Source organism: Mya arenaria, chromosome 11 (genome assembly GCF_026914265.1).
Source record: "Mya arenaria isolate MELC-2E11 chromosome 11, ASM2691426v1".
NCBI classification, from domain to species: domain Eukaryota; kingdom Metazoa; phylum Mollusca; class Bivalvia; order Myida; family Myidae; genus Mya; species Mya arenaria.
Genome location: NC_069132.1, coordinates 60,987,631 through 61,093,987, shown reverse-complemented (window position 1 = coordinate 61,093,987; position 106,357 = coordinate 60,987,631). Strand labels below are relative to the sequence as shown.

General features: G+C 35.9%; 8 protein-coding genes across 11 annotated transcripts in view; 4 read left to right on the top strand and 4 right to left on the bottom strand.

Moving 5' to 3' along the window:
- Positions 1-4,098: 4,098 nt before the first annotated feature.
- On the top strand, positions 4,099-19,631 carry LOC128207513 (39S ribosomal protein L48, mitochondrial-like). Of its 3 annotated transcripts, none has more exons than XM_052910460.1 (7): positions 4,099-4,121; positions 6,544-6,621; positions 13,872-13,923; positions 15,926-16,056; positions 17,399-17,501; positions 17,951-18,040; positions 19,473-19,631. In XM_052910460.1, the coding sequence occupies exons 1-7, from the start codon at positions 4,111-4,113 to the stop codon at positions 19,569-19,571; spliced, it is 564 nt and encodes a 187-aa protein (XP_052766420.1). In that variant the 5' UTR covers positions 4,099-4,110; the 3' UTR covers positions 19,572-19,631. The 3 variants fall into 3 exon arrangements, with proteins under 3 accessions (XP_052766420.1, XP_052766422.1, XP_052766421.1); XM_052910462.1 differs by lacking the exon at positions 4,099-4,121 and adding an exon at positions 4,235-4,252; XM_052910461.1 differs by lacking the exon at positions 4,099-4,121 and adding an exon at positions 4,863-4,995.
- A 1,837-nt stretch (positions 19,632-21,468) lies between these two features.
- Positions 21,469-39,418, bottom strand: LOC128208998 (DNA polymerase alpha subunit B-like). Its single transcript, XM_052912784.1, has 15 exons — positions 39,257-39,418; positions 36,333-36,457; positions 33,958-34,040; positions 33,557-33,620; positions 33,192-33,307; positions 32,333-32,520; positions 31,405-31,712; positions 29,704-29,871; positions 28,605-28,643; positions 27,569-27,642; positions 26,166-26,265; positions 25,157-25,263; positions 23,052-23,111; positions 22,445-22,571; positions 21,469-21,961 (listed from the first exon to the last, which is right to left on the bottom strand). The coding sequence occupies exons 1-15, from the start codon at positions 39,342-39,344 to the stop codon at positions 21,812-21,814; spliced, it is 1,797 nt and encodes a 598-aa protein (XP_052768744.1). The 5' UTR covers positions 39,345-39,418; the 3' UTR covers positions 21,469-21,811.
- Positions 39,419-39,470: 52 nt separating this feature from the next.
- LOC128208997 (uncharacterized) lies at positions 39,471-71,979 on the top strand. Its single transcript, XM_052912783.1, has 20 exons — positions 39,471-39,761; positions 40,754-40,961; positions 43,236-43,402; positions 44,728-45,025; positions 47,583-47,656; positions 47,873-47,926; positions 48,936-49,050; positions 50,325-50,500; positions 52,907-53,131; positions 53,659-53,867; positions 54,105-54,245; positions 54,783-54,926; positions 55,532-55,757; positions 56,227-56,428; positions 64,526-64,726; positions 65,042-65,097; positions 65,666-65,747; positions 66,268-66,461; positions 67,905-68,121; positions 69,658-71,979. The coding sequence occupies exons 1-20, from the start codon at positions 39,600-39,602 to the stop codon at positions 69,795-69,797; spliced, it is 3,291 nt and encodes a 1,096-aa protein (XP_052768743.1). The 5' UTR covers positions 39,471-39,599; the 3' UTR covers positions 69,798-71,979.
- Positions 71,980-76,006: 4,027 nt separating this feature from the next.
- Positions 76,007-80,489, bottom strand: LOC128207500 (alpha-2A adrenergic receptor-like). Its single transcript, XM_052910452.1, has 2 exons — positions 80,236-80,489; positions 76,007-77,487 (listed from the first exon to the last, which is right to left on the bottom strand). The coding sequence occupies exon 2, from the start codon at positions 77,346-77,348 to the stop codon at positions 76,023-76,025; it is 1,326 nt and encodes a 441-aa protein (XP_052766412.1). The 5' UTR covers positions 77,349-77,487; positions 80,236-80,489; the 3' UTR covers positions 76,007-76,022.
- Positions 80,490-86,630: 6,141 nt separating this feature from the next.
- LOC128207165 (uncharacterized) lies at positions 86,631-90,154 on the top strand. The gene is made up of 5 exons (XM_052909942.1): positions 86,631-87,069; positions 87,309-87,337; positions 87,758-88,405; positions 88,566-88,717; positions 88,817-90,154. Exons 1-5 carry the CDS (start codon positions 86,882-86,884, stop codon positions 89,897-89,899), a joined length of 2,100 nt encoding a protein of 699 aa, XP_052765902.1. The 5' UTR covers positions 86,631-86,881; the 3' UTR covers positions 89,900-90,154.
- A 62-nt stretch (positions 90,155-90,216) lies between these two features.
- LOC128207167 (solute carrier family 46 member 3-like) lies at positions 90,217-92,872 on the bottom strand. Its single transcript, XM_052909943.1, has 5 exons — positions 92,753-92,872; positions 91,306-92,577; positions 91,029-91,112; positions 90,557-90,713; positions 90,217-90,326 (listed from the first exon to the last, which is right to left on the bottom strand). The coding sequence occupies exons 2-5, from the start codon at positions 92,564-92,566 to the stop codon at positions 90,278-90,280; spliced, it is 1,551 nt and encodes a 516-aa protein (XP_052765903.1). The 5' UTR covers positions 92,567-92,577; positions 92,753-92,872; the 3' UTR covers positions 90,217-90,277.
- Positions 92,873-92,902: 30 nt separating this feature from the next.
- On the bottom strand, positions 92,903-97,419 carry LOC128207164 (proton-coupled folate transporter-like). Its single transcript, XM_052909941.1, has 5 exons — positions 97,316-97,419; positions 95,254-96,572; positions 94,664-94,747; positions 93,475-93,631; positions 92,903-93,355 (listed from the first exon to the last, which is right to left on the bottom strand). Exons 2-5 carry the CDS (start codon positions 96,563-96,565, stop codon positions 93,298-93,300), a joined length of 1,611 nt encoding a protein of 536 aa, XP_052765901.1. The 5' UTR covers positions 96,566-96,572; positions 97,316-97,419; the 3' UTR covers positions 92,903-93,297.
- Positions 97,420-99,421: 2,002 nt separating this feature from the next.
- Positions 99,422-106,357, top strand: part of LOC128209620 (claspin-like) — a 29,910-nt gene continuing 22,974 nt past the window's right edge. For both annotated transcript variants that reach the window (XM_052913731.1, XM_052913730.1), the window contains exons 1-7: positions 99,422-99,736; positions 102,468-102,576; positions 103,017-103,075; positions 103,450-103,596; positions 104,168-104,269; positions 104,502-104,573; positions 106,066-106,171. In XM_052913731.1, coding sequence (XP_052769691.1) covers positions 99,710-99,736; positions 102,468-102,576; positions 103,017-103,075; positions 103,450-103,596; positions 104,168-104,269; positions 104,502-104,573; positions 106,066-106,171 — 622 coding nt within the window. In that variant the 5' untranslated portion in view covers positions 99,422-99,709. The remainder of the gene's footprint in view (positions 99,737-102,467; positions 102,577-103,016; positions 103,076-103,449; positions 103,597-104,167; positions 104,270-104,501; positions 104,574-106,065; positions 106,172-106,357) is intronic.

Below are 106,357 nucleotides of genomic sequence, written 5' to 3'. Positions count from 1 at the left end.
TAAAGAAACATTTGGCGATTAATTTTCCCATATGTGACCTTTAAAACCATACATATAGACATAAACTGAATCCCCAACTACTGACTGGTTTGCAGTTGAACATTCGCGAATAATCGACTGGAAATGGACGAATATCCGACTGGCGAATATACGAATAAAAGTAAATAAAAACAGTGTTTGTCGCAAAGATACATATGTGTACATGCATAAAGAAACATCTGGCGATTAATTTTCCCATATGTGACCTTTAAAACCATACATATAGACATAATCTGAATCCCCAACTACTGACTGGTTTGCAGTTGAACATTCGCGAATAATCGACTGGAAATGGTCGAATATACGAATAAAAGTAAATTAAAAACAGTGTTTGTCGCAAAGATACATATGTGTACATGCATAAAGAAACATTTGGCGATTAATTTTCCCATATGTAACCTTTAAAACCATGCATATAGACATAATCTGAATCCCCAACTACTGACTGGTTTGCAGTTGAACATTCGCGAATAATCGACTGGAAATGGTCGAATATCCGACTGGCGAATATACGAATAAAAGTAAATAAAAACAGTGTTTGTCGCAAAGAAACATATGTGTAGATGCATAAAGAAACATTTGGCGATTAATTTTCCCATATGTGACCTTTAAAACCATACATAAAGACATAAACTGAATCCCCAACTACTGACTGGTTTGCAGTTGAACATTCGCGAATAATCGACTGGAAATGGTCGAATATCCGACTGGCGAATATACGAATAAAAGTGAATTAAAACAGTGTTTGTCGAATCCCCAACTGGCAACTAGCAGGTAGTTGAATATTTGAATACCCAACTGGCAACTGGTAAGTAGTTGATTATTCGAATCCCCAACTACCAACTACCAACTACCTTCCAACTTTACCGTCATAATTAGTTTTCATATTTTGGCTTAAAAACGTCGTTTTCTCATCAGATGCTGATATATTTCTTTAGGAAGTTGAAATACGTATTAAGTCGAAAGATAATTCTTCGTATTTATCGATGTTATAGAGAATGCATACGAGGTGTGGGGTTGTGGTAGCATTCGAGATAGATTCAATTAGAGACTGGTAGAGTAGCGTGCGGTTTGCCTAGTTACTCCAGTAATCAATATTTTTATTATGTAATTTGGTTAGATATATTGGTACAAAGAAGGGCACGCAAAAAACATTCTTTTCTATAAAATGCATAACATCAATGTTCCACTTTATCTTCAACTCTTAAAGTGACACTCTTATTCAAAATCAATACATACACATGTAAACATAAATTTTGAGTGATAAACCTTATAATGCATTTATGGAAAATATTAATTACTGATAAGATTGTAACCGCGTATTTTATTGCTGAAAACGCAAAAATATTAAATGACTGGTGAGTGCTAAAAGATTTACTGTGATCTACTACCCTCTCACAAGGTATCATAAACTCTGTATCCTTCATAAGAACCATTGTTTTCGACGTTTATTCATCCAATTTGGTAAATAAAAACAATTGTATTAATTGTGGTAAATATTATTTGGGAGTAAGAGTGCATCTTTAAAACTCCATATGAAAAGAGGCGTTACTCAAAGAGAATTTCTGAGAGGTATTGAAAAATAGGTCATACCACCAGGTCGTCTCAGTACTGCTGCTTCTTCGTTCATTCCATCTGCGACACAATTATGGAAAAACCGATCAAAAAATAAAAGGAACTCATCTGAAGTCTTTGGTCAACTCGTCTTAGACTCTTATCACTCAATATTCGGACTTTTCTCCTGAGTTATTCTACCTTGGCCATAGAATAAAATTATCAGTCTGCATACAAGACTTAGAAATCGAGCTAGTTCCATAAACGAGGATATCTTAAGGTGTTAACTTGTTGATGATCCATCTTGTAGTTGTGGAAATGGATGCAAAAACATATTTCACTTCTTCCTTGAATTCCCAAGATATCAAACTTAGGACCCAACCTGTCTGTGATTGAACAATTGTCAAGTTTCCATAGGTAAAGTAATACCCATGAGATTCCCAGAGCCAACATCAGGACGAGTCTTCTCGGAGATGAAAGTAATGTTACGGTCCGCTGTAGGCGGCGGATGTGCGTTCATAGCATAACATTCCGTTATAGACTGAAGTACGTTCATAGTACGTATGTTTACTTGGTTGGTAATTGGTAACATGCAAATTAGCAAAGCCCTGGTTCGTGTGGATTGCGAATTTACTGTATATAAAAACCAGTGGACCCCTTCAGGATCGAGCATGCTTTTCTCTGAAGAGATCTGTTGGCCTTGCTGACGTCGCACGTTACATAAGTGATAAATGTACAATTATAAAGCAGTCCGCCATTTTATTATAAGCAGTGCATCATTTCGTTATGGTTTCTAAGCGATTTCAGTGATTTGTTCGCTTCTCTCGCTTCTTTTTTATTCCGACTTTTTTAACTTTAACACAATTAGATTACATTTAATACAACGCTGATTTATACGTGCATGCATATAATATCTATCAAATTTAATAGTACACTATTTATATAATAATGGCGTTATGTTATTATTTGGTTTCTTTTCTTTTTATTTGTTAAATATTATGCAATTTTGTAAAGTATTATTTCGGCATTGTGTTTCTATTTTGATAATTAGTTTGTGCTGTATATATCTCGGGAGAGGGCATTTATAATGTTGTATAACTAATTGTCGCCAAATTCCGCCTTGCATATTTTGGAAATGCAATTAAATGTGTTCAAACCATGCATTGTGTAGGACTCTACACGATTCTGTACCAGTAAAGTTTGATTGAAATAAAGTTAATAATGGTAGCGAATGTCATACATGCCATATTTTTTGGAGACCATTCAGGGGGATTTGTTCAGAAAGGCTGAAAATTCAGGGGGATTTTGGTAGTATTCAGGGGGATTTTTTAGCAGGTTTAAGTTGGCGAAATTTCAATGTATTTTTAGACGCGATAGTACGAAAAAATGTATTCACATATATTTCGCTATGAAAACCTCTAACTTTTTCTTTATACAGAATTATTTTATGTCATGATTTATCATATTCTTATGACACACTGTCAGGTCATACTGTAATACTGTAAATTAAATATAACTTCCTCCAAAGTCTTTTAAATAATTATGCTTAATACTATCAGCTATGATGACGTTCAGACACTAAGAGAATGGAATGATTTTTTTTTTCCTTTTCCAAAATAGTAATATTTCTTTGCCTTTGATCATTACTTCAAATTAATTGATCACTTGTTGTTAAGGTTTTCTTTTGGCATTTATCAAACCTTTCTTAAACAGTCATTTCACCCTTGCGGAGTTGTTTCTTTACATTCAATTTCACTCACATACTGCATGTGGTTTCACTTTGTTATTATTGCCTGATATGTAAAATATCTTAAACAAAAAAAAATCCGGGGGATTTTTATCTCCCGCCGGGAGACCGGGGGATAGATCGAAATTCCGTGTGTTGACTTGAATTTGTCATTGCTAAAGTAACATATGTTACCATCAAATGTGCCATCTAGGTATCTGAGTTTGCCATAAAGGGAGCAGTACTTTTCAACCCCAAGACTTTTCAACCCCTTCTCAAAACAAAGACTTTTCAACCCTTAGATTTTTCAACCCCTATTTTAAAGACTTTTCAACCCCTAGTTGAAATATTTTAATAGCCATATTGAAGACTTTTCAACCCCTATATTAAAGACTTTCAACCCCTATTATTTTTGTCTGCCAGGTGTTGACTTTTTACATACATACATAGAATAACATATCAAAACATAGCAAAGAGCTGGTGACCTGTAAAAAGATGTATCTTGTATATTGTATGTCATCGGATTATGTTAAACTTGTTCTATTATACTGACAGCAAACTGACCGAAGAACGGACGGTGCAGAATGCCCATTTAACATACCTAATATTAAGTTTTCAGGTTAATGTTCCATGTGTGAATGCCATTTTCTTCATTTATCTTGTTTGTTTCATATTTAATGAGCATCATGAACGATAGCTAGGTTTTGTTAAAAACATCGGATACCGTTTATATGTAATAGTTGAGTGTAACCTAGACAGCAATAAATTTTGCAAGCGCCTCCTCTACACTGATGATAACAAGGTAAATCTCATGTTTATTTTATAAATATAATGGATTTTGAGCTAGTGATTGAATATATATGTTTGTAATATATATCTTTCTATATTTAATAAGTGAAGTGCAATTTATCAACAAGGGGCATAAGCTAAAAAGTATGTGGAGACTTTTCACTGGTCGAATTTTGGAAATTTAATGTTATTATTGACACGGACCTATGAACCATGGATTGGCAACTGCTCGATATCGGTGAAACGATAAGAAATAATAATTTACCCAGAACCCTTAGCGTGCGCTGCAAATATCGGAAAATTCCGCCGAATCTCCGATCGGTGATTAACGGCGATGTTCGGTTATTTTTGCCAGGTCTGCTAATAATTATTTTTAACACCGAACGACATATCGCATGTTATATGTTTGTAGTTTGTCGTTATTGCATTTTCTCTAATTATCGAAGTATTAATCAGGACCTAATATGTTCCTGATGAAATTAATATTTAGTTTTAATTAAATTTTTCCTATATGTATATATTCGGCCGATGTTGGACGTCTCGAAAACAACCACACGGTAAGATCTCGAAATGAAATCGAGCTGCACGCGTGAGTTTGAGCTAATCGCATTAACACAGAGGAGAGTTGCCAATCCATGGTTTATAGGTCCGTGTTATTGATAATAAAAGTGTTGTGTCCATGCTCAAAGTCATTGATACATCAGTGTGTGTATACAACGTTATAAATTGCATCATAAATGCTACGCAATATTTTGCATCAAATAAATACTTTGTAATGTGTGTTGGCTAGAACTAGCCTCCTGGTCAGCTCAGTTGGTTAGAGCACCGTGCTAGTGTTCCGGCTGTCGTGGGTTGGAGCCCCACACCGTGCACACTTTTCCTCTAAGGTATACTTTACTGGTGGCAGCCGTTCATCATTACAATCACAAAATAATAATTAATTATGCATTATAAAAATGTGTAAATACTGGTAGCATAAATTACTTAAGTGTGGAAGCGCCATTTCAAGATTTGTACTGCCGTAAATAGCATATTTTTTGAACACTCAATTCTGGACAAAAAACTCTCATAGGCAAGCAGCATACTGGTATCTACTAACCCAGAAATTAATTTATGTACATGATGGCACAACAATAATTATCTTCTGTCTAACTTAACCATCAATATGCCATCATCATGTGCAATCTGGGTATCAGCAGGTTATTTACTTTACTTACATGTGGAATATTTGAATAATTGATACCTGGCATGCCCTAAATATCATAGCAAGTTTGTAGGTCCTTTGGGTGATGCTTTATTAACAGCATCCTCGGCACCCCAGTGTATTATAAAGGTTATAATACACTGGGGTGCCGAGGATGTATTAACAGTTGATTAAGGCTTGTGGAAGTCATTTCTGTGCTATTTTTTACGAGCATGGTGAAAACTTGCGAAATTCAAAAATGGTTCAGCAGACTCTATGATGTCCATTTTAGTGTACCAATGTACCTTGATATTTTCATTTTTTTAACGAAACTGGTGATGTACACTCAAATATTTCATATATGTGTTCTAGAGTATCTCATTCAATGTTATGTGTATGGTAATATAAGTATTCATCAATATTCATGCAAACAGCTATGCCAGTGATTTTTTTTTTTAAATTATTTTCACCGCTTGCTTTATCACAATTGGAATCTTTTTTTCAATTTTGGGAAAATTACAAAATCATGCTTAAATAGCAAATATAATATATAGCAAATATACATATTTTAACTTTTTCATGCATAAACTATGCTGTTAAATCTTATTAAGATTTTGTTTATTTTTTAATAAATTCTTTGCTTTTTTTTTATTTATTCACAGGATCTGTATTCAATGAATTGGGAAAATAATATGAACTTTGGAAAAAATGAACACATTTTCACAAGGGGAAACAGCCTTTAGAAGGCAGTAAATTCCACCAAAAAAAATCATGTATGCTCAGATCTGTTCTTTCTGTTATTCAAGAAGGGAAATAACTCCACTATAATTTAAGCCTGAGTTTTATTATTATACTCCATACTTGTGCGTGTCTCTGGAAATATTTGTACTTGTTTCTTTTCAATATCTTTGTTATGACGTTAAAATAAACAATTATGATTGCATTTATATACATGTATAAGAATTTGTAACAAAATAATGAATAATATGCCTATAGTATATAAAAAAATTTTAGCTTCTTATATTTTAGAATAAATCTAACATTGTTATTTAATATTTTGCTACATATTATAATGCAAAACGAATAATGATAATATCTTGAACAGTTTTGGCCAATGTTAAAGTCTTTGCACAATGACACCGATAGATTATGACAGTACCTCAACTTATTTGTATGGCTGTTTGCATGAATATTGATGAATACTTATATGCATTATGAGTAACAGTTTACATGTAGTTTGGTCTTGTTTCAGGAATATGGATATCTTCAGAAAAGTTGTGTATAGGAATTTGACGTTTTCAAGAATAAAATGTCTCAGAAACTCGGCGAGGTAAGAACACATGTAATTTGTTCATCTGAGTAGCTGACCATATCTTGTAATATTATGCTTAAAAATGAAGTTTTTCTATTTGATTAGTGTAGCTATTTCACTGGTAAAATGTTAGCTGGTCTTGTTCATAATTTGAGTTTTAACAATGTAATTTGAAGACCTGAAATTTCATTTTTAGCTCGACGTTTTCAACAAATATGGGAGCTATTCTACTCATTTTGGTGTTAGTGTCGACATCACACTTTGGTTCATGTTATATGTGTAACAATTTTAAGTCAATAAATGTATCTCCACAAATAGATCCTGTTTTACATTGAAACTTTAGAGAGATGTTACTTTCCATCAAACCCACCTGTACTTCATAAATCAAGTTAGGGTACTCTATCTTGCATGTATTGCAAATTATGGCCATTTATTATTCGACTGAGAAATTATGGTTAAAGTTTTGCAGCAACTACTTGATGTATTACATTGAGTTAACACTAATTCTTAGCCTTCCCACCTACTGAATTAATCAAGTAAGGTTACTATATTGTGCATGTAATGCAAATTATGGTCCTTTACTATTTGACTTAAAAACAATGGTTAAGGTTTTGCATGTAACCACATTTGATTAAGTAAATATCTCAGCAAATATTTCATGTATTGCCATGAAACTTTTGGTTAATGTTCCCAACAGTCCAACCTAGTTAATTATGCATGTAAATCAAATTATGGCACTTTATATTTCTACTTACAAATTCTGTTGAAAAGTGGTGAAAAAAACAAGTCTCTGTAGCCATTTTTTAAAGGGACTGTACACCAGATTGGCACCAAAAAAAGTTTTTTTCTGTAAGGAATCTCAGGACAATTATCTAATAGAATGTGTTACGCTTTGATATCATAATTGTAAAAAAAGTACCAAATTGTAAAAAAAAAAGTAATGTCGGAGACTGGGTTCGAACCCGTGTCACCAAAATTGCAGTCCAGCGTCATATCCACTGAGCTACGACAGCTTACTCTAATTGGGTGACATAATTAAGCTGTACACCTACCTCGGTAATATCACGTGATAACACCGACTAGCCAATCACACATTAGGAATGAATTCTACCTGGTAGACATACCGAGTAATCTTTTTTAATGGAAAAATACAAAATAACTGCTAAACTTAAATAAATTGTAAACTATGTGGTACTTCAGTTAGTAAGTTTCAATGCATTGTACACATAGATGCCAAGTTTATGTCAGTTTTAGACAATTTTCTTTCTTTTTTCGCTATTTTATCATATGGAGTACAGCCCCTTTAAAAAGGACAGGGTGCTGCAGAAGAGGGACAGGGTGCTAAGCCTAAGGTAGAAAAGGGCACAATGTATTGCCTGTGAAGAACATTATGAATTTCACCAAAAAATGTTAGGAATTGAGTTTAAATGAAGTAATTTTAGGTTAAAACAACCAAATATGTTACATTTGAATGTATTTTAATTTTTAGGTTCTAATGAAGTTTTTGAGACTAATTTGTAGTCTTAAGCATTTAATTCTATGAAGGCAGAAGGGTGTCCATGCTGGTCTCCATGAGGGCAAAAGGGTGCCCATGCTTGTCTCCATGAGGGCAAAAGGGTGCCCATGCTGGTTTCCATGAAGGCAGAAGGGTGCCCATGCTAGTCTCGATGAGGGCAGAATGGTGCCCATGCTGGTCTCCATGAGGGCAGAAGGGTGCCCATGCTAGTCTCGATGAGGGCAGAATGGTGCCCATGCTGGTCTCCATGAGGGCAGAAGGGTGCCCATGCTGGTCTCCATGAGGGCAGAAGGGTGCCCATTTTTCACTGTCATCTTTTTAAATTTCTTTCTAGTCATCAAAATTAGAATTTTGGATGAACAAGCCCGAATGCTTATACTAATGCTAGGCATCAAATTTTGTAACAAGCCCTGCTATATAAAATTCAGAATTTGAGCCAGCCCGAAAGACATTTTACCAGTGCAGGGCTAGCGGGCTTGTGCTAATTTCGACCACTGTAAATTATTAAGCAAATAAAACTAAATTGGGTAAAATTGTAAAAAAAAACTTAACTGCTGACAATGGTTGTTTACAGTGTAGTAGGTTTTTAATCCTTTACAGAGAAAAGAGAAATAGAGGCAAAATTAATTGTCATAATAACCTCGGGGACATTATCAAAGTAAATGGTTAATTTCTTTATGATTTCATTCTTGGCTGATTAGATTTACAATACAGTAAGAACTTGGAAGTTGTTACCAATTCTTATTTTTCACAGAGATAATTACTGGTAAATAAAACAAATTGATGAATTTATGATTCCATTCTTTAATTGTAAAGAATAAATCAGGGGTAAGAAGACACATTCCCTGTGTTAATTATCAGTCAGTTAATTGAAAATTACCACAATATTCTTATTCTGGTACAAATGACTTACAATTATTAAATATCAACACATAAGAAGTGGTTTCTATTAATCAAAATAGTTTGATGCAGCTGTGCCACTTGTCTGAATTAATATATGTATATTAATTAACTACAAATTGCAAAGGTTGGATATCCTTACTCGACCCTGTGTAACAGGCACAAGCTTGCCTCCACTCTACCCTGGGTAACAGGCACAAGCTTGCCTCCACTCCATCCTGTGTAACAGGCACAAGCTTACCTCCACTCTACCCTGGGTAACAGGCACAAGCTTGCCTCCACTCTACCCTGGGTAACAGGCACAAGCTTGCCTCCACTCTATCCTGTGTAACAGGCACAAGCTTGCTTCCACTCTATCCTGTGTAACAGGCATCAGCCTGTCTCCACTCTATCCTGGGTAACAGGCACAAGCTTGCCTCCACTCTATCCTGTGTAACAGGCATCAGCCTGTCTCCACTCTATCCTGGGTAACAGGCACAAGCCTGTCTCCACTCTATCCTGGGTAACAGGCACAAGCTTGCCTCCACTCTACCCAGGGTAACAGACACTAGCTTGTCGTCACTCTACCCTGGGTAACAGGCACAAGCCTGTCGCCACTCTGCCCTGGGTAACAGGCACAAGCTTGCCTCCACTCTACCCTGGGTAACAGGCACAAGCTTGCCTCCACTCTATCCTGGGTAACAGGCACAAGCTTGCCTCCACTCCATCCTGTGTAACAGGCACAAGCTTGCCTCCACTCCATCCTGTGTAACAAGCACAAGCTTGCCTCCACTCTATCCTGTGTAACAGGAACAAGCCTGTCTCCACTCTATCCTGGGTAACAGGAACAAGCCTGTCTCCACTCTATCCTGGGTAACAGGCACAAGCTTGCCTCCACTCCATCCTGTGTAACAGGCACAAGCTTACCTCCACTCCATCCTGTGTAACAGGCACAAGCTTGCCTCCACTCTATCCTGTGTAACAGAAACAAGCCTGTCTCCACTCTATCCTGGGTAACAGGCACAAGCTTGCCTCCACTCCATCCTGGGTAACAGGCACAAGCTTGACTCCACTCTATCCTGGGTAACAGGCACAAGCTTGCCTCCACTCCATCCTGTGTAACAGGCACAAAATTGCCTCCACTCCATCCTGTGTAACAAGCACAAGCTTGCCTCCACTCCATCCTGTGTAACAAGCACAAGCTTGCCTCCACTCCATCCTGTGTAACAAGCACAAGCTTGCCTCCACTCTATCCTGGGTAACAGGCACAAGCTTGCCTCCACTCCATCCTGGGTAACAGGCACAAGCTTGACTCCACTCTACCCTGTGTAACAGGCACAAGCTTGCCTCCACTCTACCCTGGGTAACAGGCACAAGCTTGCCTCCACTCTACCCTGGGTAACAGGCACAAGCTTGCCTCCACTCAATCCTGGGTAACAGGCACAAGCTTGCCTCCACTCTACCCTGGGTAACAGGCACAAGCTTGCCTCCACTCCATCCTGGGTAACAGGCACAAGCTTGCCTCCACTCCATCCTGTGTAACAAGCACAAGCTTGCCTCCACTCCATCCTGTGTAACAGGCACAAGCTTGCCTCCACTCCATCCTGGGTAACAGGCACAAGCTTGCCTCCACTCCATCCTGTGTAACAAGCACAAACTTGCCTCCACTCTATCCTGGGTAACAGGCACAAGCTTGCCTCCACTCCATCCTGGGTAACAGGCACAAGCTTGCCTCCACTCCATCCTGTGTAACAAGCACAAGCTTGCCTCCACTCCATCCTGTGTAACAAGCACAAGCTTGCCTCCACTCCATCCTGGGTAACAGGCACAAGCTTGACTCCACTCTACCCTGTGTAACAGGCACAAGCTTGCCTCCACTCTACCCTGGGTAACAGGCACAAGCTTGCCTCCACTCCATCCTGGGTAACAGACACAAGCTTGCCTCCACTCTATCCTGGGTAACAGGCACAAGCTTGCCTCCACTCTACCCTGGGTAACAGGCACAAGCTTGCCTCCACTCCATCCTGGGTAACAGGCACAAGCTTGACTCCACTCTACCCTGTGTAACAGGCACGAGCTTGCCTCCACTCTATCCTGGGTAACAGGCACAAGCTTGCCTCCACTCCACCCTGGGTAACAGGCACAAGCTTGCCTCCACACGTCCCTGGGTAACAGACACAAGCTTGACTCCACTCTATCCTGGGTAACAGGCACAAGCTTGCCTCCACACATCCCTGGGTAACAGGCACAAGCTTGCATCCACTCCATCCTTGGGTAACAGGCACAAGCTTGACTCCACTCTATCCTGGGTAACAGGCACAAGCTTGCATCCACTCCATCCTGTGTAACAAGCACAAGCTTGCCTCCACTCCATCCTGTGTAACAAGCACAAGCTTGCCTCCACTCCATCCTGTGTAACAAGCACAAGCTTGCCTCCACTCCATCCTGGGTAACAGGCACAAGCTTGACTCCACTCTACCCTGGGTAACAGGCACAAGCTTGCCTCCACTCTACCCTGGGTAACAGGCACAAGCTTGCCTCCACTCTACCCTGGGTAACAGGCACAAGCTTGCCTCCACTCCATCCTCGGTAACAGGCACAAGCTTGACTCCACTCTACCCTGTGTAACAGGCACAAGCTTGCCTCCACTCTACCCTGGGTAACAGGCACAAGCTTGCCTCCACTCTACCCTGGGTAACAGGCACAAGCTTGCCTCCACTCTATCCTGGGTAACAGGCACAAGCTTGCCTCCACTCCATCCTGGGTAACAGGCACAAGCTTGACTCCACTCTACCCTGGGTAACAGGCACAAGCTTGACTCCACTCTACCCTGTGTAACAGGCACAAGCTTGCCTCCACTCTATCCTGGGTAACAGACACTAGCTTGTCGTCACTCTACCCTGGGTAACAGGCACAAGCTTGCCTCCACTCTATCCTGTGTAACAGGCACAAGCTTGCCTCCACTCTATCCTGGGTAACAGGCACAAGCTTGCCTCCACTCTATCCTGGGTAACAGGCACAAGCTTGCCTCCACTCTATCCTGGGTAACAGGCACAAGCTTGTCTCCACTCTACCCTGTGTAACAGGCATAAGCTTGACTCCACTCTATCCTGTGTAACAGGCACTAGCTTGTCTCCACTCTATCCTGGGTAACAGGCATAAGTTTGACTCCACTCTATCCTGTGTAACAGACACAAGCTTGCCTCCACTCTACCCTGGGTAACAGGCACAAGCTTGCCTCCACTCTATCCTATGTAGCAGGCACAAGCTTGCCTCCACTCTATCCTGTGTAACAGGCACAAGCTTGCCTCCACTCTATCCTGGGTAACAGGCACAAGCTTGCCTCCACACATCCCTGGATAACAGACACTAGCTTGTCGTCACTCTACCCTGGGTAACAGGCACAAGCTTGTCTTCATTCTACCCTGGGTAACAGGCAAAAGCCTGTCACCACCCTACCCTGGGTAACATGCACAAGCCTGTCGCCACTCTGCCCTGGGTAACAGGCACAAGCTTGTCTTCATTCTATCCTGGGTAACAGGCAAAAGCCTGTCACCACTCTACCCTGGGTAACATGCACAAGCCTGTCACCACTCTATCCTGGGTAACAGGCACAAGCTTGTCTCCACTCTATCCTGGGTAACAGACACTAGCTTGTCTCCACTCTATCCTGGGTAACAGGCACTAGCTTGTCTCCACTCTACCCTGGGTAACAGGCACAAGCTTGTCTCCACTCTACCCTGGGTAACAGGCACTAGCTTGTCTCCACTCTACCCTGTGTAACAGGCACAAGCTTGTCTCCACTCTACCCTGGGTAACAGGCACAAGCTTGCCTCCACTCTACCCTGTGTAACAGGCACAAGCTTGTCTCCACTCTACCCTGTGTGACAGGCACAAGCTTGCCTCCACTCTACCCTGGGTAACAGGCACTAGCTTGTCTCCACTCTACCCTGTGTAACAGGCACAAGCTTGTCTCCACTCTACCCTGGGTAACAGGCACTAGCTTGTCTCCACTCTACCCTGTGTAACAGGCACAAGCTTGTCTCCACTCTACCCTGGGTAACAGGCACAAACTTGTCTCCACTCTATCCTGGGTAACAGGCACAACCTTGCCTCCACACATCCCGGGGTAACAGGCACAAGCTTGTCGTCACTCTACCCTGGGTAACAGGCACAAAGCTTGTCGTCACTCTACCCTGGGTAACAGGCACAAGCCTGTCTCCACTGTGCCCTGGGTAACAGGCACTAGCTTGTCTCCACTCTACCCCGGGTAACAGACACAAGCTTGTGTTCACTCTACCCTAGGTAACATGCGCAAGCCTGTCTCCACTCTACCCTGGCAAACACGCGCAAGCCTGTCTTCACTCTATTGTCTTTACTGGTCGCTGTTTAAGTACGCAGCCTATATGATCAAAATTATTAATGACTTACTGCTGAGTGATATATGATAGCAGATATCCGATGGGACAAATATAAATTCCTGATACAAAATAAGACCGATGCGATTTGATAAGTGCACATAAACAAGCATTATGAAATTATATTTTGTTGAATGGCCCAAGCCTCTATTCTTTAAACCACTAATATTATGGTACCTGAATGAGCACCATTTAAGGCTTGCTGCTGATTTACTCAAGTAATGTATACGGAAATAGAACAAAATTGCCATCACATTGGTAAAAATATAATTTTGAAAAGTGAATTTTCTTGAAGTTAAAAATATTTAGCAGAAAATATATATCCTGTTAATTCATTCAGAAACATATATTTCATCTTTAAAAGCACAAAAAAATATGGAAAATGTTCATTGTCAGACTAGTTTTTGATAAATTACTATTCTGAAAACTTTATCACCTTTTAATTGTTATTCCAGGAATTTTTCTTGTAGCAGTTTAATGCAGTACAAATGGGAACCAGATGATCTTGTAAGTGTTATTACCTAAAATGTCACAATAAAAAATGAATACCTTCACAGCTAATTAGTTGAATGGAAGAATTATTGCCCTGTCAGTATATTTCTTGCTTTTTAATTAGTGTTAATCATACTAAAGTTAAATGTTTATAGACTAGTAAATTCTTACAAACCATTTATAGGTGAGAATTAATTTGTTTTCTGTAAGGTATCAGTATTTTAGTAGTCTGTGGAGTTTTGTCTTTGTCATTTTGTCAGACAGTTATACAATATATTTGGGTCTAATACCACGGGTAAGTTTCCATTTGCAAATTAATTTCTGTTCATAACAAATGCAGAAAATTAAAAAAAAATCTTTATTGCATATTAACTAAATACAGACACAGGGTATCAAAGGATGAATGGTTGTCTGAGGATTTATTGTATGGTATGAATAGTTGCTGGAAAAACAAGCTCTCTTTTAATTGGACATGTGATCCAGTCAAATAGCAGCCTGCACTTTAGATGATAAAGTCAAATGGTAACTTAAATATCAAAAGGAAAAGGGTTCCAGAGGATCAGGGTCTCATTTCTTTAAGAACGGCAGAAGTAGCTTCGTCCCTAAGAAAGATTTTTGACATCAAAGTTTCACTATTGAAAGTCTCAGGTGCAGACTAGATCCTTGCACTCCTAATGGCATGGCTGCCAGAATATTACAATTTTAGTCACAGGCAATTTTCATAGAAAAGCATTGCTTCCTGTAAAACGCTCACCCCCCATTTTTTTTTAAAAAGCATAACATTGAAACAACAAGTTTCCTGATTTCCTTCTTTATATACGAGCTTACTTCACTTTTTTTGTCATTACCTCCAAAGATTATAATGATGACCGATTTTCATCTCACTCAGTTAAAAGCAAATGTCTCTAATTACCCCCACTCCCCTACTTTGAACTCGGGTACGATTCTAAAAAACGTCTGGGCGATTAATAGAATAATGAATATGAGAGTTATTTGATTAAAGCATAAGAAATGTGTTTATTTATTTTCATTTAATTTCATTACTAGTATTACATAAGTGCCATTTATTTTTGATACCAATATGTAATTTTGAAACAATCTCTTAGCTTCTTTCTTTTAGTTGTATAGTATTTGTTTTAAAAATAATTCACGTTTTATAGGGTTGGACAGTGAACAAAAGAGGAAAAAACTGCTTGATTCATTTATTGTTAATAATTACAGTCGAACCCCAATGGCTTGAACTTCGAGGGACTGGCGTTAATATCTCAAGCCTCAGAAAATTCGAGCCAAGAGAGAATGATTACATTCAGTTTAAAGAAATCGGTCCTGAACATCCAGTTCGAGCCAGCCAAGGATTTGAGCCAAGCAAGTTCGAGCCAATGGGGTTCGACTTTAAAGAAATCGGTCCTGAACATCCAGTTCGAGCCAACCAAGGATTTGAGCCAAGCAAGTTCGAGCCAATGGGGTTCGACTTTAAAGAAATCGGTCCTGAACATCCAGTTCGAGCCAACCAAGGATTTGAGCCAAGCAAGTTCGAGCCAATGGGGTTCGACTTTAAAGAAATCGGTCCTGAACATCCAGTTCGAGCCAACCAAGGATTTGAGCCAAGCAAGTTCGAGCCAATGGGGTTCGACTTTAAAGAAATCGGTCCTGAACATCCAGTTCGAGCCAACCAAGGATTTGAGCCAAGCAAGTTCGAGCCAATGGGGTTCGACTTTAAAGAAATCGGTCCTGAACATCCAGTTCGAGCCAACCAAGGATTTGAGCCAAGCAAGTTCGAGCCAATGGGGTTCGACTTTAAAGAAATCGGTCCTGAACATCCAGTTCGAGCCAACCAAGGATTTGAGCCAAGCAAGTTCGAGCCAATGGGGTTCGACTGTATCTAGAATGTGACTATTGTATCATTTAAGGCTTGGGTTGACTGTTTGTTAATAAGAGGGAGTAGAATAACTAAATTTCTACATAAAAAATGTTGCCAATTCAAAGTCTGTTAGTGAGTCCCTTTAATATTCTCTAGGTGACTGAACCGGAGATTCCTGAGTACCCTGGCGTTCTCATCAAGATGAAGGGTTATGATTTCCGCGTTCTCGAGTCCTATGCCAAATTTGTGTTCAGAACTGCGAGTATGTTGGACCCTGAAGTAGGGAGGTAAGTTTACCTGTTGGCTTGATTGACATTCATTATCAGTTTTTCTTTTCTCACAAGCGTTTATCAATATTGGAAAGCCTTTTTGTGTCGCCTGAAAAGACGACATATAGGGGTTACTTTTGTCAGAGGCGGCGGCGGCGTCCCATTTTCGCTTGTCCGGGGTATATCTCCTAAACTATTAGTGGTATCAACTTGAAACTTCATCTGTACATAGATCTAATTGAGGGCAAGTGCAGTGCACAAGAACTGTTACTCTTGCTTCCATAATTTTAGAGTTATTGCCCTTTGTTATTTTTCATGCTTAAAGTTTTGTCCGGGGCATATCTTGTAGAATATAAGAGTTATCAACTTGAAACTTCATATGTAGATAGATCTCATGGAGGGCAAGTGCAGTGCACAATAACAGTAACTCCTGCTTTCTTAGTTTTAAAATTATTGCCCTTTGTTAATTTTCATGCTTAAAGTTTTGTCCGGGGCATATCTTGAAGAATATAAGAGATATCAACTTGAAACTTCATAGCTAGATATATCTCATTGAGAGCAAGTGCAGTGCACAATAACAGTAACTCTTGCTTTCTAAGTTTTAAAGTTATTACCCTTTGTTAATTTTCATGCTTAAAGTTTTGTCCGTGGCATATCTTGAAGAATATAAGAGGTATCAACTTGAAACTTCATAGCTAGATAGAGCTCATTGAGGGCAAGTGCGGTGCACAAGAACCGTTACTCTTGCTGCCATATTTTTAGAGTTATTGCCCTTTGTTAATTTTCTTGCTTAGGTTTTGTCCGTGGCATATCTCTTAAACTATAGGAGGTTTCAACCTGAAACTTATTCCGTAGGTATATCTGATTGAGGGTTCAAATGCCACCTACACTTGAAAGTTAAATGGCAACATCATTGTCTATAAATGAATAAAATGCCAATCTAACAGCTATATTGTCGACAGTAAATAATTCGTCGGGCGACACATCCGACTTGCGGAGTTCTAGTTTGAGAAATGGTGTACATGTTTTTTTTTATCACAATGATAGGACTTTATTTTGGATTAAAGACTTTATTTTGGATAAAATGATTTGAATATTCATATATGACTGTAAAATGTAATATAAATCCTTTTAGTATGAAAGCCTTTTTTTTTAGAAATGGTGTACATGCATTTTGGATTACAATGATAGGACTTTATTTTGGATTAAAAGATTAAATATTCATATTCGACTGTACAGTTTCAGATTGAAAAGATGTAATATGTAAAATGTCTAAGCATTAGATTTTCATGTTCAGTACTTGTAGTTTTAAATTTAAATTGATATGTAATTTAGATTATAAGAGGACTTTGTGTTTCAGGTGGGCCCTTCCTCCCCAGAAGATGGAGATGCAGACATTAAAACCCAATTCTACGACAGTAGTAGAAACCTGCCACCTGAATATCTACGAGAGGGTTGTCGAGGTACGCTTTAACCTTTAATCTCACTTCGAAGGATAAAGCTTGAAGTGAGACTCTGAAGAGAATAATTGTCTTTGATTGAACTTTTTTTTAAATCTCAAAACTGTAATTTATCCTTGTTAAATTGACTAATACTAATTCATGTTAAATATAGGACATAAATACATGTATGTCATTGTTCTTATTAATGTCAACAGTTCATAAAATTTATGTGTTCTTACTCTCGGAAAAAAATTAATTGACAACATCATCTTGCCTTGGCCTCTTAATCTTGCCTTGGCCTCTTAATCTTGCCTTGGCCTCATTCAAGTTTGATAGGGTCAGAAATCGAAAATACTAATTTTGTGTTTTATGTGAACAAAATGCTTGTTTCAATTGTAAAACATCATCAAAATTATAGCTCTACTGTAGACAAGTCTTTGAGTTATGGTCATGCTAACTTCCTATTTCAGTTACAGAATCTGCCGTCCCCAAAACTACCTCCCCTGTTGGACATGATCTGCAGTCACATACCAGAGGGTGTGAATGTGTCAGTGAAAGAGGTAATACTATTGACTGGCTTTAGACAGAGAATAATGAAGTTATCCAGGCCATTTACCTCAGTTTGGTAAAGCACCTTACTTGCAAGCAGGGGGTCCAGGGTTTAATCCCTGGACTGGCCACACACTTTTCTGAGCCTGTGATCTTTGGTACCCAATACGGGGGTGTGGCTAGTGCCCATGCATGAGTGGAACTGAGAATTGTGGTGAGTTGAGAGGCCCACAGCTGAATTATATTGTCTAGTTTGTGAATTTCAGGATTATTTAAATCAAGAATAAGAATCTGTTGAGCATGGGGCAATACTCAAGAAATAATATTAGCCAGAGTTATGGAATCGCTACACATTTGTTTTGTCATTGTCAAAGGTTTCTTAGTTTGTTATTACAAATTAAAGATGTGCTTGATGTTACTACTGATGTCATTACTCAAGAATTGGTTCACCTTTAGGTACTGTCAAATCATTTATATTCGCAGGCATGAAATTTGTTGGTTTATTGAAAAAGGTCAATTTTGCAGATACCAGTACTTAAATTTTAATTTTTTGAATTTTTGTTTAGGGATTGCGATCCTATATTGTCTGCAAAAACACAACACACACATCTCGTGCTAATTGTCATGTGCATGACACAGTTACCGGGTAATGGCACTTGCTACAGTAGGACAATATGTAATTAGTACAGATAACCTTGTCAATAATCACATGGTAAATTAAAGCTGCACTCTCACAGATGACTGGTTTTACATTTTACATTAGTTTGGTCTCAGAATCAACGGAGTTCTGATCTTTTGTCAGCAGTCTTAGATCACTGGTTTCCAGACATTTGCACAACAATTAGCTCATTCTAAGACAAAAAATAAAAAGTTGTCAAAACGGTCAATCTGTGAGAGTGTAGCTTTAAGTGTCATAAATGAGGTTAGGCCGAATAAGGATATCAATGATAAAGATATTGAATGTTAAATTTATAGTATTTTGGCAAACTGAAAAACACAGTAAGGGTGTGTGATTTTGAATAAACACTTATTGTATGTACAAGAAGCTGGTCATTATGAATTAAAATCACTTATCTGATGGTTATTATTTGTGCGGCTCGGGAATAAATACCCCCACAATGTCTCACAAATATTTATGATTTTACAGTATTACTTTTTGGCATTAGTTTTTATATAATCTTGTCCATACATTATAAAGGCGTCTTAATATCCTACAACCAGCTTTTGAAAGATGTGAACAATTAATTAAGAAATAGTACCTACCTCTGAAGGCCGACTTACATATAGTGACCAAGCATTCAGCCCAGAAATATTGATTGCACCAAAGCTGAGGTTTATTAAAGGTTTTGACAGTTCATATTCTAATTCAGATGGCAATTTTGTTTCGGCAGGTACCAGTTCATTATTTGTTTTGTAAAATCAACATTTACATTTTTATTTCAGGCAACAAATGAAGACTATGAGGCGAGATATGTTCCAGACCATACAAGACAGAAGCTTCAATCTGCCCTTGAAGAATTACCAACACGTGGAAAATCTTAGATCTAACTATAATGGATTTCAATGTTTTTGTTAGATGTAATAAATGAGACATAGACTCTACACTTGTTGCCTTTATTGCTTATTTGTAACGGTCTTTGCTGTTAAATGTAATATTATAATTGTTTCGGTCATTGATATGAGGTCTCCAAAGAAGTAAACATAATTTTGTTTGATCATTAAACCAAAAAGATCTGCCTCTTGAAAAAAATCTAAAAATGCTTATGTTCATGTTGTCATTTAACTCACAAGGTCTGCTGGTTGAAAAAGTTTTAATACCAATTCTCTTGACATGGTCAATGAATTGACAAAAGTGTGCTCCTTTTCAAGTTACGGTGTAATATCATTCTCTTGATAAAGACATTGTTCTGCTCCATGACAGTAAACAAGTTTCTTCTGACATTTTCATAAACTGTCAATGTGTGTTTAACAAGTTGACAAGAATATCTGCATGGCCATTGACCCAATAAGCTCCTCAACAAACATGATTATCTTGGTATGGTCACTGAACTGACAAGAGTTGCTTAACTACAAGATTCTGAGTCTCTTGGTATGGTCACTGAACTGACAAGAGTTGCTTAACTACAAGATTCTGAATCTCTTGGTATGGTCACTGAACTGACAAGAGTTGCTTAACTAAAAGATGTCTCTTGGTATGGTCACTGAACTGACAAGAGTCGCTTAACTACAAGATTCTGAGTCTCTTGGTATGGTCACTGAACTGACAAGAGTTGCTTAACTACAAGATTCTGAATCTCTTGGTATGGTCACTGAACTGACAAGAGTTGCTTAACTAAAAGATGTCTCTTGGTATGGTCACTGAACTGACAAGAGTCGCTTAACTACAAGATTCTGAGTCTCTTGGTATGGTCACTGAACTGACAAAGAGTTGCTTAACTACAAGATTCTGAGTCTCTTGGTATGGTCACTGAACTGACAAAAGTTGCTTAACTACAAGATTCTGAGTCTCTTGGTATGGTCACTGAACTGACAAGAGTTGCTTAACTACAAGATTCTGAGTCTCTTGGTATGGCCATTAAACTGACAAAAGTTTACTCCTCAACAAGTTAACATGGCCAGATCTGCTCCTGAACAAGTTAACATGATTCTCTTCCTATGGTTAATTAATTGACATTGTCTGCTCTTCAAAAGTTAACATGATTCTCTGCACAGTCAGTGAAATGACAAGGTCTTGTCTTTAACTAACATGATTTTCTTTGCACAGTCATTATTCTGAATGAGATATGCTTCCTGATCTCTTCCACTGACTAGATATGCTGCTTTACTACTTAACATGATTATCTGTCTGGTCATTGAACTGACAAGATCTGCTCCTAAACAGGTTAACATGAATATCTAGGCAGTCATTGAACCAACAAGATCTGCTCCTAAACAGGTTAAGATGAATATCTTGTTACAGTCATTGAACCAACAAGATCTTCTCCTCAACAGGTTAACATGAATATCTTGGTACTGTCATTAAACCAACAAGATCTGCTCCTCAACAGGTTAACATGAATATCTTGGTACAGTCATTAAACCAACAAGATCTGCTCCTCAACAGGTTAACATGAATATCTTGGTACAGTCATTAAACCAGCAAGATCTGCTCCTCAGCAGGTTAACATGAATATCTTGGTACAGTCATTGAACCAACAACATCTGCTCCTCAACATGTTAACATGAATATCTTGGTAAAGTCATAAACCAACAACATTTGCTCCTCAACATGTTAACATGAATATCTTGGTACAGTCATTAAACTGATAAGATCTGCTCCTCAACAGGTTAACATGAATATCGAGGTAAAGTCATTAAACTGACAAGGTCTGCTCATCATCATGATTGGAGATGGGGTTATCTTTGAGTAAGATGTAAGAAATATAACTGAAAGAAGGCATGGATTTACAATTTTATTTTCAAGTCACAAGCAACTATGAGGTCACATTTTCTGTTTCAACATTATTAACTACGAGACCAATGCTGGACTGTCTCCGTTCATTTATTGTTTCTGGTTGGTATGCATGTACAATTTTATTAGTCTTTTACATGATTTCCATACTACTTGAAATTGCTATAGCTTAATAAAATCCAAAGAACAAAGAAAATACTATGTATGACTGATATTCAAATTATTCTATATACTAAGTATGACTGATTTTCAAATTATTATGTACTATGTATGACTGATATTCAAATTATTATATACTAAACAGAAGTAAATAACCCTAAATTAGTAATTTTTATACTCGGACAATTTGTGCAGTCACATTTTTCACTAAAGGCTGATTACTGGCCAGTTTGTTGGTTTCCACGACAACCTTGGCAAACGTACTTCCTGTAAGCCCCTTGGTGAGCCGTCCTGGGTTGATACAGCAGCAACCCTTTATATCCTGTATACAGAACAATAGTATGGCTATAAAAGTGATCTTTCAAATGTAAATTACATCCGAAGTATCAAAATAACAGTGTTGTGATAACGAATAATCATTGGCAGTAATTTCTACACAACTCTTCAAAATTATCTCAGGCAAATTTGTTTAGACTCAGTTTAATTATTAGTGTAAATATAACAAGTCCTAAAAGATTGAATGTGTAAATAAATGATGAAACACAACTGGATAAACATTAACAAGAACATAAAGTTGGACACTGTACTCCATGAAGAGGGACATTTTACAAACCACCTAAAGTATGGACAAACTGTTTTGGTCTTTAAAGTGGAGAAATAACAAATATTGACAAGCACATAATGTTAAATTTGTACGCTATAAATATGATAAATAGAACATTTATTTATGAGGAAAAGCTTTTAATTATATCATTTTGTAACATTTATAAACTGTAATAAATGACTAAGAACAGTAATAACGAACCTTTATAAACTGTTTGAACTCCGAGGGTAAGATGAAAATGTGCGGCGTTGTCGGCATAAACCCTGAGGCCGGGAACTTCTCATAGTCGATACACATCTCCTCACTGGGCGGGTAGAACGGATAGTAGCTAGAAAGTGGAATTAATGACCTCAACTAGTTTTTTCACAAAGTTAACATACAACTCTTTAAAAGCTTATTTTTTTTACCATTTTCTATTCTGTTTTTTGTCTTCATTAAAAAAAATGAATCCTTGCGAAAGTTTCTCTAGCATTATATAAGATGTTCACATTCATACATATTCAATGATGCTCAACATTCTCATTTAAAAGTACAACAGAAATGAGTTGACATCCACTCAGTCTTGCAGTGACTTATATCTTGAGAAATGTTAGCAATCAATATTTCCAAACTGAATTGAAACGCTGTCTTGGAAATATGTCAGAAACGAAAGGCTCAAAGACTAATGGCTATCGGCTAAACAAGACTTTTTGAGGGCATTTGTCACAATTGACAACTTTTGTTATTTCTAAAAAGAGTGCACATTTCAAGCTTAATTTCACTCTAGCCTAATGCTTTAGACTGGTTACTCTTCTAAGTGTAACTGTACCTGTGTTGTGAGAGCAGATGTTGAACCAGTCTGCCCAGCCTGTCACTGCCACCTGGTGGACTGAAACAGATAACAGTGTACAACATATTACATTCCTCTCATTTTTCTTTAAAAGAAGAACATACTGTATTATTATACCTCACTTTTGTCTACAATGGTAAAATCCCTTTACCCGAAAAAGATATATTTTTACTATCAGAAACACTTTCAACCTTTTTGACACGTGACCAAGCAAAAATTAACTGTCAGATCATGTGACCACAGTGACATTTTGAATGTCATATAAGGGCAAATGACTGCTTCAATATTTTAGCTAAACCATGACTTGATTGCTAAGGAATGCTTCCCTTATAAACATTCAGTAGTGACGTCGCTATTCAATGTGTACACAAAAGCATCAGACAACAGGAACTGTCAGCAAGTAAACATGTCTCGTTTACCTTGTTAAACTTTTTGAATTAAATTAATTAAAAACATTTTAAAACTTTTTATGTACTTAATTTTGTTTGGTATAATAAAATAAATATCATATGTGTGACATTGATATTGTCAACCCTCGAAACAGAATGTCACCCTCGGCGTTATTAATGTCACACATGCTGCCATATGATATTTATATAATGCATTATTATATTATGGGTGTTTATCTTATATTTGAAATATCATTCAATTACAGCAGTGCCATGAAATCAGAGGTAAACATTGTTTCATTTCCTAGCGATTTGTTTAGCAGAGATGTTTAAGATGTATGAGGGAACCTGTCTGTAATGTTTCCCCTTATCGGCTTGCTTGTTGTGAAAAAAAAACAAAAGCCATCACAGGAGTGATAAGGGCCCTAAATGATAGCATATTTGGATGGGGGCGCAATTTGATGGCATGTAATGATGTTATCAAGTTTTTGACAGCTGCTGTAGCAAGTCTTTTATTTTTGATTAGTGTATGACATCCTTGACTAATGTATTGTTTTCCTGATCTATTGACTTGTTCTGAGCAAGTAGTAAAAGTTTGCACTTAATATCTCAAATGGTTGTTATCAAAACCATAAAAAATGTCATAATTTCTAAGTATACAAAAGGCAATAAATCTAACTATATTAAAGCATTATTTACATAATTTGACACAAAACATGTATTGAAACTGTGAGGAAATTTATTAAGTATGAATCTAATATCTTGGAAGTGTTGGGTTAAAGGCCTAGTTTAAGGAATGTTTGGCATGATGGTCCCCTGCTGTGCATCCCCTGTTAAATGCACCCATAAAGGGTTGACTATTTCTATAATAAAACTTGAACTGCACAGCAGGATACTCAGATCAGAGGTCTGATAGACAGCACAAGGCAATAAAGATTAAGATCGAATCACAGAAATTGTGAACCATACACAGTTTTAGGGGGGGTCACTTATAGAAGGCTTAAACTAGGCCTTTAACAGCAGGGTGCATAGGGTAGAAGATGCACAATGTATCGGGCTATTGGACAGAAAATATGAAAAGTTGAGTTAATGTGAAGTAATTTTAAGGTAAATTGTCAAATATGAAAAGTTTGTATGCATTTGTGATCATATAAAAAGATTTTAACAAAAACAAACAAAACAGACAATTATTAGATAAGGCCTAAAAAAAAAATACATTTGGTTCGGGTTACCCGACCCTACCTACGGAATAGGCGCCGACCCTACCGTTTATTTAGTCAGTTTGAAAAAAAAATGAAAAACTAACAAAAAAAAAAAAAAAAAATTTTTTTTTTGCTTTTTTTTTTTGCTTTTCAATATGTAGTTTAAAACCTTAATTGCTTATATAGAATTTAACTTTAAACCATTCTCCAATGATGAAAATGACATTCTTATATAAAGCCTAATAAAAAAAAAAAAAAAAAAAGCCTACCTACCCTACCTATTTTTGAAAAGGATGTAACCCTAACCAAACAATTTTTTTTTTTAGGCCTAATCATAAACCTTAATTCCATGAAAGAAGATGGGTGAACAGGTTCGTCTTCATGGGGCCAGAAGAGAGCTACCAAAGAAGGATCGGGTGCAGCGCCCCTTTAGAACCTTTCAGCTAACACCCTATTTATAAGAGAAGTTAAATAGCCATGAAGAAAAACTTACAAAGCGATCTCCTCACTGCCCATTTGGAAAAGAACGTCGGTTGAGGTCAGACCAACCACGACATTGTTGATGCGCAGTGTGCATGGGTCCGTGTGAAACTGTATGTGCTGCAGGGAAAAACAAAATTTAATTTCAGGGTTTCAGTCAACCTAAATGACAATTATGAATTTCATCTGGTACTAAAAAGTTCTGTCTATGACTATGATTTTTAAAGAACGTTCTGTTTGTAGGAAGATCACGAATTCAAAGGCTTCAAGAGAAATCTGAAGAAATTGCACAATGCTAAAAAGAATTAAGCACACTGCGTCTGTAGCACTGAAAGCTGTAAAGGACCATGAGACATCTCTCTTGGCTTTTGCAACTCATGGAGACTTGTTAATGTCGGCAAAATAAACTGTATAAGAATTGTTGGTATTTGTTACAAATGAAGCCATTTATAACAAGTGTTATCATGCTACACAGATAACCATTTACTAGATAAGATTATAAGCAAATTATTAAAACATAATTTGACAATTACATGCAGTTTGTTCCTACAGGAGTTCTTAAAGCTACACTCTCACAGATTAACTCTTTTTACAACTTTTTTATTTTTTGTCTTGGAAAGAGCATTTTTTTTGCGTAAATATCTGCAAACCAATGATATAAGTCATAAGATTGCTGATAAAAAATCAGATCATAGATTTTGATATTTCTGTTCGAAAATTAATGTTTTAATATGTTTTTAAGAAAAATGCAAAAAACATCAATTTTTGAACTTAAATATAAAAATCTGCAATCTAAATTTTTGTAAGCAGTCGTATATAACTGGTTTCCAAGGATTTTCGCAAAAATTGGCTCGTTCCAAGACAAAAAATAAAAAAGTTGTTAAAACGTTCAATCTGTGAGAGTGCAGCTTTAAGGTATGCGCATTAAGAATAAACAAACAAAAAATTCATTTTAAAACACATTACAAAATCATAAAACTCACTTATATTGACATAAAAATTTAATCTTATTGTTTTCTTACTTTATGTTTTGAGTTTTCGTATTTGTACGGAGGTGTTGGGTACAATGGATCATGGTGAATGTCTCGGTACGACGGCAGAATCACGACCTTCACATTCAAACTGAAATAGAGAAATACTAATACTATAAGATGCACTAATGGTTCTTATGAAGAATACTTGTTTAATTTGAAAGAAATGTGCAGAAAACACAGTATTTCTACCTTATGAGATGATAGTAGATCACTGTAAATCTTTTAGGACCTCCAGTCATTTAATATTTGTGCGTTTTCAGCTGTTAATTACACAGTTATAATCTTGTTATCAGTAATTAATATTTTCCATAAATGCATCATTCAGAAAGTAGTTCAAGGCTTATCACTCAAAATTTATGATTGTAATACATACATGTATTGATTTTAAGTACGAGTGTCACTTTAAAATCATTGTTAATGCGACTGCACAATGATATAGATATAAGAATAGCAAGTTATATATAGCACCACAATATGTCCATAATTTTGTAGTTTTTTTTTTTTGTATTAAGAAATATTTTCAAAATGCCTGGTGCTGTATTGTCCACTTAGTAAGTCCTTTCCCGGTCATAAAAAAACCCGAAGCTAAATGCAGATATTTGCTTTTTTTACTTTATTTCACACAATGGAATATGTGACATTACTTTTCAAGGGGAATTTATGCGCTCTTTAAACTGGCAATTCACCCGAGAAGTGTAATTTGCTTCAATGGTTAAGCCAGTATTCCAGATACCATAATGTACCGAAAATGAATTTCAATACTTAGATATCTTTAGAACTGTGGGATTGATTCTGAATGTACCGATTCTTACAGCTTATTATTCATCAAGAAACTGTCAATTGGCAGTTACCTGAATAAATAATAATATTGTTTATAGTGTGGCTCAATAGGAATTGCACAGATCTATTAATAAATATTTACATTCTCCTAGTCCTTTGTGTAGATAAAACTTGACTTTCATATTGTATAACATGCATGGAGTTATGAAGTCATTGTTTACTTCAATATTGCGCTCCGATTGGATAATAGCGACATCATTTAGCCAATGATATACGACATTACAAAAATTATATATTCTTTAATACAAACATGTGATGTCGTTTAAACTTCTTTACAAATACTCAATTGCAGAAGAAACTACAAATTTTTAATCGCAATGAACATTTTCTGTAATTGTAAATATAATAGATCACATTTTTTCTTGCCTTTATGTATGAACGAAGTAAGACAAGCCAGCAAATGAAAAAGAAGCGCTAGCACACTTCATGGAATTTGCTTACCTGCCCTACTGCGTTCATACATCATAAAGTCAAGAAAAAATGCGATCAATCCTTAATTGGTTACTATGATCATTTAAGAGTAGTGTTAAAAAACCAAAAAAATCACTCACTTTTCAGTAGCTTGGGCAATTTCTTCTATCTTTGACTGGAATATTTCCTCAAATGGCAAGGTACAATTGCCGTTCTGAAAATGCAACATCACATGTTAAAACTGGATACTTATTACATATTCGTTTATTAACGATACATACCAATAAAACTGCGTTGATATGACTTATATCAGATTACGGCTGACCTCCAGATGTTACCTGCTTTGTTTAACAGAAGAATATATTGAACCCAAGTACTGCCTGATCTACTGAACGGCTTACACACCTTTCCAACAACTTTACAGGTAATGATACCGTGACAGTTATGATTTGAGTTATTGATTATATGAAGTATTTCTGAAATTCAGAGCCATGTCAATTATGATTTATTGAACGACAAGGCTATCACTGTAAGAAATATTTAGTGTTAAAGCCACATGCATATAAAAATATTAATAATGTAACTAGCACTCGGGAAGAAAATGGCAGAAGGCAACAATCGTCCCTTTTTTCTCAGTTGAAAAAGATGCAAATATTAAAGCCAGTGTTTTGGGACTTGCTACACATTTGTATTGTCATAGTTAACAGTTATACAATGTTCCATGTCAATATCATTTATGAATAACCAGTACATTTATATACTAAAAGCTTAAAATTTGTTTGTGCCTGTCCCCATTGTCGCTTACAACACAAAGGATACCAGTATGACAATTTACCTTTTGATTAAACTTTAAATAATTGAATACTGTAAATTGCTGAAGGTCGCTATTCGTGATTTTTCACCAATCAAGGAGGCAATTGAAAATTTACTGTCAATGTTTACATAAAACTGACACAAACGTTAAACATGGCTTAAACCCAACAATTGTGAAAAAAGTTCTCTGGAAATCAAAACAATATACCGGGTACGGTGAGCAGGGCTTCCAAACTTTTGAAATCATAATTGGTCCAGACCAGTCGCCCAAAGCCTTCCCATCCCCATGAAAGAAATCCCCCCCCCCCTCCTATACGCCAAAAAGAACATGCATTATCTGCACCACTAAAAAATGCAACCTACCTCAATTTCTGTATTTTTACAGTCGACGAAAGGACCCATCTGAAGAAAACAAATATTAATCAAACATTGTTGACAGCAATAAAAATTACTAGTGTTTGAAACTATATTTTGTCAAATGGGATGGCATGTTTTTCAAATGCAACACACTGGCCTGTTTTATTTTATTCTGTTAAATCTGCAGTCAGCCGTTATTGATTTTAAGCAGGTGAATCGGTAACCCTTAACCTAGAACCTAGGTCAGGATACACAATATAATCTCAAACTCGTAGCTGGTCAAAGGGTTATCAGGCTGGTACACGCCAGGGTCATATTTTGGGTCAATGAATTTTAATGACCTTCAACCATTGCTGAGATGAGTATGTGCAAGATTGTCTGTCATTAGGCCTAAAAAAAAAATTGTTTGGTTAGGGTTACATCCTTTTCAAAAATAGGTAGGGTAGGTAGGCTTTTTTTTTTATTTTTTTTATTTTTTATTAGGCTTTATGTAAGAATGTTATTTTCATCATTGGAGAATGGTGTTAAAGTTATCTCCTGTATAAGCATTTAAGGTGTTAAACTACACATTGAAAAGCAATTAAAAAAAAAAAAAAAAAATTTTTTTTTTTTTTTTTAGTTTTTCAATTTTTTTTCAAACTGACTATAAAAACGGTAGGGTCGGCGCCTATTCCGTAGGTAGGGTCGGGTAACCCGAACCAAATGTATTTTTTTTTTAGGCCTTACGAGAAAATGCTTTTTGCCAATAACAGTGCAAAAACATTTGTTATTCAAATTCAAGATGCAATAGTTTTTATTATTATATTCATTTGTTTGCATAACAGTGTGCCTACATAAAAAGAATACTTATTGTAATCGTCCACAGGATCATTTTTAAATATGCTCTTGATTTAAAATAACACAGATCTATATTAATTATCGAAGCACTTAATATATTCCCAAAGCATCTTAAATCATTTCCTAACTTAAGTGAATTTCTTAAGTTAAGTATTTCACTTATCATATGATATAATAACCTCTGACATAATGACATAAGTACTTTATCACACTTGGATGATTTTGATATTAAGGCAAAATAAAATAACACAATCACTTAAGTCGATACCAAAATGCAGACGTCAGGTCGAACAATCCTGATTTGTTCAACGAGATCAGACAGAGGTTCGTATGAGAGACTGTCAGATGTTGAGAAAGGCCCCGCGGCCACGAGGAGGCTCAGACGAGATGCGTTCTCTTGGGAAGTTTTTATCTCTGGTAGAGGGAGAGGAACGCTCTGAAAACACAAACAATGTCACCTGAAATAATGAGTATTACCAAGAGCACCATGAACAAAAATACTCGATTTTTTTCTGTTATTTGTGTATTGCCTCTTGCAACAACAAGTTTTATTTATATCTTCAATAACTTTTAGTAATAGCCAAGGTTATAACTATTTGCACTGTGCCAACAACACCAAAGCTATCACAATATTCCAAATTTCTTATTCTTTGAAAAATAAGGACCAGCTTAAACATAAGTGAAAATAAAGAAGTATGCTTGCGTGTTAATGTCTTTCATTACAAACTTAAATGTGTACAAAGTAGGGATGCAAACGAATGGCAAAATTGATATTCGAATATTCGGTAATTCTTTCGATCGAATATTCGAATATTCGATTACCGAAATACGTATTTTAGAAGATGTATTAAACTATTATTATTATTCGCTAAAGCAATAGCCGGGGCGTTTTTTACCCTACTTTGTCGTAGCCAGTACGCGCGACGGACCCTGATTTCCCCAAATGAGCCTTTGAAATTCTCCATTTTCAGGAAGAAAAAAGCAATTATTTATACATTATAAAAAACAAATCGAATAGTTCAATTCTGCTGCCTTTTGTAAACAATGTGAAATTAGATGGATTCCTAGTCAAACAGTGTTTTGCGCCAATGGAGGGTCTTTCCGTAGGATGATCAGCCTCGTTCTGAGATTGACCTCTTAATTGACTAAATAAAGATATGGAAACCCCAAACGAACTCGGTTCTAGTAAAATAATTAAACGAAAACATAAGTGTATTGGACTCAGCTATTGTACAACAAGAGAGGAAATATATCCTAAAATCCATTTCAAAGCACGAAAATTGTATCGAAACATGGAAACAATTTATTTAAAAAGCACATATATGCAACAACATTTTTGTAGCACATGGCATTCATATCATCACTTCGATTTGCGCTTTGTTGTACAGTAGTTACAGCCAAGACAATACATTGGTGTTCAAGCCGATCCCTAGCTAGTTGTTGTAAAAGTAGGGGGACTTTTTATAGTACCCGGCGTTATGTCCCTAAATGACACATGACGCGTGTCTAGTCATCACATTCACACATCTGGCAAAAGGGGCCAATCGTTGTAAAAACAAGACAAACGAACTTTATAAACAAGATCAGCGTTGTAGGCAAAATGTGTTTTATTCTCTTTATTGAACTTTTTTTGAATATTCGAATACCAATTTTGACATTCGAATATCAAACTTTGATCGAATATTCGAATATTCGAATATTCGTTTGCATCCCTAGTACAAAGTCATATACCCTTTTTAATTTATGGCCTTTTAAAGCTTTAAGACTGACATTGAGAGCTTTGTTATTTTGTAATGTAGTTGTTGTTGTTGTTGTTTTATTCGACAACTAGCAAATGTTTGGAGAATGATCAGATCTTCAAAATGAACTTATGTTTCAGATGGACAAAACTGATATTAAAATGCTTATTAATGTAAGCTTCAAGTCCCTAACCACTAAAAACATGGCATGAATACATTATATACTGTACCTCAAGCAATTTACTGGCAACAAATTTCTGCCCTGTGCTATTGTGTCCAGTCATGGCAACCATCTGGCCCGGAAACAAGGCAAACTCCTTGAGTTGTGAAAGGTCTACTGGAATCATCTTACCAGATGACATATCAATAGAGCCTTCAAGAACCACTGACTTAGCATTCAGCTTTCCATTACTGTCACAACATATCCGGCCAACAATTGTGACCTCTTCCTGTGTGGGCAAAGCCACATGGGAAAACTCCTCAATGTTGTGGACTTTCTGGATGTGTTCTGCCATGTCTTCTATCATGTCGTTTAGCACTTTAATAAAATGAAAACATGATCATTTATACTAAATGAATTTGATAATTCTGAATATGACAGTGTGTTTTTTTCAATTTTAAGGGAATAGTGGCATGGCTGTTTGAGGAGGAGGAATATAAGTGTCATTTTGGCCAAAAAAGGGGAAAAAATACTAGCATCTTTTATAAACTTTTTATTTAATAAACCTATAAACATGAATGGCACTTCATTAACACATTTGCAAAATGTTAAAGGTTCGGTGGTCATGAAAAAAAAAAAAAAATTCAGGGGATTTTATTACCTGGGTTGGAAAAAAAAAAACTTTCAAGAGGGGAATGGGGCCGAAAAAACATGTTTAGAAGATCAGTCATAAAAGAATAATAAGTACTCGAGCCATCAGGGCACATCCTCAGTGGTCGAAATTAGCACAAGCCCGCAAGCTCTGCACTGGTAATATGTCTTTTGGGCTTGCTCAAATTCTGTATTATATAGCAGGGCTTGTTCAAAAACTTGTTCAAGCCCTACTATATAAAATTCAGAATTTGAACAAGCCCGCAAGACGTTTTACCAGTGCAGGGCTTCCGGGCTTGTGTTAATTCCGACCACTGCTATACATTTGATACCAAAATGAAACATACCATCTCTTTTGTCAGACATCTTTTGAAACATGTACTTGAAGTTCCTAGTTACATTTTGCTCGGGAGCGTATGTTTCTATGGTGACTTCTTTGCCAGATCCGTGCCAGGCAGTTCCATCGGTGTCGCTAAGGCTGGCTACTACATCACCGCGGTTTGTGCGAGAATTGTATTTCTTTGCGGGTGTGGTACTTTAATAAGATGTTATAAAGACACTAAATAAACAAACATCATGATAATTATACATTGGTTTGTGACCTGATTTGAACTGTGCTTAAAAAGCTTAAAATTAAATGTCTATAAAACTATATCTCATGCCATTTTATTCATCAGTGAATAACATATGTCCAGAGCTTAGAATGATCAAGCTTGAAAAATAAATGTCTTGCAAACTATATCTCATGCCATTTTATTCTTCAATGAATAACATAATTATGTTCAGAGCTTAGAATTATCAATAATGGAGTATAGATGACATCCCTTAAACCAGTGATTTTTTTTAATTATTTTTACTGCCTGAGCCTAGCAAATTGGGAAAAAAGTCAACTTTGGGAAAAATACAAATTCAGGTCAAAATAGCTAATATAATGGCAAATATACATGTTTTCACTTTTTTATGCATACATTATGCTGTGAAAGAGTTAGTCTTGTCAAGATTTTATTTATTTTTCAAGAAATTTGTTGCTTTTTTATTCATTTACGTAGTCTGCATTTATTAAATTGGGAAAAAAATATAATTTTGGGTTGTTATCTCACTCATAAAATGCCATATTTCACTAAAAAGCATGAGTGAAATATATGTATTGCAGGCTGAATGCCAGACAGAACACCACAGTCTTGCCGGCATCAGTAAGGTATGTACCTAGCTGGTGAGAAGCTTGACGGGCTGTACGGCACTGCTGGGCTCCTATTTGGGCCTGTGAACCTCTTGATGGGGGCATTCTCTGGTGTATGCTGTCTCTTGTTCGAAATCGTTCTCTGCAGTGAAATGCTTTAATCAAATTAAAAGTACAAGTGTGAGTACCGGTATTCAGATTAACATTACTACACTCAAAACCAGTCTCGCTTCTGCTTATCATTTTCTTGGGCCAATTAATTAACTTATAAAACAGTTATCAAAAGTCAAAATTTGCTACAGTGACAAAACCACCTCTGAAAACATGGATGCTCTGACATTTACTGGTCATCTTTTCCTTTATATCTTGAGCAAAAGCCAAGGTGTATTACCTTTGAGGTTGGAGTATTTCCACCATAGGCACTGTATAATTCCTCTGCTGCCTCAACATCCATTCTGTTTTAGACAAAAGAAAACTGTACTTGAATACAACCAGCTAATTTTGAAATGGTTTTCGCAAACTTCTCTTCTGAATTTTTGATTCACCTCAAAGCTTAAAAATCAAGAATTTTACCAAAATATCACAAACATAATCAAACCAATGAAAACATTGCACTGTAACTCAAAGAAAAACACATTATTAACTTGCATAAATATTCCTGCATATCACTTCCATGACAAACCAGTAATTTTAAATGTTAGATCTTCTTTACAGATTTCTGAGAACTTTTGTTTTTATCCATTGTGTTATATTGATATTAAGATTTAATTTCAACGCAAGCAGCATTCTTACGGCAGCGTGTCAATACTGTGAATTTTCGGTGCATTTCCCTTTTTCACTGATTTAGGGGTCTTCTGATGCCTCTTTGACAGTCTCTACAATAAAAGCATGTTATGTTATAATATAATTATACAATATACTGTTTATTTAACAGAGAGAGAACTTTACAATTTCAAACACTGACAAAAGTCCTATAAGTGTTAAATTAATGTCAATGTAAAGGGGAAACTCAATGCCTGTGGTAAACACTACATTAACTGTAAATCTGACTCAAGTTAGTCAAGTATACCGTAAATATTACTCATGATGCGCTCATGATTCCTTCTTATTATCATATTTCAGTTTTATCCTAATGGCTTACTATTAAGCAGGGCTTTATCTGCCCGTTTTGGGAAAAGACCCTAGACATTTTGGGAAAACTTGTGTCGCGAAATATGCTGATAGTGGGAATTTTACAGTTAAAAGAACAAGCTTTCCAGTCTCCTCCCAATGAAACAAGAGCTGTCACAGAGACAGCGCGCTCGACTATTCCGCAGCTTTTCAGTGTAAGGATTGAAAAGTTATGGCGAAACATGCATGGATCATGGATCACATGATTAGATTTCAATGCAATACATGATGTGCTGAGATATTAACATAAATGTATTTACATGGAACATTTTAACCAGAATTTTTTAGTTTAATAATAAAGGGCCATTATTTGCAAAATACAGTTATCTAACTTGGTTATTCAATTATGTTGGGTGGTTGAAAACCATTGTATAAAGTCTCAATGCAATACATCAAGTAATTGCTGAGATATTATCCTATGTGTGCTAACATGCAAGACCTTAACCAGAATTTCGAAGTCGCAAAATAAAGGGGAAAAATTATATAATATGAAAGATAGAGTTATCTTACTTGATTAAAGAAGAAGGTTAAATAGTTGGGAGCATGTGTGTAAAGTTTCAATGCAATACATGATGTATTCGCTGAGGTATTGACTTAAAAGTGGTAACAAGCAAAACCTTAACCAGAATTTCTATGTCTAAAGAAGGGGCCATTATTTGAATATAATGCAAACTAGAGTTATCTTACTTGGTTAATTAAGTAGGTTGGATGGTTGAGTACCATTGTATAAAGTCTTAATGCAACGAATACCTCAAGTAGTTGTTGAGATATTAGCCTATGTGTGTTTACTCGCAAAACCTTAACCAGAATATCTTAGTTGAATAATAAAGGGCAATTATTTATATTAAATGCAAACTAGAGTTATCTTACTTGGTTAATTAAGTAGGTTGGATTGTTCAGTACCATTGTATCAAGTCTCAATGCAATACCTCAAGTAGTTGCTGAGATATTAACCTATGTGTGCTTGCACGCAAAACCTTTACAAGAATTTTTAAGTCGAATAATAAAGAGCAATTACTTGCATTAGATGCAAACAGGAGTTATCTTACTTGGTTAATTAAGTAGGTTGGATGGTTGAGTACCATTGTATCAAGTCTCAATGCAAAACCTCAAGAAGATGCTGAGATATTAACCTATGTGTGCTTGCATGCATAACCTTAACCAGAATTTCTAAGTCGAATAATAATATTAACCTATGTGTGCTTGCATGCATAACCTTAACCAGAATTTCTAAGTCGAATAATAAAGGCCTATTATTTGCATAAAATGCAAACTAGAGTTATCTTACTTGTTTAATTAAGTAGGTTGGATGGTTGAGTGCCCTTGTATCAAGTCTCAATGCAATACCTCAAGTAGTTGCTGAGATATTAACCTATGTGTGCTTGCACGCAAAACCTTAACCAGAATTTCTAAGTTGAATAATAAAGGGCAATTATTTGCATTAAATGCAAACTAGAGTTAAATCTTATTTGGTTTATTAAGTAGGTTGGATTGTTGAGTAGCATTTTATCAAGTATCAATGCAATACCTCAGGTAGTTGCTGAGATATTAACCTATGTGTGCTTGCACTCAAAACCTTAACCAAGGTGTGACGCCGACGCCGAAGCTTGGGTGAGTAGTATAGCTCTCCATATTCTTTGAATAGTCAAGCTAAAAATTATTAAATATTAGTTTCTTTCCTCTTTCAAAAGACCTGTAAAGGCTGATATATCAATTGCTATAAATCATGACAGATAATATTTCATACTGATCTCTGAATGTGATGAAAATTGAACGATTTCTGAATTTAATTACCCCTAAAACTTTACATAACATAATTTGTCATGATGTTGAATAAAAAGATATTCATAAAAATTAATAATAATTAGGATATTTTGCAGAAGATTGGATGAAATAGCTCATATTTTGCATTGGGAATGGGTCCGATAGTCGGACCCGTGGTTCCTATATAAAAATAAATATATTTTTTAATTTACAATGGCAATGTTGCTATTTACCTCTCTTTCAAACTGGTCCAGGACGTCTAATGTCATTGTAATATTTTTCTTCGAGTGAGTAAATGCAACCCACTCTGTTACCATATTCCCAGCATCCAGTCTATGCATTGTGCACAGTTCTTGCACTAAAAAACAACAACAAATATTTATTTACAGACTATTCACAGACTTTAAAACAGGGACATTGTCAGCTTTTTCATGTTATCAAATATATATGACTTGTCTTAGAATTTAGTAAAACGTTTGTCTTAGAAATGAATACAATAATGATGTAATATGTGCCTGCAGTCAAAAGCCATCAAAAAGAAGTCAAATTAAACAGCAAACAAGAAAGGCTGCAATGTGACAAAATCTGGGTTTTTCAATGATTGACAGAAGAACTTCAGCCTTCCCTTTGAGATTCAGTTTGAACTGGGTTTTTTTACTTTTAGAAACAAAGACCTTGACCTTGACCCTAGGGGCTCTAAATGCAATATCATAAAAACTCTTCTAAATACCAAATTTGGTCATGATATATCAACCCTAACTTAAGTTATTCAATTTCCACCTTTTTTCTACTTTTAATAATCATGACCTTGACCTTCACCCTAGGGGCCAAAAACACGGTCCCATGAAAGGTATCCATATACTATTCCTATAAATGAAGTTTAGTGAAGAAAAACACTCTTGAAAGATATGTCCATCCTAACTTAAGTTATTCAGTTTTACTTGTTTTTCATTTTTGGTTTCAGTGACCTTCACCTCAGGGACCCCAAACAAAATCCTATTAAAGGTCTCCATAAATGCTCCATATAATTACCAAGTTTAGTCAAGAAATGCCAACCATATATAAATTACTATTTTTAGTAACAGTGACCTTGAAAATGACCCTAGGGGCCCCAATTGCAATCATGTGAAAGCAATCATTAATCTCGTCCTATATACAAAGTTTGGTCGAGATATGTCAACCCTTATTAAAATTATTCAGTTTCATAGGCGAGTTTGACACCACCTACTCAAACGAGCAACGACAAATGTCATTCTAATAACCAGGGTTCACTATTGAAAACATGATTAAAAATAATCTTAAAAATGTCGACATTGAAACGAAACCTGTCAACATTTGAATTCTTATTCTTACTGTTTTGGACAGTTTTTCAACTTTTTGGTTGTTCGAAGACACTTAATGAAAATCATTGTTCTTGAAATACTTTGTGCAAGGCACGATGATGGGTACTGAGAATTGTTCAAGAAGCCTAACCAGGACACATCTTACCACATTTCTTCACCACGCTGGTGTCAGAGTGTTTATGACTAGTATGAATTTGGTCCTTTTAGCAAAGGACTATAACAGTATAAGTCACTTCTTCTAAATTTCTTAATAACACTGAATCAGTTCCAGTTCACCATCTTGTTAGATGTGCTTGTGGCACTAAAAACATGCAGGAAGAACATTTAAACTTAATGTTTGCTCTGACTTATGTGTTAAAATTCAGTTTCAATCCAAATACAATAAGGGATTGGAATCCACTACCCCACAGCCTAATCCAGTTCTACAGTATCTTGCAGAATTAATCAAGTGACCACATTCATAATCAAGATTAAGAAACTAGATTAAGAGACAGAACACTTAGATGCTAGCGTGGTCAAGTAATGCCGTAAGGTGTGTCACTGTACTACAATCTTGATCAAGATTAAGCCTTATTAAAAAAATGTATTCCTAAATATTAGTCCATATAAACAGCCGCTTCAGAGTCTTTGACAATTTTTGATTTGGCGACTCTACGGGTCCATATCCCTTATTGTTGTTTTTCTAGCCAAGAATGACAGATCCCAGCGCTAAGTATATTGAGTGGAAAGATATCGGGTACCTGCTAGATGGTTTCAAAATGGCGATGATTATTGACAGAAGTCGATCTTTCAATTAACACAAGTGTAATAAGTAAAAGGTATTGGCTAAAATAATTCAAGTGTAACTTTTGTGTATTTATTTAACAGTGAAGTGTTAAGTATTTTGGAGTAACAGTTGAAGAATATATTTTACATTGGGTATGGATCAGTCAACTTGTGGCATTAGGGAAAAAATGAATATCCAAATGTTAAAAAAGTTCCCTAAACGCACTAATTGTGGCTAGTCTAAAATTATTGACGTGTTATACGTGATTCTTCCAATCCCTAACGTCTAAACGGGTTTGTGCAAAAACCGGGGGTGTTTTGAAAAATATAGAAATTGTATTAAGTTAAGTATTTTATGGTTTAAATTGATCATAAAGGTTTATATTCATATTTTACCATGTAAGTGAAGTTATTTTGCACAAAACAAGCATTTAATGCATTAAAACACATTATTTACCTTTCCGATAAAACCAAAGTTGACTGACACTGACAACAATTATGCCAAGCGGAACAACTTGACCCAATCGTAATAACTCGGCCACCTCCGACAAGCTTCATGATAGACCTCGTAAATACAATCGTAACAACTCGGCCATGGCCGAAATGTTCCGATTGTTTAAAAACTGTGCCCTGAAGCCTTGCAGGTGCCCTTCATGTATATATCGCTATTGACAGCAAGAAATGAAAAAAACACGTCAAACTCATAATTATTGAATATTCGTAGGATATGACATTTCTATGTATGGAACTGATATAAAATAACATAATCTGGTAATATTTCTCGTTTTTATGATCAAAAAAACCGTAAACGTACAATTATTTGGACTAATATGGCTACCTAAATATAAACATTCCGCTTCAAATGTAAGTTTGATATTCTAAAATAAAAATAAAAATATTTAGGCCAAGCATAATGACATATTAATGTGGATACATATCTCCGAATAAAACACATAACTAACAACACACACAATGCTGACAACAACTTGGTACGAAAGTGTTGACTGCGAATCGACCAAAAGTTCGAGTAGAAAATACAAAAGCAATACGTTTTAAAACGACATCCTCGTCATCTAATTCAATCCCAAACATAGAAAACTCCTCGCTCAAATCTTCTTCAGCCACAAGACTTGTCATTGTTGCAAAAATTAAGTGTTTACTTTATGAAAATTGTAAACAAGGAAGTCAAGCTTCCCGCGTTATCGGACATGTACTTCCGGCTTTGAAATTTTAGTAAAATATCCATTATTTTGGCGAACACATCCCTTAATACAACAAAAATGTTAATATAAATTATTGAGAGCTAATGCTTTATCTATAAGACCAAATAATTGTAATGTTCGATCAAAACAAACAAGTGTAGTTCAGCAGTAAAGCGTCCTAAGTTTCAAGATGGACGACTGCAACCTTGAAAAGCTTGGAATAAAACCTGGTAAAATTGCACCTGCTTTTAAGCAGGATGTGCTGGAATACAGCGCAACTGTTCAAAGCAGTGTTGCAGAAGTTACACTTGACTTGCTCACAAGAGATAGTGGCGCATCCTATACTATTTCTGTAAGAACATTTTCTTTTTTTGTTGCATTATTTATTATTCAACTTTCTGCCGTGCACTGTACCAGGGTGCTATACAAATTCATTTAGGGCCCATACATAGCTACAATAATGAGCGATCAGGGATACTTTTTTATTATTATTTTGACATTTCTTATGTATCCCTGTAAAGCTACAACTCTCTACCATTTAACACTGGGCGAAGGAATTTAAAGTAATATTGTGCATCGATGTTGAATAATAACGACAAAGTTGTTCAATATATACCCGACAGTAATCTAAACTGGATTTAATTTGTCATTAGAGTTGTTATTTTCTCATAAATATATTCTTGGTCACGAATACCGTTATACATGTACACAACCTGTCTGTCACTAATTTACAGATATCAGGATACTTGACAATCGACACATGAAAGTGTTTAATGATATTTGAACATGTTTTTTTTGCATAATGACATAAATAAATATATATTATGCAATGATATTTTCATAGAAATTTGAACTTATAACGGAGGTAATTTCAAAATTGTGGCCACGAGGATTCTCTGCGCAAGGACCATTCGCTACTTTTTGCTGGGATGATGGACGTCAGGAGTCTGCCATAGTAAACAAAAATCGTCAACAGACTCATTGACGGCCATTTAGGTGGCCTAGGCCCATACACTTTAAAGTTTCCATTAAATGATACATGTCCAACTTTCACTGTTTTCACTTCCACTGACCAATTTAATGATAGCTTACAATTACATTCACCAGAACTGCTCTTTGAAGTGCCAAAAATAACTATTGGAAACTGCTTTGGAGGTACCTGCAATTTGACCGTGCAAATTGGCATTGTGATTGTGCTTTGTTTAACTGATTGACTAGTCCATTTTCTTACGTTTATTTGCAAACAGTAGTAATGATACAAGAATAACTGATATTTTTTGTCGATGGTGATAACGAGACACAACTTATTTAATAAAATATCATAGAAATAGCTTTAAATTCTAGGGCAGTGGTGGATCAAAGAAAGTTCCAGTAAAGGAAGGTGCAGTCACAGACATTAAGATTGAAGTTTGTGCTGATGATGGAAAGACCACAAAAACATATATCATCAAAGTTAAACGCCTCTCTGCAAGCGATGCCACCCTATCTAATCTCAAAGTGGATGCTGGAATTATTACTCCTGAGTTTTCACCTGATGTGTACGAATATAGCTGTAAGTTGATTTTAGAGGTTTTCCATTTAAATTGATTCATTCAGTACATCTACACTACCAAGTATGCATTATTTGCAGATTTTGCCAATTGCTGCGTTTTTTCCTTACTGCGGTGGGTTTATTTTATTTTTTACCTGACTATACCCCTGGATATAAGCATATCGCATACGACATTCATTTCTATCGTTTGCCCTGCATCCCCCCCACTCCCCGTTAAGAGTCAACACTATATATGCGGCATTGTGAAGTAATAATTAACAGTAATTAGTTAATGGAAGCTGTTTCCAATTTTCTACTTTTTTGTTCCCATCCTATAAAAATAATTCTAGTCAGTTTTATAAAACTCATACGAACTCGACCAGTAATCTACAAATTGCTTGGTTTGTACTCAAAAACATAGTTTGATCCCTGAAAAATATGCTTTGCAACTGTAAAATTTTCATATTGTCACCTTATTCGTACTTCATATGCCCTCGTTCAACTTGTGTAAAAGTGAATTCATAATATATATATATTGGTTACAATATAAGGTATAATTATAAATGTGATATTTATTAATGGTGGTAAAAATAAGCTAGTGAAGTTTAGTGGAATTTCATCACGAAAACAAGGCAAGAAGGCCCTTAACAATGTGAACATTGAACGCATCCTTGTCCCCAGTCACAAATTTTTAAATACATGTAGTAACTTCATATCAAATCCATCAAAACAAACACTTTGCACAATGATAACTTTTTAAATGAAAACTAAATTCAATTTGGTTTTAGTAGTTTTGACACTTATAAAAACCTGGGAGTTAATGGATTGTTTTTGGTCTCAACAAACATGTACAATAACCTCTGCAGGTGCAAACTCTTCTTAAAGGCGTGAAATGTCTTTTGCATGCATGTCTTAATATCAATTAACTCATTTCCAAAAATGCATTTAAAAAGACTCAATATTCCAACAACCTAATTATCAAGTGAGGGGGGGTGAGATTGTTTACCCTAACGATCCGGTGAAAACCATTCTGAGAGCACAGTACAGTATACAATCTTCCTTTTGTACCCCCAGTACCTGTTAAAATAACTGCATGTCGGGATAAGCCGCATTCGGCAATATGACACGAGCATGTCTTCCAGAAGTCAAACGGTAGCAGAAGATGAACGCATTGATACAAGTACTATCCCATTGGCCGTGAAATATATCCCCATGATTTACCGCATTGACACAATCTCTTCTGCAAAGGCAACGTGGTTTTTTGCGTGGTTGATAGTGTATTATTAATGTTTAGGCATTTGATGTTATGCATTTGTTTATATACAGTTTGTACATAAAATGTAATTCATTTGCTCTTAATTTTTATGCCAACTTGCTAAGTGCTTATTGAATATTAATTTATTATGAATTGAAAATGCAGTTTTATTACTGGGGTATTCTTGCATAATGTGGGAATTACACACATCTTTAGCTTGACTATTTGAAGAATAAGGAGGCTTTACTACTCCCCCCGGGGTCCGGTTAAAGTTTAAGAGCAGGTTGGCATTTCCACTTATGACTTATTTAAAACCCTTCTTTCAATTTACTTAATACTTCACAAAGTTGTTCAGAACCATGATACAAAAAGGTTAAAGAACTCCATTTTATCCTAAATAGAAATTATAGCCCCTTATGTGCCCTAAAACTTTGACTTTTTTATGGAGACCGTTTCATAGGATTGCATTTGGGGCCTCTTGGGTCAAGGTCGCTGTAACTAAAAATAGAAAAACAATTGGTACTAACTAACTTAAGTTGGGGTTGACATATTGCGACCAAACTTGGTATACAGGAAGAGTTATGGAGACCTTTTATGGGATTGCATTTGGTGCCCTTAGGGTAAAGGTCACTGTTACTAAAAATAGATAACCGTTTGGTACTGAATAACTTTAGTTTAAAGGGTTGACATATTGTGACCAAACTTGATATTTAGGAAGAGGTTATGGAGGACTTTCATGGGATTGCATGTGTGGCCCCTAAGGTCAAGGACAAGTTCACTCTAAAAATAGAAAAAGCAGTTGAAACTGAATCTCACAATGAAGGCTGAAGTTCTTCTGTCAATCATTGAAAACCTGGTTTCGTTGCATTGCCGCGTTGTTTTGTTGACTTTTTAATTTAACTTTTTTTTATTGCTTTTGATCGAGAGGCACATATTGTATTGTTATTGTATTCATTTCTAAGACAAAGCGGCATAGTCGAGTAGGCTGTCCAACGACAACTTTAGTTATAAATATTATAGTCGTGGTGTCGTACTGCCAGGTTTGCTTGCCTGCAACACAAGTAAGCTACTGGTCACACCAACGGCTCCCGACCCAAAGAATGCTGTGACAGTGGGTGGGGACAAGCCTGGTTCTCCATCTAGCCTTAATGTGGGAAGTACAAACATAGAGATTGAGGTCACATCCGAGGATGGATCCAAAAAACAGGTATTGCTGACTTAAACTTAGACAGTCAAAAATGCTTTAAATTGTAATGTTATAAAAGCTTGAATATGATTATCATATATCCTCTTTCTTTGTATTGTTAACAAATATATACCATATTTTAGGTTGATTGTGAAGAAAAATATAAAATGATATGTTATCAATCACACTTTGGTCCATTTCGTTATTAGAAATCAATACTTTCAGGTGTTCATTTTTAGCGTTGAATTTGTCCCAGGTTGTGGTCAAGCTCATGACCTGTTGGCTGAAAACAGGACACCTATATATTATACCACATCACCATCTCACCGTCTTTGTCCTCATGGCAGTGTTGTTTGGTTTCTACAGTAGTTGTTCTATCAAATCTTCAAATAAGTCTTTCTTGAAAGTCTCTTAACTGGACGGGTTTTAGAGGATCATAAGTTTTAGATGAAGTATTCTACAAACACGCCATTCATGATGATAACTTTATGTTACTAGTATGAAGTTGCTTACACTTGTGGCATTTGTTGTTTTGTTTTTTTTCCCAGATTTCAAAGCGCTATTTCTACTACCTTTAAGCTGCACTATCACAGATATACCATTTTTAGAACTATTTTATTTTTCATCTTGGAAAGAGCAAATTTTTGCATAAATATCTGTAAACCAATGATAAAAGATTGCTGACATAAGAAACGATAGCAGATTATTATTCATATTATTGTTCGAAAATTTATGTTTTATGGCTTAAACCGTTACTAATCATTAAAGAAAAATGCATAAAACATCAATTTTTGAATCCATGGATTTTCGCAAAAATTATTGTGTTAAAGGAACACTACAGCTAGTATTCGACTAACATATGGAGGTAGGTTACTGTGTTAAAGGGACACTACAGCTAGTATTCGACTAACATATGGAGGTAGGTTACTGTGTTAATGGGACACTACAGCTAGTATTCGACTAACATATGGAGGTAGGTTACTGTGTTAATGGGACACTACAGCTAGTATTCCACTAGCATATGGAGGTAGGTTACTGTGTTAATGGGACACTACAGCTTGTATTCCACTAACATATGGAGGTAGGTTACTGTGTTAATGGGACACTACAGCTTGTATTCCACTAAGATATGGAGGTAGGTTACTGTATTAAAGGAACACTACAGCTTTTATTCCACTAACATATGGTGGTAGGTTTCTATAATAATAATAAATCCAAGACAAAAAATAAAAAAAAGTTGTCAAAACGTTCCATATGTGAGAGTGCAGCTTTAAAAAAGGGAATTGTTATGAATTTGAGACTTAAACTTGGTTTTATATTAATGTGCAATCATCACTTGTTTTTAGAAATACAACCTGTGTGTCACAAGGAAGCAGCTACCAAGACATGTCAAAATCACTGATCCAGCCCTTGCAATGCAGTTTGAAGACCCCATTTCCCTCAGCACCCTCTATCAACCAATCACAATTCGAAACAGTGATCCAAAGCACACTTTCTCTGCACCAATAATAGATGAGCTTACAAAGACCTCAAAATTTGATCCAATTAATGACATGCCTTTGGAATCTGATTGGAGGATAGAAGATGTTGAACTGGATAAGAAGATGAGTGGAGCTACGGCTTGTATTCCACTAACATATGGAGGTAGGTTACTGTGTTAAAGGGACACTACAGCTTGTATTCCACTAACATATGGAGGTAGGTTACTGTGTTAATGGGACACTACAGCTTGTATTCCACTAACATATGGAGGTAGGTTACTGTGTTAAAGGGACACTACAGCTTGTATTCCACTAACATATGGAGGTAGGTTACTGTGTTAAAGGGACACTACAGCTTGTATTCCACTAACATATGGAGGTAGGTTACTGTGTTAATGGGACACTACAGCTAGTATTCCACTAGCATATGGAGGTAGGTTACTGTGTTAATGGGACACTACAGCTTGTATTCCACTAGCATATGGAGGTAGGTTACTGTGTTAATGGGACACTACAGCTTGTATTCCACTAGCATATGGAGGTAGGTTACTGTGTTAAAGGGACACTACAGCTTGTATTCCACTAGCATATGGAGGTAGGTTACTGTGTTAAAGGGACACTACAGCTTGTATTCCACTAGCATATGGAAGTAGGTTACTGTGTTAATGGGACACTACAGCTTGTATTCCACTAGCATATGGAGGTAGGTTACTGTGTTAATGGGACACAACAGCTTGTATTCCACTAACATATGGAGGTAGGTTACTGTGTTAATGGGCCACTACAGCTTGTATTCCACTAACATATGGAGGTAGGTTACTGTGTTAATGGGACACTACAGCTAGTATTCCACTAGCATATGGAGGTAGGTTACTGTGTTAATGGGACACTACAGCTTGTATTCCACTAACATATGGAGGTAGGTTACTGTGTTAATGGGACACTACAGCTTGTATTCCACTAACTTATGGAGGTAGGTTACTGTGTTAATGGGACACTAAAGCTAGTATTCCACTAACATATGGAGGTAGGTTACTGTGTTAATGGGACACTACAGCTTGTATTCCACTAGCATATGGAGGTAGGTTTCTGTGTTAAGGGGACACTACAGCTTGTATTCCACTAACATATGGAGGTAGGTTACTGTGTTAATGGGACACTACAGCTAGTATTCCACTAGCATATGGAGGTAGGTTACTGTGTTAATGGGACACTACAGCTTGTATTCCACTAGCATATGGAGGTAGGTTACTGTGTTAATGGGACACTACAGCTTGTATTCCACTAGCATATGGAGGTAGGTTACTGTGTTAATGGGACACTACAGCTAGTATTCCACTAGCATATGGAGGTAGGTTACTGTGTTAATGGGACACTACAGCTAGTATTCCACTAGCATATGGAGGTAGGTTACTGTGTTAATGGGACACTACAGCTTGTAATCCACTAGCATATGGAGGTAGGTTACTGTGTTAATGGGACACTACAGCTTGTATTCCACTAACATATGGAGGTAGGTTACTGTGTTAATGGGACACTACAGCTTGTATTCCACTAACATATGGAGGTAGGTTACTGTGTTAATGGGACACTACAGCTAGTATTCCACTAGCATATGGAGGTAGGTTACTGTGTTAATGGGACACTACAGCTTGTATTCCACTAACATATGGAGGTAGGTTACTGTGTTAATGGGACACTACAGCTTGTATTCCACTAACATATGGAGGTAGGTTACTGTGTTAATGGGACACTACAGCTTGTATTCCACTAACATATGGAGGTAGGTTACTGTGTTAAAGGGACACTACAGCTAGTATTCCACTAGCATATGGAGGTAGGTTACTGTGTTAATGGGACACGGTAGGTTACTGTGTTAAAGGGACACTACAGCTTGTATTCCACTAGCATATGGAGGTAGGTTACTGTGTTAATGGGACACTACAGCTTGTATTCCACTAACATATGGAGGTAGGTTACTGTGTTAAAGGGACACTACAGCTTGTATTCCACTAGCATATGGAGGTAGGTTACTGTGTTAATGGGACACTACAGCTTGTATTCCACTAACATATGGAGGTAGGTTACTGTGTTAAAGGGGCACTACAGCTTGTATTCCACTAACATATTGAGGTAGGTTACTGTGTTAAAAGGACACTACAGCTTGTATTCCACTAACATATGGAGGTAGGTTACTGTGTTAAAAGGACACTACAGCTCTTTAATGACAAATGAAAATAAAAATAATGGCACCTTTAGTTTCAAAATGCAAGATGATTTAGGACACATTTATACACTATTTCACTAAAAAAGCTTGCAGTTTACAATAAATAGTTTTGAAGCACACTATACCAAAATATTCAGGGAGGGTGAAGAAAATGTATTTCTGTTTTAAGATGCACAGATCACCAACATAGCGTTGTCAAAACATGCCAAAGCACATTGATTTTATACTTAAGGCTGTTTCTTTAATGTTTTGAATATTAATGATTTGGATGGCATCATTACAATATCCCAGACCCACTTCATTCAATGTGTGCATGTTCTGTATAGAAACTACATGTTAACAGTGGTTAAATGAAACAAATGGAAAATATTCTGCAAAAAAGATCATTCTGTGCATTTAAAACTGTTGCAAAATGAAGAGCATTTCTGCAGGGTTATATTCTATATTAGATTTTTTGTGGTTACCGGTATTTTTTTCTTTCATTTTACACCAGGTGCCTCGGAAATTTGTCCCTTAAGTGAGATTGGTGCTCAGGTTGCCAAATGCAATGTGCCTCCAAAAGTTGAGGTAAGACCTTGTCATTATTTTTGATGATGTGATGAAATAACCTTATCATGTCAGTTATAATTTCATTTATAAAGAATATGTTGTCAATTTAATTCTGTGTATACTTCCGTTTTGTAAGTTTTCATTAAATTTAAGGAATTAAAAATTCGTTAGAGGTTAAATTTTCATGTTTTTAACATAATGTTACACAGTCAGTAATTGGTTTTGTTTTTGCAGGATGCTAAAGACAAGTTCAAGGATGTGAATGCTCCTGTAAAACACAAAGTAGAGGTAAGATTCACTTTGAAGAACCTATTCTTTTGACTCAAATGCAAAAAAGCAGCATTATTTTAATTATTGTACTTAGTGTTATGTTCTGTGTTACCGTATTATACTATGTATAGGACGCTAGCATAGATAGGACGCAGGCAAAAAATTTGGTGAAAAAACAGGTATGTATAATAAGAATATAAAGTAACAGACCGTAAGTCAGACCTGAAACGATATTTGTATAATAGGTTTATTCTGTACAACAGTTTAACAACAATTAACTTTGCTACTTGAATTACATGAATATAATGGGTGAATGCTATTTCTGACTTCTTAGTACTAGCTTGTAGGCAGAGCTTATCAGATCATGCAGAGCATATCAGAGACCACTACACTTAGCAAATACCTTTGTTGTGTTCTTAGCTTCTCCAATATGTAAATTCTTGTCTCATGAATAATAAATTCCTTATTTATACTATGAGTATAGCTAAAGGAGCTGTTAGTAACGGTTTAAGCCATAAAGCATTAATTTTTCGAATGAAAATATGTGATATAATCTTTTGTCAGCAATCTTTTATCATTGGTTTGCGGATATTTATGCAAAAATTTGCTCTTTCCATGACAAAAAAAAAGTTATAAAAATGGTGTGTCTGTGAGAGTGCAGCTTTAATACTCGCAAAAGTATTGAATACCATCTTACAATTTAATAGGTCATAAAACCATTTCATTCTTAATACAAATTATGGCCCCTGATTGACTTAGGAACTTCGGTGAAAGTTTTAGGGCACATTGTGTGGAATAAAGTTTTAGGGCTAGTTGGGGTTTTCATTAATTACTTCTATAACCTTTTATTATTAAATTGATGTAATACTTAACACAGTTGTTTACGGCCATCCCACAATAAGGTTACGTAATGTCATATTACCCTAAATTTCAATGAAATTTAATGTTATATACTATAACCAATTCACTGGATCTTTATTTACAGAATAAAGAGGTGTAGGTGCTGGATGTTCTTATTCTATTTCAGCAACGAAAGTGGGAGAAGAATCTACAGCAGGTATTTGGGGAAACCAGCGCAGACAAACTCATCTCCGATGCAAAAGAGGAGCTGAAGAATTATTTTGCAGCCCTGCCTAAACCAAGTAAGCCAATTTAAAGAGAAAAAAACAGATGGTATAGCATGTCCTAGATGTTGTTGCCTGCAAAATCTATAATAATGGTTGAAGCTAATAACCATTTAAAGCTGCACTCCCACAGATTTACCATTTTTAACAACTTTTTTCATTTTGTCTTGGAAAGAGCAAATTTTTACGGAAATATCTGCAAATCAATAATATAAGATTGCTGACAAAAAATCAGATTGTAGAATGGATAAACATCAATTTTTGAACTTTAATATAAAAATCTGAGATCTAATTATTGGTCAGCAGTCTTATTTAACTGTTTTCCATGGATTTTCGCAAATATTGGCTCGTTCATAGACAAAAAATAAAAAAGCTGTCAAAGCGTTCAATCTGTGAAAGTGCAGTTTTAATGCTTTTCCATGTGATATAGAGATTTATCAGTGAAATAAAAATGATATTTCACTGTATCAAACAGTGAAAAAATAAATTTTATATAGCATACTTTACTGTGTAAAGGGCGCACTGTTTTCCATAAAGTTTCCATAAAAAAAGCTTGCTTCCAATCTATAGAGCTAGGCTTCAGGCTTCTTTTTTCAAAGTCTACTTTAGGCCAAATTTGGCTCTTCAGGCCCCAATTTTTCGAAACTTCTTAAGCTTTACAGGCTTAAGTTGCTTATTTAAATAAGCCAAAATACATACTTAAATTGAACTTTGAAAAATGGTTTATTGTGATAATCGTAACGATAATTCCTATCTTAGTTATTAAAACATTTAAAGGAGAACATAAAACACAAAATATTGAAAGACAAAAATAGTTTAGCTTATTCCTGTTTTAAGAGACTTAAGAAGTTTCGAGAAATTGGGGCCAGATTAATAAATGGTCTTTACTGTATTGAATTTTGGACCTTTCTGCTGTTTAAAATCAAACATCAGCTTGCATACAGTTTGGCACATTTTTTTTAAATAAAGTGCAACTTAATTAATTTAAAAAAATCAGGCTTTCATTAAAGATATATATATTTTTTTTTCAGTGTAACATTTCAATGTTATTAATAGAGTAAAAACCAAAAGAGTATATTTCACAGATGGCTGTGCCACTCATAAAACATAACTTACACATGTATGGTACGCACTCAGTAAATTATTGTATAATTTTATGCTGAAACAACAATGGTCCTCTACAAGATTAGAGTCATGTGAGGCAAGTGCTCTTGATGAATTGTGTTTAATTGTAGAAACACTTATCATATGGTTACACTACAAGTATTAAGATTCACTTTAAATCATTTTAGATCAGAACCGCTCATGGCCTGATGGGGAATCACCCACCGACTACCTCCAGCAAGCCACTTACTGCTACGCCTCTGCCCTCAAAATCAAGCCCAAGGACCCAACCCTTCATCTACAGCTTGGAATGCTACTGGAGGAAAACTATTACATTGAAGATATGTTTGGGCTTAAAAAAGAGGTTAATTATTTAGCTATATGTATGAAGTTTATGAAGCGAAAGGTCTTTTTTTTATCACTGAAGCTTTTTAATTATACCCCCACAAACGAAGTTTGAGGGGGTATATAGGAGTGAGCTTGTCGGTCGGTCGGTCGGTCTGTCTGTCGGTCGGTCGGTCGGTCGGTCTGTCGGTTTTCATGGTTTCCGGACGATAACTCATGAAAGGCTTGACAGATTTGAAAAATTTTTGGTACACAGGTGTAACATCAGAAGATACAGGTCAAGTTTGATATTGGGGCTGGTGGGGCCAAGGTCAAGGTCACTGTTACTAAAAATAGAAAAACGGTTTCCGGACGATAACTCATGAAAGGCTTGACAGATTTGAAAAAAAATTGGTACACAGGTGTAACATCAGAAGATACAGGTTAAGTTCGATATTGAGGCTGGTGGGGCCAAGGTCAAGGTCACTGTTACTAAAAATAGAAAAACGGTTTCCGGACGATAACTCATGAAAGGCTTGACAGATTTGAATTTTTTTTGGTACACAGGTGTAACATCAGAAGATACAGGTCAAGTTCGATATTGGGGCTGGTGGGGCCAAGGTCAAGGTCACTGTTACTAAAAATAGAAAAACGGTGTCCGGACGATAACTCATGAAAGGCTTGACAGATTTGAAAAAATATTGGTACACAGGTGTAACATCAGAAGATACAGGTCAAGTTCGATATTGGGGCCGGTGGGGCCAAGGTCAAGGTCACTGTTACTAAAAATAGAAAAACGGTTTCCGGACGATAACACATGAAAGGCTTGACAGATTTGAAAAAAATTTGGTACACAGGTGTAACATCAGAAGATACAGGTCAAGTTCGATATTGGGGCTGGTGGGGCCAAGGTCACTGTTACTAAAAAAAGAAAAACGGTTTCTGGATGATAACTCATGAAAGGCTAAACGGATTTGAACAATTTTTGGTACACAGGTGTAACATCAGAAGATACAGATCAAGTTCGATATTGGGGCTTGTGGGTCAAGATCACTGTTACTAAAAATAGAAAAATGGTTTCCGGACGATAACTCATGAAAGGCTTGACAGATTGGAACATTTTTTGGTACACAGGTGTAACATCAGAAGATACAGGTCAAGTTAGATATTGGGGCTGGTGGGGCCAAGGTCAAGGTCACTGTTACTAAAAAAAGAAAAACGGTTTCTGGACGATAACTCATGAAAGGCTAAACGGATTTGAACAATTTTTGGTACACAGGTGTAACATCAGAAGATACAGATCAAGTTCGATATTGGGGCTGGTGGGGTCAAGGTCACTGTTACTAAAAATAGAAAAATGGTTTGCGGACGATAACTCATGAAAGGCTTGACAGATTTGAACATTTTTTGGTACACAGGTGTAACATCAGAAGATACAGGTCAAGTTCGATATTGGGGCTGGTGGGGCCAAGGTCAAGGTCACTGTTACTAAAAATAGAAAAATGGTTTCTGCTTCATAACTTTAATTGGGCATGAGATATTGTGATGAAACTTGCTGTATAGGCAGCCTCTGTGAAGACAATGCTTGTGATTGAAAATGGGGCCAGTGGAGTAAAGGTTTTTGTGCACTGTTACGAAAATAGAAAAACGGTTTCCGGACAAACAATACATGCATGATAAAAGAAGATGCAATGTGCAGTAACCTTGGAGTTATGGCCTCTTTTCATAGGAATGGTTTGCCATTCCTGTGTCCAGGCGGCATTTGGGGGTATTCGTCACTCCTGTGACAGCTCTAGTTCTTATTGCAAACACATTGAGTTTGATGTTTGTTACCACTAGATGTATTTTCATGAAATTTAGATTGACAGCACTCACGTTCTTAACAATTTAGGGCTTTTCCAGTAAAACATATAACCTAAGAGCGGAAAGCAGTTATTTTCACAGTATATGGGTGGGTGTTGTTTTTTTGCTAAGTTGGACCCCGAAAGGGTAAATTTGCTTCTGTAGTGTGGTTGTATAATTTAAAATTGCCTAAAGCTCAGGGTTTATATGTTTAAATGGTATAGCCCTAACATAGCTAAGACCAAAATGTTTTTGAATTGGAAATATTTTCTAGGCTTTTCATGAATATTACAATATCATTATTTTAGACTAGGAAATAAAACAACAAAACAGTTTAATAGGCAAATTAAAGAAACTCTGAGAGAAATTCTTTTTATTTCGAAAAAATACCAAATTACATACAGTCCAACTCCGTTTGCCTTGAACTCACAGGGACCAACCGGCAATGAAAATTCTTCGAGTCTCAGAAAAATCGAGGCAAGCGGGATATTTTACCTAAAGTATTAAGAAAATGGTCCTTTACATCTAGTCCAAGCCAACAATTACTTCGAGCCAAACGAGTTGGAGCCAACAGGGTTTGACTGAATGTATATTAAAATTTCAGAGCCATGATGATATGCCATCCCTAAATCTTCAAGCTGCAGAGAGCTCCAAGGACGAGGAGTGTGCAGCAATCTGTAAACTTCACGGGGTGGAGGCGACCGCGCCCCTCCCCCTGCAGTTGAAGGCTATCGACATGGAGTACCACGGGCTTATACAGGCCGGGCAGTCAGCGAAGGCCGACCATGTTATGGAGCTGTTCCAGTGGAAATCCAAACAAGCCACACAGGTAACGAGAACTGAAATGTTTAGTTTGCTTCAGTTTGAGACTTATTTAACCTTAATATGGATAAAATATCTAAATTCGCTTAATGTCAAAATGTTTATGAAAATTAGAGACTTCTGTACATTCTGTTTATATCAGATGGAACACAAAGAAATGTGCTAAAAAAAAATTCTTTTACGGATAAAAAATGTAAAAATAAATTGATCACTATTGTGCTTGTAAATTAGCAACAAGAGGATATAAGTCTTAAGGTAAAATTATCCTTTACGGGGATGGGACGGTAAATGTATCTCGAGTAAGAGTTTTCCCTGAGGATGATGGAATGGTGAACAAATCTTGAGTTGAAATTATCTTGAACAGGATGGAACTCTGAATAAATCTCCAGTTGGAATTCTTCTCCGGAAGGATGAATTGGTGAACATATATATATCTTGAAAGAGTATTATACAATTTTCTTTGTTATTTGGCTCATGTTAACTTTTTCATAACATTTATAGTATATTCATATAGTAAATGATTGTCATTTAAAGGAGGGTGCAGCCGCCCAGAAAGCAGGTGATGAAGAGTCGCCCCTGGGTCAGGCATTCCTGAAATACATGGACGCCCTGACCTGTGACGAAGCTAAGGCCCTATTTAACTTCCATGTGGGACGGATGCTTGTTGTTCAGGGGAAATATGATGAGGCAGTCAAGCGACTCGAAACCAGTCTAAATTGGAACGTGAATCATCAGCTCTCAAGGCTAGTAATGATGATGACACAGTTGTTAAAAAGCCAAGCTGAAAGTCATTTGAACACACTTCATTTTATATCAGCCAGGTTTTTGTGGTCACACAATAATCCATTGTAAAAATTCAATTTGATTTCATTAAATATTGTATAGGTTTAATCTGGTCAAGCAATAATACTTTCAATTTTATTTCATTGTCTATGTTTACGTAGGTCTTGCGCTTACCTACTGTTTACCACATTATCCAGGTTTTACCTCGGTCTTGCGCTAGCCCTGAAGAAGGAGGGTCCGGGGGCGAGAGTAAAGGAGGCTGTCACCTATCTGCTGGAGGCCTTTGAGACCCTAATGACAGATAGGACGAAACAGGCCATGAGTCCCACACCTGAAAGGTAGGTGTGGACATTATTAGCATAGCTACCAAACAAATATTTGTCTTTATTATGAATATAGTATGGCACTGTATAAAAGAAATTCTGCTTGCAAATCAAAACTTTCACTTCGCAAAATATTTGACCAGTGGCCATAACAGCATATACAGTACCTCGTGATGTCATTTCTTAATTTTTGTCATTTCCATCGACAGGAATTAAGCTTTGGATGTGTTTTGTGTCCAGTATCGTCTGTGCTCCCTGCTGTTTTTCACACATTGAGGCTATAGGTTTAATGATAACTATAGTATTGTACAAGTGTTTTCAAAGCATGAGCATTTAATTTAAAACAGTAAGTCTTTATTATTGCTAAAATAACACTACTTCGCATTATTCTTCTTGAATAAATTATTAAAATATTTCCTTTGGTTGTTTATGAACTACCTTTTCATAGTATGTTTGGCTAGTAGCATTTTTAATTGAAAGAAACTACACGAAAAAGCCTAATCTCTTTGAGATAAATTTCATTACTATTGATGTAAAACCAATCTATTACAGCTACATAGAGCCCATCCTTCGAGCAGAAAACCTCATGCAGCCAACCAACGTTCATCTTATGCGAGGCTTTATCCAGTTAGGAAGACTTCTGCAAAAAAACACTGACATTAAAGATGCCATGTCTCCTCAGGACATCTTTCACAAGTAAGGTGAAAATGAACATAATTATATAGAAATAAACATATATAAAAAAAATTAATGTATTTTAAGAGTTTGTATTGTTGGTTGTCAATTTTTGTCACTCAGCAAGAATAATTTAAAGTGACAGTCTGAACTTAACATTATAGCTCGCCTGAGTAGCTAGGTGTGACAGAGACACAAACAGTTTAATATTTATATAGGAAACATACTTGGCTTGGATTTTGAATAGATTGAATATGATAATGAACACATTTCATTCCCAACCTGCCTGCCTTAGATCTGTGTCAAAACCTGAGGGTTCATGTGACATTCTGTGCACCTATGACTGATCATTAAGTATTATTCGGTTACAATAGATTTGCAAAATAATCCTAAGAAACACCTCTAGAATGAGCTCAGAGGTATAAATTATAAGAGTTAACATCTCATTGCCTTCATTTATAAGTATGTCAATTGAAGAAGACGAAGCCAATATGGCCACAAAATACTTTTATTTATCTTTGGTAAAATTTTGTGCATCGGCATGAAAACAATAAGATGAGCCCTTTTTTTTCATGATAATTATTTCAATGCCCATTTGTTTCTTAACGAAAGTGCTTTGATTCAAGTGCGGCCCTTCTGGCAACCCAGATGCTTCCCTTCATATCTCGAGGTGACATGTACAAACAGCTGGAGTGGGTGATTCTGGATGCCCATGCCAACCTCCTCGATATTCTAGCCTCCAGCCAGGCCGGCAACGAGAAACTGATTGTCCAGCGTTGCCAGCGTCTGTCTGCTCTCATATTTCACTCAACAATTCCTCAGAATGATCAGCTGTTGGCTTTACAGGAAAAGGTATGGATGTTCACTCAAACAAAATACATTTCAGATTAGATATAGGCGTATTACTTGCAACATCTACATGTTGACGTATGTAATCAAATTTCTTATACTGTAACTGTTGATTTACTGCTGGGTTGAAGTTTGATTAATTAAATTCTTATAAAATAGAATATAAAAACAATTGAGATGTGTATACCAAAAAGTGGAAAGATGACCTTACATGATAAATTACACGGTAAGATTTTGATAAATAAAATTAATTCTAACCTAGCAAATGTCTGTTGTTTTCTAAATATCACGGTTCACCAAGACTTATATTGCTCACATTTCTAGGGTGCCTGTATAAAATTTCTATTTCATGTGGACTGTAGGCAAATGAAATTTCATTTTTTGTGTACTCGTTTTAACCATTGGACTTTTAGCTTTTATTTAAATTTAGGAAATGCTAATTCCAATTTAAATGCCTTGATTTTCCTTGCAGACGTGTCAGCAACTAATTCAGATCACGCCCTGTTCTAGTCACTCCCTCTACCTGCTGGGCACCTCACAGTTTTCACGCTTTGAGAACACGCCCCCGGGAGAGGAGGCAAACAAGCTTCTGGGTGATGTGAAATCATCATTCCAAGCATCTATTGACCTGGAGGGAAAACCTGCATCGGGAGATATTCCAGAAAGTGTTAAAGGTGAGCTATGAATTTTATGAATATACACTAACATTGAACAAAATACAATTTTGCCTTGGGCCGGTCAAGGAAAAGTCCAGTATTGCAATAGCTTAAAATAAAATGGCTTTGAAGAGCAAAGCCTTTCCCCTGACCATGCATCAAAAAGTAAGGTATGGACATGGAACTAGCTACAATATGAGCGATCAGGGATACTTTTTTTTTATTTTGACATTTCTTATGTATCCATGTCTTGAGTCTGCCATAGTAAAAAAAATCGTCGAAAGACTCATTGACGGCCATTTAGGTGGACTAGATATGAAAGTTGGTACACATATGTAGAAGTAACCAATACTCTGTTGTTACTGATTGTTGAGTTATGCCCCTTGATAGACTTGAGTGATAAGTGATAACATCTGTTTGGGATTATCTTGTTTGGAATTGCTGCAGAAAAGTGATATAGTAAAACTGCAGTTTTTGGAACTGGCAGTGGGTCACGGTCTATGCTAAATCCCGACCATTATTCCTACTATTTTCATATACAGTATACTTACGCTGGATTGAAACCTAAGTAAGTCGAGGAGTCGGGACCAAATTCCGGTCCCAAATACACAAATCATACCTTATGATTCGCTCGAGGTCATAATTTCACACATTTTCTAAAAGCATATTTTAAAACAAACAATGGCCAGGTGTTACAGTTTTCACAATTGTAAAAATTACAATCATGACAGATGAAAGGAAAATTTGATAATGTGTGAAAAGCCGATTATCACCGTTTATGAATGACCACTGTAACTTTATAAGGGCATTTAAGAGGATACATGTTAGAAGTTAATGACGAGACATTAATTGTGAGAAATGTGTAATAGGTTACACGAGACAGACAAGATGCGTCACTTATCCATCCTTGATTTTGTGAAACTTAAAACTGACTGATGCCATAATATGCACTGTCATATTTCAATGTTGCTTGTTTAGAATAAGTGTTATATTTTGTAAAATTAAATTTGTTTTTTATTCATTTATTAGCTTTTATTTTACATTTCCACATTAAGTCTAGCCTTTAAACATACGAGGGATTTCCCAATCCCAATACATAATTGGTGCCGAAGTAAACAATCGGTATGACGACTTCAAATTTAAATACATTGCAAGACATTTCATAACAGACTAAAATTGAAATTTGGGTCATTCAAAACATCAGATGACTGTTTTAGCTCGGACCCTGGCGTCCTCGAGCGAGCGCAGTTTTATGAAACATCTTTAATCATTTCTTAACTTAAGTTGATTTTCTTAAAATTTTCATAGTGAAATTTTCAGAAAAATACAAGTGTTTTAAACATAAAAGTATGTAAATTACATAGAATTTATGAAAATAAAGTATTTTAGATATTTTAAAGTTATTACACCATATGACCTGTTAGAGACTTAACTGAAGAAAATGACTGAAGTTAGGATTGACTTAAAATGTTTTGTAAATACTGGCCTTGTATGATCTGCTTGTTTTTCAACCCTCAGTTTATGTATACAGCTGCTATAGTGATTGGAAATTATTTGTATTATCTCTTTGTTATGTTGATTTGTAGGCTGACTTAAGCTTGCTTACTTTCCTTATATTTCTTACATCCTATTACTTATAATCACATACATGTGTGAAAGTTGTTTGGAGGTTTGTCCAGTTAGCGCAGTGGTAAGCACACTCCCTTGTCACCAAGGCAACCCAGGTTCGTTTCCCGGCCTGGGCGCATGTAAGTTTGGTAGTTGGTCACCAAGCCGGCAAGTGGGTATTCTTAGGGTACTCTGGTTTCCCCCCACAGCCCAAGACCACACTCTCTTGCAAAATCTTACCAACGAGAGTGACTTAGTATACATGTAAGTTATCATAACTTTCTTCACAATCGTGGTAAAATACATAATGTTTAAACTAGTTGTTTGGAGTAAAACAATCACACAATAAACAACCCGCACAATTAACTTTAAAGCTTTATTTTACGTATAAGGCTTTAATGATATTGACCTACCATGTGAATTCAATATGAAATATTCTATGTGCCTATTTAATTGGTCTGAGTGTTTGGACTTAATGCATTCAATTAAGTCATGAAATTGTGATAAACAACTAATTTTAAGTAATTACACTCGAGGAAATGATACAAAACTTATGATAGTATCAAAGTGTTCACTTAATTTTAAATGACGAGTGCTTATTTAAATTTCCTGTTGGTCATGTCTTGTGAGAATGTGTTGCAGTAATTTCGCAGATATAAGTATATTGTTCTTAATGATTTTAAGAGTTTTAGGTTAAGATCTAAGCAGAAATAACAGCATTGAGTGTCAATAAAGCTATTCAGAATATACATCCTTTTCCCAATAGGCCAAAAGTAGTTGCAGATAAACAGTAATTATGGTTCCCTTGTTGGAGTATTTCAGAGATGTGATTTGTCCGCGGATTCGTGGAAATCCGTGGATACAATGGCCCCAGGGACCCCTCCATCCACCACCTCCTCCCCCCCAAAAAAACAAAACAAATAAATTAGTTGTTTTAAAAAGTTATTTGGTTGCATTTGGTTATATGAGTTGATATTCCAGTTTGCTAAAAATTTGAAGTCAGGATAGCCCTCAAAAGAGCTTCTTAAAAGTCTTTCTTTTCCAAAAGTTTTTCTTCTGCAGCAATGTGCTTTTGACCCCCAAGAGCGCCCCATAAATGGTTTCAGCCCTCCAATTGTCAAGTCAATCACATCACTGTATTTGTCAGATGTGAAAAATAGCTATAAGAAAAAATATGAATAAACCACAATAGTCAATATGGGTATATGTCATAAACATTAATAAAGATCAATTGTTTGTCAATTTTGTATTATGTACAATTCCACTCAATGTTTACAATAAGAAAATGGAAAGCTGTATTCTTGAGAAAAAAGAGAGGATGTTTTTAAGTTAATGCTGGCTATGCTAAAAACCATTCACATTCAACAAGCCGAAGTAATTATCTTGTTCAAAAAAAATAGTACAACATGAAAAAAAAAGCCCAATAAAATTTGACAGGTTTCAAATATTTATTAGGTATGAAATACATGCCATGGTAGACATTTATAATTCAAAATAGGTGTATTTCTAACACACAGTTATTTGGTTATTAAGTCTTTTTAGCTCACCTGTCACGTAGTGACAAGGTGAGCTTTTGTGATCACTCTTCGTCCGTCGTCCGTCCGTCCGTCCGTCCGTCCGTCCGTCCGTCCGTTCACAATTGCTTGTGAACACAATAGAGGTCACAATTTTGACCTAATCTTTATGAAACTTGGTCAGACTGATCATCTCTATAAAATCTAGGTCAAGTTCGATATTGGGTCATCTGGGGTCAATAACTAGGTCACTAGGTCAATTAGTAGAAAAACCTTGTGAACACAATAGAGGTCACAATTTTAGCCTAATCTCAATGCAACTTGGTCAGAATGATCATCTCTATAAAATGTAGGTCAAGTTCGATATTGGGTCATCCGCGGTCAACAACTAGGTCACTAGGTCAATTAGTAGAAAAACCTTGTGAACACAAAAGAGGTCACAATTTTAGCCTAATCTCAATGCAACTTGGTCAGAATAATCATCTCTATAAAATCTAGGTCAAGTTCGATATTGGGTCATCCGCAGTCAATAACTAGGTCACTAGGTCAATTATTAGAAAAACCTTGTGAACACAACAGAGGTCACAATTTTGACCTAATCTTTATGAAACTTGGTCAGACTGATCATCTCTATGAAATCTAGGTCAAGTTCGATATTGGGTCATCTGGGGTCAAAAACTAGGTCAGTAGGTCAATTAGTAGAAATACCTTGTGAACACATTAGAGGTCACAATTTTAGCCTTATCTCAATGCAACTTTGTCAGAATGATCATCTCTATAAAATCTAGGTCAAGTTCGATATTGGGTCATCCGCGGTCAATAACTAGGTCACTAGGTCAATTAGTAGAAAAACCTTGTGAACACAATAGAGGTCACAATTTTAGCCTAATCTCAATGCAAATTGGTCAGAATGATCATCGCTGTAAAATCTAGGTCAAGTTCGATATTGGGTCATCCGCGGTCAATAACTAGGTCACTAGGTCAATTAGTAGAAAAACCTTGTGAACACAATAGAGGTCACAATTTTAGCCTAATCTCAATGCAAATTGGTCAGAATGATCATCGCTGTAAAATGTAGGTCAAGTTTGATATTGGGTCATTCACGGTCAATAACTAGGTCACTAGGTCAATTAGTACAAAAACCTTGTGAACACAATAGAGGTCACAATTTTAGCCTAATCTCAATGCAACTTGGTCAGAATGATCATCCTTATAAAATCTAGGTCAAGTTTGATATTGGGTCATCCCCGGTCAATAACTAGGTCACTAGGTCAATTAGTACAAAAACCTTGTGAACACAATAGAGGTCACAATTTTAGGCTAATCTTAATGCAACTTGGTCAGAATGATCATCTCTATAAAATCTGGGTCAAGTTCGATATTGGGTCATACGCAGTCAATAACTAGGTCACTAGGTCAATTATTAGAAAAACCTTGTGAACAAAATAGAGGTCACAATTTTAGCCTTATCTTAATGAAACTTGGTCAGAATGATCATCTTAACATAAGCTAGGTCAAGTTCCATATTGGGTCAACCCAGGTCAAAAACTAGGTCACTAGGTCAATTAGTAGAAAAACCTTGTGAACACAATAGAGGTCACAATTTTAGCCTAATCTCAATGCAAGTTGGTCAGAATAATCATCTCTATAAAATCTAGGTCAAGTTCGATATTGGGTCATCCGCAGTCAATAACTAGGTCACTAGGTCAATTATTAGAAAAACCTTGTGAACACAACAGAGGTCACAATTTTGACCTAATCTTTATGAAACTTGGTCAGACTGATCATCTCTATGAAATCTAGGTCAAGTTCGATATTGGGTCATCTGGGGTCAAAAACTAGGTCAGTAGGTCAATTAGTAGAAATACCTTGTGAACACATTAGAGGTCACAATTTTAGCCTAATTTCAATGCAACTTTGTCAGAATGATCATCTCTATAAAATCTAGGTCAAGTTCGATATTGGGTCATCCGCGGTCAATAACTAGGTCACTAGGTCAATTAGTAGAAAAACCTTGTGAACACAATAGAGGTCACAATTTTAGCCTAATCTCAATGCAACTTGGTCAGAATGATCATCGCTATAAAATGTAGGTCAAGTTTGATATTGGGTCATTCACGGTCAATAACTAGGTCACTAGGTCAATTATTACAAAAACCTTGTGAACACAATAGAGATCACAATTTTAGCCTAATCTCAATGCAACTTGGTCAGAATGATCATCTCTATAAAATCTAGGTCAAGTTCGATATTGGGTCATCTGCGGTCAATAACTAGGTCACTAGGTCAATTAGTACAAAAACCTTGTGAACACAATAGAGGTCACAATTTTAGGCTAATCTTAATGCAACTTTGTCAGAATGATCATCTCTATAAAATCTGGGTCAAGTTCGATATTGGGTCATACACAGTCAATAACTAGGTCACTAGGTCAATTATTAGAAAAACCTTGTGAACAAAATAGAGGTCACAATTTTAGCCTTATCTTAATGAAACTTGGTCAGAATGATCATCTTAACATAAGCTAGGTCAAGTTCCATATTGGGTCAACCCAGGTCAAAAACTAGGTCACTAGGTCAATTATTTTTATTTACCGGTGATATTTGAACATAAATGTCTGTGTTTGAGAACTTTCAGCTGTTTCATATATCTGATAAATATTATTATCATTTTGCAAGTGCAACTACCGACTCTTAAATAATGTCTATTTGGATTTTCTTGTATCATTCTATTTATGGCAGATATTAATTGTTCTTATTAAGACTTACAATCACATTATATAAATATTTTTGGATTTATTATTGATTTACATAACCATACGTAATTCTACTAAATTTTATTTCCAATTTATAATAATATCTTTTTAGATTTTTTTTTATAAAATTGCCTTTTTAGCTCACCTGTCACTTTGTGACATGGTGAGCTTTTGTGATCGCCTTTTGTCCGTCGTGCGGCGTGCGTCGTCCGTCAACAATTTACTTAAAAGACATCTCCTCCTTAACCGCTAGGCCAATATTAATAAAACTTCATAGGTTCCTTGGGTTGTCTTCTATCAAAGTTGTTCAAAGAATTCAATTCCATACAGAACTCTGGTTGCCATGGCAACCAAAAGGAAAAACTTTAAAAATCTTCTTCTCCCAAACCACAAGGCTTAGGCCGTTGATATATGGTAGGTAGGATCACCAAATGGTCCTCTACCAAGATTGTTCAAATTATGGCCCTGGGGTCAAAATTGGCCACGTCCCGGGGGTCATGGGTTTTCTCTATATGTTTATAGTGAAAACTTAAAAAATCTTCTCCTCTGAACTTACTTGGCCTAGAGCTTAGATATTTGGCATGATTCATCGTCTAGTGGACCTTTACAAAGTTTGTTCAAATTATGGCCCTGGGGTCAAAATTGGCCCCGCCCCGGGGGGTCATGGGTTTTCTCTATATGTTTATAGTGAAAACTTCAAAAATCTTCTCCTCTGAACTTACTTGGCCTAGAGCTTAGATATTTGGCATGGTTCATCGTCTAGTGGACCTCTACAAAGTTTGTTCAAATTATGGCCCTTGGGTCAAAATTGGCCCCGACCCGGGGGGTCATGGGTTTTCTCTATATGTTTATAGTGAAAACCTTAAAAAATCTTCTCCTCTGAACTTACTTGGCCTAGAGCTTAGATATTTGGCATGGTTCATCGTCTAGTGGACCTCTACAAAGTTTGTTCAAATTATGGCCCTGGGGTCAAAGTTGGCCCCGTCCCGGGGGGTCATGGGTATTCTCTATAAGTTTATAGTTAAAACTTCAAAAATCTTCTCCTCTGAACTTACTTGGACTAGAGCTTAGATATTTGGCATGATTCATTGTCTAGTGGACCTTTACAAAGATTGTTCAAATTATGGCCTTGGGGTCAAAATTGGCCCCGCCCCGGGGGTCATGGGTATACTTGATATGTTTATAGTTAAAACTTCAAAAATCTTCTCCTCTTAACTTACTTGGACTAGAGCTTAGATATTTGGCATGATTCATCGTCTAGTGGACCTCTACAAAGTTTGTTCAAATTTTGGCCTTTGGGTCAAAATTGGCGCTGCCCCGAGGGGTCATGGGTTTTCTCTATATGTTTATAGTGAAAACCTTAAAAAATCTTCTCCTCTGAACTTACTTGGCCTAGAGCTTAGATATTTGGCATGATTCATCGTCTAGTGGACCTCTACAAAGTTTGTTCAAATTATGGCCCTTGGGTCAAAATTGGCCCCGCCCCGGGGGTCATGGATTTTCTCTATATGTTTATAGTGAAAACTTAAAAAATCTTCTCCTCTTAACTTACTTGGACTAGAGCTTAGATATTTGGCATGATTCATCGTCTAGTGGACCTCTACAAAGATTGTTCAAATTATGGCCTTTGGGTCAAAATTGGCCCCGCCCCGGGGGGTCATGGGTTTTCTCTATATGTTTATAGTAAATAAAATCAAAAATCTCTTCTGAACTTACGTTGCTTAGAGCTTAGATATTTGGCATGATTCATCGTCTAGTGGACCTCTACAAAGATTGTTCAAAATTGGCCCCGCCCCGGGGGGTCATGGGTTTTCTCTATATGTTTATAGTTAAAACTTCAAAAATCTTCTCCTCTGAACTTACTTGGACTAGAGCTTAGATATTTGGCATGATATACCATCTAGTTGACTTGTACCAATATTGTTCAATCTTTGGCTCTGGGGTCAAAAAATGGCCCCACCCGGGCGGTCATGGGTTTCCTTATATATGTATATGATGAAAACGTAAGTAATCTTCTTCTCCGAAACCAAAAGGCGAAGGCCTTAGATATTTGGTATGAAGCATCGTTTATCGGACCACTATTAAGATTGTTCAAACTTTAGCCCTGGGGTCAAAATTGGCCACGCCCCGTGTTCATAGGCTTAGGTTTTCAATATTTGTATATAATGGAAGAATGTGCAATATATGACAGGTGAGCGATTCAGGGCCATTTGGCCCTCTTGTTTGTAACTCTTGCAGGTCAACAATGGTGGCAGACAAAGGTCAAACTTGAGGAAGAAAAGAGAAAAGCCGAAGAGGCCAAGTCAGCCCCAGGAAAGGGTGCTCCAGGGGTCAAACCTGGGGCCCCAGCTGGACGGGGAGGGGCTGCTGGTAGGGGGGCACCTGCAGGGGCTGCTAGGGGTCGGGGAACACCTGCTCCAGCTCCGACAAGGGGCGGAGGTAAGCAGTTGTGACGTTCTAAAAAAGGGCTTTAGGTTGTTTTGAATACAAAAATATACTCAACATAAAAATAATCACAAAACATTGTGTTTTATGTTTTGTCAAAGGGCAATGATTACTTGAGTATTTTATACTCAAAAACATACTGAAATCTGTTTTATTCAAGCAAGTTAGACAAATATATGTCCCCTTTAACATTAAATTATGGCTCACGGAGACCTAAATTATGTAGCACAGCCTTGTACTATTGGTTAAAGATTTTAAAAGAAGTTGACAATGGCCTTTTCAGATTAAAACATTCTCTTGTGTTTACAGCTGCTGCAAGGGGCGGGGCAAAGGCAACACCTGCAGCTAGGGGAGCACCTGCTAAGGTTGGTGATAGGGCAAATAACTCTTATCGAAAAACAGTGATCGGGGCAAATAAGTTAGAAACAGTGATCGAAATTAGCATAAAACAGCAAGCCCTGTCCTGGTAGAGGGCTTCTGGTGTATGCTCAATTTTGGGATTCTTTTTAGCGTTGCTTGTTAAAATAGTAAAGGCAATGCACTTGTGTAAGAATTCCGGCTTGTTTATCACACATATTAATTTCTTTGACAGTCAAGATATACAATTCAATATTTGATATTGATGCTTTTAACATAAATCACATGTTACCTTCTGAGGTTCAAAAATGTCAGTAGTAGAATGGTGGTCGAAATTAATACAAGCCGGCAAGCCCTGCACTGGTAAAATGTCCTTTGTGCGTGCTCAAATTCTGAATTTGATATAGCAGGGCTTGTTAAAATATTTGATGCCAAGCAAAAGTATTCAGGCTTTTTCATCTAAAAGTATACATCTAATAGTATAATTTCAATGACTGGTAGAATGCTCCGACATGATTTATTTACACCTTTTTTACTGTATGGCATAAGTTAAGTCAAGCCCCTATTGTATTACAGGCCCCTGCAGCTCGTGGAGCACCAGCAGGACGAGGAGGTGCTGCAGCAAAACCTGGGGCAAAGGGACCAGCCCCTGCTGAAGGTGAGACCAAATATATATTTTAAACTTTTCTGATTGCCTTTCATTTTCTATTAGAAGTATTTATTAAATACTAAAAACATTGATAATTCATTATCTTAAGCTGATCTCTACCTATAAAATGTGTCTAGGTTTTGTTGCATCTTTCGTGTCATGGATGTTGTTGTAAATGTTCAACATGAGCAGAGCGACCACAGCAGACGTCATTGATCTTGCATGATCTAGACACCTTCATGTAGTATGTCATAGGTCCCTTGCAAGTTGAGAGAGTCCAAACCAATGTAGTCGGTTACTAGTATTAAAACAATTTGTTTGATGTTTTTTTTAAAAATCACATCAGGGTTTTGATATCTTATGTGTTTTGATCAATAGTCATGAAATTTATATCACTTAAAATAGAACTAAAAGCGATCTATATACAGAAGAGAGTTTTATCCATTACACTTCATATCATATTCAGTCTTTTTGGGTTTTTTAATTGTTTAGTTTATTAGTGTTTTATATCGTTGAGCACTGTTTGTAGCTCCAAAAGAGGAACCAAAGGCCGAGGTTCCAAAAGTGGATGCCTCAAAGCCTGTCGCGTCCAATCTGGGCCCTGCACCAATCAACAGGAAGTCTTACCTGCCCCGTCTAGGGCTCGCCAGGGCACACAAATCAGCCAATGAGGTGCAAGATGCAAAAAGATTCTACAATGAGGTCATCACCATGTCACCTGAGGTAAAGTTGGGCTTATGTTAGGTTTTTTTTCTGGCAGGGGCATTTTATCTTATCACAGCTATTCAGTTCTAAGCTAATTTGTCTGTTATTTTTACTCGCGTTTGCCAAAATACCTTCAGTTATTATGCAACATGTTTGACTTTTCTTATATAACTGGATTTCTTGGATTCCATAATTTTTTTTATTCAAAACCTAATAGTATAGACAGGACAAGGGCAATTTTTTTTTCAACATTCTTGGGTTAAAAAGTGCGTCCTATACACAGTATAATATGAGAAATATATTATTTACGAAATGAATAATATATATATTACGATTTTTGGTTGTAATATTTTTTTTTCTGAGAAAACCAACTGTGCCCTTTATTTTGATTTTGTTGTACTTATGCATCCTTAAATGAGCTAGGTTAAAATGATGGGTATAAAGTTAAGACCAAATTAAGTGTATTTTCTAACTGATAATTATGTAATTCAAAGCTAAGAATTCAATTATCCATTGTTTTTCCATTGTCAATTTATTACACACAATGCATGTATGTTTATATTAATATAATAAATGTTAATTTACCTATAGCAATTCGGAAACATTACCATTAAATACCATTAAATACACAAGTTAATAATTTTTATATTGTAATTTAGACCCATCTTTTCTCTTTTCTTCCTCAAGGTTGATAAATCCACAATATCAATGTTACACTTAATTTGCGTTATTCTGGTAACCCTGAATAAATGGTTTACAAATTACATTTGCAGTGGTTTTAAATCAGATCAATTTAATTTAATGACATATCATCTTCAATATAATACATAAGATCTACTTATAAGTTCATTGACTGGTCAGATGTATGGTATTCTTTGATAAACATTCTCTAAAATGTGTCTTTCTTCTTAAAAGGTTGTATTCTAAACATGTTTATTTATGCTGTACATGTACATTCATTTTCAAATATAATCTCCATGAACACTTTAGAAAATGCAAATTCATCAACATACAATGTTATTGTACAGATAATGATAACTGATCAGTACAATTTTGTATTTCAAGGGAAATGTTTTCATGTATAGATTTCAGTTGATATTAAGTTGGAAATCTTCTTCCAGCAGCTACTAGTAATTTCCTCATTCTATACATTGGTTTTCATTAGGGATGAAAACAAGTACTAGAGTGCTCAAGTACTTGATCGATCATCCGAGTACCTGATCACTACCGTACTATTGTACTAAATCACTCCTCTAGTAATAAAAAAAAAAAGACAAAAAAAGTAAAAAAATCACCAAATACACGATAGAGCTGGTGCGTTGCCAACAAGACAATGTACGGTCCTTCTAATCCCTGCTATGTACACAGTTGACCCTAAGAAATTAAATGACAGTTTTTTTGCGAGTGTACTATCTGTCAACAAGCCCTAGTTTGCAACTTTTCATTTTATCTTTCCACCAGGTTCATGATTCGTACATTGAGATGGCTGATATGTTGCTCAAGACAGACCCGCTGGGGGCAGTCGATGTGTATTGCAAGTTTCCTGTCCCTGAAAACCCGTCGTTTGACGATGCCTACATATTTGGTGATATTGTGCGCTTGCTGATTAAGGCCGAAAAATATGATGATCCCAGATTGACGCCCAACATGATAACGTATGGGAAGATTCTAGGATTAGGTGGGTATTTAAGCTGCATTCTCACAGATTGACCAACATGATAACGTATGGGAAGATTCTAGGATTAGGTGGGTATTTAAGCTGCATTCTCACAGATCGACGCCCAACATGATAACGTATGGGAAGATTCTAGGATTAGGTGGGAATTTAAGCTGCATTCTCACAGATTGACCAACATGATAACGTATGGGAAGATTCTAGGATTAGGTGGGTATTTAAGCTGCATTCTCACAGATCGACGCCCAACATGATAACGTATGGGAAGATTCTAGGATTAGGTGGGTATTTAAGCTGCATTCTCACAGATTTACCAACATGATAACGTATGGGAAGATTCTAGGATTAGGTGGGTATTTAAGCTGCATTCTCACAGATTGACCAACATGATAACGTATGGGAAGATTCTAGGATTAGGTGGGTATTTAAGCTGCATTCTCACAGATTGACCAACATGATAACGTATGGGAAGATTCTAGGATTAGGTGGGTATTTAAGCTGCATTCTCACAGATCGACGCCCAACATGATAACGTATGGGAAGATTCTAGGATTAGGTGGGTATTTAAGCTGCATTCTCACAGATTGACCAACATGATAACGTATGGGAAGATTCTAGGATTAGGTGGGTATTTAAGCTGCATTCTCACAGATTGACCAACATGATAACGTATGGGAAGATTCTAGGATTAGGTGGGTATTTAAGCTGCATTCTCACAGATTGACCAACATGATAACGTATGGGAAGATTCTAGGATTAGGTGGGTATTTAAGCTGCATTCTCACAGATTGACCAACATGATAACGTATGGGAAGATTCTAGGATTAGGTGGGTATTTAAGCTGCATTCTCACAGATTGACCAACATGATAACGTATGGGAAGATTCTAGGATTAGGTGGGTATTTAAGCTGCATTCTCACAGATTGACCTTTAAACAACCTTTTTTTACTTTTTATGTCTTGGAATGATCCAATTTTTGCGTTAAAAGCTGGAAACTTGTGAAATAAGACTGCTGACAACTGATCGGATCACAGCTTTTCATACTTACATTAAAAAATCGATGTTTTATAGCTAAAAGCATAACTAAGGCTTTCAGACAAATGAGTTCGCAGTTTTCCAAGCAATTGAGATCTGTTATATTGCAAGTTATCTTATATGACTCAATTAAAGGCATTGATGTCAAAATCAGGCGATCCTGAGACAAAATATAAAAGAAGGTTCAAAACTGTCAATCTGCGAGAGTGCAGCTTTAAAGTAATTACAAATGTATGATATGTGCATTTCATGTACAATTATGTCTTCAAAGTAAAATAAATCACAGTATCTTTATGTAAAATTCTTGTTTTTACATCTATATGCTGTAAAATACTGTAAAATAAGAACTATCTGTGCACCTTTGAGTAAAACAAACCTGTTTCTTATGGCATGGAGTGTTTGGTGAAGATTTTTTTTTTGTTACAAAGAAGGGGCAGCTTTTGTCCTTGTTCTTAATTTAGTCCCAACATGGCAAGCCTTTGACACCTTTCTGAATTTTTCAGGAGTCCTGGAGAAATATGTCAAAATTCTTGAAGAGAAATTCAAGAACGAGACGCTAAGACAAGTGTACGCTGGCGTGAATGGACGATCTGTAGATGACCAAGAAATGCAGCAGTTTTTCAAGTTTAAATGCTGGATCTAGACTAATTAATGCTGGATTTGGATTTTATATATGCTGGATTTATATTAAATTAATGCTGGATTTAGATTTAATGAATGCTGGATTTGGATTTAATGAATGCTGGATTGAGATTTATTGAATGCTGGATTTAGGTTAAATAAATGCTGAATTTAGATTTAATGAATGCTTGGATTTGGATTTAATGAATGCTGGAATTAGATTTAATAAATGCTGGATGTAGATTTATTAAATGCTGGATTTAAAATTCATTAATGCTGAATTTAGATTTAATAAATGCTGGATCTAGATTTAATAAATGCTGAATTTAGATTTAATTAATGCTGGGTTTAGATTTAATAAATGCTGAATTTAGATTTAATGAATGCTGGATCTAGATTTAATAAATGCTGAATTTAAATTTAATGAATGCTGAATTAAGATTTAATAAATGCTGGATTTAGATTTAATAAATGCTAGATTTAGATTAAATGAATGCTGAATTTAGATTTAATAAATGCTGAATTTAGAGTTAATAAATGCTGGATTTAGATTTAATAAATGTTGAATTTAGATTTAATAAATGCTGGATTTAGATTTAATAAATGCTGGATCTAGATTTAATAAATGCTGAATTTAGATTTAATGAATGCTGAATTTAGATTTAATGAATGCTGAATTTAGATTTAATAAATGCTGAATTTAGATTTAATAAATGCTGAATTTAGATTAAATGAATGCTGGACTTAGATTTCTTCAATGCTGCATCTAGATCTGAATCACACTGGATATAGATTTCTTCAATGCTGCATCTGATCGGAAACACACTGGATATAGATTTCTTTAATGCTGCATCTGATCGGAAACACACTGGATATAGATTTCTTTAATGCTGCATCTAGATCTGAATCACATTGGATATAGATTTTTTTAATGCTGCATCTAGATCTGAATCACATTGGATATAGATTTCTTTAATGCTGCATCTAGATCTGAATCACATTGGATATAGATTTCTATAATGCTGCATCTAGATCTGAATCACATTGGATATAGATTTCTTTAATGCTGCATCTAGATCTGAATCACACTGGATATATATTTCTTCAATGCTGCATCTGATCTGAATCACATTGGATATAGATTTCTTTAATGCTGCATCTAGATCTGAATCACATTGGATATAGATTTCTTTAATGCTGCATCTAGATCTGAATCACATTGGATATAGATTTCTTTAATGCTGCATCTAGATTTGAATCACACTGGATATATATTTCTTCAATGCTGGAGCCTGATTTTCCTATGCTTCAAATAGATTTAATATTTGTTATATTGGGATTTAAAAGATGCTGGATTTAGATTTCTTAATTGTTGGATTAGACTTTGATTAGTTTTGACTGATTTTGGGGAATTAGATTATCTCTTAACTGGATTTAGAACTGAATGCTTGATTTTGAAATATGTTCAATTTTAAGGTGCACTAAATTTATATTTTTGAATTCTTATGTAAGATTTTAGATACTTGTGCATTTTATATATTTTTAAAAAAAATTGAATGCAAATGTTATGCTGGAGATTGTTGACACCTCTGTTGCTTGGTGAAGATGTTCTTGATTTAGATTGAAGTTATAGTCTCTCATGTTGTTTTTCAGGGTATTTAAGATTGAATGACAATGTTCAGTTTTGCATTTCAACTTTTAAACCTGCCTTTTGTTATTTTGTTACTATGAGTAAATCATATCTAAAATTCAAATAAGTTTATTTGTATGAGTAAAGGGATGAAATTGGTTATCAAACAGCTGTTTTTATAAAATATTACAATATAGCTGAGCATTGCCAAGTCCTGATTAACTTTAGTGGGTAGTTTAATATTAATTCATTCACTTATTTGTTTGATTGTGTCATTTCACATGGTGTCAAGTATCCATCCTTCTTTAATAAAGATCTGTGATAAAAACATTAGCTACCGTATATCATTTACATATTGTATAACTTTATGATGTGATGTTTGTTCTACTATTTATGTTCCTTGTTTCTGTTATTTAATACTATATTGTTAAAAAGACAAGCTTTTATAAAGCTGTGATATGACATTAATTGCAACTTTTTCTTTGCCATTTGATTTGATGATTTTTCTAGGTTTTCCGTCCGTCCCCTTATTTGTCATGATAAAACAGCTAATAAAAACATGTATATAAAACTTTGCCATTTCATTTGGTGATATTTCTATTAAGCCCATCCATCCCCTTATCTGTCATAATTCTGCTAATAGAAAATCTATATAAAATGGATTTTCTTAAGCTAAAGAACAAATATTTTTATATTATCTTCACACCTCTGTATAAAATTTCTGAAGGATTTCTATTTGAGGAAACCATTGACTTTGGCAAAAAATGGTTGAAATTCAATGCATCTGAACTGAAGTTTAAAAGAACCACACACTTATTATTTGGAAAATGAATTCAACCCACTGCCCCCATAGTATCAGTCGGAGCTGGTGATATATCAGAGATGGTGATAAATTAGATATGGTGCCATATCGGAGATGGTGATAAATCAGAGATGGTGATAAATTAGAGATGGTGCTATATCGGAGATGGTGATAAATTAGAGATGGTGCCATATCGGAGATGGTGATAAAACAGATTTGGTGATGAATCAGAGATGGTGGTATATCAGAGATGGTGGTATATCAGAGATGGTGGTATATCAGAGATGGTGGTATATCAAAGATTTGAATATATCAGACAAGCTGGTATATCAGAGATGGTGGTATATCATATCAGAGATGGTGGTATATCAGAGATGGAGGTATATCAGAGATGGTGGTATATCGGAGACAGGGATATATCAGACAAGCTGGTATATCAGAGATGGGGATAAATCAAAGATGGTGGTATATCAGAGATGGTGGTATATCAGAGACGGGGATATATCAGACAAGCTGGTATATCAGAGATGGTGGTATATCAGAGATGGGGATAAATCAAAGATGGTGGTATATCAGAGATGGTGGTATATCAGAGATGGTGGTATATCAGAGACGGGGATATATCAGACAAGCTGGTATATCAGAGATGGTGGTATATCAGAGATGGGGTAAATCAAAGATGGTGGTATATCAGAGATGGTGGTATATCAGAGATGGTGGTATATCAGAGATGGTGGTATATCAGAGATGGTGGTATTTCAGAGATGGTGGTATATCAGAGATGGTGGTATATGAGATGGTGGTATATCAGAGATGGTGGTATATCAGAGATGGTGGTATATCAGAGATGGTGGTATATCAGAGACGGTGGTATATCAAAGATGGTGGTATATCAGAGATGGTGGTATATCAGAGATGGTGGTATATCAGAGATGGTGGTATATCAGAGATGGTGGTATATCAGAGATGGTGGTATATCAGAGATGGTGGTATATCAGAGACGGTGGTATATCAAAGATGGTGGTATATCAGAGATGGTGGTATATCAGAGATGGTGGTATATCAGAGATGGTGGTATTTCAGAGATGGTGGTATATCAGAGATGGTGGTATATCAGAGATGGTGGTATATCAGAGATGGTGGTATATCAGAGATGGTGATATATCAGAGATGGTGGTATATCAGAGATGGTGGTATATCAGAGATGGTGGTATATCAGAGACGGTGATATATCAGAGATGGTGATATATCAGAGATGGTGGTATATCAGAGATGGTGGTATATCAGAGATGGTGGTATATCAGAGATGGTGGTATATCAGAGATGGTGGTATATCAGAGATGGTGGTATATCAGAGATGGTGGTATATCAGAGATGGTGGTATATCAGAGATGGTGGTATATCAGAGATGGTGGTATATCAGAGATGGTGATGTATAAGAGAAAGTGACAAATTAGAGATGATGATAAATCAGAGATGCTGATAAAGCAGAGATGTTGATGAATCAGAGATGTTTATAGGTGCTTAATCAGAGACGGTGATGAATCAGAGATGGTGATAAATGATTAATCAGAAATGGTGATATAATCAGAGATTGTTATGATTATAAGATGATGATAGGTGATAAATCTGAGTTGATGTATATCAGCGATGGTGGTAAATCAGAGATGCTAAAGAAACTTATGTTTAGATCTTATATTAATCATATGTATGTAATAAGAACGTTTCAAAGACTGTATTTACCCCTTGTCCAATTAACCAAAAGTTTCAAGTAATTAAACATAAGTAATGGTATCATGCTTGTATGCGTCTTACACACAATCACATTTGTAAATGCTGTGTTTAAAAATATCAAAGAAAATATATGTGTTCCAAGTCTTACTGATACTGTCACCTACGACAGCCCCACTATTCCTTTGTATAAATGTGGACGAGAACCTTTAAATGATTATTCTCTCGCCTAGTATCTTGTATACATATCATTAAACCCATAGCTTGTCGCATTTTTCACACATGTGTTGACGACCTATAGGATTAGTTACACTCTGTTTAGTGTTCTCTCATATTTGAGACGTAATGTTTACCAAACAGTGCAAATGTGGTAGGTTAAACCACAAACGCATTGTAAGTATAGGTTATCCAGCTGTTAGTTCGACTGTATGGTTCAGAGTTATGCTTAATACCTAGACACAATAATGTGAATAAACAGCCATGTACATGGGGATAAACGTAGACAAACTAATTTAAATCATAATTAATCACAATTTAAATAATTGAATCATATTTACAGTATGCATGAATTGTTCTGAAGTTCACTCAGTAATAATTTAATATATGAACAGTAGCGTAAAACTATCGCTTGTGCTTACAATATATTTCTAATAAGCCTTTGTATAGAGTGTTGATGTTAAGGGTCCACTTCCTGCCAACTTTGACCATCAGAATGATGGTTATTTGGTTAATCCCTTAAGCCTGTGTGATATAAGCGGAGATTGTATCGCAATAAACAACTGTTTGAATGTTCCCTTTGTTTTAAATGTTTATCTGTTTATCTTGTATGTAAGGCAGTCAGTCATTGTTTGATTTGAAGATCTTCATAGAAGTTTGCAATACTGTTATTTGTATTAAAGGGACTAGACACCAGATTTTACAGTTGCAAGAAAAAATAAAAATTGTCAAAAACTTACATAAATTGATTTTGTTGTGTACAACGCATTGAATCTTACTTACTGGTGAATCACATCACTTACGACACATGTATCTTGCGTATTTTTTGTCCTTTCCGGAATTTACTGGGTCTGTCTACCACGTAAATTCCTATTGATTTAAAAAAGCGTCGATATATGTAGCTGTATTACTCACGTGACTTTCACGTGCCAAATATACATACTATAAACTGGGAAACCATTATGCGCTATTTTAAAACGGGTTAACCTAGCTGAGACAGCGACAAAATATTATTTTAATCATGGAAAATGATGTATTATCGACCTCATACTAGCTCGTATTGGTAATTCTAGGCTTGTCTTGTGGAAATAATGTAGTTGCCGAGTTTGGGACCATCTGTTGTCAAGCCCCTTTAAGTTATCCGAATTACAAATCAGTTTTCTTTGGCCGTAATGCCGAATGGTTAAAGTATGATTATTGGTGACCCTGTTTACTATTGGTATCGTTTAAAAGGAAATTGCTTACTTATTACTTATATGTAAAATAATTGACCAAAAAAACCCATCGTAGATACCGTTATGGCAGTTATACTTTGTTCTTTTTGTCAACTGAAAGCGCAAATGAAAAGTGATTTTTCAAGAATGTAACAGTGTGTTTGCAATATTTTATCGGTGCTTTCTTTGTTTTCCCCCTCTACACAAATGTACACATTAAGCCCTTTAATTGATATGATACCAAATAATATGGAGTCATTTGAATCGAAAACTGAACAAAATAACATCTACAATTAAATATTATGGTATTTCTAATTAAGTTTAAAAATCGTATCATCAAATGACAAAATTCACCATTAAAGAAGTTATCTTATAGCTATAAGTACAATTCACAATATCTTTATGTCTGAAGGAAAACACGACATTATAATTGACGAAAAGAATAATATTGTACATTAATTGTAATTCTTTAAGCTCTTTTGGACGGTGAGAAACATTTGCGAGTTATAGTGTTATTACGTTGTTCAGATCTTTGTTACATTGGAAATCGTGTTTTTTTTTCTAGATACATGTAATACATAAAACTTAAAAAGATCGAAAGACACAGGTTATGAACATAATTGAAAATGAAATGAAAACACATTTTATTTTATTTTATTGTTTTTGGCAAATACAACAGGATTTGAGATTCTTTAACGTGCGTTTTAATAACTTTTTACACTCTTTTCTAAAATTGTTATTAAGTGCGCTATAAATAATTGGATTAATAAAGTTACTAAGAAAATATGACCGTACACAAAGGTTGTAGACCACTTCTTCTGTGGAGTTATTGAGTTCATGGAAGGCAATTTTCGTAAATTTTAACACATTAACAATTAAATATGGTAAAAAGCTGACAACAAAAGCTGCAGAAACAGCGAAAAATATGCTTGTTGTCCGCACTGTCCTTATAGACATTCTGCCTAGATTGGATTTCCTTCTTTTCAAAAGTGGTTTTGGTCTAAGGGTTGATTTACTATCAGTCTGTGTAACCATAATGTTTCTGTTCATTGTACTGACAACAGTGGCTTCCGATTCTGATATAGCGGGGTTCTCACAACCTGCGCGTGACTCGCTGTGACCACGTGACTCGTCGTCTGTTTGGCACGAGGGACTAGACATGTCGTCTGCTTGAACACTGTTGTTTCTTGTATATTTTACTTTCGGGGTTTGTTTTATTTCTTGAAAAATTGTTGGAAGCGTCTCGCCGATTGTCAGACGTTTGCGTTTCCAAATTTCTATTCCAATTCTTACGTAGAGAAGAACAAAACATGTCAATAACACCACAAAAGCTGTAAATAGTATGACGTAATACGCGATAGGCAATGGTGTACCTCTGACGTCATCAGCGGTGGAGCATTCACTTCCGGTAATACCATTGACGTCAGTGTTGACGGTTTTTAGTCCAAACAGGCCTAACGCTGGGGATGACAGTACTAAACTCAACACAGCCACTATTATACACAGATTTTTTATTTTTCTTATAGGAAATGAGTCTAATGGCTTACAGACTTTGTAATATCTATCAAAGGCGACGCATATGAGAGTAAAACTTGCTGAAATGATAGTGAAAGACAACCCAAATCTCAGAATTTTACAGGACCAAGTTGCAGTGAACACAAGTGGTTGAAAGAGATCTGAAAGTTCTGACCCCGCCCCGACGATACACGATATCAAATCCAACATGGCTAAAAACAGTATAAATATCCTTGAAGGCGAACGTCGTAGACGATGCGTATAAATATAACATACGAAAACGTTTCCTATTATACCAGCAACGATGCACACAAACACGTAGACAATTACTGGTAAAAGAAGAATAACTTTTTCTTTGTTCATTCTCAACAGAATGTCATTCCTGTCGGTCAAACTTTCGTTGATAGCCATTCCCGACCCTAAAGGCCCAATGCTCTCCGAATATGAAATGTTCGTTCCTGACATTATTATTTCCCGTAATCTCAATTTTATTCAACTTGGCACTTCTGAGACCTAAGCCTTCACTGTCTCTCTCCTCAGCGACACTGAAGGCATTTCCATCTTTCCTTTTCGCCCTCTATTTCCACTCCTTTCAGACCGCCCACTGAAATAGATAAACAAACAAATTATTACGCAATTAAAGCGATTTGAAGAATTTGGACAGTTCTGATTGTCCCCAATTGGAGTTTCCTGGTAGGACACTCATGTCAAGTGAATTTTAAGTACGCATCTATTCACTATTGTATCCTACATGTTTAAATGCGATCTTTCCCACTAATGAAAGTAGATGTACACGGATATCCAAGTAATAATGAATGGAATTATGATAATGCCTCAAAAATACAATTAACTTAAATCACTGCCCACTAATACGCCTTATTAAGATCACTTAATTGAATGCACATTTATTTATTCATAGAAAATATGATGTTTGACGTATCAATGCATGGTGGACGATTTGATTTCATAATTATTTTTGTCTTGGGCCTAAAAAATACATTAAGTTCGGGTTACCCGACCCTACGTACGAAATCGGCACCGATCCTACCGTTGTTATAGTCATTTGTTTTTTTTAAAGATGCACTCTTACACCCCAGATCAGATTTACCACAATTAATGATATTGTTTTAATATTCCAAAAAGGATGAGTTATTGACGAAAACAATGGTTCTTATGAAGGATACCAAGTTCAATTAAAAAGGAATGAACACAAAACCCGTTATTTCTACCTTATGAGACAATAGTAGACCACAGTAAATCTTTTAGCATTCACCAATCATTTAATATTTTTGCGCTTTCCGCTATTAAGTACACGGTTACAATCTTATTATTAGTAATTAATATTTTCCATAAATACATTATTTAGTAAGTAGTTAAAAGTTTATCTGTCAAAATTTATTTCTGTTATACAAGTGTATGTACTGATTTTAAATAATAGTGTCACTTTAATGTGTTAATATGTATTTCAAAACCTTTTAAGCATTATACAGAATATATATATACAGAAGATATCTTTAACGTCATTCTTCAATGATGACAATAAAGTTCTTGTATAAAGCCCAATAAAAAAAACTTAACACTATCGACCCCATCTGTTTTTCAAAAGTATGTAACCCTAACCCAACCACTTTTTTGTCTTGCTGCTTAGTTCCATGACAGAAACATTGCCGCCTGTCTTTCATAAACTCTGTAATGAACTTCACTATATAAAATATAATAGCTTATATTTATACCAGAAATGCATTTATTATAAACGTTTAACCATTGTGATTTTTGAAAACTTCTTTCAGTTTTTAATGACACTCTTATTCAAAATCAATACATACACATGTATAACAAACATAAATTTTGAATGATACACCTTTAACTACTTACTAAATAAAGATTTTATGGAAACTATTAATTACTGACAACAAGATTGTAACCATGTTATTTACAGCTGAAAACGCACAAGTATTAAATGATTGGTGAGTGCTAAAATATTTACTGTGATCTACTACCATCTCATAAGGTAGAAATATCGTGTTTTCTGCACATTTCTTTTAAATTAAACTCGGTATCCTTCATAGGTACCTTTGTTTTCGACATTTTTTTTTTATCCTGTTTTGTATTTTAAACATTTGAAATAATTGTGTTAACTCTTATTTAGGAGTAAGAGTGCATCTTTAAGATCACTTAATTGAATGCACTTTTATTTATTGATAGAAATATGACGTTTGGCGTATTAATACATGGGGGACGGTTGTTTTTGTCTTGTTACTAAGTTCCATGATAAATACACTGCCGTCTGTCTTTCATAAACTCTGTAATGAGCTTCACTATATTAAATATAATAGCTTATATTTATACTTGAATTGCATTTATTATAAACGTTTAACCATTGTGATGTTTGAAAACTTCTTTCATTCCCTAAAAACTATTATTGATTTAAGCTCAACAAGTATGTTATGGCTAATTGTGTGCCTACGTTTGACTAAACAAATAGGTTGTCAATTTGACCTCGTGTACATACCAATTATTACTCTAGATTAGGACACCCTCTTGTAATGAAGCTTTTATTTCTTTGTCAAACATTATAGGCTTAATGCTTTCTTATTTAGTACATCAAAGAAGTCTTAATAAAAATCTTTCAATTCCATAATTAATTATTAATTTATGAAAAGTGTACATTGAACCGAACACGAGTTTTTAATCATGTCCAAGTGGTAAACTATTATCACATCTACTATATACATCCGTATATTTAACTGAGGCACTTGATTTAAATAAACACTTGGATGTTTGAGTTCGTACTAAGTATTAAAAACTCAAGTGTTTTTAAAGATTTGCTAAATGCTCCAGTCTGTCTCATCTAAAGTAGATTTTAAAATCAAACGTTTGCCTTAGAAAAAAGATAATATTAAATAACATTTTTTATATCAAGATTCAATCCTAATGATAAAAAGTCCGAATAAATAACTATTGTTTTATCCTCTAGAAATAAGCCCAAATGTACTTCAATCTATCAGTCACACTATAAAGGTGGGTTTAAAGATAACCATTAGTATGTTATAACGTATGCACACACATTGGCAAGTTAATACAATACAATGTTTAGATAGTCGTTCTACAGCAATATGTTAAATTAAAAGAACATTTGGAGCGTCAATATTAACAGTTATTTTTCTAAAGAGATTTTACCTTTAAGACAAAGAACCTCCAACAAATGTGGATTTAAGTTCGCAGATCTCAGCATTGTCTTATATCATGATTCTAACGTTACCGATGCAGGTATCATTAAGAAAGCTATAGCTGTGACAAAAAACATCCTCAAACATAATCATTTAAACATAAAACTGAATGTTTATTTTACCTGATATTTAGATCGCATAGAAATATCCAGCAAGTAGCACACTGTATTGTCATGTATCATCTGAATGAACCACGCTGCTCCATTCTACCTCATTATGTGTCCTTTATGAAAGATTGAAGAAGTTCAACGCAACGTACAAGGAAACAAACATTGCAAAATAGACGTAGACGTATTCCCTTTCTTTTTCATACCTTTCATGGTTTTTCTTTTGGCAACCTGAGCATAATATTTGTTTACATTCAACTATTGGTGAAATACTCTAAGCGCACGATATTTATCGATTACGTTTTTGAATAGGGCATAGAAAAAAGCTTAAACTTTAGTTGGTCTTAACTTGTCTCATAATTAGTATAATTTATTTATAGATGTTCAGTAGGTTAAAAATATTGTTTCAGATATCGCGAGTAAACACTTGAAAATAAATTGAACTAAGGAAAGTTTCAGATTTCAGATTTTGTTTTAACCTTCTATTACTGTTTAACATTTAAGAGTCAATGGCTTGTATCCAAAATTTAAAGGTGAAACTAGTTTCACCTAGTTTCACCTTCAGTTCAATCTCTAAAAAGTGAGCACAACGAGAAAACGTCGGTCTTGCCCTAATCCATATAAACAGCCGCTTCAGAGTATTTTACGTTTTTTTTTGTTTTGGCGATTCTACTCTGTTAAAGGGAACATAATTATGGTGGCATATAACTGCCCATTCGGAGCTCCTCGGCCATTTTTTCAAAAACAACAAAATGGCCGAGGAGTTCCGAATGATAACTGCCGTGAGATAACCTGTTAACGTTCACGAATTGTTTCGTGTTAACCACTTAATTTTCGCGATTATTATCTAGCTATCTAGTTAATATTCGCGTACTGACTTTGTGGTAAGATACATATCATAAGACTAAAAACAGGCTTGAAGGTGCCCAGTACAGCCACCTATTACCTTTTTTTTGCTGTACATCATCAACAGGTTAACTAGTTATTGTTTGTGAATTCCACTAAATAAGTAACATTATAACTGGTTAACGTAATTAGATTTACCAAAAAGTAACGCGAATATTATCTAGATAGCTAGATAACTATCGCGAAAATTAAGTGGTTAACACGAAACAATTCGCGAACGTTAACAGGTTATCTTACAGCAGTCATATGCCACCATACATAATGAATGTCCAAATGTTACATTAACTCGCACTATTATGGCTTAAGTCTTGCCCGAGCTGGATATTCTACAAAATTAAAATACAATAGTACACCAGCCATATTCAAAATAACTTTGACCAGACTTATTGTCCGGCAGCCGAAACATTGGCATGGCAGTATATACTAGAAAATATGTTTGCGTATTTTGGCAGTCTAGACCCTCTAAAACAAGAATCTGATTGACGGCCTCGCGCCGCCCTTGGTGATTGTTTTATTTTTAAGTTTGCGTCCAAATTTTCCTTAAATTGTGTGTTAATGCTTTGACTATTGTACAAAACTATACATCTTTTATTTCTAAATATAAATAAGTAGATTCCAATGAAATTCTCACCATATTTCAGCCATTGCATATGGAACATATTACCGACCATATATATAATCTAACGTGGCGTCCAAGACTCAATAATCTAAGCGCGAATAAAGACTTCACAGTCGTTATGTAATACATCGAAAACCATACCAATTTTGCTTGATTGCAAGATACAGTATTTTATGTGGTGTATTACCTCGTATAACGTTTATTCATTAAACACTGCAGAAATGGAAATATCATAAAATGTGCACGGTTCGAACGTCAAGGGCCTGCCTTTGCATATCAAGCAATGATGGTTGTTATTACTTACTTTCTATGGTAACAAATACTTTATGATCTGCTTTAGTAGTAAATAAAATCAAAGCAATTAAAGCTTTGAAAGGCTTTCGGCCTCCTAGGTTTTCTGTATATTAATGTAAAAATGTAATTTGAAAAACATATTAACATAAACATCTAAAGATAGAATATGCGTGCTCATGAATCCCTTTGCAAAGATTTTTACGCTGATACTCAATTAAATCAAAACTATGAAGTATCAGTCATCTGAAGTTCTGATTCAGGATGTGGAATACCCAAAATAATTACAAAAGTATGGAGTTATACTCAATAGCATATGAAGCCTTATCTGAAACTTTGCTTTCAGAAACAATGCACTGCCACGTATAAAGCATTTTGGCCTGTCTTTTTTTTAAAGTAAAAACCATTATGAGTCGTATTTAATTTATTACCACAGTATGCCCGCTAAACCATATGCGTTCAAACAAATTCATTGGACTTGTTGATATACATGATACCTCGGGCAAATAAGTCGCAAAAATCTCGTAATATCCAGGGTATCATATAAGTAATGATAGACTGGGGTGCCGAGGATGGTTGATAAAGTTTATGTTTATGGTCCCTGTCTATAATGACAGGATCCTCGCGCAAAATTCCTCTGGACATACTCATACTATTTATTCCCTTTATGTTTTGATGTATCTTAATATTGCCCTCAACCCATGTCACCCCTGGACAAAATATAAAACATGTTTATATCGGTTATTAATAAACATGCATATGCAACATGCTCTATACACTGGACTGAAATTACTAGGCGCGTATATAGCTGCCTTTACGCCAAACAGTCCGGGATTGCACATTTTTTCACGACCCTTACAAAGTTATACAAGCTTTAATTAAAAGCAGAATCAGTAACATGACACTCTCGGCCTTAACTGTAGTACGTATATGTTTCATCCACTGTAAACAATAGTGACGTGACTTATGGTTTAATTGACGGGTGTTAAGTAAACAACTCGGCGCACCGTTGGCCAGTTGCACGTTGATTTGCATATTCCATGCCCTTTGTCCAATTGAATATTCAGAAGACGCACGGCATTTTTTCATTTGTTCCATACCATGGAGCAACGATAGGAAGACGGCGATGACAAGGCCGGCCACCACTTCGCTTCAATCATGAAGGTTGACTTCATATTCGGACTTGTTGTTGCTGCAAAATACAGTCCCTCTTCAGATAGTCGACTGTGATTTATTTGAGTCAATACGATAATGCCTGACTGTCATCCGCCAGTTCCAAAACGAAAAGGAAGATCCTCATGTGTTGGAAGGATTGTTTGAATGCGCCAAAGGAATTAGAGCAAAATTTGAGATTGAATCTTCGATGCTGCATCTGCCACAACACCAACGAAACCGGGCAAATCCACCGACCAATGGCCCACACAAGTATTGGCAGCGAGTTCTCTACATCCTTCCTTTGACCATTTGTGTCAAGAACACACTGCTTGCTGCTGAGGTTCTGTGCACAGTACTTGATTCCGTACAAGTTCAACCTTTGCACAGAGGAAATGGTAGATCTCATGTTTGCGGAGTATTCAATGGACCTACCGCAAGGAAATCAGTCCTTGTACACCGGAGTTATACCAGGGGAGGCTAGATGGCAGTTGAAAGATGAGACTGACAAAGCAAGCAAACTGAATGAAACTGTTGCATCCATCAATCCTGATCCTTACGTGAGAATGTCTACTGTACTCACCATCCTGCTGGCCGTTCAGGCATCAACCGTTACTGCGAGCAAACATGCGGACAGAGCGCATGGCACGTCTAGCGCTGATGCATGTGTATCGGGAATTTGAACATTGCCATTGATCTTGTAGTGAAAAATGGACTTTGTTAAGATAAAAGCATTAAATCACACGTTAACAAACATTTTGTTTCAGTATGTTTATGTAGGTACAGGTACACGGTTTTAAAAGGCATCAGAAATCACTATTAGCATGCTAGGGTTTCATAATTTTCAGGGGCCCAGACGCGGCTTCACCACTCAATCCCGGCTTGCACCTCGTTTTCGGTCCAGCTATATTCCCGACATTGAGAAAAACTGAGAAATCTTCACACACTTCCCGCTCCATTCGGCATTACATGACTATACTCACAAAACGTAGTAGGCCGAAAGACTTGCAATGCTATAAGCGTTTTGATTTTCATTGTAAAGGTGTATATGATATGCATTTCGTAACTGTTAAAGATTATCCCATAACCTAATAGTTGTAGTGGTGCATGTTTGCGGTTGAGGTTTACTGCCAAAAAAGCGATCCAAAAAAGGGCGCCAATTGAATTGAGGTGAACCAATTAATTTATTATTTATTATGCAATGCATCTTGAAATGTGATAAGCAAACTCATTTATTATGCGGTTCTCAACAAAGGAAATAGCTGCTGTAACATGACGCGTAATACGGAGAGGAGTTAATCGTCCTAACTATCGACTTAAAAAAGATAGTTAAAGAACACTGATTGTTCAAAACACCCTATTTAGTAACTAATATCTAAAATACAACGCAAGATAATGTTTACCGTATGTTCCCGGTACTGCATCTTTAGGAAGCAGATATCATATCAAAATGTCTAGGTAAAATAAGAAGGTGAAACTGATCAATTTTCTGATCGATATAATTATTGCTAATACTGTATGTGTTTGCTAAAACTGTTTATTAATTTTATTTAGTTTCTTATGGGTTGTCCTGATTCACTTAAAAATCAGAGGAACGACAAGAAGACGAAACGAACACTAATTCCTCAATACATATTTATTTTTCCAAAATATAACACAAGATGAACAGCGTTAGATAAAAGGTAAGTTCAGTTATTTGATTAAAGACGCCCGATAATGCGTATTATGGGCGCATTTCTCATTCTCTCAAGTTCGTTTTCGACCCCTAGCACTGGTTTGTAGGTGTAATTCGGCGTCGCTTCCCATCCTCCTCCTCGGTGCTCTAGCGGATAGGTAATTTAAGGAAGATTTGGTAGTACCACTTTAGAACCTTGTCAAACAGGTACTGTCTCTTCTAAGTCATATATTTTCAGGCCTTTTTAGTGCCATAGTCTTCGAGCAGATATAGATCGGATGCTGTTTTCTTAATTGATTTATAAGTAGGATCAGATTAAAGAGATTTAATCCATAGGATAGTGGCGTTAAAAGTTCGCGCCATTATTTTACGATATTTGCTCTTGATGACGTTGACTGCTCTTTTCCTTGCATCATCTACCGGAATGCCCGCAATTTTCAGGTAGTTTTGCAATTTGTCTTTGTTTTCCGATTGGCACTTCTTTAAAGTTTCACAAACAAGGCCCTCCCAGGAGTCCCCTTGCTCGTCCTCTGAAGAGTAAGCGGCGGTTCGTCTCCTTCGTCGTTTTCGTTTTCATTAGAGGCGTTAGTATATTAAAAAACATTAAAAAAAACAATCAGTTTAACCCTAGACAATTTGATATGATATCTGCTTCCTAAAGATGCAGTAACGGGACATTACATTTAACTTTATTTAGTGTTATATTTTAGATAAATAAATAATATGTTCTGAACTATCAGTGTTATCTTCTTTAAGTCAAATGTTAGGATGAACAACTCATCTCCGTATTCTGCGTCACGTTACAGCAGTTATTTCCCTTACTAGATCTGAGACCCGCCATTTCCTTTTCAGTCATGAGCTTGATCACATGAGCATTCAATCGATGCTCTTTTCTGTGCGCTTTTTGCGGTCAATATCAACCTCAACCTCAAATAAGGAAGATGACACGTACATCATGAATACTAATATTACGTTTAGGGCTATTTTATGAAAAACATTCAAAAGTGAAAAAGTGACCGTATCAACCTTTATTCAACCAAAGAGTGCATGCCTTTTCTGTTTAAGGTTTTTCTGCTTATCAGTTATCACACAATATGTCCTTAACAATGAACTTCATATTTGGTGCATGCAGATGTTGAACACATAAACAGTACCATAAAATACGCCAACAAATACAAACATGATATACCACACTTGCCATTATGAAACTGTGTCTCATTTGGGACCAGTATGTGCTAAAATTACTGGCTCGACAACAATACCACCAGACTATTTACCAAGAAAAGATAGCAACTCGCATTGCAAACTTCGTTAGGCTTCGTTGGGGTCAAATTGTACTTTTTTTATTCTAATAATACGAGTTTTCATGCCTTTCAGAATAAAAACTAGTTAGCTGCTCTGAATCGATAATCTGAAGAAAAAGTAAATTAAACACAAACATAAAATATGCATAAGAATCGTAGTACTTTGCACAGAAGGTTATGCTGGAAATTGAAAAGGAGGACAAAGTGTCATTTTGCATAGTTTAACATTTGACCTTTGTAATAAAGATATAGATGTATAATCACTTTCGTCATCGCTTGAGCGTAAATCGTTTAACATCACACCCTTTATCATGAATGCTTTAAATAAGAAAGTGCATCTACGAAATTCAAGTGTTACGTCATGCATATGTATACACGTACTCACAACACGCTCAGGGTACTGAAGGTAGAAAATCAGCTCTCTTTATGCTTATCAATTATTGCTCTCTCTGGGCCAGTTTCTAGCCACTTTGCACTGGAGTATCTGATTTTCAGTATTGGCACGCGTGCAACTTTATAACTGGGACACATTCTCAAATTGGCCGTCAGTTAATATTTATAAAGTTAAACCTGGTTCATATTGAATAAATAAGACCATTTAGGCAGTCAGTGAAAGGAGTCCTGTTTATGTAAGATATCCATAAAGAGTATAGAACGGAGGATTTTCACAAGGTTGGTTATACATGTATATGAAAGATTCAAAATGGACTAACAATGGGAAATATAACGTTAAAACCGTGTAATATTTGCCATTCTGAAGAAAATATTGCGTTTTGTGAGGAGTGTTCCAATCACTTCTGTCCAAGATGCCGCAGCAGTTCGAATCACATTTGTTTTCGATACAAACGGTTAAAATCTGATGTGAATGGGAGCGAAAACGCGGCGACAGGTTCATCTTCGAGGTAAGCAAAATGAATAAAAGGCCTACACATATATGTTCCTGCATAGGAAGCCTAGCTACGAGAGCTGTCGTAAATATATCAAAACAAGTTTCAGTTAGAGGCAACAACATGTTTTCATTGATTTACTAATATATTGTTTAAGTATTGGATCGACCATTTATATCGACCATAACATAAGTTTTACACCATATTTAACAATTAAGTGATATATTATTAAACGTATTAGTTGTTATTCACAGGTTCTACAACGTCAAAGACCATGTCGAACGTATGTATCTATAAATTTCATTTTATACATGTACAATGTACTACCCTAAATCATGATTTTCATACCACTTCAGAAATGTGCATTTGCTCTCAGTTTTAATTCCTTCTCACAGTTCACATGTTCCTGTCATGTCATATGTTTGCCCACAACACAAAGCAAGAGGGCCATGATGGCCCTAAATCGCTCACCTGAGTAAAAGAGTTTAACATAGCTTGTTTCTCAAAGAATATTGAGCAAGAGCTGTCAAAGTATGTGACAAATGCCCCCCAATGTGACATTGATCTATGAACAAGTACATAAAAAGTTGATCTTGCCTTTATGTGTCAAATACATATTGCAAGTTATATTAAATTGCGTCTGAGCATAGCAATTGTGTGTCTGCTTTATACAATTCTTAACATTTGTTCTTGATTTTTTCAGTAATATCGCACATGGTTTCAATTGTATCAACTTCAATAGAAGTTTCAAGCAACTTGTTACCTGGCTTTTTGCAAAGTTGCCATGAAATTCGTGGAATTCAAACAGAATTTGACAATTTTCTCAATGCAAACGGCCTAGAGATGACAAGAAACAAATTATTTAATTTTCGACAGAAATACACGCTCAACGTTTTCTTCCTTGGCTATTCTCTAGAAGATTTTCAGCCACTGCCTTCCAGCGAGGCGGTAAAATTCGTCCGCATAAAAGAAAGATGTCTTCTTACAGAACTCGAACAAAGACGATCTGACAATGAAGTACTTATTCTGGTTTCAAGATCTCTCAATGAAAATGAAACTGAAGCCATTCTTGCCGCCTGTAAACCATTTTTCCAGTCCTGCTTTCTAACAACAGACGACCTTCTTCAGGGAGTAACAGGTTCCGACAACGCCGAGGGAAAAACTTCATTGAGAGTGGAGCAGAATTTGAAGAACATGTTGGAAAAGATGTTAGAGAGAATTGCATTCCAATTTGCAAGAGAAACTGTCAACGCGCTTGTATATCTCTCCAACATAATTAAGGAAGAAAAACTCGTCACTGACTTAGAGCTGTACAGAAATAACATGCTACTAATGTCATCGGAATGTACAGGTTTGTTGTAAAGTTTCTTAACGCTTATATTAATGACTGAGGAAATATGTGTATTGTTCTAACATACATACGGTTGTTTTCAAACATGCGACGTTATACTTGTACGACATGTTATTCAAATAACTCATGCCAGACTTATGAATAGTTGCTTACTTTGTAGATGATATTGTGCAGATGTCAAAGCAACTGAGGGAAAATGCACAACCAATTAGAGAACTTCTTGAGGAAAGTCGATGCATGTTCAAAAGAAGTCGTATCCCCGACGACGAAAAACCAGTCTTTCCGAGAAAACCTCAACGAACTAAGAATAACGTAAGTACTCGTTCTTGATGCATTTGATTATTTTAATATCTTTAGTAAGAGTATACGCTTTATCGATCAATATTATGTCTTTTTCTTCATTTCACTCAGGTTTTACAGGAGCTATTAAAATTCGGAGGAGTCCTCTTCTGCGGAGATAAATTTGGTACGCTAATGATTTTAATGGACGAAAAGCTCAAGTTGAAGGACAGAACAGAGCAGGAGAAAGAAATACGAACGTTTTTGGAATCGAAAGATGTGAAACATTTCCAGTTCAACTACATCTCACCTGAAATGAATCATCTTTACAAATGTGGACACAAAGTGTTTGAATCACCAGCCTCGGGAACTCTTGGGTGTTTTGTCCATAACATCGGAGGTCCAACTCGACCCTATGATATATATGCTCTAATCTCAAGGCATGTAGCGATGTTTCAGGTCGCCGATGACTTTGTAATAGATGGGTGTGATGTGGGGAAAGTGTTGTCCCCGATGGTTGGATTCCATGATATTGCAGTAGCGGGAATGCATAATTCTCAGCTACCGTGGTTGGATGAAAAATTCAAAACAGAAACGAGAGATGATAAGAGATGTCATGTATTTGATTTTAAAGAAGATGACGATGAAACATTGGATTATTTGTCAGGACTTCCAGTTCATATATGGGGTGCATCTTCGTCCCCTGGAGTTGGTAGAATTGCCATTGAACATTGTGTTTCGTATGGATTTGGCGGTCAAATTTGTAGTGGCATTATAATCGAAGACAGGAGATATTTGAAGAAGCCATTTTCTAAACCAGGCGACAGTGGCTCCATAATTTGTTCTTTCAACATCAGGAACGACAGTCTATTTGCGTTGGGTATGGTTTGTGGAGAATACAAAAAGCAAGTCACTGGTCCAAAACAACGGTTAGTAGACCACGCTCTCCCAGTTTCAGAAAGTCAAAGAAAGACTAAAGGAACCGGTCAGTATTATGCTTTGAGGATTGATGAAGGATTGAAGCAGTTATCTGAAAATCATGGAGGTCGATTTGTTTTAAAGGACGATATACCATTATTAGGAAAAGAGAACCAGAACAGTACATTCGATAACACCTCGACGAATTTACCCCTTATCAATGCAGATGTTTCCGAGGAAATCTCCAGCAACGATAATTCTATTCAAAAGGAAAGAAATTGGTGCACTATTTTATAATATATTTATTATGGTCATTCACGGGCATCACAAACAGCTACATATTTTTTTCTGAATTATCTAACAATGTTTGATTGAAAACAATCGACAACCGAATTGAGTAATACTTAAATCATGGTGTTGTTTTTGACAGTAGTTCGGAACATTTAATACACGCATTTTGTATTTAAATAGCCAATAACGGACAATGCATTTTTTGATTATCAGAAAGCATGCAGTTAAGTCGGGAATAAATGATGATATAAAATTAAATATAATTTTGTGGTTTAAAAGAATGGCATTTGAACATTTATCGAAAGTCGACACGTCTTGTTTTCTCGTTAGTTTGAAGATTCACCATAACGCGTTAGCAATGTTTCGGAAATATAATGTCTCCATTTATCTTATTTCCAATGTCTTGCGTTTAAGTGAACCACTCTTGTATATCCTGGAAAAGAAAAACCAACACCCATATAACGACCATGTCCATGTTATTGAAAGAAAATAAGACCCCATTTCAGAGACTTATACTCAAAATCAAAATCAAAATCAAATCCTAGTGATTTTTGTATTTCTTATAAAGACAGCAGATATTGATATTGCATAATAGATAACTATCAATTAAGCTAACCCTAACACAGAAAAAAATGTATTGAATTTCTTTCAACCCAAACCTACCACAACAAAAGGAATCCGACTGCATTGCAAGCGGAGAAAACGAAGAAGATGATGCCCCTGTTGAAACTCAGTGTGCATGCGTAAATAGCGTTTGCAATTACGGAACCGCCCAAGTTAACGGTTGCTTCAACAGCAGCGATCGCAGCAAAGACAGCACCTTAAAGAAAAAAGATATCGAATTGATTACTTGACAAAATAAGGTGGATTTTTCTCAGGAAAGGTCAACGATAGCACAAGTCAAACTATGCGCTTACTGTGAAGGTAACGAGTGTAATTTAAAAGTGTAACGTAAACATATTAGTATATGGAAACATTTTCGGCATAATTATTATTTGACTTGAAATCCGTCTTTTCTGACGCGCGCATAAATTTATCAAATGCGGAAATTGCGAATTTGTTTCAGTTAGGGAATCGATTGAAAAAAATTAAAAAGATATCCGAGACATGTTATGAACACAACCATAGCACATACCTTGTTGATCAGATCGTGTAAGTTTTGACAACAGTGCTCGGCACATGGGAACGGTCAGCAATCCACAAGCTGCCACAACAGGTGCTGAAAATTATACTGATAGGATACTGATTTGCACACGTGTATCCCGTTAAAGCTGAAATTACAGTATATGGTAGGAGGTTATCAATATATCGAACTAACTTAACTAATTTCAAGTCAAACAAAAGTTATCGTACCCATGCATTTTCTTTCAATTCTTCAACATGTCTAGAATGAGTCAAGGGAAATATCATACCAATGTACATTACGAGGTCTGTCTTTGCGAAACCTTCAATCACGTAGCCGGCAATAAACGAACACGATCCAAACATGGCTATCGATTCATCTGACATAAATTTCTGAAACACTTTGATAAGTCCCATGCCACATATTTGTTGCAATAGACTTCTTACAGCACTAAAGCGGCCAAGTTTCTCTGGACTCCAGCAAAAAGGTTCACCAAGTTGATATAAAGGTTCGACACTTCCGCGGCCAAATACGGAGAACATACATAGCATAAATACAACGAGTATCAAGTTGTACATCCATCTTCTACCTCTGTTAAATGAACCGATGAACAAATCGTATGCTGTTTTCAATGTTTGTAGAGTCGATTCTCCTGTATTTCTTTTGGATGGTGGAAAACTTTCTGGTATCAGAAATACGAGCAAAAGGTTGATTGCCATCATAATAACTGCAGAAAGTATTGGGTAGTAAAACCCACAGTTCTGAATAAAATAACCGGTGGAGAAACTAAATCCAGCAACTGCTATTCCTATAGCGAGTTCAATCATTGTGATTCCAAATGAACGTTGCTTTCCCTTTTGGGGAGTAATATCAGCAACGTATGTGAAACTCACTAGAAGCATGGTAAACATTTGCCCGGTGCATCCCTCGATTATATATCCGATCAGGAAATACTCAAGGTTGATGTTCAGATAAATACCAACAAATGTTACTGTCATTCGAATTAACGTTCCAACGCATGGTAAAAAGAAAAGAAACTTTCTTCCAAATTTGTCTGTACACGAGCCTAATATGATGTTTGCAAATATAGCAGGTATTCCTACAGCTAGTGACGTGTATGTATTCCAGTCTGAGGATTGCGCTTGCACTTTCACTTGTCTTTGATAATCTGGAGAACTTTTATTAACATCGTCACATGCACCGGTTTCATTCATTTGGGTTATATTTGGATACAAGTCCTTCTGTACCTTAAAGTATGTATATTGAATAAATGTTGAGTATGATGTGACGAATGCCGCCATGTATAAAAAACAAAAAGGCCCAACAAGCCATTTTCTCCATGTATGTACGAAGTCTGATGAATTAACTAGATACACAGTGTCTGTCACATTGGATCCGACAAGATCTGGCAAGGATTCGTCCGGTCCTTCATATGGCCGTTTTTGTTGACGCTCTACAAGTGACCCGGGAATACTGACCGTGTCATAATCTATGTGCGCTCCAATAGAACCTTTTCTCCCGTGGAAATCGTCATAGTCCGTATAAGACATTCTTAAATTTTCTGAAAAAAAAAATGAAATAAAATTGAATTGATCAAGAACATAATTCCAAACATCAAGCCAGACGTTAACTATGTATAACAGATTTTAGCATTTATGCTCAAGAAGTCACAAAAACATTTTGAAACCGTACGAATTTGACAATTACCGTTGAAATGAATAAAACAAGGAAGCTACCTGATTATGGCTCCAATTCCATTACAAAAACAAAAGTAGAATAAAGACGAAACATTTTATAATCGAAATATTTCACCGAACGATAAATCCCATGTATTACAATCTTTATTAGCATGTGATGATACTAGCAGTTTATCGGTACACTCACACGATGGATTGCGGGTGACAATGGGTGATATGTTAGTGATACCATCAGGTCAAGTACCCCAACGCTATGTTATAGTAGGATGTGTTTCGAAATGTCTTCTGAATTTCCGAGATTAAGTCTATATTCAAACCGGTATTGCCGTCTGATTTATTTCCTCTGAACATGCATCTGGAGGTCTTATGTTAATATAATGTTGTTGTTTTTAAGAACAACATCGTAGTACATTAGCGTGAATATATTTCGTAAGATACATAATATAAAAACACAAATAGATGAAGAAAACAATAGAAAACTTATAAAGAACACTTTCACAAAGGTATCAAACACTTAATTCCTATCCAGTAATGTCAAGTGTTTCGAATGCACATTTCCTAAGAGGTCTGCATTAAACAACGCATCAGCTTCTGACATCTATTGGTACTGGGAACACACGTCGAGATCCAAATTTGTAGATTCTGAAGAAATAAAGAAAAACTGAGGGTGCTTAAATTCATGCCAGAAAATAATAATAATGTTTAACAATATTACAATAGCAGCTAACTAGAAGTGAAATTAAAACAAAATATATGCCTACCCCATGAGAATGAAGCAAATGAAGTTGCAACCGGAAAATACAAAGAATACAAAACCCCGATAGTATCCAAGGGTTGCCGAATAAATTTCATTTCCTGCCACAGATCCACCAGTGCTCACTATTGTTTCCATTGAGGCAATAGCTGAAAATATTGCCCCTAAAAAAGAAAAAAAATACCTACTAGTAATGAAATTAGGAATTATATTTGTAAGCTAAATTTTATCATATATTCCACAACAGTATATATGAATTATCTTTTTTGTTATACATGTAATAAATAATACTACTTTTTTCATTCTCTTTGCAAACTTTGAGGTCATTTGGTCCGCTGTAGTTTCCATTGGATATTAACCCCAACCAATAGGTTATGTATGTATGTAAATACACATAAAAAATACAAGCTAAACGTTCTATATATCATTTCGTTCACGGTCCGTAAAGAAACATACCTGGTAGCGTAAATACCACGGTCACATAAAGAAACATACCTGGTAGAATAAATATCACGGTCACATAAAGAAACACTACTACTACTACTACTACTACTACTACTACTACTACTACTACTACTACTACTACTACTACTACTACTACTACTACTACTACTACTACTACTACTACTACTACTACTACTACTACTACTACTACTACTACTACTACTACTACTACTACTACTACTACTACGACAACTACTAGAACTACTTATAATAATAATAATAATAATAATAATAATAATAATAATAATAATAATAATAAAAATATTAATAACAATAATAAAAATAATATACTCTGCAAGTCTTTATTTTACGAAGTACAAAACTATGTAGCTAAAACACCAACCTTGCTGGCCAGGTAATGTTAGTTTTGACATCAAAGCCCTGCATACTACTGCTGCTGCTGCTGCTGCTGCTGCTACTGCTGCTGTTTCTGCTGCTGCAGCTGCTACTACAACTACAACAACTACTGCTACTGCTGCTGCTGCTGCTGCTGCTGCTACTGCTACTGCTACTGCTACTGCTTCTACTACTACTACTACTACTACTACTACGACAACTACTAGAACTACTTATAATAATTATAATAATAATAATAATAATAATAATAATAATAATAATAATAATAATAAAAATAATATACTCTGCAAGTCTTTATTTTACGAAGTACAAAACTATGTAGCTAAAACACCAACCTTGCTGGCCAGGTAATGTTAGTTTTGACATCAAAGCCCTGCATACGGGTATGACTAACGGTCCGGGAAATCCGATTAAAACTCCTGAAAAATATAATTCAATAAAGTCAAGATCTCATTCCTAAAATAAAACCAAACTACATGTATGTCCTTTTGCGGTTGTGAACAAATTATTAAAAACGTATTAGTATTGATTAAAGCTGCACTCTCACAGATTGAACGTTTTGACAACTTTTCTATTTTTTGTCTTTGAACGAGCCAATGTTTGCGAAAAAACATGGAACCAGTGATACAAGACTGATGACAAAAAATAAGATCGCAGATTTTTATATTTAAGTTTAAAAATTAATGTTTTATGCATTTTTCTTAAACGGTTTAAGCCATAAAACATTAATTTTCGAACGGAAATATGCAAATCTGCGATCTGACCTTTTGTCAGCAATCTTTTATCATTGGTTTGCAGATATTTACGCAAAAAAATGCTCTTTCCAAGACAAAAATTAAAAAAAAGTTGTACAAACGGAAAACCTGTTTGAGTGCAGCTTTAAGGCAGATTATTGTTCTACATATAGGGGAAGTAAGATTTGTACCTATATACAGAAGAAGATCGCTTTGGGCTAGCCCTTCTATCACAAGGCTTAAACCAAATGTTACACAGGCCATCATGGCAATTGCTTCATCGGACATCGCCATCTGCATTACTTTGATAAGGCCCATCCCACAGGCATTCTGTAGCAGATTCTTGGCTGAGCTATAATATCCCAGCTTTTCAGGTGTCCAGCAAAACGGGTCGTCCAGTTGGTAAAGTGGTTCCACGCTGGATCTTCCAAACATGGAGAACAGACTTAACAAGAATATAACCATTAAAACGTTGTACAGCCATCGTCTCCCAGTGTTTGACGTTCCGAAAAAAAGTCTAAACGATTTAGCGAGCTTCTCGCACACTGATTCGTCAGTGTCCCTTTTATCTGATGTAAAACTTTCGGGTATGAACAGGACTAAAATTAAAGCGACAATAACTAATCCTAGTGAGCAGAGCATTGGATAAAAGAAACCCGTATCTTGTATAAAGAAACCGGTAATGAAGCTGAACAAAGTTGCCCCAATTCCATTGAAGAGTTCTACCATGGTTATTGCAAACGCCCGTTCCTTTCCTTTAGGCGGGGTTATATCCGCCACATATGCAAAACAGGCCATAAGCATAACTGCTATGTATCCAGTCATTCCATCGATGGCAAATCCTATCAGGAAATACAACATATTAAATTCCAAATAAATTCCAAGCAAACAAACCCCCATCCTGATAATAGCTCCAAAACATGGTAAAAAGAACACGAACTTTCTTCCGAATTTATCCGATAATGAACCGAAAAACAAACTCGCAAACACTGCCGGTATACCACCAGCGAGTGAATAGTACATGTTCCAATGAGATGCTTTCTGTTGGACTTCAGTATGCATGACATAATTCGGATCACTTGTATTCACATGGCATTTTTCAGTGGAATTTAGCTCATCTATGTCTGGGAAAAGATCTTTTTGCACCCTGTTGTAAACGTATTGCGTAAAAATAGACCCGGAAGCCACATACGAAGCCATGAATAGTAAACAATATGGAGCAACGAGCCATTTTCTCGAGGAAAGCTTTGGTATTTTGGGTATTAGGTAAACTGCTTCAGTCACAGAAGAACCAACAAGGTTGGGCATGTCTTCGCCGTTTATTCCGTGAATCTGAACTGAAGCTCTTTTTTGCAGAACAGAGTTTGGTATGTTGATGATGCTTTCTGGTTCATAATCGGTATAGCTGCTTGAACCCTTTCCAGTGAATGATCCATGGCTATGGAAAGAGCTGCTTCTCCCTGATGGCAGACTCCATGTTCTTTTATCACGCAACGAAGACATCAGTCGCCTTTGGTGATAAAAAAAACATCCGTTTAAGTCTTAGAGTTTGTTTATTTTTCATTTTTTATCGGTTGCTTTGACCAATTATGTTTTTACTTCATGTACATATATTACTACTTTAGACAATTACAATCTAATGAATGTTGCAAGTTTTAATATCTTATTGGTTAACTGCTTTATATTGTCTTATATCAAAATATGTTCAAATATTATGATGGATATATAGAGTATGCATGTATTGTACAACGCCATTGAATATTATGTATAAAAATAGGCGTTTAATCAAATAAACACGTTTAACGTTTATATAGCAACTTGATGGTTATATAGGTCAACAATAATTATAAGTCTATATAAATCGGATATTTTATCTACTGATGCAGCAACTTTCGCTTATAGTAAAACAAAAATAAGGTATTAAAGTCGTCTGTCATTACTTACCTTTTGTCTGTAAACAAGGCATTTTGTTATATTATTTTTGCTATTGAGGTTGTGTTAGTTCACCATGGTATGATTATGAAATATGTGTATGAACAACTAGAACTGTACAGTATACTGTAAATACATGTAGCTAAATAGCAAGTGAAAATAGTACCCATACACACAAAACTAGAACTGTACAGTTGCACGTGAACATTGATTAATTTTGTGTAATGTTCATACATCTAAAAAAATGATTGTAAATGGCTAATAGTCCCGGTAATCAAGTATTTCTTCTATCCGATTTAGTTCACGAGTGATATTTCATACCTTTTCGGGGTAAAAGTCGTGTGTCTGATAGCATTTATCCAAAAATCCAAAATAAAAGCATGGCTTAAGGAATGTTAAACACATGATACTTTCACACACATGATACTTTTGTACAGAACATACAAAATATAGGCTGGGTCATGTGATAAAAGTAATCACCAAATAATGTACCTATCTGTACATGATAATGGACAGGGTCTGCCGATAAGTTTAAGCTTAAAATGGTGTCCTGTATATATCATCTCATCTCATTCTAATAATAGGTAATCATATCATAGTATGTCTACTTTCAAAACCGCATACTTGACGATATTCGGTATACACATTAAAAAATCCAGCGCTATCTTTGTATTCGTTTTCATTCGGAACACCTCTACCATTTTTCATCGAAAAAAACCTCGGATGTATATGTCAGAATGCGAGTAGATCCGTAGTAATTTAAATTTAGCAGTTAAAATTAATGACTCAACTCTTAGAATCTAAATTATTAAATCAATATATTCATTGGCAATCCATTTAAACATAGAAATACAAAAATACACGTAAAAACACTATATGCAATTAGCTAATACTATCATTTGAAATCATTTTACTATAGCTCCTCCCCCCTCCCCTCCGGCTATCCAACCCCTCCCACACACGCCATACCCTCCTCATAGACAATATGGTATGACGCGGCCCAAGCCTCCCCAACCCCCTCGCACAAACTAGTGTATGTGAGATTGGTTAATTTGAGTTTTTTTTCGGTAATAATATTAGCATTAGAGACATATTACCAGCTTCTCCGGCTTCTCCCTCCACAACCCCCTCTCACACGGCATATCCTCATCACGCACACGGCATACCCTCCTCACACACACGGCATACCCTCCTCACACACGATATGGTATGAACCCCAGATCCACCCCCTCGCATAAAATATTGTATATAAGCGTTGTTAGGTAATATAAGTAGCATTTGAGACCATTTTATATCCCCCAACGCTTCACGACCCTCCCTCATGCCCTAACACATGGTCACTCTCCTCGCACAACATATATATTATGACCCAAAGCCCCCCCCCCCCCCCTCGCACACAATAAAGTCATATGATAGGGAAAATTAAAGTGTTTACCGAAATTATAGTACCATTTGAGACATGTTATAAACCTCCAGCCTCCCCTGCCCCCTCACACACAATATTGTATTTACAGGGTAAATTAAAAAAGTATTTTCCGGTAATTTATAGCAGCATTCGAGACCGTTTTTTATAGCCCCTTCTCTCTCAAGCTTCTCCACTCCTTCCCAACCCACTAACACACACATTATGAAACCCAGCTTACCCCACCCCCTTCGCACACAATCATGTATGAATGAGGTGTTTCTGGTAATTCTGTTTTCCGGTTCTCGGTAATTTCGGTAAAACTTGGCACATACCTTCCCAGCGTCATTATGCTCGTGCTTATCAAAACATATATATATAAATTATATTGATGCAGGAATTGGTGTAAAGGCTATTTTTTTCGACATCAGCAGAACTTTTCATATGTAAATAAAACAATAATGTATGCACATATGTTAGGTTTACAGGGGCGGTTCCAGGAATTGGCGTTAGAGGGGTGTAACTTAGGGACGCAACCTTTTGACATGCGCCCCTCCATTACTGAACCGTAGTGTTGAAAAAGTATACGGCAATTTAAAAAAAAACACCTCTTTGCATGGGTATTTTGGGTTACTCCCCCAAGAAATTTTTTACACTTTGTAGTCGGAAATGGTGCATTATGAGTGTATTTTATTACTTTTTTCTCCCATACAGTATTGATATAAAAAGAAAACTTGGACGAATTTAGAGAGGGCCGAGCGCGCCCGGTCCCCATCTACTGTAAAACCGCCACTGCTTCTCATAAACTATAGACATGTTGATCGCCGAGTGTTTCGCCAAGAATTTTCTTGTTTCAAAATTATGTTGAAAACAAGTCTGTAAATAGCTCTGCGAACTCATATATTATGCCTGAAATAAAATAAACTTGTCTTAGATAAAGTTCTATCGTGGTGGAGAAAACACGATACGGTAATGACTACGGGAAACAAACCACAGGGCACTAATAACCGTTCAAGCCATTGAACTTTTGTGTTACCTTACAGTCTTACACCTAGTTCTAAATAAAAAAATACTTAAACGTACCGGAAATGTTTCTATTGCACAAGATAAGAAAAAGTTTCAATTGGATTTTAATCTGAAAAAATCGTCTGCATGCCGGACAGAATTGAACAGGAGCAATATCCGGAAGCACCGATAATAAAATTACGCGTACCCCCATCGCGGGAAGAGTCGAAAAAGCGGCAGTGTAAACAAAAACAATAAATAGTCAATAACTGAAATTTCCATGAAGAACGTCAAATAATCTTGCAGTCATGGATATAGACGAAGTTGATGGAGAGGTAAAACACATATCACCTTGATCAAGTATTGCAAGTCGCTGATTTCTGTGCTTTAATATTGTTGATATTCGTACTCATTAGGTTTCGTACCTTATACGAAGTTCCGTTTTTCGGTCAGTTTACTGGTTGGTACGAAAAATGCAAGTAATACAAAAAAATGTATTAAACGATGAAAAACAACTTTTAAAGCTTTTTTCTTGTTAAGATACTAAAACACGTTGATCCTCCCACGATTACTTAAAGGTGTCAGAAGTAAAGGCAAAAGCGTCTGGGTCGGCCTCATAAGTAAACGAGCAGCAGTGAAGTGCGTGGGTAAGAAAAAACTGCCCAGTTAGATCAGTTGGTAAGAGTGTTGGCTAGTGTTCTGGCAGTCATGGGTTCCAGTTACACACAGGGCGCATTTTCCTCCTAGAATATTTTTATACTTCTACTTAATAGCCCAAAAAACATTTTTTTGACATCAACTAAATTTTTTTCAGGGGTTTCAGTAAGACCCAAAATCAGGAATTTTTTAAAATTTCATGTCTGATTTTCAGGATTTTGTAACGTGCCGAGGCTAACTTTCAAATGGTTATATATAAGATTTTCCTCTTTAGCTACTTTGCCAAATAATTTGCACTAATGATTATTTAAAATGATTGGATCGTGAAAATAATTATCGTTCAATCAATGATAAATCAACAAACATTGGAATATTTACAGTTTTCATTGACGCACATATTAAATTATCTAACTTTTCCTATATCCCTAGCTTTTCACTTAAAAACTGTACTTAATAGTATTATGTCAATGTATGGTAAGGACTTTTGAGTTTACTTTCATTACTTCTATTGTTAAGGAGGCGCTTTTCTATTTAATACTCTCTGGTTCACAGTTTATACCATACTTATATCTATATTAATATAGATAGTTCGGTATAAACCCCTAGGGAATTAACATGTATATTTGCCGCTAGGACAAATAGTGTTTAACCCCTATTAGAGACAATAAATATAGTACACCTTGTCTTAACAAGTTGTTGCTCTCGCAGAAGCCAGCACAAGAATGAATAAGATCCGCTGGTTTGCTGTATTTATACTCACGATATCACGTGACCACATTGGATGGTCCTAACCGGTTGGAATAGTCCATTTTCAACGTTAAGTCTTTTTCCGTAGGGGTTTCGCCTTATATTTTCATATTTTCAGAAAACAACATTACTATAATAAATCGCTGTTCGCATCATGATTATTATTATTCAACCATCTTATTTTAATTAACAATCATGTTGTATCATTAACTGTTGTTTTTATTGAGAAATTCACTCTCTACACTAATTTCATACCCCATATTAAAAGTTAAGTATTAAGTGCAGACAACAGTTTAACAACGTATCGCTCGGCCCAAATTTGCTACAATTTTTAGGAATTTTCATAGAATTTGTAGGTAAAGAAGCGCATTTGATGCACAACTCAAAATGTTTGACGGGGGGGGGGGGGTGTTCTCATAGAATGTTTTGTTTTCATACACAATTTAAACCATTTTCCATGATTTTCAGACTTGTACAAAATGTTGTTGCTTTTTCACAAATTTTAGAAGGGTGTGTTTAAATACCAAAGTTAAATTTCGTCTTTTTGTCTGTGGTAATTTGACTGTACTTGCCTGGATTCTTCTTTAGTGCAATGTCTCATTTTTCTCCTAAAGTTCATGTAAAATAAAACAAAACCAGACAGTTAAGCATTTGAAACAATTATAATGGCCTAAATACACAAAAAAAATATGTAGGGGGTGAATTTTATTTGGTACGATCGGGATTGGGTACGAATGTTACATATTCAGCCTGGCTTTTATTCAATTGTCTTTGGTAAAGTTATGCTTAATATGTTGATGTTTTAGAATAATATGACAATAAAAATCACTGCCCTTGCTTAAAGAAACACTTATACAGCATAGAACATTGATAAAATAACTCTGAAAATCGTTCCGACAAAATGGTGGAATTTTGTCAAGATCATTGACGTGATAGATAAACGCGACATAAGCATAAAAATATTTTTTGGGGGTTACAAAGAAATGTTCATCATGATTATTTTACAAATACACTTTCAAAACATTTAGTGATAAATTGATGACGCATTTGATTGTGTTAGCGCCTGCTTTCCTATGTCTACAAATCGGCAGTGACCGTCTGCTTCAAGTCAACAATATTTAAAATAGCGAGTCTCGTCTGTACAATACAATTATTTTACAAGGTTTAATAGTGTTTGACAACATTTTTCAACATCCCTTCGCATTTTCTATAGCATTTTACGAACTTTCATCTTTGAAAGAACGAGTTCTCATTGTATATTCTGATTGGCTGACATTCAATAGCTCCGCCTCCTGGCGATGTTTCACTAATTGGCTCTTCCTAATTATCGGATTAGAAGATGGCCGTTTATGAATACACAGGTCGTCTGCTCATAACAGACTATAAGATGTCATAAATTATGACACGTACAAGGCATATGGGAAGATGAAAGGGCTGTACGGCATATTTAAAGCAGTCAATGGTGCACAGCATATTATGAAAAAGTCTGGTCTCATTAAGAGGTGTACAAGGCTATTAAAAGGAATTTTTAAAATGCCCGGGGTCAAATTCTGGGACGTTTTTGGTGATTTTCCTGACGTATAAAACGTCTAAGTCCGCTTATTGAAACCCCTGATACATAATGTGGTATTATGGTTAATATTTTTCTCATGTTTATTTCAGTTACCAGTACAAACTATTGGTGACCGTGTCATTCTACCAAAGGAAATTGAAAAATCACAAACTGACTCTGGATTAGATGATGGAAGTAATACAAATAGCAGCGGAAATGGTAAGTTATTGCAAAAATATGTCGTGTATTTCCGTCATGAGCTAAAAGATCAAAACTGACTGATTGTGTCAGTGAATGTGTGCTTTGGTCTTGCATATTTCATAATCATGAATAATGAACGAAAAAATAAGAGACCAGTCCCAGACATAGACTTATGTTCACATTAATTTTTAATAGAATGTTCTATATAATAATTATATGCCTAAACAGAACAGAACAATGCGGAGAGCAAAATTAATTACTGATATCATGTGTAAACATGTCATAATGAAATAAATAAACTTTTGAATATTAAATGAAGCTTTAATAGGTGACCGTTCTATCTATTTTGTTTTTAAAAATACAGGCTTGCATTATTTCAATTCCTTAATTTAGAAATAAGAACATTGTGGTCTTAAGGCGTTAGCACAATGTATAGATCTTTGTATTGCAATTTTCAGTTGATCACTCTGAGGATGAAGAAGAAGATGATGTTGTTTTGAGAAAGCCAAAGAAATCGGTAAATTAAAGGAGGTCATACATGTATAAAAAAGGACTTATTTAGAAGATTTAAAAGCTAATGACAGTTTATGTATACAAATTGTCCATTATTTTACAACAAGTGATAAAAAGTGCAACAGAAATAACTTTATATCATGATAGCTAAGGATGAAGGCAGGCTTGTTAAATAATTATAACCCAAAGCAGAAGTTTGTTTAAACAGTGACTTCAAAATCATTCATGTCAGAGAAATTGAGAACCCTGTTTATCTTTAACAGTGTTAAAACTTACTGTTTTGTTCACCTCTTCACTGTATGATGTTTAGTGAGGTTGTAAGTTTTCATTTCTACTGATTTGAATGTTTGTTTAAAATATTCTCGTGTATCATTTCAGTTTCACCGAATTCTAGAGGAAGACAGTGATGAGTCCCTAGATGTTCCCTCACACTCTCAAGATGTTCCCTCACACTCCTCAGATGTTTCCTCACACTCTCAAGATGTTTCCTCACAATTTAAAAATGTCAGAGACATCAAAAAGCCAGTATGATTTTCTAAATACTTATCAAGATTGATGTTTACTATCCACTATTAAAAATCTATTCAGATCTGCAAGCCTTTATTTACCAATTACCAGCTACCAATTATTCAAGGAGTTGTCAGTTGTAAATGCCTGCCTCACGTCTGTGCTTGAAAACATATGATCTCATTGCTGCCTTTAAAATGTCTCATTTCATAACAGACATGGAGTGATTTTTACATGGGAAACACACTTGACAGTAATGAAAGGCCTAGTTTAAGTGAACCCCCCCCCCCCCCCAAAAAAAAAGTACAGTATAGTACACAACCTCTGTTTAATGATCTCAATCTACTTGCCTTGATCCTCTTATCAGATCTGCGATCTGAGTATCCTGCTGTGCAGTTTTAGAAGTTTTATAATAGATGTGGACTCTAAATGGCCCTGAGCCAATAAACGAATATACAAGAAATTGGCCCCTTCTGATACCAGTGCAATAAGCAGGAAATGCACAGCAGGGGATTATCAAACATTCCTTAAACTAGGCCTTTAAGATCAGCTTGTCTTGCAGAAGATTGAACTGATTTTTTTGTATCAGGAAATGACACCAGAGGAGGTTTTGGAGGCGGTGATGAACGCGCCTGATAGCAGTGACAGTGAACCAGACACCCCGCCAGTCAGCGCTAGGAAGAAGAAACTGGTAAATGTTGCGTGGTATAGATTTAATGTGTTAGACGGTTACAGTTGGACAGTATGTTAGTTACTAGTGTTTATGTTGGGTCTTATCCAGCCAACATTCAGAGAACAAGAACAAACTAATAGATGTTGGGTTTGAAGAAAGACATACATGTGTACTGGTAGCTCCACTTTAATAATATAAATTTATAGAACTATGTTAGCTAGCTTTCAAACCATTGTTCTTTTCTTTTCAGAAGCGACCAGTGAATGATGACAGTTCTGATGATGAAAATGTAACCTTGATGGACACAATCAAGAAAACAGCAGTATGTATTTCTTTTTGTCAATCCCGCTTGTGGTGAGCGAGACATAGTTGTACATGGGCCTCCTTCTGAACTGAACTTTGTCCAGGCTGTATCTTGACCATATTCTATAGGATTTAAAAAAACAAACTTGCCACAGCGGCTCACCATGATGAAAAGGCGTGTCATGCACAAGACCAAGGTCTGCATCTCAAAGATCAAGGTCAAGGTCACACTCAAAGCCACTTGAAATAATCCTTGTACAGGCTGTATATTTACCATACATTATAGGATTTCAAAAATATCTTGCTATGAAGGTTCACCATGATGAGGGGGCGTGTCAGTACAATACCCAGGTCTGTACCCAAAGGACCAAGGTTACACTTAAAGTTAAATGTCAAAAAGAGAACTGTTGATGGGACTGGTGTCAACTGAGCCTTATCTGCGCTTTATTTACCATGCATTAAAGGATTTGCACAAAATTTGCCTTGGGGTTAACAATGAGGCGAAGTTTTGCATGTACACATATTGTTCACCTCCATGTTATTCTGTATTGCAATTGCATGGAAGAGCATTATGTCTGTGTCAAAGGCTCTTTCTTCTGGCTCGACGTGTTGCCATTTGCAGTCAAGTTTATATCTTCTGTTTACATTCGTATATTGAAGCCAGTTAGCAAGCTTCGTGAGAAATCCCCCATACTGTCAATTAAAGCTGCACTCTCACAGATTGAACGTTTTGACAACTTTTTTATTTTTTGTCTTGGAACAAGCAAATTTTTGCGTTAATATCTGCAAACTAGTGGCCATAGACTGCTGACTAAAGATCAGATTGCAGCTTTTCATATTTCCGTCCCAAAATTGATGTTTTATGCATTTGTTAGTAACGGTTTAAGCCATAAAACATTAAATTTGGAATGGAAATATGAATATCGGCGATCTGATCTTTTGCCAGCAGTTTTTCATCACTGGTTACCAGGTATTTACGCAAAAATTTGCTAATTCCAAGACAAAAAAAAAATGAAATTGGAAAAATGGTAAATCTGTGAGAGTGCTGCTTTAAATCGGGACTTTCACATTATATAGAAGGGGCCAAAATAAGGCTAACTACCAATTTGCCAAAAATGACCAAATATCCCAATTTGCTTAAATAATGAAATTTCTTGTAGTTGAACAGTTTAAGTTGCAAGAATGATCAAGCGAAATTTCCTTTTATGGAAATTATAGCTTTAAAAAAATAAGATGAAAGAAGAACAAAAGAATATAAGAAATTAATTCAACATGATTATCTTTTTTTCTGTTTGATCATTTTAGCTTTCGATGGACTTTTTCACCCAATTTTTAATGAAACAAGGCCTCAACAGAAAGGCTAGGCCTCTTTGGCTGAAAAGGCACTGTAAATGTTGAAATTAGTGACATGAAGCTTTAAAACAGGTCTGAAAGTAGGTTCATCACCCTCTTTCGAATTATTCTCACAGTTGATAGTATCCATTTGCTCATTACTTGTTTTAAATGAACAGAAGACAGGCACAGAAGATCTGTTTGATGCTGAAGAGTCTGACGGGGAAACGAGGAGCCAGAAACCAATACCTACCAACCTGTTTGATAATGACAGTGACTCCTCAGGTAAAGCTACGTTGTTGTTAATTATTTAGAAATAAACTTGGCTTTAAAAGAAGTGTTTTTAGCTCGACTTTTTGAAGAATAAGGAGAGCTATTCTACCCACCCAAGCGTCGGCATCAGCATCACCCCTTGGTTAAGGTTTTGCATGCAAGCACACATAGGTTAATATCTCAGCAACTGCTTGAGGT

Bases quoted from the DNA above. Each gene is read 5' to 3' on its own strand.
- LOC128207513 (XM_052910460.1), top strand. The intron at 6,622-13,871 runs GTAAGAACACAT...TTGTTATTCCAG, and splicing joins TGTCTCAGAAACTCGGCGAG to GAATTTTTCTTGTAGCAGTT. The intron at 17,502-17,950 runs GTACGCTTTAAC...TTCCTATTTCAG, and splicing joins TCTACGAGAGGGTTGTCGAG to TTACAGAATCTGCCGTCCCC.
- LOC128208997 (XM_052912783.1), top strand. From the start codon at position 39,600: ATGGACGACTGCAACCTTGAAAAGCTTGGAATAAAACCTGGTAAAATT. The intron at 55,758-56,226 runs GTATGGATGTTC...TTTTCCTTGCAG, and splicing joins TGTTGGCTTTACAGGAAAAG to ACGTGTCAGCAACTAATTCA. The intron at 56,429-64,525 runs GTGAGCTATGAA...TAACTCTTGCAG, and splicing joins TATTCCAGAAAGTGTTAAAG to GTCAACAATGGTGGCAGACA.
- LOC128208998 (XM_052912784.1), bottom strand. From the start codon at position 39,344: ATGACAAGTCTTGTGGCTGAAGAAGATTTGAGCGAGGAGTTTTCTATG. The intron at 32,521-33,191 runs GTACATACCTTA...ATCTTATTAAAG, and splicing joins TCAAGCTTCTCACCAGCTAG to TACCACACCCGCAAAGAAAT. The intron at 29,872-31,404 runs GTACAGTATATA...TTGTGTTTTCAG, and splicing joins TTGCCAGTAAATTGCTTGAG to AGCGTTCCTCTCCCTCTACC.
- LOC128207165 (XM_052909942.1), top strand. From the start codon at position 86,882: ATGGGAAATATAACGTTAAAACCGTGTAATATTTGCCATTCTGAAGAA. The intron at 87,338-87,757 runs GTATGTATCTAT...TGATTTTTTCAG, and splicing joins CGTCAAAGACCATGTCGAAC to TAATATCGCACATGGTTTCA. The intron at 88,406-88,565 runs GTTTGTTGTAAA...CTTACTTTGTAG, and splicing joins AATGTCATCGGAATGTACAG to ATGATATTGTGCAGATGTCA.
- LOC128207164 (XM_052909941.1), bottom strand. From the start codon at position 96,565: ATGTCTTCGTTGCGTGATAAAAGAACATGGAGTCTGCCATCAGGGAGA. The intron at 94,748-95,253 runs GTACAAATCTTA...TATATTTTTCAG, and splicing joins CGATCTTCTTCTGTATATAG to GAGTTTTAATCGGATTTCCC. The intron at 93,356-93,474 runs GTAGGCATATAT...TTATTTCTTCAG, and splicing joins ATTTGCTTCATTCTCATGGG to AATCTACAAATTTGGATCTC.
- LOC128207167 (XM_052909943.1), bottom strand. From the start codon at position 92,566: ATGTCTTATACGGACTATGACGATTTCCACGGGAGAAAAGGTTCTATT. The intron at 91,113-91,305 runs GTATGATATTTC...TATAATTTTCAG, and splicing joins AGACCTCGTAATGTACATTG to CACCTGTTGTGGCAGCTTGT. The intron at 90,714-91,028 runs GTATGTGCTATG...TTTTTCTTTAAG, and splicing joins TACACGATCTGATCAACAAG to GTGCTGTCTTTGCTGCGATC.
- LOC128207500 (XM_052910452.1), bottom strand. From the start codon at position 77,348: ATGTCAGGAACGAACATTTCATATTCGGAGAGCATTGGGCCTTTAGGG.